Source organism: Mobula birostris, chromosome 2 (assembly GCF_030028105.1).
Source record: "Mobula birostris isolate sMobBir1 chromosome 2, sMobBir1.hap1, whole genome shotgun sequence".
In the NCBI taxonomy this organism is placed as follows: Eukaryota; Metazoa; Chordata; class Chondrichthyes; order Myliobatiformes; family Myliobatidae; genus Mobula; species Mobula birostris.
Genome location: NC_092371.1, coordinates 3,139,585 through 3,283,763, shown reverse-complemented (window position 1 = coordinate 3,283,763; position 144,179 = coordinate 3,139,585). Strand labels below are relative to the sequence as shown.

The 144,179-nt window shown below is 47.4% G+C and overlaps 4 protein-coding genes across 5 annotated transcripts in view; 2 read left to right on the top strand and 2 right to left on the bottom strand.

Moving 5' to 3' along the window:
- lamtor2 (late endosomal/lysosomal adaptor, MAPK and MTOR activator 2) overlaps positions 1–3,092 on the bottom strand; it is an 18,430-nt gene extending 15,338 nt beyond the window's left edge. The window contains exon 1 of the mRNA XM_072280955.1: positions 2,983–3,092. Coding sequence (XP_072137056.1) covers positions 2,983–3,050 — 68 coding nt within the window. The 5' untranslated portion in view covers positions 3,051–3,092. The remainder of the gene's footprint in view (positions 1–2,982) is intronic.
- A 12,437-nt stretch (positions 3,093–15,529) lies between these two features.
- LOC140211260 (RNA-binding protein MEX3B-like) lies at positions 15,530–54,117 on the top strand. The gene is made up of 2 exons (XM_072280941.1): positions 15,530–16,746; positions 47,820–54,117. Exons 1-2 carry the CDS (start codon positions 16,341–16,343, stop codon positions 48,977–48,979), a joined length of 1,566 nt encoding a protein of 521 aa, XP_072137042.1. The 5' UTR covers positions 15,530–16,340; the 3' UTR covers positions 48,980–54,117.
- A 22,451-nt stretch (positions 54,118–76,568) lies between these two features.
- On the bottom strand, positions 76,569–80,562 carry LOC140211254 (transmembrane protein 60-like). Its single transcript, XM_072280929.1, has 2 exons — positions 79,489–80,562; positions 76,569–76,662 (listed from the first exon to the last, which is right to left on the bottom strand). The coding sequence occupies exon 1, from the start codon at positions 80,449–80,451 to the stop codon at positions 80,041–80,043; it is 411 nt and encodes a 136-aa protein (XP_072137030.1). The 5' UTR covers positions 80,452–80,562; the 3' UTR covers positions 76,569–76,662; positions 79,489–80,040.
- A 149-nt stretch (positions 80,563–80,711) lies between these two features.
- ubqln4 (ubiquilin 4) lies at positions 80,712–143,299 on the top strand. Of its 2 annotated transcripts, XM_072280904.1 has the most exons (11): positions 80,713–80,849; positions 100,062–100,213; positions 114,830–114,993; positions 115,312–115,574; positions 120,279–120,437; positions 131,698–131,914; positions 138,778–138,917; positions 139,834–139,917; positions 140,921–141,036; positions 141,733–141,931; positions 142,786–143,299. In XM_072280904.1, exons 1-11 carry the CDS (start codon positions 80,751–80,753, stop codon positions 142,936–142,938), a joined length of 1,746 nt encoding a protein of 581 aa, XP_072137005.1. In that variant the 5' UTR covers positions 80,713–80,750; the 3' UTR covers positions 142,939–143,299. The 2 variants fall into 2 exon arrangements, with proteins under 2 accessions (XP_072137015.1, XP_072137005.1); XM_072280914.1 differs by lacking the exons at positions 140,921–141,036; positions 141,733–141,931 and having other exon boundaries at positions 80,712–80,849.
- Positions 143,300–144,179: the final 880 nt, after the last annotated feature.

The following is a 144,179-nucleotide window of genomic DNA, read 5'->3' as shown; positions in this document are numbered from 1 at the left end:
TCGCCCCCCACTCACAGGGTACCCCTCCCTGTATCGCCCCCCACTCACAGGGTACTCTGCCCCCTCCCTGTATCGCCCCCCACTCACAGGGTACCCCTCCCTGTATCGCCCCCCACTCACAGGGTACTCTGCCCCCTCCCTGTATCGCCCCCCACTCACAGGGTACTCTGCCCCCTCCCTGTATCGCCCCCCACTCACAGGGTACCCCTCCCTGTATCGCCCCTCACTCACAGGGTACTCTGCCCCCTCCCTGTATCGCCCCCCACTCACAGGGTACCCCTCCCTGTATCGCCCCCCACTCACAGGGTAACCTGCCCCCTCCCTGTATCGCCCCCCACTCACAGGGTACTCTGCCCCCTGTATCGCCCCCCACTCACAGGGTACTCTGCCCCCTCCCTGTATCGCCCCCCACTCACAGGGTACCCCTCCCTGTATCGCCCCCCACTCACAGGGTACTCTGCCCCCTCCCTGTATCGCCCCCCACTCACAGGGTACTCTGCCCCCTGTATCGCCCCCCACTCACAGGGTAACCTGCCCCCTCCCTGTATCGCCCCCCACTCACAGGGTACTCTGCCCCCTCCCTGTATCGCCCCCCACTCACAGGGTACCCCTCCCTGTATCGCCCCCCACTCACAGGGTAACCTGCCCCCTCCCTGTATCGCCCCTCACTCACAGGGTACTCTGCCCCCTCCCTGTATCGCCCCCCACTCACAGGGTACCCCTCCCTGTATCGCCCCTCACTCACAGGGTACTCTGCCCCCTCCCTGTATCGCCCCCCACTCACAGGGTACCCCTCCCTGTATCGCCCCCCACTCACAGGGTAACCTGCCCCCTCCCTGTATCGCCCCCCACTCACAGGGTAACCTGCCCCCTCCCTGTATTGTCCCTCACTCACAGGGTACTCTGCCCCCTCTCTGTATCGCCCCTCACTCACAGGGTACTCTGCCCCCTCCCTGTATCGCCCCTCACTCACAGGGTACCCCTCCCTGTATCGCCCCCCACTCACAGGGTACTCTGCCCCCTCCCTGTATCGCCCCTCACTCACAGGGTAACCTGCCCCCTCCCTGTATCGCCCCCCACTCACAGGGTACTCTGCCCCCTCCCTGTATTGCCCCTCACTCACAGGGTACTCTGTCCCCTCCCTGTATCGCCCCTCACTCACAGGGTAACCTGCCCCCTCCCTGTATCGCCCCTCACTCACAGGGTACTCTGCCCCCTCCCTGTATCGCCCCCCACTCACAGGGTACTCTGCCCCCTCCCTGTATCGCCCCCCACTCACAGGGTACCCCTCCCTGTATCGCCCCCCACTCACAGGGTAACCTGCCCCCTCCCTGTATCGCCCCCCACTCACAGGGTACTCTGCCCCCTCCCTGTATTGCCCCCCACTCACAGGGTACTCTGCCCCCTCCCTGTATCGCCCCCCACTCACAGGGTACCCCTCCCTGTATTGCCCCTCACTCACAGGGTAACCTGTCCCCTCCCTGTATCGCCCCCCACTCACAGGGTACTCTGCCCCCTCCCTGTATCGCCCCCCACTCACAGGGTACTCTGCCCCCTCCCTGTATTGCCCCCCACTCACAGGGTAACCTGCCCCCTCCCTGTATCGCCCCCCACTCACAGGGTACTCTGCCCCCTCCCTGTATCGCCCCCCACTCACAGGGTACTCTGCCCCCTCCCTGTATCGCCCCCCACTCACAGGGTACTCTGCCCCCTCCCTGTATCGCCCCTCACTCACAGGGTACTCTGCCCCCTCCCTGTATTGCCCCCCACTCACAGGGTACTCTGCCCCCTCCCTGTATCGCCCCCCACTCACAGGGTACTCTGCCCCCTGTATCGCCCCCCACTCACAGGGTAACCTGCCCCCTCCCTGTATCGCCCCCCACTCACAGGGTACTCTGCCCCCTCCCTGTATCGCCCCCCACTCACAGGGTACCCCTCCCTGTATCGCCCCCCACTCACAGGGTAACCTGCCCCCTCCCTGTATCGCCCCTCACTCACAGGGTACTCTGCCCCCTCCCTGTATCGCCCCCCACTCACAGGGTACCCCTCCCTGTATCGCCCCTCACTCACAGGGTACTCTGCCCCCTCCCTGTATCGCCCCCCACTCACAGGGTACCCCTCCCTGTATCGCCCCCCACTCACAGGGTAACCTGCCCCCTCCCTGTATCGCCCCCCACTCACAGGGTAACCTGCCCCCTCCCTGTATTGTCCCTCACTCACAGGGTACTCTGCCCCCTCTCTGTATCGCCCCTCACTCACAGGGTACTCTGCCCCCTCCCTGTATCGCCCCTCACTCACAGGGTACCCCTCCCTGTATCGCCCCCCACTCACAGGGTACTCTGCCCCCTCCCTGTATCGCCCCTCACTCACAGGGTAACCTGCCCCCTCCCTGTATCGCCCCCCACTCACAGGGTACTCTGCCCCCTCCCTGTATTGCCCCTCACTCACAGGGTACTCTGTCCCCTCCCTGTATCGCCCCTCACTCACAGGGTAACCTGCCCCCTCCCTGTATCGCCCCTCACTCACAGGGTACTCTGCCCCCTCCCTGTATCGCCCCCCACTCACAGGGTACTCTGCCCCCTCCCTGTATCGCCCCCCACTCACAGGGTACCCCTCCCTGTATCGCCCCCCACTCACAGGGTAACCTGCCCCCTCCCTGTATCGCCCCCCACTCACAGGGTACTCTGCCCCCTCCCTGTATTGCCCCCCACTCACAGGGTACTCTGCCCCCTCCCTGTATCGCCCCCCACTCACAGGGTACCCCTCCCTGTATTGCCCCTCACTCACAGGGTAACCTGTCCCCTCCCTGTATCGCCCCCCACTCACAGGGTACTCTGCCCCCTCCCTGTATCGCCCCCCACTCACAGGGTACTCTGCCCCCTCCCTGTATTGCCCCCCACTCACAGGGTAACCTGCCCCCTCCCTGTATCGCCCCCCACTCACAGGGTACTCTGCCCCCTCCCTGTATCGCCCCCCACTCACAGGGTACTCTGCACACCCGCCGTGTTGGCCTGACTCAGAACCTGGGTCAGAGCTTTCGGCCTCAGCATCCTGCAAGCGACACCCGGACGTGTGACCGGAAGCACCGCCCGCTGAACTCCGGGAAATGTAGTCCACTGTGTGTTGTTTCGGTTTTTATCATTCCGGCTGTACTCCCAATAAAATGACCGTTGCTTGGGGTTTACATCTCTCCGTAGCTCTGCGTGCGCTTAATTCAACACCATACAATTTACATGATTTTACACAGCCCACCGTAGTGAGGAAAATCTTTGCTCGCCGCAGATTTCGTATTGTCCGCCATCTTGTTAAGGGTGGAGTGGTTTATCTCTCCGTCATGTTGGTAAGGTCTTGGTTCCTTCACCGAATGCAGTCCGGCTGGAGGGAAAGGGCGCGGTCTGTTTACTGTATCATTGTCACATGTATGAAGAAACAGTGAGAACTTTGTTCTGCGCTCAGATCGTTCCATCACAGCCGTGCATTGAGGTACTGCAAGGGACAACAGTGATAGAATGTAGTAAACACGAGAAAGTCTGCAAACTCAGCATCGATGATTGGTGCGGAGGCCTGTCTTCAGGACTGTCCGTGGGTGGGTGGGGATGGGATCTGTGATCATGCCGGCTGTGTTACTGAGGTAGCGAGAAGTGTAGAGGCCATGGACGGGAGGTTGTTTTTTCCTAATACAGTATGGTGAGCTGTGACTGCTAAGTCCAATTACAGCTGTCTTCGTGTTGGCCTGGTCATGAAACGCTCCTTATTCGTTAACTCTTTCATTCCCTTCCTCTGGATCTTCCCCAATACCAGCACATCCTTCCTTAGTTGTGAGTCCCAGAACTGCTCACAATACTCCAAATGCGGTCTGACCGATACGTGAGAAAGCCTCAGCCCTGCCTTTATATTCTCGTCCTCTTGAAATACCATACTAACATTACACTTGCTTTTCCTGCCACTGACACAACTTGCAAGTTAACTTTTAAGGAATCCTGCAAGTCTTTTTGCACCTCCGATTCCTGAATTCACTCTCTCCCTACACTCTACACTCTATTTCACCTGCCACTTCTTTGCCCATTCTCCTAATCTGTCTAAGTCCTTCTGTAGAGGCTCTGCTTAAACCAATTTCCCTCTGGATCAATAAAGTATGACTATGACTATGCTTCCTCAACATTACCTGCCCTCCACCTGTCTTTGCATCATCCACAAACTTGGTTCATGCTAACTTGCTAAATTGGAGTCAAGATTGGCTATAGGTTATAGGTGACAGAAGGAAGTGCTGGAGTGGTGTTATTCTGACCAGAGGTATTTCACTGGGACCTCCATAATTTGTGAATATATTTAGATGAAGATGCAAGTCAGCTGATGAGGAAGTTTGCAGAAGACGGCAAAATTAGCAGGACAGTGAAGATTTTTCAAAGGATGTCGACCATCTGGAAATGTGGGCAGAGAAATGGCCGGTGGGGGTTAATCTGAAAGCGTGAGGTGTGGCACTGTGGGAGGTCAGAAGTAAAAAGGAAGTATACAGAAAATAGCAAGATGCCGAGGAGCACTGATGTACAGAGGGACCTTGGGGTGGAAGTCCAAGAAACTCACTGAAAGTGGCCGCACGAGTAGACGGTGTTGTAAAGGGTGTACGGCCTGCTTGTCTCCATCATTTGGGGCATTGTGTGTATCATTAGGAACGTGAGTAACTTTTGGAATATTTATGCAGTTCTGGTCACCCATCAGAGGAAAGATTTTGAGGCTTTGGAGAGGGTGCAGAACAGGTTCCCAGGGCTCTGCTGGGATTACAAGGAGAGGCTGGACAAACGTTGGTTGTTTTCTCTGAGCGGCGGAGACTGAGGGGAGTCCTCAAAGATCAAAGTACAAAGTAAATTTATTATAGAAGTATTTCACCATATACAACCCTGACATTCATTTTCTTGCAGACAGTTACAGGAAAGAAAAAGAAATAATAGAATTAAATATAAAAAAAACCAAAGACTGACAAACACCAATCTGCAAAAGAAGACAAACTTGGCAAATAAAAATAATACTGAGAACATAAGTTGTAAAGAGTCTTTGAAAGTGAGTCTGTAGATCGTCGAATTGGTTCAGAGTAGTGGTGAATAAAGTCATGCACACAGTTCATGACCCTGATGGTGAAGGGTAATGACTCTTCCTGGAGCCGGTGCTGTGGGACCTAAGGCTTTGTAGCTCCTGCCCAATGGTAGTAGCAAGAAGAGGGCATGGTCTGGAAGGTGGGCCTCTTCGATGATGGATGCTTCTTCCTCTGGGAGCTCTCCTTGTAAGTGTGCTCAATGGTGGGGAGGGCTTTTCCTGTGACGCACTGGGCTGTCCCCACCACTTTCCTATTCCCGGACGTTGGTGCTTCCATATCAGTCTGGGATGAACCAGTCAGGAAACTCTTCACGGCGCATCTTTAGAAGTTTGTCAAAGTTTTTGGTGACAAGCTGGATCTATGCGAACTACTAAAAAGCAGAGACGCTGTTATGCCTCCTCTGTGTCGGCACCCAAGCACTCGTCCCAGGACAGATCCTCTGATGTGTTGCACCAAGGAATTTAAAGTTACCATCGATCTTCATCTCGAACCCCCTGTCGAGGACCGGCCCATGAGCCTCCTGTAGTGGTTAATCAGTTCTTCGGTGTCGCTGATGTTGAGTGAGAGGTCGCTGTTGTGGCTCCACACTCTCCCTTCTATATCTCATTCATCACCAACTTTCATTTGGCCAATCGTGGCATCGTCAGTAAATTAAATACAGTCATTGCAACTGTACCTGATAGAAGTTTATAAAATTAAGAGAAGCATAGATAGGGTCGACAGCCAGAATCTCTCTCCCACGGTAAAGATGTCGGATACTAAAAGGCACTTTAAGGCGAGGGGGGCAGGGGTTTAAACGAGATGTGCAGGAACAGCTTATTTTACAGAGACTGCTGGTGCCTGGAATGTGCTGGTGGAAGCAGATACAATAATGAGTGTAAAAGACATTTAGATGGCTACATGAACATACCGGGAATGGATCGCGTGCAGGCAGAACACCACAGCACAGAAACAGGCCTTTCAGCCCATCTAGTCCATTCTGAACCATTAATCTGCCTCGTCACCTCTACCTGCACCCAGAGCATAGCCCTCCCAATCCCTTTCATCCACGTACCTATCCGAATTTTTCTTAAATGTTGAAATCGAACCCACATCCACCATGCAATGGCACTCGTTCCACACTCTCACTGCCCTCTTATGTTCAGTTAAACATTTCACCTTTCACTCCTAACCTATGACCTCTAGTTGTAGTCTCACCAACAGAAGAAAAAGCCTCACACATAAAAGTTGCTGGTGAACGCAGCAGGCCAGGCAGCATCTCTAGTTGACGTTTCAGGCCGAGACCCTTCGTCAGGACTAACTGAAGGAAGAGTGAGTAAGAGATTTGAAAGTTGGAGGGAGAGGGGGAGATCCAAAATGATGGGAGAAGACAGGAGGGGGAGGGATGGAGCCAAGAGCTGGACAGGTGATTGGCAAAAGCGATACGAGAGGATCATGAGACAGGAGATCCGGGAAGAAAGACGGGGGGGGGGGGGACCCAGCGGATGGGCAAGAGGTATATTCAGAGGGACAGAGGGAGAAAAAGGAGAGTGAGAGAAAGAATGAAGAAAAAGCCTGCTTGCATTCACCCTGTCTATACCTCTCATAATTTTGTATACCTGTATCAAATCTCCCCTCAATCTTTTATGTTGCTCGGTGTGAAGTCCTATCCCGTTCAGCCTTTCCCTCCAACTCAGGCCCTCAAGCCCCAGCAACATCCTTGTAAATTTATAATATTTTATGTTCGTTCTGTAAGTCTGTTCACTCAATAGCTTTTGTGACTGTTTCTTTCGAGTGTGAGCAGTCAAAAGCATCGTCAGCATGAAGAGTGAATTGGCAATGAACCACCTCTCATTAGTCCCTCAATAAGGGAGGAGTGAGGGGCAGAGGGAGTGCTGTGTGAAGAACAGGGAGAGGGAGGGAAGGTTGGGACAGGAGAGGTGAGGGGAGAGAGGTGGGTGGGTGGAGAGGGGGGGATGGGGGACAGGAGGGGAGAGGGTGGATGGGAGGAGAGAGGGCACAGGATGGGAGAGGGGAGGGGGAACAGGAGAGAAGAAGGTGGATGTGTGGAGGGGGAACAAGGGGTGAGGGTGGATAGGGGAGGGGGACGGAGCAGAGAGGGTGGATAGGAGGAGAGGAGGGGAGAGAGTGGATGGGAGTGGGGAGGGAGCAGGAAGGTGTGAGGGGGGTGAAGGACAAATTACCCAGAGTGACCTGCGCACAGGTGAGGTTGCCGTCTGATGCTGGGTGTCTTTCGGTGAGGGCTGCGTCTGGGTCAGGTCACCATCTCTGGGGAACCTCAATCTGCTCCCAGCTTGTGCCTACTTGTCCCTGAGGAAACCATGGGGATGTAGGGGAGTTAATCTCACTGACTGACCAGAGGAGACCCCCCTCCCCAAACCACACACGCACACACACACACACACACACACACACACACCTGGGACCAGCGCCGGTTACAGTCAGTGAAGCTGCCGTCAGGCGCAGCCAGTGGGATTTCCAGCTCGTTAAAGTCGGAGACCTAAAGCCATAGAGCAGATTAGGCCATTCAGCCCAACAGTTCTCTGCCATTCCATCGTGGCTGATTTATTATCCCCCTGAACCCCAATGCTCCCCATAACCTTTGACCTTACTAATCAAGAACCTATTAACCTCTGCTTTAAATGTACTCAATGACTTGGCCTTCACAGCCGTCTGTTGCAATGAATTCCACAGATTCACCAGCCTCTGGCTAAAGAAATTCCTCCTCACCTCTGTTCTTCAATTCGGAGGCCATGCCCTCTGGTCCCAGACTCCCCCACTATGGGAAAAATTCTCTTCGCCCCCACCCAGCAACGCACTGAAATGAGGTTCACGTGAACCACGGCGGTTGGAGGGGCAGCTCAGTGTAGACCATTGGGAATGAACGGAATCGGTTTTCTCTTGTCACACAGAGAAAAGCTACTCCTTCCTGCACACTGTCCAGACAGATCAGATCATTACACAGTCATCCTGGTCGTTCAGGACCCAGGGGATTACACACACCGGCAGCAAACGTGATGCAATGCCTCCTTCTCTCCCACGGTACGCACCCCCCCCCCCAGTAGTGTTCGGTGAGACACGCAGCTGAGGGACAACAACAGTGTCCCACGACCCTGTTCCATCACCCTCCCCACCTACCCCGAGGGTTGATCCCTCGCTCGCCTTCCTCCCCTCCTCCAGGAGAGTATGGACGTTTCACATAGTGGGTCGCCAATACTTGCTGGGAGGGGCACAATTTCAGGCTCAGTGGACGTGGCAGATGCAGTTTAATGTGGACAAATGTGAGGTCATCCACTTTGGTGGCAAGAACAGGAGGGCAGATTACTATCTGAATGGTGTCAAGTTAGGAAAAGGGGAAGTACAAGGAGATCTGGGTGTCCTTGTTCTTCAGTCACTGAAAGTAAGCATGCAGGTACAGCAGGCAGTGAAGAAAGCTAATGGCATGCTGGCCTTCATAACAAGGGGAGTTGAGTATAGGAGCAAAGAGGTCCTTCTGCAGTTGTACAAGGCCCTGGTGAGACCCCACCTGGAGTATTGCGTAAGGACATTTGAGGAAGGACATTCTTGCTATTGAGGGAGTGCAGCGTAGGTTCACAAGGTTAATTCCCAGGATGGCGGGACTGTCATATGTGGAAAGATTGGAGCGACTGGGCTTGTATACTCTGGAATTTAGAAGGCTGAGAGGGGATCTTATTGAAACATATAAGATTATTAAGGGATTGGACATGCTAGAGGCAAGAAGCATGTTCCTGCTGATGGGTGAGTCCAGAACCAGAGGCACAGTTTAAGAATAAGGGGTAGGCCATTTAGAACGGAGTTGAGGAAAAACTTTTTCACCCAGAGTGTAGTGGATATATGGAATGCTGTGCCCCAGAAGGCTGTGGAGGCCAAGTCTCTGGATTCTTTCAAGAAAGAGATAGATAGAGCTCATAAAGATAGTGGAGTCAAGGGGTATGATGAGAAGGTAGGAACGGGGTACTGATTATGGATGATCAGCCATGATCACAGTGAATGGCGGTGCTGGCTCGAAGGGCCGAATGGCCTACTCCTGCACCGATTGTCTATTGTCTATTGTTTGTACCCTGCCGCGACGTGAGTACTGAGGGTCACTGTGTCCTTCACTTGGGATGGGAGTACCAAAGCAGTGACCATCTCCCCAGTCCCATCAGCAGTGACCCGTCTCCCCTGTCCCACCAGCAGTGACCATCTCCCCTGTTCCACCAGCAGTGACCATCTCCCCAGTCCCACCAAAGCAGTGAGCATCTCCCTGTCCCACCAGCAGTGACCATCTCCCTGTCCTACCAGCAGTGACCCATCTCCCCAGTCCCATCAGCAGTGACCATCTCCCCTGTCCCACCAGCAGTGACCATCTCCCCTGTCCCACCAACTGTGACCCATCTCCCTGTCCTACCAGCAGTGACCCATCTCCCCAGTCCCATCAGCAGTGACCATCTCCCCTGTTCCACCAGCAGTGACCATCTCCCCAGTCCCACCAAAGCAGTGAGCATCTCCCTGTCCCACCAGCAGTGACCATCTCCCCTGTCCCACCAGCAGTGACCATCTCCCCTGTCCCACCAACTGTGACCCATCTCCCCAGTCCCACCAGCAGTGGCCCATCTCCCCTGTCCCACCAGCAGTGACCATCTCCCCTGTCCCACCAGCAGTGACCATCTCCCCAGTCCCACCAGCAGTGACCATCTCCCCTGCCCCACCGGCAGTGGCCCATCTCCCCTGTCCCACCAGCAGTGACCATCTCCCTTGTCCCAGCAGCAGTGACCATCTCCCTGTCCCACCAGCAGTGACCGTCTCCCCTGTCCCACCAGCAGTGACCGTCTCCTCTGTCCCACCAGCAGTAACCATCTCCTCTGTCCCACCAGCAGTGACCGTCTCCCTGTCCCACCAGCAGTGACCATCTCCCTGTCCCACCAGCAGTAACCATCTCCTCTGTCCCACCAGCAGTGACTGTCTCCCTGTCCCACCAGCAGTGACCATCTCCCTGTCCCACCAGCAGTGACCATCTCCCCTGCCCCACCAGCAGTGACCGTCTCCCTGTCCCACCAGCAGTGACCATCTCCCTGTCCCACCAGCAGTAACCATCTCCCCTGCCCCACCAGCAGTGACCATCTCCCTGTCCCACCAGCAGTGACCATCTCCCCTGCCCCACCAGCAGTGACCATCTCCCTGTCCCACCAGCAGTGACCGTCTCCCTGTCCCACCAGCAGTGACCATCTCCCCAGTCCCACCAGCAGTGACCCACCTCCTTGAGTCTTCACCTTCGGCTCTGCTTGGCCTGGAAGGCAGGGAATTGGAAGTTTGGTCCCTTTGTTCCATGCCAATTGCAGCTTCTCACGGTCATAGACCCCATTGATCTTGTTCCATGCCAATGGCAGGCTCCTCACCGTCGCAGACCCCGCTGATCTGAGGAGTACGCGAGAGGGCCAGTAGGTTTCCCAGCCGCGTCCTCCTTCGGATCAGCCGGGGAACCTTGGTGAGTCAGTAGAGGGTGAACTTCCTGCTGGGGGAGTACAGACCGTCTGCTCAGAGTGCTGTGCCCCCCCACCCGTACCCTGCTCGCCAGCGAGGGAGCCAGGCCGTGAACCGGCCGGCCGGAGCCAGGGATTGTCGGTCACTCCGCCCCCCCCCCCTCACCCCACAGATGAGGGTGCTGAACGGGCCGCTCGGGCTGTTTCCCCGGAGGAGGGGTACTGGCATTGATCACAGGAAACCCCGCCGTGCTGGGATCCCGGCTGCTCACTGTCTTTACCGCCAAGATTGAGAGGAAGCCGATGAGTTCCCTCGGAGTCAGTGGGTACTGGTGTGCGTCCAGGTGGTGACTCTCCACTACGAGACTCCGCAGGGACCCCCGTACTCTGAGCTCCCTCCGGGACGCAGGCACCGGGATGTCTTGTCCCCAGGGAGACTGTGAAATGTTTATCAGAAACCAGGACAGGTATGAGAATCAGAGTAAAGTTTAATATTATTGAAGTTGGTCGTGGTGTGCTGTTTTCAGGCCGCAGTAGAGTGCAAGGCATAAACATACTGTTGTGGGCCCATCGTGATTGTGCTGCCTTGAGGAGTTTCTGAGATTTGGTGTGTCACCAGACACTATTGCAACTTTCTGCACCCTGCTTAATCTTTCTTTGGTCCTGTTATAGTTACTTTTCTATAGATTTGCTGAGTATGCTGGCAGGAAATGAATCTCAGGTTGTCTGTGGTGACATATGTGTACTTTAACAATAAAATTCACTTTGAACAAAGAGGTACCATGGAGAGCATTCTGACTGGTTGTGTCACAGTCTGGTGTAGAGGCTCCGATACACAGGGTTGACAGAAGCTACAGAGGCTGGTAGATCAAGGGGACCTGGTGCGCTGGATGTATAGAGGCCCAAGTATGATTGGACAGGTTTAGAGGCGTTTAGGCAGATACAAAGGAAAATGAAGTAGCTCAATGGGCAGCTTGGTTGGCATGGACTAGTTGAAAGGCCTACTTCTGTATTGTACTAGGTCAGACAGAGTGAAACTCCCTCCACACCATCCGAACTTCCCACCCCTTACCTTAAAGCCACATCCTCTTTTATTGAGCAATGGTGCCATGGGGAAGGGGCGCTGGCTATCCACTCTATCTATTCCTCTTATTATCTTGTACACCTCTATCATGTCTTCTCTCATCCTCTTTCTCTCCAAAGAGTAAAGCCCTAGCTCCCATAATCTCTGATCATAATCCATACTTTCTAAACCAGGCAGCATCCTGGTAAATCTCCTCTGTACCCTTTCCAATGCTTCCACATCCTTCCTGTAGTGAGGTGACCAGAACTGGACACAGTACTCCAAGTGTGGCCTAACCAGAGTCTTATAGAGCTGCATCATTACATCGCGACTCTTAAACTCTATCCCTCGACTTATGAAAGCTAACACCCCATAAGCTTTCTTAACTACCCTATCCACCTGTGAGGCAACTTTCAGGGATCTGTGGACATGTACCCCGAGATCCCTCTGCTCCTCCACACTACCAAGTATCCTGCCATTTACTTTGTACTCTGCCTTGGAGTTTGTCCTTCCAAAGTGTACCACCTCACACTTCTCCAGGTTGAACTCCATCTGCCACTCAAGAGAATGAGGGGGTGAATTTACAGAGGTTCATAAAATTTGAGAGGCATAGATAAGGTGGATGGTAGCAGTCTTTTCCTCAGGGTAGGGGAGAGTATAGCTACAGTATAGGGTGAAAGGGGTAAGATTTCCATTGGAACTTTTTCACTCAGCTGCCAGGGAAGTGGTTGAGCAGGTACAGAGGTATCATTTAGGAAATACTTGGTGAGGTGGGGCTTGGAGGGATGTTGGCAACAGGGGAAGTTGAGATATGGTGGATGGGCACCATGGTTGGCACGGATTGGTCGAGTCGAGGGGCCTGTCTCCTTGCTGTGCGACTCTTTCCCCCAAGACAAGCTCCAGTAGGGCTTCTCCTTTCGTCGGTCTGCATACGTACTGTGTCAGAACAGATCTCCAGGCACACCTTGACAATTCACCCCTTTCTGAGCCCTTTACGTGAAGGCAATTCCGGTTAATGTTTGGGAAACTGAATTCCCTTGTACAATAGGAGCACATCCCTCTGCTCCTTGCCTACACTTCTGTTCCTCTACCTCTTGCAGGTCAACCCGCAGCAAGTGACAGCACCCCTTTTGTTCCTACAGTGTACCTGTACAAAATTGTTTGAGAAGCCTTGGGGATATCCCCCCTCAGTACTGAAGTGATGCATTCCTTGACTAATAGCTCCACCCCTTTTTTAACTAACCAAGCTAAACTTTATTCGCAATAAATTATATACAAGAATAAAACCTGCAAAACCTTTTTGATCGGTGGTATTAACTTACTTTTCCAACTTGACAGCACCAGAGCCACTCCCGTGGCTCCCTGTGGTGATGAACTCATACAACTGTTAAGGAGCTTTCCCACCCGACCCAGCCCTTCTCTGACCAATAGTGGAAGACTTGAGGAAAACTCTGCGACTTTTGCATACACTTGAAGCCATGACAATGTCTTGGAGTGATCTAATCAGAAACTGGCCTGTTACCAAAGTAAATAAAGGTTCTTCCCCTCTGCCATCAGATTTGCAATGGTCCATGAACACAACCTCACTCTTTGTCTTTGTACTGTTAACTTATTTTTGTAACTTTTATACTCTTATGCACTCTTATACTTTTATACTCTTATGCACAGCGCTGTACCACTGCCAAAAAACAACAGATTTCACAATGTACATTAGTGGTAATAAATCCACGGCCTCCTCTACTGTCAAGATGAAGCCACACTCAGGTTGGAGGAACAATACCTTATATTCCGTCTGGGTAGCCAACCTGATGGCATGAACATCGACTTCAATAACTTCCGTTAATGCCCCTCCTCCCTCTTGTACTCCATCCGTTATTTATTATATATATATTCTTTTTCTCCCTCTGTCCCTCTCACTATACTCCTTGCCCATCCTCTGGGCTTCCCCCCTCCCCCTTCCTTTCTCCCTAGGCCTCCTGTCCCATGATCCTCTCATATCCCTTTTGCCAATCACCTGTCCAGCTCTTGGCTCCATCCCTCCCCCTCCTGTCTTCTCCTATCATTTTGGATCTCCCCCTCCTCCTCCCACTTTCAAATCTCTTACTAGCTCTTCTTTCAGTTAGTCCTGACGAAGGGTCTCGGCCCAAAACGTCGACTGTACCTCTTCCTAGAGATGCTGCCTGGCCTGCTGCGTTCACCAGCAACTTTGATGTGTGTTGGTCTGATTCTCCCCAGTGCTTGGGAACTTCATTAGTGGCTGACGATGAAAAGGATATCTCACAAGGTCCTCTGCCATTCCTCCTCGAACCTTGCACGAATGTGGAAGGTCAGGTGGAGGGAGCATCAGTGGGGGAGCATTTTGGAGACTGATTAGAACTCTGTATATTTCAGCATGGTTCTGGGAAAGGGATGGAACATGGGTCTTGAATTGGGGAAAGGCTAATTTGATTACAATAAAATGGGGCTGTCTTGGTGCCTGTAGGATCTACATCTGCACAGTGGAAAGGAGATAGGTTGGGTGTTCAGTGGTGGCATTTTCCTGGTTGGAAGGCTGGGGTAACGAGTGCAGGGAACTCGGGTGGCCGAGGGATATGGAGGGTTGGAATAGAGGGAAGCATGTGAGAAGTCTGGAGCATGACTGATGGGGGAGGCCTGTCGGATGGACAAGTGGAGGTGAGGCGGTTAAAAAGGAAATAATGGAGCCAATGGGGACATCACAAATACCAAAACAGAGGGGAAGAGTTGGGCCTATTAGGGACAATGAGAGCAATCTGTGTACCACCTTCCACTGGTATTGGCAAAAGAACCAGACATTGTAGCTACAGCATTCAGCAAAGAGGAAGGTGCAGGTCTCCAAAAATAAAGAGGAGGACCTTGTTGGTATATTGGACGTAAAGGTGGATAATTCCCACAGTCAGATGGGATTCATCCCAGGCAAGGGAAGGGAGCTTTTATTTCAACAGCAGACTTTATTCACGAAAAAATAAAGTATACACAGCAAAAATGGTGTAATGAAATCTTTACATCTTTGGTGGGTATGTTTAGTAGCGTAAACTTAAAAGAAAAACCATAAATACGTCAGCATGGCCCATTGGATTTTCACACAAAAAATTCTGGACAATGCACAAGGTCTGACAGGCGAGGTGGTTGAACTCTGGGAATGGATAGCTCTGTGGGACGGGGATATTATATAGCCTTCAGGAAGAAGAGAAAAGGGGTTCAGGAGAGAAGTGAAAGAGTAACTAAGGGGAGGAGGAGAGAGATGCAGGGGTGGACAAGAAATGAAGAAGGTGTTAAGGAGAGAAGGGGTGAAGAAAGGTGAAGGAGAAGAGTGAAAGAGAAGGGGTGAAGGAATAAGGGGTAGAGAGAGGGAGAAGTGAAGGAGAAATGGTGAATGAGGTTGAAAGAGAAAGAAAGGCTGAAGGAAAACAGTGAACAGGAAGTGGCGAAGAAAAGGAGTGAAGGAGAAAGGAGAGAAGGGGAAAGAATGGGAGAAGGAGGGATTGGATAAATACAGAATTAATGAAAAAAAGAATAAAGGGAAAGGGGGGGTCGGGAGGGAAAAAAGAGAGGAGATGGGAGGTGGAAGAAGGAAACAGAGTGAACCCCAGGGGAGGGAAGAGAAGAAAGTGAGAAAGAAGAAAGACCTCATTGCTAGCCAAGAGGAACAAAGGAGTGCTGCGGCGCGGGGCACGCCGGGACGTGGAGTCCTCACACCTCCATCCGCTTCAGCATGCGCCTACAACTCCCGCCATGCCCCGCCACCGGCTTCCGGCCGGGCAGGACGGCCGGCCAGCACGCCCGTCCCCCTCCCGTGCGCGGGGCAGGGCGGGACGTGTTGTAGTCCCGGCGGCGCGGCCGGCTGGGCGCCTGCGCGGCCGTGAACTACAAGTCCCGGCGGGCAGTGCGCGGCCGCCCACCGTCAGCTGTGCGGCAGGCGAGGAGAGGGGGTTTAAAACAAAAGAGTTGCCGAGCTCTCCAGGTGTGGCTGCTCGCCGCTTTCTGCCGTGGGGTCGGCGAGCCGTGAGCCAGTGCAGCCCCGTCCCGCCCGAGCCCCAGACACCCGGGCTGCCCTCCTCCAGCCTGCCGCCGCTGCTACTCTTCATTTAATCCTTGATCTTCTCCGCTCTTCCTTTGTCTGCGGCTGCCTAGGCTGTTGGGTCTCTCCCCTCCCTCCACCCCTCTCCCTCCTCCCTCGGCTGGACTCGTCCCTCTCCCTCTTCCTTCCTCCCGCTTCCTCTTTCCCGTCTCACCTCATCCTTGCATTTTCTACTCCCCTTTCTCCTCTCCTTCCCCCTACTGCCTTCTCCTCTCTTCCCTCCTCTTTCTTCTCTTCTCACCCTTGCTTCTCTTCTTTCTCTCCTCCCCTTCCTCTTCTCGCTCCTCTTTTCTTATCTTTCCACCCAATCCCTTTCATCCCCTCTCTTCTCCCCCCCCCCATCTCTTCCCCCTTTCTCTACTCTCTATTTTCCCTGCGAGTGGGACTTGGGAGCAAGGGAAAGGGGGTGTTTCCTCCTCACCCCTCCTTTCTACATCCTCCTCCTCCATCTCCTTCTGGGGGGAGGAGGAGGAGGTGGGGGTGGAAGCCTGGAGAGAGAGAAGGGTGGAGGGGACAACTCTTTTGCCCCCTCCCCTTCCCCCCACCCGAACAACAGCCCACCAGCCGGGGACGGGGACGCGGGTGGGGTTGGGGGTCTGAGCCATGCCTAGCTCCGAGCTACTGATGGAGAGGAACGGGAACGGGAGTGTAGAGCTGGGCAGGAGTGCCCCACTGGAGCTGGACGTGGAGATGGAGATGGAGATGGGGCTGGGCATGGGCCGGATGCTGGAGGAGGAGCAGAGGGCTTTGCAGATCGCCCTTGACCAGCTGTCCATGTTGGGGCTGGGAGAGGAGCAGGAGGGGCCCGAGCTGCTGGAGGAGGAGGACGATGACGAGGAGAACCTCAACAACAACAACAACAATGGGGGCGCTGGCCCGCAGCATCACCGGGACACCTACCTGGCTGCCCTGTATGAGGGCGGCGAAGGCAAGAAGAAGAGTAACAACACCACGGAGTGCGTGCCCGTGCCCAGCTCCGAGCACGTGGCCGAGATTGTGGGCAGGCAAGGTGAGCAGAGCAGCACTCCTGACCACGAGCTTTTCCTGCGTGGCGTAGCCCATCGCGGTCTCATCGTGCACCCTCCTTGGTCCCTCCAGCTTTGGGGGTGGCGGCTGGTTCCCTGGTCGTGGGCACAAACTGGCGTGGTGGAGTCGGAGATGAGTGACCAACTCCCCCAGTGGCGCGATCGGGTGGGGGAGGGGATGTTTCTCAAGTGGTCTTTGCAAGTGTGGGTGGGGAGGGGGGGTGTTTTCTACCCACGTGCTTTTAACAGAGTGAAATGTTCCCAGGTGATCTGTGACAACGATGTTGGGGAATGGACCACCGTCCAAACAGCAAAAAGTTCTGGCAAGGGTCCTGGGGCTTGGTCGCTTTGATGCTTTTAAACTGCATCTTGAACGTTAGAAGTTCTGGGAGGGTGGTTCCAGAACTGGGCTTATTTGCGTTGGTTGTGGAGAATTTCTTTGGATATTGGACTCTCCCCCAGGGAGGGGGAACCAAGAAACAGAGGGCATAGATTTGAGAGGATGTATTTTAAGTTGCCTGACGGGCAACTCACACAGTGTATGGAACGAGCTGAAAGAGGAAGTGTTTGAGGCAGGAAAAATTTAAAGGCACTTGGACAGGTAAATGGATCGGAAAGGTTTACAGGGATATGAGCCAAATGTGGGAGATTTGTACTGGCCGGGGCGGATTGGCATGGATGAGTTGGGCTGAATAGTGTGTTTCTAACTGAGTGATGGGAGCTGTTGTGTTCATACAGTAGAGTGTTGTGTGCCTGGCCCGGACTGCTCTGAAGACTGAGATGAGACTTCGAAAGATCAGTTGGCAGCCTACGTATCAGCCAGCACGGGAGGTGGCCGGTTGGAACGGGCACAAGTTAAAGGCTGCAAAGTTACAGAAGAGTTCAGGTTGAGGGGGTTGGGAGGGTAATGTTGGCTGCACAGCGAACTGAGGCTGAAGGTTTGAGCAGATCTGAGGATGGGTTTTGGGGGTCTGGGATATTGCGTGCTGAGCCCTCCCTGATTCGGTATTGGATGGTGGCTTTGTGGAGGAAGAGAGCGTAGGACGCAGGATCAAACACCATTACTTGATCCTGTTTCACTGTTTCAATAAAAGGGTTTTCATTCAAGTCTGTGGCTGTGTGGTTAGAGAGTGGTGAGCTGGGGTAGGTAAGATTGGTCAATCAGTTGCTGGTGTCTCTCAGCCCCAATGAGAAGATTAGTTTCCCATTCCTCACCTCTGTTGTAATGCTTGTAAAGTGTAAAGACATTAACTAAATTTATGAAGGAATAAGACATTTTTCTAAGCTTTGGATGTAGGGCACCATGTCCTCGTGGCATGTGCCTGGAGTCTGACTGAGGGTCAAATCCCACCGGAGCACGATACAGTGCAAAAATGGACCCTTCAGCCCATCTAGTCTGTGCTGAACTGTTACTCAGCCAAATGCCATCAGCCTGCACTGTAGCCCTCCGTACCCTTCCCATCCTTCGCTTAAATGTTGCAATCAAACCCTCATCCACTAGAAGCTCATTACACACTCACATGAGCTATAATTGTACAATTCTTCAAGGAAGGCACCAAATCTGGTGTCAAAGGGAAGGGAGGACCTTTTGAAGAAAAGAGTCCTTCCAAACCATTGGGGCAAAAGGACCTTGCATTTTGGTCTGCTTGCTTCTGCAGCAAGTACTGAGCTGGGACATCACGTTGTACAGAATGTTGGTTAGGTGGTGTTTGGAGTATGGTGTCACCACACTACAGGAGCGATTGAGAGAGTGGAAGGAAGGGATTGGTTATAAGGAGAGGTTTGGCCTTGCTGGGATGCAGGGGTCTGAGAGGTGACCTTGTCGAGGTTTATAAAATTGAGGAGCATAGACAAGTCTTTCTTCCCCCAGGGCAGGGGAGGCCAGAACCAGAATACATGAGTTCACAGTGGTTGGGGGGCAGGGGAGTTATTAATTAACGTATTAAGCGTAACAGCATGGTAACAGGCCCTTCTTGCCTATGCTGCCCAGTTAAACTCAAATGACCAATCTAGCACTTGTGTCTTTGGAATGTGGGAGGAAACCAGAGCACCCAGAGGAAACCCACGTGGTCCTTGCAGAGGTGGAATTGATCCTGGGTCCCTGGGGTGCTAACCTCCGTGCTACTGAGCTACCCTGTTCAGGAGTTCTTAAAGGGTCTGTTTTTCACACAGATGGGTAGATACCTTATTGATCCCATAGGAAATTACAGTGTCACAATAGCATTACAGGTGCACAGATATAAGTATTAGAAGAGAAGCAGAAAGAATAAAAAGTTACCACAAACCTAGAGGGTAGTTGTTTTCTTGAATGAGGTGCTAGAGGAAGTGGAGGAATTGCAATTGTTTGAAAGTCAGATACTTGGATTGGAAAGGTGGAGAAGGAGACGGACGCAATGTGAGTAAGCGGAACTTGTGTCGATAGGCATCCGGGTCGGCTGTACTGAGCAGGCTGACGGGTCCCGCAGACCAGATGGCCTGTTTCCTGGAGAGCTGGTGCAAGTGTGGGTGGGTGATATTCCAAACTGCTCCAGGTTCTGGCAAGGCCCTTGACTGGAGAAAGCCCTGAATGTAATTCCTCTCTGGGAGGGAGGGAATCCGGGAGCCGAACATTGAGAAATGCCAGAATCTATCATAGCAAACACTTAGAGTATATCAGATGCAGTTGACATGATTTATGAAAGAGAAATAAATGTTTGCTGGGTTAATCTGAGCTCTGAGGAAGTGGAGAGCAGCCTGGGTGAAGTGGAACCAGTAAATGTAGTGTATCTAGGTTTCCGGAAGGGGGAGAGGAGAAACTCGCTGCATCGTTGGAGTTTGCAGCATCTGGAAACGTGCACCTTCAGATTCTAGTGAGGGTGCTAACCGATTACAGCCCACACTGTACAACCAGAGAGAGATGCAAGGCAGAAACAGCCACTTTGGCCTATCAAGGTCATTGATCACTCATTTGTACAACTTGTATATTAATTCCTTTTTTATTCTCACCCCCCCCCCCCCAACTCTCCCCAGATTCAGCCCCTCATCCACACACTGGGTGCAATTTAGAATGGCCAATTAACCCACGGACCTTGCGTGTTCTCCTGATTAGTTGTACAGCGCGTTGGTGAGGTCACACCTGGAGCACAGTGGTTCCTCAGTTTAAGAAACGGTGTTTTGACAGTGGAGGCAATGCCAAAGGGAATCAGAATCAGAGTCACTTAGCACTGGGACTGACCCTTGGCGAAACTCTTCCAAACCGACGAACGCTCCCATCCAAGCCAATCTTGTTTGTGCCAGCTTTTGGCAGTGATCTTCTAAGCCTTTCTTATCCATGTCTCTGTCCAACTTTCTTTTAAAAGTTGTACCACCCTCGACCACTTTGTCCGGCAAATGTCAACTCTTTCTGCTCCCACCTTAAACCTGTGCCCGCTGTTTGTTAATTCCCCAGCTCTGGGAACAAAACTCTATCTCTACGCATGGTTTTATACATCTCTATCAGATCACCTCTCGGTCTCTTGTGTTCCAACATTGTCTTCCTATAACTCAGTCCAAGTACAGGCAAATGTGCATGTAATCTCAACTCTCTCCAACTTTTAGAATGCTTTTTCTGTAGCAGGGTGACCAAAACTGAACACAATTCTCCAGCTGCAGTGTCACCAACATCTTGTACAACCACATCTTGGCCTGCCAACCCCCTAATCTCAGTGCCCTGACTGACAAAAGCCGGTGTGCCAAGCACTGTGACTCCATTCTCAGGGAATCATGTATCTGTGCTCCAAGGTCCCTCTGTTCTTTAACACTCCCTGGAGCCCTGCTGTTCACGGTGATAGTTTGACCTGGATTTGAGTTTCCAAAGTGCAACACCTCACACTCTGTTTGCAATTCTTGGTTAATTCCCAGAATGAAAGGCTGAGCAGGTCAATCCTGTACTCCGTGGAAGACTGGACAGGATGGATCAATCTGAAGAGAAATATTTACATAAAGGAGAAAGCAGAAAATCCAAGTTAAGAGTAGGCTATCCACTTCCTCTCTTCCCTCCCCCACTCCCACACCTGTTCTAATATTTAATAAGATCCTGCTGGTGACCGATCTCTGGAATTCTACAGAGGCCGTGTCATCAGTATATTCACAACCAAGTTAGTATTGGTTTGTTGTCACGTACAGTGAGTCTGCCCTTGCGTACTGTTCATACAGATCGGTGCACTGGGGTAGAACGAGGTAAAAGGATAACAATGCAGAACGGCCACAGAGAAAGTGCAGACAGACAGACAATAAGGTGCAAGGTCACAACGAGGTACACCGTGAGGTAAGGGTCCATCTTGCTGTTCAGGATGGAGTCTGATAGCAGTGGGATAGAAGCCGCTGGTACCTGCTCTCACGCTGTTCCGTCTTGCCTGACGGGAGAGGGAAGAGCGAGGGTGACCAGGGTAGATGGGCTCTTTATGCTGGCTGCTTTTCTGAGGCACCAGGAAGTGCAGGTGGAGTTCACGGAGGGGAGGTTGGTTGCTGTGATGGGCTGAGCTGTGTCCGTGATGGAGCTGAAGGTTTCAGGGAACAGGGAAAGGGGAAGTTCAGATGAACCACAATATTGAACTGAAGACTGCAGTGCCAACGTGTAGAGGTCTACTGGTAAATGGGATTTGGGTAGATAGATACTTGTGGGTCAGCATGGACATGGTGGGCTGGGCGGCTTGTGTCCGAAGGCTCAAGGGGCTGAATCATTGACTCCCGGTCTTAATTGTGCTAAGTGTAGAAGCTGGAGCTGCTCTCTTCCTTTGGGATGGGGGGCCTTGGACACCTCACTTAGTACTGTACTGTCAGAGATTGGGGCTGAGGTGGCAACTATCTTCTGCAGCGATGTCAGACAACCCCACCGTGATGTCTGGAAGAAAGCTGGAACTGCTGTCCTCCCCTAAGCCTGGGATGCCACATCAGACAACCCCAGTCTCTGTCATAATGCTGGTGGTGGGAGTTTGACTGCAGCAGTTACAGATACATGGTGGTGGGGGTTGAAGTGACTTGTCAAGGCAGAAATGTAGAGTGTTCTCTTTTTGCTCCCACCCCCCAGGACCTAGGTAGAGCAGAGATAGCCCAGTCACTCTCTCCTGACACCAGGACAGTGCAAGGTGTCTGAAGATGAACTGGGTCTGGGCTGTGTCCAGCCCCATGTTTCAGTACACAGCGTTAGTCAGCATTTCCCAGAGTGGGATGTTGAACCACACAGGCAACATCTTGGCTGATCTACCCCGGACGCCCCTCTGCACCCCCCCCCCCCGCCCCCACGTCCAGCCGCGTCCTGCTTGCATTTGTGGTGACCAGCCATGGGGAGAGAGTTGATTTCAAGCTGATTTTCTGCATCCCCCACTCTCTGGTCCAGCTCTTGCCTTAGGACTATGCTGCCTTTGTTCTGGTCTCCGGGGAATCCATGTCTGCCTCTGTCTCTGTCTCTCCAGCTGAACTCCTGACTTGTCCCAGAGCTCTCCATCATACAGCTTGGGAATCTGATCATTTGAACTCCAGGGAATGGGAATCTTTCTGTGCACTGTGTGGAGGCTCCATTTTGTTGCTCCCTGTCAGAGTACATCCCTGGAGGGGGGTGGGGGGAAGAGTCTCTACCTCCTGAGGGGAGGTGGGGTTGCAGAAGACATGGAGGGCACAGAACTATCTGTCTACTCACAGAGAGAATTCTGAGTGAAGGGTAAATATCGAAGGCGGACACTGATTCTGGAGATGGATGGAGAGTGGTGATGGCCAGGACTGAGGCTGGATTGGGAGATGGTGTCGCTGGGGTTGTGGGGAAGATGTGTTCAGACTGTCTGTGGGTGTTGGAGGTGCAGTGGGAGGACCAGTTCTTGGTTAATCTCTCGGCTTTGGGGATGAGGAATGACAATGTCCCTCCCCTCCCAGAACTGCTAACCAGCTGGAGCTCGATGCTGAAGCCTCACTCTGAGCTTTTTAATGGCAGCACGTCGTGTAAGGCGTTGTCTCTTCCAAATGATGAGGTTTACCCAGTCCCATCACACACTCACAGGGTCAGATACACAGTGAAACTCCCTCTACACCGTCCCATCACGCACTCCCGGGGTCAGACACAGAGTGAAACTCCCTCCGCACAGTCCCATCACACACTCCCGGGGTCAGACACAGAATGAAACTCCCTCCACACCGTCCCATCACACACTCCCGGGGTCAGACACAGAGTGAACCTCACTCTGCACTGTCCCATCACACACTCACAGGGTCAGATACACAGTGAAACTCCCTCTACACTGTCCCATCACACACTCCCGGGGTCAGACACAGAGTGAACCTCACTCTACACCGTCCCATCACACACTCCTGGGGTCAGACACAGAGTGAAACTCCCTCCACACTGTCCCATCACACCCTCCCGGGGTCAGACACAGAGTGAAACTCCCTCTACACTGTCCCATCACACACTCCCGGGGTCAGACGCAGAGTGAAACTCCCTCCACACTGTCCCATCACACACTCCCGGGGTCAGACGCAGAGTGAAGCTCCCTCCACACTGTCCCATCACACCCTCCCGGGGTCAGACACAGAGTGAAGCTCCCTCCACACTGTCCCATCACACACTCCCGGGGTCAGACACAGAGTGAAACTCCCTCCACACTGTCCCATCACACACTCCCGGGGTCAGACACAGAGTGAAACTCCCTCCGCACAGTCCCATCACACACTCCCGGGGTCAGACACAGAGTGAAGCTCCCTCCACACTGTCCCATCACACACTCCCAGGGTCAGACACAGAGTGAAACCCCCTCCACACTGTCCCATCACACACTCCTGGGGTCAGACACAGAGTGAAACTCCCTCCACACTGTCCCATCACACACTCCCAGGGTCAGACACAGAGTGAAGCTTATAGAGTCATAGAACACTACAGGGTGAGACCCTTCGGCCCATCTAGTCCATGCCAAACCAATTAATATGCCTAGCCTCGTTGAGCTGTACCATAGCCCTGCATACCCCTCCCCTCCACATACCTGTGCAAATTTCTCTTAAATGTTGAAATTGAATCTGCCTCCAGCACTTGCACTGGCACCTCGTTCCACACTCTCTCCACCCTCTGAGTTAAGAAGCTCCTCCCCGCGTTTCCCTTAAACATGTAAATCTCATGTCGTCTTTTAGCTCTTCGATTTCCTTCCTGAGTGTTCTCTCACATTTCTTGTACTCAGTCAGCACCTTATTTGCTCCTGCCTGCCATGCACCCCCTTCTTCTTTATCAGGGCCTCAATATCTCTCAAAAACCAAGGTTCCCTAAACCTATTATCCTTTCCTTTTATTCTGACAGGCACAAACAAACTCTGTACTCTCAAAATGTCACTTTTGTAGGCAAAGTACACCTTTGCCAGAAAGCAGTCTGCCCCAAAGCACACTTGCCAGATCCTTTCCAATACCATCAAAGTTGGGTTCTCTGCAATGCAGAATCTGAACCCAAGGACCAAACCTACCCTTCTCCATAATTAACCGTGAAACTAATATCACTAGAGTGTTCTCCTGCACAAATATCTGACACCTGCCCTGTCTTATTCCCTAATCGGAGATCTTGTATCGCACTCTCCCTCATTGGGACTTATTTGCACTGATTGAGGAAACTTTCCTGAACACATTTACCAAACTTTCCTTTTCAGCCATTTAACAGTATGGGAGTCTTAGTCAATATGTGGAAGGTTAAAATCCCCTACTATCAAAAGCATAGGTTTTTTTCAACAGTCTGTGATCTCTCTACAAATGTTCTTCTCTAAATCCCATAGACTGTTAGGTGGTCTGGATAATCCCATTAACTATCATACCTTCCTTATTCCTCATTTCTACCCATAAGGCCACAGTGGATGAGTTCTCTGATCTGTCCTGACTGAGCACTGCCTTGATAAATTCCCTGACTAGTAATGCCACCCCTGTCCCTTTAGTCCCTCCTGCTCTATCAAATCTAAAACAGCAGAATCCCAGAACACTGAGCTGCCAGTCCTTTCCCTCCTGCATCCCAGTCTCACTAATGGCTGCAATGTCACAATTCCATGTGCTGATCCATGCCCTAAGCTCATCTGCCTTTCCTACAATGCTCCTTACATTGAAATATATGCAGTTCGAAATATTAGGCCCACCGTGCTAGACCTTCAATTCCAGACGTTGTAAATCTAACATCATCTTTCTCCACAGCCACTCCATGATCTGTTCTGGTGTTCTGCCTCCTATCCCCCTGTTTAAACCCACTCGTACAGCACTAGCAAACCTTCCTGCGAGGATATGAGCCCCCCAGACCCCCACCCCTCCAGTTTCAGTGCAAACCATCCCTCTGTACAGGTCCCAGCTCCTGCGGAAGAGAGCTCAGTGATGCTGAAACTTAAAGTCCTCTCTCCTGCAGCATCTCCTTCACTCTGCGTTAACCTGTATAATCTTCCTATTCTGGCCTCACTGACGTGTGGCGTGAGTTGTAATCCTAAGATCGTAGCCCTGCGTGTCCTGTCCTTTAACCTAGCACCCAACTCCCTGAACTCACTTTGTAGGACCTCGTCACCCCTCCTACTCAGGTCATTGGGATCGATACAGGCTACAACCTCCAACTGCTCACTGTCCCACTGAAGAGTACTGTGGACACGAGCAGACATGTCCCTGACCCTGGCACCCGGGAAGCAACAAACCACGCGGGATTCTTGTTCCCCTGTCCCCCTAACCAATAAATCTCCTATCACTACAGCTCACCTCTTCCTCCCACTTCTCTTCCAAGCCATAGAGCCAGACTTGGTGCCAGATACCCGACTGATGTGGTTTTCTTTGGTTAGGTCACCCCAACAAGCAATATACCTGTCGAGGGGGACAGCCACAGGGGTACTCGGCACGGGCTGCCTGTCCCCTTCACCCTCCTGATGGTCACCCAGTTCCCTGTGTCCTGTGCCTTGGTTGTAACTACCTCCCTGTATGCCCCATCGCCCCATCACCCCCTCAGTCTAGCAAATGATCAGGGTTCACTCATTTGCTGAGCTTGTCAATTTCATCGACTTTGCTTCTAACTTCCACCCAGCCCTGAAATTCACTTGGTCTATCTCGGACACTTCTCTCCCCTTTCTCGATCTCTCGGTCTCCATCTCTGGAGACAGACTGTCCACTGACATCTTCTATAAGCCCACTGGCTCTCATAGCTACCTCGACTATACCTCTTCCCACCCCGCCACATGCCAAAATGCCATTCCCTATTCCCAGTTCCTCCGTCTCCGCCGCATCTGCTCTGAGGATGAGGTTTTCTGTTCCAGGATCGTGGTTTCCTTTCTGCCGTCATCAATGATGCCCTCACCCGCATCTCCTCCATTTCCCGCACTTCAGCTCTCACCCCATCCTCCTGCCACCACAACAGGGACAGAGTTTCCCTTGTCCTCACCTACCACCCGACTAGCCTCCGGATCCAACATATTATCCTCCGCAACTTCCGCCACCTTCAACAGGACCCCACCACTAAGCACATCTTTCCCTCTCCACCCCTCTCCGCTTTCCACAGGGATCAGTCCCTCCACGACTCCCTGATCCACACGTCCCTCCCCACGGATCTCCCACCCGGCACTTATCCCTGTAAGCGTAAGTGCTACACCTGTCCGTACACCTCCTCTCTCCCCACCATTCAGGGCCCCAAACAGTCCTTCCAGGTGAGGCAACACTTCACTTGTGAGTTTGTTGGGGTCATCTATTGCATCCGGTGCTCCCGGTGCGGCCTCCTCTACATCGGTGAAACCCGATGCAGATTGGGGGACCGCTTCATCGAGCACCTCTGCTCTGTCTGCCACAATAGTCAGGATCTCCCGGTAGCCACCCACTTCAACTCTGCTTCCCACTCCCATTCAGTTATATCCATACATGGCCTCCTCTACTGCCATGATGAGGCTAAACTCAGGTTGGAGGAGCAACACCTCATCTACCGTCTGGGTAGTCTCCAGCCCCTTGGTATGAACATAGAATTCTCCAACTTCCAGTAATTCCCTCCCCCTCCCTTCCCCCATCCCTATTTCACTCTGCCCCCTCCCCCAGCTGCCTATCACCTCCCTCATGGTTCCACCTCCTTCTACTACCCATTGTGTTTTCCCCTATTCCTTCTTCACCTTTGCTGCCTATCCCCTCCCTGCTAACCCCTCCCCCACCCCTTTATCTTTTCCCTTACTGGCTCTTCACCTGGAACCTACCCTCCCCCCACCTTCTTTATAGGGGCCCTACCCCCTCCCTCTTCAGTCCTGATGAAGGGTCTCGGCCATTGACTGTTCGTTTCCACGGATGCTGCCCGACCTGCTGAGTTCCTCCAGCGTGTTGTGCGTGTTGCTTTGACCCCAGCATCTGCAGACTATTTTGTGCTCACCCATTTGCAGCTCCAGTTCCTTAACATAGTCTGCTGCAGCTGGAGTCGCCAGGGACACTGGAGTCTTTCTGCCTTCCCATGTCCTGTCAGAGGAGCATTCCACTATCCTGTCTGGCAACCCACTGCTCTAAATGTGCAATAAGAAATAAAGAATAAATGACAGAAAAAAATTATTTACAGTGTAGCCCCTTCTCACTAAATCCTCGATGAACCAAAGTCTCATCTCCCCACTCCAACACTGGCTGACTGTTTAAACCTAACCTTCCATTGAACCTTGCCAAGTGCCTGGTATGTGCAATCCAATACCTCCTTGGGGCTATGCCAATTGCCCCGCTTGCTGCTTTTAAACTCTTTCCCTCCAAGTAATCTGGTGTCTCTCTCGACTGGGATGCAGAATGTGCCAACTGCCGCTGCTTGCTTCTTTTAAACACTCTGTTTTTCCAAGCAATCCGATACCTCCTCGGGATTGTGGCGCACAAGAAGAACTCCCTCTGTAACAAAACACACTGATAAGATAGAGCAGTGGATGTAGTGTACATGGATTTCAGTAAGGCATTAGATAAGGTTCCCCGTGTGAGGCTCATTCAGAAAGTAATGAGGCATGGGATCCAAGGAGACCTTGCTTTGTGGATCCAGAATTGGATGGTTTGTATTCTGTGTGGAGGACGGTGATCAGTGGTGTTCCGCAGGGACCCCTTCTCTTTATGATCCTTATAAATGGCCTGGATGAGGAAACAGAAGGGTGGGTTTCTAATTTTGCTGATGACACAAAAGTTTGAGGTGTTGTGGATCGTCTGGAGGGCTGTCAGAGGTTACAGTGGGACACCGATAGGATGCAGAACTGGGCTGAGGAGTGGCAGATGGAGTTCGACCCAGATAAGTGTGAAGTGGTTCATTTCAGTAGGTCAAATATGCATACAGAACATAATATTGATGGTAAGACTGTTGGTAGTGTGGACGATCAGCAAGATTTTGGGATCCATGTCAATAGGACACTCAAAGCTGCAACACAGGTTGACAGTGTTGTTCAGAAGGTGTCTGGTGTGTTTGCCTTCATCAACCGTGGGATTGAGTTCAAGATCCATGAGCTAATGTTACAGCTATTTGGTCAGACCCAGCTTGAAGTACTGTGTTCAGTTCTGGTCACCTCACTACAGGAAGGATGTGGATACTATAGAGAGAGTGCAGAGAAGATTTACAAGGATGTTGCCTGGATTGGGGAGCATGCCTTATGAGAATAGGTTGTGAACTTGGCCTTTTCTCTTTGGAGTGACAGAGGATGAGAGGTGACCTGACAGAGGTGTCTCAGCTGATGAGAGGCATTGATCTTGTGGATAGCCGGAGGCTTTTTCCCAGGGCTGAAATGGCTAACACGAGAGGGCACAGTTTTAAGGTGCTTGGAAGTAGGTACAAGGGGGATGTCAGAGGTAAGTTTTTCCACACACAGTGCTGGGTGTGTGGAATGCATTGCCAGTGAAGGTGGTAGCGATGGATACAATAGGGTCTTTTAAGAGACTCTTAGATAGGTACATGGAGCTTAGGAAAATAGAGGGCTATGCAGTAAGGAAATTCTAGGCAGCTTCTAGAGTAGGTTATGTGGTCAGCACAGAATTGTAGGCCAAAGTGCCAGTTTAGATTTTCCCAAGGTCATCTGTGGTGCTCGGGACCATGGGGGGGCACAGTGATTGAATGTCCTACCGTTCCTTGTGTTAACAGTGGTGCTGGACCATCTCTGCACAATGTTTGTGGGTTAGGGCAGGGGATTTCTTAAGGTTGTCATAGCCGGGGGGGGGCGAGGGGCGGGTGGTAGTGGGGATAAGCTCTCACTACCTGTTAAATACTCAAGTAGCCTCTGACAATTGTCCAGCTGTGCCCTTCGGGTGTGGCTTAGCTACTAAGCTCAGTGATCCGCTTCTCCCGACAGGAGAAGGGGCAAAGGTGGGTGATAGTGCCTTAAAACCAGTCCCTTTGGGCAGAAGGGGCACGTCAGCTTTGTTTTGCAGCTCAATTTAGGAGAAGGAAAACTCTGATCTCAAGCTTCCACTGCCTTGTGGCTGTACGCACTCGGGGGAAGGCATTGGGAGTAAACCCCAAGGGAAAATTCTGGAACTGAGTCCCTGTGGCAGTCCTACTTTATTCAACACTGACTGGCAACTCCTGGCAACATGGCTGGTGCTGAAATGTACCGGTCTGTGCTGTTCCTTTGGATTCATCAGCTGTGTGGAGAGGGCAAACCTGCTTCACGGCCAACAGCTTCGTATGGCCCTGCTTTGTGTATCACACAGCCAGCTGGGACACAGCATCTCTGCTCGACTCTGACCAACAGTGGGCTGGTGGGGTGAGATGGAGGTGAATGAATGTTCCAGTTCGATGCCAGGTCAGTTCTTTGTGATAGTCAGAAGCCGATGATCCTCCTGAGCAACGCACAAAATGCTGGAGAAACTCAGCAGGTCAGGCAGCGTCTGTGGAGGGGAATGAGCAATCTGTGTTTCAGGCTGAGACCACCTGGTTCTTCTTTGAGAGAAGCCTCTTCCTTCTAAAAGGTTGGAGATTCCCAGTCCCCTTCCCAGACAATGGAATCACTGGGTATTTGAGATGAGCAGATTTTAGATCCTGTGGGAACTGGAGCTGGTCTTGAGGACCTGGTGGAACTGTGCCGCATGTCTGAGGGACTCTGTGACCTATTTCATGAGCTCTTCTGCCACCCTGGCCATCAACAATCCTTGGTTAATCAAGGACATCCCTTTAGAACAGAGATGAGGAATTTCTTCAGCCAGAGGGGGTGAATCCATGGAATTCATTGACTGTTGATGCTTAGTCGTTGTTAAAGCAGAGGTTGAGAGGTACTTAATAAGCAAGGGTGTCGAAGAACACGGAGAGAGACCGAAGGAGTAGGTTTGAAGGTAAAATAAGGCCGCCATGATCCAGTAGTGGAACCAACTTGTCAGCCTGAATGGCCCACATCTGCTCTATGGTTTATGATCTTGTTGTCAAAGCTGGTGGAAACCACGATGCACTGGTGAAACCTTTGAGCACCTTGCATCCCAACAACTTTGCTCGCAAAGACCTGCTGGCTTCCCCTGGATTATGTCCCAACCCACAGCTGCACTGGGTGTCTGGGGGACAAACCAGAACAGCAATCTTCCTGTACTTCCTGGTTTAGAATGCTGAGCAGAAATCTTCTAAACCCCCCCCCCGCCGCTTCACCTGTCCACTCCCCAAGCATTCCCCATCCTCTGCATTCTCATCACGGCTCGGGCTCAACACCAAGGATCTAACTTGGCGATGTATCCAGGAATTCCCCTGCAGTTCACGTTGAGGGCTGCTTCAGAATCACGTTTATTATCACTGACGTACTGTATGTTGTGAAACTTGTAGTTTTGCAGCTGCTGTGCAGTGCAAGACTTAAAAATTACTGCAAGTTATAATAAAAATAAAATAATTAGTGAAAAGAGGAATAATGGGTTTATGCAGTGGTCCCCAACCTCCGGGCCGCAGACCGATACATTGCCGCAGTGGTACAGCAGTGGCCGGAATGCACCCAGCATACCTTCAAGAAAAAAGCCGAATAAACAAGCTAATTGATTAGGTGCCGCCTGGCACGTAAATGTTGGCCCAGATCAGAGGTGACGCAATCGGCAATCGCCTCTGATCTGGGCCGACATTTACATGCCAGGCGGCACCTAATTAATTAGCTTGTTTATTTTGGCTTTTTTCTTAAAGGTGTGCTGGGTGCGTTCTGGCCACCGCTGTACCGCTGCGTTCTTCGCGGCAATGTATCGGTCCACAGCCCGGAGGTTGGGGACCACTGGGTTTATGGACCATTCAGAAATCTGATGGTGGAGGGGAAGAAGCTATTTCTAAATCATTGACTGTGTTTTCAGGCTCTTGTACCCCATCCCTAATGATAGTAATGAGAAGAGAGTATGTCCCGGATGCTGGGGGGGCCATTGTGTAGATGCTGCCTTGTTGAGGCACTGCCTTTTGGAAAAAGTCCTCAGGTGGGTAAGATTGTGCCCGTGATAGAGCTGGTGAAGTCTACCACCCTTTGAAGCTACTTACAATACTGTGCATTGGCATCTCCATACCAGTGAGAATGTCCTCTGTAGAATGATAAAACTGTAGAAATTTGCTAGAGTCTTTGGTGACGTACCAAATCTCCTGAAACTTCTAATGAGGTAGTTTTACTGGCATAACACTTTCATGATTGCATCAATGTGTTGGGCCCAGGATCGATTCTCTGAGATGTTGACGGCCAGGAACTAGAACCCGCTCAGCTTTTCCACCGGTGTCCCCTCAATCAGGATGTTCTCCCGACTTCCCTTTGCTGACGTCCACAATCAGTTTGTTGGTCTTGCTGATCTATCTCACTCCAGTTTGACTCCTCAACACAATCTGAGGTTCTGCTAACAGCAGTGGTGTCATTGTTGAATATATAGATGGTATTCAGGCTGTGCCTGGCGGCAATGTCATGAGTGTTTAAAGTATATGAGAAATTCTGGGGAACTGGTAAAGAGGTGGGGGAGTGGAAGTGTGTCTGTTGGATGGTATCTCTGACAGTTTTTTGGGAAGGGTGGGAATTTGGGACATGATTCCAGTCAGAGCATTAAATAAGGTAGAGACAAAGCTGGTAACTTGGCCTTTGAGCAGGGTTGAGGGTTGAATGGACCTACAATTAGGAAGAAGACAAGCCAGTGGCTCTGCTTCATTAGCAGTTTAAGGACATTTAGTATGTCACCAAAGGTTTCAGCAAATTTCTACAGATGTACGGTGGAGAGCATTCTAACTGTATCACTGTCTGGTATGGAGGGTCCACTGTGCAGGATTGGAGAAAAGCTGCAGGTAATTGTAGACTCAGCCAGCTCCATCCTGGGCACCACCCATCAAGGACATCTTCAAAAGGCGATGCCTTAAGAATAGTCATACTTTATTGATCCCGGGGGAAATTGGTTTTTGTTACAGTTGCACCATAATTAATAAATAGTAATAGTAATATTACTATTAGTAAATAGTAATAGTCATAGAAATAATAAATAGTAATAGAATAGTACTAGAAAATAGTAATAAATAGTTAAGTGGTAATATGTAAATTATACCAGTAAATTATGAAATAAGTCCAGGACCAGCCTATCGGCTCAGGGTGTCTGACCCTCCACGGGAGGAGTTATAAAGTTTGATGGCCACAGACAGGAATGGCTTCCTAAGGTGATACCCATCACCAAGGACCCTCAGTGTCTGAGACTTGCCTCCTCTTTGAGGAGGAGGAGGAGGAGGTACAGAAGCCTGAAGACGCGCACTGATTGATCCAGAAACAACTTCTAACCCCTCTGCATTAGAATCAGAATTGGGTTTACCATCGCCAGCAGGCATCGAGAAATTTGTTAGCTTAGCAGCAGCAGTTCAATGCGATACATAATATAGAAGAAAGAAAAAAATAAAATAATAATAAGCAAATAAATTACAGTATATGTATATTGAATAGAATAAAAATCGTGCAAAAAAACAAAAATGATATACATTAAAAAAGTGAGGTAGTGTTCATAGGTTCAATGTTCATTTAGGAGTCGGATGGCAGAGGGGAAGAAGCTGTTCCTGAATCGCTGAGTGTGTGCCTTCAGGCTTCTGTATCTCCTGCCTGATGGTAACAGTGAGAAAAGGACATGCCCTGGGTGCTGGAGGTCCTTAATAATGGACGCTGCCTTTCTGAGACTTTTGAATTGTCCATGAACATCACTGCACTATTTTGCTTTCTTTATGCACCAATTTATTTTTTATATTCCATGCTGTAGTTTATAGTATATCTTGTGTATTGCACTGTACTGCTTCCACAAAATACCAAATTTCATGTCAGGGATAATATATCTGATTCTGATTTGTCACTTACTCTGAGCTATCTCCCAGCAAAAGTCAAGCTGCCTTCAAAACCTCTCCTTTTCTCAACCCTTTCCACTTCCTATGCTCCAAATTCCCAGCTACAACGTACAATGTTTGAAATATCTTTGAGATATGGGTGTGGAGATTGTTGGATCCTGATGTTGCAATCCGAGGGTTCTTTGGAAGTCGAGAATGAGCCAGAAAAGTTGTTACTTATGGCTGTTTATTAAGTATTACAGGAGCGGAAAATGGACAAGGAAAGAGCGTAAAGCAACAACCAAGGAAAAACAGTTGTGGTCATCTCATACAAAATGCTGGAGGAACTCAGCAGGCCAGGCAGCATCTATAGAAAAGAGATGCTGAGTTCCTCCAGCATTTTGTGTGTGTTGCTCGGATTTCCAGCATCTGCAGATTTCCTCTTGTGTGGTCATCTCTTATTCAGACTAGGGATAAACAAAATTCCAGTGATGACAATTGACCATTGAAGTAGTCAGACTCAAGAGGTGTGACACTTGCTACAGAAAACGAAGAGGCTTTTAGAAAAACTGTACCGTAATTACTGGAAAAAAGCAGGCAAGCACAGGAAAGTTAAACTACAAGAAAAATAATTCTACACTCCAATCCCACAAGATGGATGGTCAGATTTGTGCCTGTGGCTACCAGGTTGACTTTTCCTCTGCCCCATCCACGCCATCACGCCAACCTTCGTACAAGAGGCAAACCACGCTGCCTTGCGTGTCACCCTGTGGAGGGACCTGTCTGCTGTTGGTTTTGAGGCTGGTATTTTCCAACATCCAGCTCTGCCCAGGGACTCACTGGGTGTCAGCCTCAGTGAAGTAGGGATGGTATCGAAGGGGTGATGAGGTGTGGAATGGCCGAGAATGGCAAGGAAGTGTGTGTGTAAAACGCAGAGCGCAGTAGGGTTTCTGGTGCTGTGTGATCTCGTGGTGAATGACAGGGCTAGGGTTGATGTCATGCTGAAACATCCCAAGGCACAAGCACCCACTTGTGGTATGGAGGGGTAGTGTTCTCAGGAGACCATCCCTGTGGCCCTTCTCCCTTTATTTCATGTGATATGAGATACAGACAGAGGAAGGGTTCTGGCCCGAAACGTCGACTGATCGTTTCCATGGATGCTGCCCGACCTGCTGAGTTCCTCCAGCGTGTTGTGAGTCAGTACTTTTTCCCCTGGGCTGAAAGGCGTACTCCCTAACACTGGAGGTCGTGTGCTTAAGGTGGGAGGGGACAAGTTTTAAAGGAGATGTGGTAGTTTAAATAGCTCAGCACAACGTTGTGGCTGAAGGACCTGTTCCTCTACTGTAGTGTTCTCTGTAAAGTGAATTCTTATCAAAATTGGCATTTTAAACACCGTTAAGTCTGCAGATACTCCAAAGCAACACCCACAAAGTGCTGGAGGAACTCAGCAGGTCGGGCAGCATCTATGGAGATGAATGAACAGTCAAATGTTTCAGGCCGAGACGCTTCATCAGAACTGGACAAGGATAAAGCTTACAGAGTAAAAAGGTGGGGGGGAGGAGGAGGACAAGATTGAAGGAGATAGGTGAAGCCTGGTGGCTGGAAAGATAATGGGTAGCAGAGGAAGGAATCTAATAAGAGAGAAGAGGGAAAAGGGAAGGTGGAGGGGACCCAGGGGAGGTGATAGGCAGGTGAGAAGAGGTAAGAGACCAGAGTGGAAAATAGAGGAGGTGGGGGAGAGGGAAAGTTTTGTTAGTGGAAGGAGAAATCAAAATTCATGCCATCAGGTTGGAGGCTACCCAGACGGAATATAAGGAGTTGCCCCTCCAGTGAGAGTGGTCTCATCTTGGCACATCGGAAGATCATGGACCGACGGGAATGTCAGAACAGGAATGGGAATTAAAATGTCTGGCCAATGGGAAGTTCCACTTTTGGCGGATGGATGGAGCAGAGGTGCTTGATGAAGTGGTGACCCAATTTACGTTGGGTCTCACCAAAGTAGAGGAAGCTGATACAATAGACAGCCCTAGCAGATCTGCAGCTGAAGTGTTTTGCCTCAGCTGGAAGACTTTCTGGGGCTCTGGGTGGAGGTAAACGGGAAGGTGTAGCACTTCGGCTGCCTGCAGGGATAAGTGCTGGGAGGGAGTTTAGTGGGGAGGGATGAATGGACGTGGGGAGAGGGAGCGATCCATGCAGAAAGCGGTGGGGGGGGGGTGGGGGTAAAGATATGTTTAGCAGTTGGATCCCTGTGGGGATGGCGGAAGTTGTGGAGGATGATATGTTGAATGCGGAGGCTCATGAGGTGGTATGTAAGGACAAGAGGAACTCCATCACTGTTAGGGCAGTGGGAAGATGGAGTGAGTGTGGATATTCAGCAAAATGGAGGAGATGTGGATCAACAGTGGAGGGAGGGCACCTCAAATGTCTTGGAAAGGAGCGCTGCATCCTAGGAACAGATGTGGCAAAGCTAAAAGAACTAGAAAAAGGGAATAGCGTTTTTACAGGAATTAGGGTGGGAAGAAGTATGGTCAAGGTCACTGTGGGAATTGGTAGGTTTATTAAATAAGTCAATTGACAGTTTTTCTCCAGAGATGGAGACTGAGAGATCAAGAAAGAGGAAGGAGGTGTCGGAAATAGACCAAGTGAACTTAAGGGCTGGGTAGAAGTTAGACGCAAAGTTGATTAAATTTGGTGACATCTGTAACCCTCCCATCAGAGCTCATATACAAACTTGTCTCGTGAGCTAACTCTGCTAACAGCTACGTGACTCAGTGGTGAGAAACCTGCTTTCGTAAGCAATGTACATCAAGGGTCGGTATGATTTGGGGTTTAACCAAACAGAAACGTCGTGGTGTTCTGATTAAAGAAACCTTGATTTGAGTGAATGCTGTGTAAATACTGACCATGCACAATTATCATTTGCCAAGCAATAACAGACCGTACACTGGCATAAAATTATAAGGAAAGTATATTTACTAGTTTTGGCTTTATCAGTTAACAGGAAAAAGAAAAGTGCCCATTACAATTAAACTGGTTTAAATGTGCGCATAAACATTGGAGCTCGTGTCTGTAGTGGTTGGGTGTACCGCTTTACTCATGGCACTGAATGCTCATCACCAATCACAAGAGAACTTCCCTTCTTGGACTCTGTCTCACAAAGCACTCCTTGCATTAGGGTCTTCCCCTTCAGATTGGAACATTCAGGCATCTTCCCCTGGTCCGGTCCTCTCCTCTCCTCTCCCCATCTCCCACCAGAAGACCACAAACCTGACCACTGATATTTCAGAAACTTCTCTCCACTCAACTCTCGCTAGAACCTTCCCACCATCCTGATTGGCTGACACAACGTTCCTAAGTTGAACGACATGGCTCCTTATCTTTAGCCGAAATCAAAACACTTTACCAGTAGGACACAATACTTTCACAGAAAACTGCTCGAATGACTTACCTCACAGCATAGCAGTAGGTATTAAAGGTGCATGAAGCAGCACCAATGCAGTCCTCAGTGTAGCAGAGGAAGAGTTTGGGGAGTATTACCGGGGAAGGCTTGGAACATGGACCACGAAGGGGCAAGCATAGCTGGGGCCCATGCGGGTGCTCATGGATACCCCTCGATTCAAACATCCAAAGGAAAAATTACTGAGGGTGAGGACCAGTTCTGTCAGACTGGGGAGGGTGGTGGTAGAGGGAAACTGGTTGGGTCTTTAATTGAGAAAGCTTTGAGGCTTTCTTGGTGGGGTATAGAAGTGTATAGGAACTGGATATCCATGGTGAAAATGAGGTGGACTGGGCCAGGGAATATAAAGCTTCTGAGGAGATCGAGAGCATGAGAAGTGTTGTGGATGTAGGTGGGGAGGGACTGAACCAGGGGGAATAGAATGGAGTCGAAGTATGAGGACATGAGTTAATGGTGCAGGAGCAGGCAAAGACAATGGGTCTACCCAGTCAGGCAGGTTTGTGGATCTTGGGTTGGAGGTAGAAGCAAGCAGTGTGGGGTAAGGGAACTATGAGTTTTGTAGCACTGGATGGAAGTTCTCCAGAGTGGATGAGATCAGTGATGGTGTCAGAAACAGTTTTCTGGTGGTGCGGCGTGGGGTCCTCTTGGTATGAGGAGGTGCCTGAGAGTTGCTGCCTAGCCTCAGCAAATTAGAGGTCAGTCCTCAGCAACGTTTGTTGTTCTTGCATTTTTAAAAGTTTCATTACATAAATTCTGTGAGAGAATTTTTATTCGGATCTCAGTTGTCCCTGTAGTGAGCTTTGAACTGCATAAGGGATGCGCTGCTGTCAGCACCACGGTGAGGTCTGGAGAGAGTGGTTAATGACGGTGAGGTGCTGTAGGGATTGTGATGAACAGATTGTACAGTGCAGTGTTCTAAATAACGGCACGGGTGTGTGGACAGACACCCGGTGCCCAGAGTGGTGAAGGAAACATTGTACCAGACCAAGGGTGCAGCTATGGGCACTCGCATGGGCCCCAGCTATGCCTGCCTCTTCGTTGGTTATGTGGAACAGTCTGTGCTCCAAACCTATTCTGGTACTGCTCCCCAACTTTTCCTTCGCTACATTGACGACTACATTGGTGCTGCTTCCTGCACCCATGCTGAGCTCGTCAATTTTATCGACTTTACTTCTAACTTCCACCCAGCCCTCAAATTCACTTGGTCCATCTCGGACACTTCTCTCCCCTTTCTCAATCTCTCGGTTTCCATCTCTGGAGACAGACTGTCCACTGACATCTTCTACAAGCCCACTGACTCTCATAACTACCTCAACTATACCTCTTCCCATCCCGCCACATGCAAAAATGCCATTCCCTATTCCCAGTTCCTCCGTCTCCGCCGCATCTGCTCCCAGGATGAGGCTTTCCGTTCCAGGACATCTCAAATGTCCTCTTTCTTTAAGGATCATGGTTTCCCTTCTGCCATCATCACCTGCATCTCCTCCATTTCCCGCACTTCCGCCCTCACCCCATCCTCCCGCCATCACAACAGGGACAGAGTTCCCCTTGCCTTCACCTACCACCCCACCAGCCTCCAGATCCAGCACATTATCCTCCGTAACTTCCGCCACCTTCAACGGGACCCCACCACTAAGCACATGTTTCCACCTCCACCCCTCTCCGCTTTCCGCAGGGATCGGTCCCTCTGCGGCTCCCTGGTCCACACGTCCCTCCCCTCGGATCTCCCACCCGGCACTTATCCCTGTAAGTGTAAGTGCTACACCTGTCCCTACACCACCTCTCTTGCCACCATTCAGGGCTCCAAACAGTCCTTCCAGGTGAGGCAACACTTCACTAGTGAGTCTGTTGGGGTCATCTATTGCATCCGGTGCTCCCGGTGCGGCCTCCTCTACATCGGTGAAACCCGATGCAGATTGGGGGACCGCTTCATCGAGCACCTCCGCTCCGTCCGCCAAAACAGTCAGGATCTCCCAGTAGCCACCCACTTCAACTCTGCTTCCCACTCCCATTCAGATATGTCCATACATGGCCTCCTCTACTGCCATAATGAGGCTAAATTCAGGTTGGAGGAGCAACACCTCATATACCGTCTGGGTAGTCTCCAGCCCCTTGGTATGAACATAGAATTCTCCAACTTACGGTAATTCCCTCCCCCTCCCTTCCTCTATCCCTAAGTCACTCTGCCTCCTCCCCCAGCTGCCTACCACCTCCCTCATGGTCCTGCCTCCTTCTGTTTTCCCCTATTCCTTCTTCACCTTTCCTGCCTATCCCCTCCCTGCCTCCCCTCCCCCACCCCTTTATCTTTTCCCTTACTGGTTTTTCACCTGGAACCTACCCTCCCCCCACCTTCTTTATTGGGCCTCTGCCCCTTCCCCCTACAGTCCTGACGAAGGGTTCCGGCCCGAAACGTTGACTGATCGTTTCCACGGATGCTGCCCGACCTGCTGAGTTCCTCCAGTGTGTTGTGAGTGTTGCTTTGACCCCAGCATCTGCGGAGTGTTTTGTGTAAATGTTGTACCATTGCACTTGGCAGTACCACTGGGGTAGTGTACTAGGGACTGCTGTCTTGTGTGTGTGTAACATGTATATAGAACTGGTGTGTGTGATATCGGTGGGGACTGTAATGTGTGTACAGTACAACGCGTGATGCTCAGACCATGTGCTAGTGGGGGATGTTGCATGCTGCATACGTGTTTGGTGTGCTTGCTGGCCATATTCCAGTACAGTTTTAAGCCCCTTGGCCTGCTTTGCCCCTGAAAGCCACCGACTCTGTTCTGGGAACTGAGTTCCTTCACCCCCGCTGCTTGCTATCAAACCTCCTTGCTGGAGGCTGGGTCTGTCAGGATGTTGGTCACACCACTTCATCTGAGTGAACAGTTGGGGAACGAGCCCCAATCCTCCCACCTCCCTGCCCAACCTTCAGGGTGACCTACGCTGGGAACAGCCACACCATCAGTGGGCAAGTGGATAACCGGGGAACGTGCATGGAGTTGTGACGGGGGTGATATCCCTCCCCTGTTTCAGCAAGGGGAAAGGCACTGTAGTTGAAGAGGAGGTTGCAGGTTGTAGAGGACAAGGTGTTGGGTGTACTTGGTTGGTTATTGGAATAATTCTGGAGATCAGTGGGGAAAGGCGCGGATTGACCTTACGTCATCAACCTGTTGGAATTTTCCTAACAAAGTACTCAGGGGCAATGCAGCTGATGTGGTCAATGTGGACTTGTACTTAGTGTTGGTTTGTTACTGGCTCACATACTGAGATGCACTGAAAAGCTTGTTTTGCATACAGACCAGATCACTTTGCTACAACGTCGGAATGCAGAGTAAAGTGCAGCTCAGGTAAACAATAAGGTGCAACGTCACAACAAGGTACATTTTCAGGTCAAGAGTGCATCGTATCGTTGATCTTCAGTAAATCTTTTGATGAGCTGTGTGGGAGTGTGCTCCAAATGGTTAGGTGGTCCCAGGACAGACCACATCCAGCTTCAGTTTTGTAATGGGAGATGGTCAGTGACAGTGAAGGGTCTTTTCTGTGGGGCGTGAGGTATACCACAGGGATCACTGCTGGGTCTCTGTTACGTGCATTGCCACACAGCACAGGCCCGCAGGACCACGACGTTGTGCCTACCTTTGAATCGTGTGTCTCAGTAGTGGGGAGAGAGGTTCTGGCTACGGGACAAAATGGGCCAGCTGGTTGAGGGGACAGAATGGCAGTGGGTGGAGTTTAATCCTGAGAATTGAGGTGATGCACTCGGGAAGGCCTGTAAAGAGAAGGCACATAGAATGAATAATCAAGTCCTAAGACATACTGAGAGAAATAAGGACCTCAGTGTACAAGGGTAGGACACACACTGTGAGCCGTAGGGAGTACTGAGGGACAGAGGGACCTCGGTGTACGAGAGTAGGACACACACTGTGAGCCATAGGGAGTACTGAGGGACAGAGGGACCTCGGTGTACGAGGGTAGGACACACATTGTGAACGGTAGGCAGTACTGAGGGACAGAGGGACCTCGGTGTACGAGGGTAGGACACACTGTGAACGGTAGGCAGTACTGAGGGACAGAGGGACCTCGGTGTACGAGGGTAGGACACACACTGTGAACGGTAGGGAGTACTGAGGGACAGAGGGACCTCGGTGTATGAGGGTAGGACACACACTGTGAACGGTAGGGAGTACTGAGGGACAGAGGGACCTCGGTGTACGAGGGTAGGACACACACTGTGAATGGTAGGGAATACTAAGGGACAGAGGGACCTCGGTGTACAAGGATAGGGGACACTGTGAACGGTAGTGTAACGGTCTTTGCCCCAACTGACTCCCGTTGCCTCGGGTGAGTAGCCGTCGACCCCGCCAAGCAGTGCAAATGCTTTGGTGCGGATATGGTGTGAGGCACCCAATGATCAGCCACGACACAAATATCAAACAATATACCAAGTGTGAGTAAAGGTGTATACTTTATAGCAAGTTTTGGTGATGGGTTAGTAGCAGCAACTAAAAGAAAAGGTGCCACATAAGTAACTTATCAGTCTTGTGCACATAATATTTTAATACGTTGGAGCTCACTCCTCTGATTCCATCCACAACGTCCTTCCGAGACTCCGGCCACCATCCGATCCCCCGAGGTCCGGTATCTGCTGCCCTGGAACCGCTGTCCGTTCCTCACACGTCCGTCCTCTCTGCTCGCCTCCCAAGAAAGCCCACGCTCCTCAACTCAGCACACATATACAAGATAACATAACATGACTTCCATCGGCTAGCAAATGAATACAATTTCCATTATCACTAATTACAACCCAAACATGCTGTTAGAGAACCCCTGGCTCAGCGGTTAACAGTACGAGAGGCCACTCTGGTAATAAGCAATTAACAGTTAACAGTCCAGCTAATGTTACTGAGAACCCGACATTCTCCCCCCACCGAAATAAGTCATGCCCTCATAATTTGCCATCCCTTCCTGCAGAACACACAGCCCAATCCACGTGCAGAAAGCAGTGACCTGACTCCCCAACACAGTAGAGATCACACCTTGATCCCTGGGTGCTACATAGGCCAACCTCTCTGGGGGTTTCCGACTCCTCCAAGGCCTACGTACCCCCTAGTTGAACTCTCCCGCTTCAGACACTACAGGGGACCCTTTGAAACTACGAGGTGAACCCTCCCCTGAGCGGTCACCCCAGCCCCTCTGCACCTCGGAACCCTCTATCTCTGGTTCAGGCCCTACATCCTCTCCTTCAGTGCCCTGCGGTACCACAGACTGTCCCTCACTAGCACCTCTTACCCCGTCTAATCCAGTGGGGGAAAGGCCAGGAGTCTCTTCCTCCATCACGGGAGCTTCAGCGAACGGCAGAATGTACCAGCCTTCCCAGTCATCGTCCTCTGAGTCCATATCCCTCACAGGGGCTCGACTTGGGCCCGTCTCTCCTGGGGTAGCCACGTCCTCCACCCTGCGGGGACACAGAGTCCTGGTACTGGGTGCAGCCGCCTCGTCAGGCTCCTGCTCTACCTATATGTCTTGCCCCAGGGGCAACAGGTGATTCCGATGGAGAATCTTGACAGGTCCCTTTCCATCCTCGGCCGCACCCGGAAAACCAGTAGGTTTGGCATCTGACTCTCCACCACATAGGGCATGGCTGCCCAGCGATCAGCCACTTTGTGTTTTCCCGGTAATCCCAGATTCCTGATGAGGACTCAGTCTCCCAGTAGGAGTTGAGAGAACTTTACTCTTTGGTCGTACCTCCTCTTATTTCCCCGATTCTGCCGGGCGGCCGTCTCCCCAGCCAACTCATAAGCTCTTTTCAGTTCTTCCCTCGTATCAGACACATACTTCAAGTAAGGCTTCGGCGACACCTCACCCGCATCCGTCCCGAAACAAAGGTCAATGGGCAACCTTGCCTTGCGCCCAAACATAAGATAATAGTGTGAGTAACCAGTGGTTTCATTGTGTGTACAGTTGTAACAGTGAACCAGATGCCCAGTATGTCAACTCCATCTTTTTGCAGCTGATTATACTGCCTGCCTTACTGGGGCAGTGAAAAGTGTAGACAGAGTCCATAGAGGTGGCTGTCGAACACGGGTGGGAGAGATTTGCTGATGCTTCCTACACTAGAGGGCCTAAGCTGTGTGGCAGTGTGAAATGTGAGGAGGATGTTATGAGAATGCAGGGTGACTTGGACAGGCTGGGTGAATGGGTGGATGCATGGCAGATGCAGTTTAATGTGGATAAATGTGAGGTTATCCACTTTGGTGGTAAGAACGGGAAGGCAGATTATTATCTAAATGGAGTCAAGTTAGGAAAAGGGGAAGCACAACGAGATCTAGGTGTTCTTGTACATCAGTCACTGAAAGCAAGCATGCAAGTACAGCAGGCAGTGAAGAAAGCTAATGGCATGCTGGCCTTCATAACAAGGGGAATTGAGTATAAGAGCAAAAAGGTCCTTCTGCAGCTGTACAGGGCCCTGGTGAGACCACACCTGCAGTACTGTGTGCAGTTTTGGTCTCCAAATTTGAGGAAGGACGTTCTTGCTATTGAGGGAGTGCAGCGTAGGTTCATAAGGTTAATTCCCGGGATGGCGGGACTGTCATATGTTGAAAGATTGGAGCGACTGGGCTTGTATACTCTGGAATTTAGAAGGCTGAGAGGGGATCTTATTGAAACATATAAGATTATTAAGGGATTGGACACACTGGAGGCAGGAAGCATGTTCCCGCTGATGGGTGAGTCCAGAACCAGACACCACAGTTTAAGAATAAGGGGTAGGCCATTTAGAACGGAGTTGAGGAAAAACTTTTTTACCCAGAGAGTGGTGGATATATGGAATGCTCTGCCCCAGAAGGCAGTGGAGGCCAAGTCTCTGGATGCTTTCAAGAAAGAGATGGATAGAGCTCTTAAAGATAGCGGAATTGAAGGCTATGGGGAGAAGGCAGGAACTGGATACTGATTGTGGATGATCAGCCATGATCACAGTGAATGGCGGTGCTGGCTCGAAGGGCCAAATGGCCTACTCCTGCACCTATTGTCTGTTGTCTGTTGGTTTCGGCAGAAGTTGGCCGTACTTGATCTTTCTTCCTTGGAGAGCAGGAGAATGAAAGATGACGTCATATAATATAAAGCTGTTCGGGGTAAACAGTCATCTCTCTTCCCCAGGGTTTGGGGAGTCCAAAACCAGAGGATGCATGTACAAGAGAAGAGGGGAGAAGCTAAAAAAGACAAGTGGTAATTTCTGTACACGGAGGATAATGACAGACATCCCACCTCTCCCGGAAGTTCCGGGAGTCTCCCGCATGTGAATAGTGGTTCCCTGATGCCCACAAATTATATACAATATCACGGAAATCAATTTTTTTGGGAGCGAGCGAGAGAAAGCAAGAAAGAGCGCGAGAGCGACCACGAGAGAGAGAGAGCGCGAGTGACCATGAGTGAGCGAGAGTGAAAGCAAGCGAGCGACAGAGAGAGAGAGAGAGCACACCATGGCAGAGTGTCAAAAAAAAATAAAACGTGCGTCACCCCAGACTACACTAAAGTGTACCCCTGCCTAATAGGGGTCAAAAATAATGACAGTGTTGCTCGCTGCACTGTTTGCAACAGTGACTTTTCTATTGCCCATGGTGGGTTAAAATGTAAAAGACATGTTGAGGTGAGTTTAACAGGTGTCATTCGTTCATTAGCTTAGCTAACATTATTTAAACTAGTTGGCTAGCTGCTAAGGAGCTACTCTATTGCAGACATCTCCCGGGAGTGTCCCATAAATTGATGGTGCTACCTCCCTGAAATGAGATTTTGCAGGGTGGGATGTCTGTAATGAATACCTGGAGTGAGCTGCCAGAGGAGGTGGGACAAATGCGCCACATTTAGGAGGCATGGTGGAAGGGCTTGGAAGGTTCTGGACTGAATGTGGGCAACTGGGAATGGCAGGGAGGATGCCGTGGCCAGCATGGACCAGTGGCACCATACTGTATGACTCTGACTGTAACTTCCACTCCAACCCAAACCCCTGCTCGCCTGCCCCTGTTCTCCGGGACTCTTCCTCAGTGACTGAATGAAGAGAAGACCTACGCCTCCTTGCACTTCGTCCCGCTGAGGCACGCTTTAGGCCTCGCTCCTTTTGTAATGCAGGAAATGTGCTATTCCATGCAGGCACAGCAAGATCCCACAGTCACACTGCTGGTGAACAGCACTGGCCTCCTCTGTGCCCTCCAGTGAAATCACAGAGGAGCAGGAAGAGCCCTGGCTTTGTTCCCTGCCTCGGGAGCTTTTCCCTCCACCTCGGAGGACGGGGAATGTTTAACACAGCATGTGGCTTTGGCCACCGATCTGCTGAGAGGTTGTACTGTCTGGTCTGATTCTTCGTTGGGATTTTGTCAGAGAGAGTCAGGCAGCACTGAAACAGGCCTTTCAGCCCTTCACCTGTGTACTAACCACTCGATTTTACACTAATCCTACCTCCTAAGTGAGTGCATTTCATTCTCCTCACTGTACCACCAATTCACCCACACACAAAAATCAAAATAAAATTATATATGGCATCATATACGACCCTGTGAGATTTGTTTTTCTTGTGGGCATACATGGTAAATCCAAGAAACACAACAGATTCAATGAAAGACCACACCTGACAGGATGGACAGACAACCGTTGTGTAAAAGATGACAAACTTTGCGAACACAAAAGAGAAAAAAATAAATAAGCAGTAAATATGGACCATGAGATGAGTGCTTGAAAGTGACTCCGGAGGTCAGTGATGGGGTGAGTGAAGTTATCTGCTCCGTTTCAAGAGCCGGATGGTCGAGGGGTAATAACTGATCCTCAACCTGGAGGTATGGGTCGTGAGGCTCCTGTACCTTCTTCCTGATGGCAGCAGTGAGAGGAGAGCATGGCCTGGGTGGTAGGCGTCCTTGATGATGGTCGGGGGGCAATTTACAGTGCAGATTAACCCACCGACTTGTACATTGTTGGGATGTGGGAGGGACCCAGGGATACCCACACGGTCACTAAGAGCGTGAAATCAAGTCCCTGGATCCCCACAAGTTGATAAGGTGGTTAAAAAGGTGTTATGGTATGCTGGCTTCATTTGAGGGAGATACAGTGGAAAAACTTGCCCTGCATACTGTCCATACACAGTGCATTGAGATAGAGCATGGTAAAACAGTAACAAATTGCAGTTACACAGAAAGTGCAGTGCAGGTAAAATCAAAACGAGCTAGATTGTGAGGTCAATGAGGTCTATGTTGTACTAGGGATCCATTCAAGAGTCTGTTATGGGCATAGAAGCTGTCCTTGAGCCTGGTGGTATGAGCTTTCAGGCTTTTGTGTCTGCTACCTAATGGGAGAGGGGCAGAAGAGAGAATGCCCGAGGTGGGTCAGGAGGGGAAGGTAGTTTCCTTGACCTGCTGAGCTACTGTATGTCCACAGATCTCCGCAGTTTCTCGCAGTCACAGGCAGAGCAGTTGCCGTACCAGTAGGCTGCTCAAACAATCTCAAATACTAGGGGAGCATAGTTTTAAGGTGTGCATGTGGGGGGATGTTTAAAGAAGATGTGCAGGGCAAGAATTTTTTTAAGACAGAATGGTGGAGGTAGAGTTACTGAAGAGGTTGTCCTGTGGTCACACGCGTGTGCCAGCACATGGACTACGTGGGGGCGGAAGCGATTTAGTTTAACTTGGACATGGGTCAACGGGACAGGCTCTCCCTCACCACCAGTTCTGCATCCTTCCCTGCCAAACTGTCTCTTAAAAGTTGTTATGGTACCTGCCTCAGCCACTTCCTCTGGCAGCTCGTTCCACACACATACCTTCTGTGTATGTATAAAAGAAAGTTTATATCAATTATTTTCAACTTCTCATCTTAAACCCTGTAGATTTAAAATTTCCCCAACCCTGGGAAAAGTCTGCATTCACCCACCCTATCAATGTCCCTCATGATTTTATATGTCTATAAGATCGCCGCTCAGTCGCCTGCATTTCAAGAAAAAAAAGGTCTTTGCTTCAGAATTGGAATCGGGTTTAATATCCCTGGCATACGTCGCGCAATTTGTTGTTTTGCGGCAGTGGTACAGTGTAATTAAAAACTATACAAAGAATATATTAAAACATTAATTGAATAATTATTGCAAAAAGAAAGGGGGAAAATACTGAGCTGGTGTTCATGGGTTCATTGTCCATTCAGAAATCTGATGGCGGAGGGGAAGGAGTTGTTCCTGAAACATGGAGTGTGGGTCTTCAGGCTCCTGTACCTCCTGCCTAACTTCTCCCTATAACTCAGCATCCTTTTAAAGATCCTCTGCACTCCGTCCAGCTTAATAAATTATTTCCTATGGCAGGGTGACTGAAAGTGAGCACAGCACTCCAAGTTTGGCCTCACCAGTGTCCTCTACAACTGCACCATGACCTTCTAACATTTTTACTCAGAACGTTGCCTGGTGAAGATCAGTGTGCCAAAAGCCTGTTTCACTGACCTGGCCACCTGTGATGCATCCTAATAGTGTGCTTTCTACAGTGCATCAATTAAAAATCTCAAATACTAGAGACCATTGGCCATTTGGTCCATCGAGTCTGTTCCACCATTCTATCATGGCTGATACATTGTCCCTCTCAACTGTTTCTCCTGCCTTCTCCCTGTAACCTTTGTCATCCTTACTAATTAAGAACCTGTCTACCTCCGCTTTAAATATACCTGATGACTTAGCTCCCACTGCGAACTCGAGCAAAGAATTCCACAGATTCACCACTGGCTAAAGAATTTCGTACTCATCTCTGCTCTAAAGGGACGACCTCCTGGTCCCAGACTCAAACTATAGGAAACGTCCAGTCCACATCCACTCTGTCTGGGCCTTTCAGTATTTGGCAGGTTTCAGTGAGATTCCACCCCCAGCGAGTAGTCTGAGAGTCATCAGGCACTCCTCATTTGTTAACCCTTTCGTTACTGGGATCATTCCTGTAAAACCTCCTCTGGACCGTCTACAATGCCACAAAATGCTGGAGGAACTCAGCAGGCCAGGCAGCATTAACAGTCGGCGTTTCGGGCCAAAACCCTTCGGCAGGACACTATACGTACTTTCTTGGATAACGGGCCCAAAACTGCTCATTGTATTCCAAATGCAGTCTAATCAATGCTTTTATATTGAAGTGAATGCCAACATTGCATTTCTTTAAGATGAGAGGGGGAAAGTTGAAAGGAGAGAAGGGAGGCAAGTTTTTCTATACACAAAGGAGGATGAATATCTGGAACAGGCTGCTAGGGAAGGTGGTGAAGATGATTAAGAAGTAGTTTGCTGGCCCCATGAATGGTTAGGGATCTTACATATGAGTAGGCAGAAGGGATTTAGTCTATCTTGGCACTGTTGGGTCGAAGCTCCATGCTATCCTGTGCCTCACTCTACGTTCTGCTCTCTCTCTCCCCGGCTGCAGGCTGCAAGATCAAAGCACTGCGGGCAAAGACCAACACTTACATCAAGACACCGGTGCGTGGTGAGGAGCCGGTCTTTGTGGTGACGGGCCGACGGGAGGACGTGGCCATGGCGCGGCGGGAGATCATATCGGCAGCCGAGCACTTCTCACTGATCCGCGCCTCGCGCAACAAGGACGGGGCACCGAATGGAGCCGCACCGCTGCCGCCAAACCTGCCGGGCCAGACCACCATCCAGGTGCGGGTCCCCTACAGGGTAGTGGGGCTGGTGGTGGGGCCCAAGGGCGCTACCATCAAGAGGATCCAGCAGCAGACACACACCTACATTGTGACGCCCAGCCGCGACAAGGAGCCCGTCTTCGAGGTCACTGGGATGCCGGCCAACGTAGACCGGGCCCGCGAGGAGATCGAGGCGCACATCGCCACCCGCACCGGCGGCTTAGTGGACCTGGGCGACGACAACGACTTCCACGGCGACGGCCTGGAGCCGGGCCTAGCAGCCGCACGCCCTCACCGGGTCTGGAGCAAGTCAGCGCTAGGGCCGGGCCGCAAGCCCCTCCCCGGCTACCGCGGGGGTGGGCCGGCTCCCACGGACTACTACTACGGCGGCGCCAAACTGGCAGATCCTCCCCATCCCCACCACCCTCAGCACCACCCTCCCTCCTTTGCCAACGGAGTGGTCTTCGGCGAGGCCTTCCCGCCCTCCCCCTTTGGTGCTGAGGCCCGGGAGATGGAGCCTGCAGCCGGTCCCCTCTGGACTCCTCGCCCTGAGCTGGTGGGCCCGTCATCGGAGACCCGGCGGGGCAGTGCCGGAGGGGGTGGAGGGCTGTCCCACCTCTCACCCACCCTCCCCGAGTCCGGCCTGATTGCCAGCGGCCACTCGCTGGCCCGTCGGGCCCACAGTGACCCGCTTCAGGGCAACCTGCGGCCGGCGGGTCCCTCCGGCCGACCCCCCTCGCCAGGTGGAGGGGGAGGGGGCAGCCGCCATCCCAGCAGCCGCGAGTGCCAGGTCTGCTTCGAGAGCGAGGTCACGGCCGCCCTGGTACCCTGTGGTCACAACCTCTTCTGCATGGAGTGCGCCAATCGCATCTGCCAGCGCAGTAACCCGCACTGCCCCGCCTGTCTCAGCTCCGTCACCCAGGCCATCCGCATTTTCTCCTGATTTGCCACCCTGCCCCCACTTCAGTCTCCATTTCCTTTTCTTTAATCCGTTTTCCTTTGGTTGTAGGCATTTGGATTGGGTCAGGACACAGGAGCGAAGTTGGCTGGGGTGCCCATGATGTTCCCGCGCTCCCTGTCCCTTTCACTTTCACTTTCCCCTCAGCCCTCCTCCCTCTTACCCCCTTCCTGCCCAACCAGTGACTGGCGGGCTCGTCCTGCCCCTTGCGCGGGGGTAGTCGGGGAAAAACACTACAAAACCTCGAGGGAAGGAGGTAGTTTCCTGACCAGGTCATTGAGCGGGGACCCTTCTGCGGGGCACGAAGACCATTTGGAGGGATGGGGGTCCTGGGGTTGTCTGGGACAAAGGCTGGAGCATCTCCCTCCCTCTCCCTTCCCCCGGCCCCCGGCCCTGATCCACCACTTCCGCACCCTTCGGCCTGAGCAAACCTCAGGCTGCCGAGGCTTGGCTTGTGGGCAGCTGTGGCACTGCCTTGGAATGGCTCCACTTGAAAATCGGTGATTTTCCTGCACGTTGGAGAGAGAGAGAGCTGGGTCAGCTCAGTAGCCAGTGAACAAACCACCAGAGATCTGTTACCCTTGTTGTCGGTGGACAACGGGACATCAGAGAGCTGCGACCAGAGAATTTTCTTGAAATCCTGACCATTTTTGTTTTGTAATCATTAATTGAAGTCACCTCAGATCGGGTGACAAGGTGTGGTGTTGTAAGTCCAATTGATGAGAGTAACAAGTATGTTTCTAGATTCCTGTTATTGTATGGTTATGCCAATGCTGCTGGGCCCGCAGTGTTTTCAGTCAAACTGTTCTTTCTCTCCCTCTGCCTCCCACTCCCTCTCACTCTTTCCTTTCTTTCTCACTCTTTCCTCCCTCTCTCTCTCTCGCTCTTTTTTCCATCCCTCTTTCTCTCTCCTCCCTCTCTCTTGCTTTTCTCCTCCCTCCCTTTCTCACTTTTCCTTTCTCTCTCACTCACTTTAACCTCCTCGCTTTTTCCCCTCTCTTCTCGCCTGCCCTTTCCCATCATTGTTTCACATTGCCAGGGTCATTGGCAATTAAGCCACACATATTGTGTGGAGTTGTGTGTGACCTGTAACACCGATGTCCTTGCAAATGGACAGATTTCCCTTTTGAACTTAAAACAAATAAGCGCTGAGTAGAGGGAACTGAAGGAAAATCATTTTTGTAGAAAGTGTAAGAATTCAGCCACAGCCTGGTTTTCTTTCCCCAGCCCCTCTGTTCCCACCCAAGCCTTCCATGATTTGATAGCCATGGAGCTGTTCGAGCTGTGCCTTGTCCCACCATCGGTAACAACTCTTGGGATACGGATGTGGGTGCACTGAGCTTTGGAGAACTGGCTCCCGCTGTGGCTCTTCCCAAAGTAAACCCATTTGTTGGGAATGTTGGTGGCTGAGGACTGTGTGCTTGTCCAGAGATGGAGGAGGAGGGAGAGAATGTCTCTGGTGGAAGTAGGACGATTCTCACCTGGGTTCACGCCCTTCAGCCTCAGATCAGAGACATGAGTGCTGTGTGAGGAAGGTTCGAACGAGAACTGGTTTTAGTTTGTGGTATTCATAGTTCAACATTTGGATGAGTTTTACTCTTTCTGTCCACATTCAAGTTTGGGTTGATGGAACACCTCTGAGTGGTAATACATAGTTTAAGGAGGGAAAGACAAAGGTTGATGTGTTCATGGAAGGATGTTGCATTAATTGAGATGCATAGATACTTTAGTGGGGGTCTGCTAGTTCCCATCCCCATCTCCCTCTTGCTCAGCTCCCTGTCGTGGCTACGGCATCCCCTACCCTGTGCAGCTGTTTATTCTGACAGTGTGGCACACCGTCAGCACAGCTCAAACAGCGACAGCCCAAGACAAAGGAACTGAATGAGGCCACTTGGCTTCTCGGGCCACCATTTCATCATGGCTAATTTATCATCCCTCCTCACCCCATTCTTTTATCTTCTCCTGTGACCTTTAACACCCTGACTACTCAAGAACATGTTTTACATATACTGAACGACTTGTCCTTCACAGTCATCTGCAGCAAGTAATTCCAGAAACTCACCACCCTCTGGCTTCAGAAATTCCTTCTCATCTCTGTCCTCTGTTCTGAGGCTCTGCGCTCTGGTCCCAGACACACCACTACAAGGATACATCTTCTCCACGTCCACTTTATCTAGGCCTTCCATTATTTGATAGGTTTTAATGAGATTCACCCTCATTCTTTTAAACTCCAGCAAGTACAGACCCAGAGCCACCAAACGTTCATGTGTTAACCCTTTCATTCCTAGAATCATTCTCATTAACCTCCTCTGGACCCTCACCAATGCCAGCACATCCATCCTTAGAACCGGGACCCAAAACTGCTCACAATAGTCTTAAATGTGCTCTGACCAATGCCATTTAAAGCCTTAGCATCACATCCTTGCTGTTATATTCTGGGCTTCTCGAAATGAATGTTGGCATTGTGTTTGCTTCCTTACCACTGACTCAACCTGCAAGTTAACCTTTAGAGAATTCTGCATATAAAGACTTTCAAGTCCCTTTGCACCTCTGATTTTTGAATTTTTGCCTGTTTAGAAAATAGTCTATACCTTTATTCCCTCTACCAAAGTGTATGACAGTACACTTCCCTGCTCTGTGTTCCATCTGCCACTTTGCCCATTCTCCCAATCTGTCCAAGCCCTTCTGCAGACTCCCTGCTTCCTCAGCACTACCTGCCCCTCCACCTATCTTTGTATCATCTGCTAACGTGGCAACAAAGCCAGCTATTCCATCATCCAAATAATTGACATACAATGTAAAAAGAAGCGGCCTCAATACCGATCCCTGCAGAATACCACTTGTCACCGGCAGCCAACCGGAATAGACCCCCTTTATTTCAACTCTGCCTCCTGCCAGTCTGAAAATCTTCTACCATGTTAGTATTTTTCATGTAATACCATGGGCTTTTATCTTCTTAAGCACCCTCATGTGTGGCACCTTGTCAAAGGCCGTCTGAAAATCCAGGTAAGCAATATCCACTGACTCTACTTTGTCTATCCTGCCTGTTATTTCCTCAAAGAATTCCAACAGATTTTTCTGGCAAGATTTCCCCTCATGGAAACCGTGCTGACATTGGCCCATTTTATCAGGCACCTCCAAGTACCCAGAAACCTCATCCTCAATAATGGACTCTGACACCTTCCCAACCACTGAAGTCAGGCTAACTGTCCTATAATTTCCTTTCTTCTGCCTCCCTCCCTTCTTAAAGAGTCGAGTGACGTTTGCAAATTTTCCAGTCCTTTGGAACAATAGCAGAATCTAGTGATTCTTGAAAGATCTTTACTAATGCTTCCACAATCTCTTCAGCTACCTCTTTCAGAACCTGCGGTGTACACCATCTGGTGCAGGTGACTTATCTACCTTCAGACCTTTCTGCTTCTCAGTAATAGCAACTACACTCATTTTTGACCCTGACACTCGAATTTCTGGCATTCTGCTAGTGTCTTTCACAGCGAAGACTGAGGCAAAATATTTATTCTTTGTCCACCATTTCTTCGTCTTCTATAGCGGCCTATTTAAGAGTGTGGCTTTGGGACGGTGATGAGGAAGCTTCCATCTGCCTGTCAAGGCTCACTTGCCTTCGATCACTTTTGCTGAGCAGTACAGAAGAATGACTGAGGTCGCTGGGGAAGTTGGCATGTACCCAGCTCCGTCATCTCAGAGCAGTTGGGTGATACAATGCTGGTCAAAGCCACATTGGTCCATTGGTCTGTGCTGGGGGGGGGGGGGGGGGCGACATCTGGTCTTTGCAAAATTCAAAGATGGTTGTTCTGTACTTTGGAGAAACTTCTGAAGGAAGGAAAGGAGTTTGAGTGATGTCGTCCCAGGAAGTGGAACTGGGATTTCTCCCTATTGGATAAAGGGGGGGGACATTATTGTTCTTAAACTTCCCCACAACTTCCCACCTCCTGCCGATTCCTGTTCCACTCCCCACAACAGTCTCAACCAGGCTGCCACAGTAAATGTCTGAGTTTAGGACCTTGAGTGGTTGTCCCCTCTGAGACAGCCCCCACCCCTACCCCCTGCAGTGCCTGAGTGCTCTCCTATCAGGGCTTGTCGGCAGATGCCTAATGATACTCCGTTTTGCATTTAGATGGCGCCTTTAATTTGGAAAGTTCTTGTCCTAATCTGCTTGGTTGAGCGTGTTTTTCAGAGATGAAGATTTCAATCTTACTCTGTGTCTTTTCATCTTGCATTCTCCCTCGCTCCACGCCCCTCTGTGTTCACACCCTGTGTTCTCTCCCCCTCTCTCTGCTCTCCCTGCCCCCTCTCTCTGTGTTCTCTCTCACCCATGCCCCTTGCATTCTCCCCCACATTCTGTCCCCCCCGCTGCGTTCTCACCACCCCCTGTGCTTTCTCCCCTCTCTCCGCTTCCCTTCTCCCCTCTCTGCATTCTTTCTCCTCACCCCCTCTCTTCATTCTCTCATTCTCTCTCTCCTCACCCCCGCTTTCTCTATGTTCTCTCCCCCCCCCCCCCGTGTCTGCATTGGAAGGAGGGAGCGGGATTTTCAGGTGACCTTTCGCCAAGGGAGTGGAACAGTATCAGCAGTATTGGACCTGGAAAGGGCCTTATTAATGTATGTTTCCCATTATATTTTATATTCAGAATTGTAGGTCATTTTATATTCCTTGTAAACAAAGAGAAATTAAAGGGGTCTACTCAACAAAATTTAACTGCTGACAGGAAAATTTCTAACAAACCGGTAATTATGTTGACAAAAATTTTAGTTCTAGTTTAGTAAATATTTTAATACCATATGTTAAATGTATTTGTAGGTGAATTATTTCATTAAAATACTTTATGAGCAAAGTTTAACAGAAAAACGCAAAAAGTATATTTTATTTTTTACCGATCAATGTCAAAAGTTCAAATACTGATATTTGCAAAAAACAAAATTTTAAAAATTGAGAGTTTTATTTTTGTGACTGTTTAAGACGTTTTACGTACCAAATTGTGTGGTTCAGTTCTGATGCTTTGATTTTGCTCTGTGACAATGTGACATTTTCCCTCCTGTTTTCTCTGAGATGTTTACACATACATACTTGGGTCATTGTTTCAAAAACTAAGACGGGAGGGTTGAGGGTGGAGGTGGGGTTGGGAGGGAAGGGAGGGGGTGATTAAGTGTGTAAAAAAATTATTAAGAGCTCTGGTGTGCAAGTACAGGCAGGCAGATTCTCTCGCTTGACCCTCTCCTATCCTTTATTGCATTTGTAGATTTAATTGCTTCTTCTGTCCAGTCGAAGGTTGGAGCCTTTCTGAAGTATGGCTCCATTCCTTGGGAGGAGGAAGCCTCCCAGTGGATGGAGACGAGGGAGGGGGACAATGTGTGGGTAGGCACAAGGATCAGGATTGTCTGGGACTGACTGTGTCCATCCTGTTGGTGTGTGAGGAAGAGTACGAATGGTGTCCGGGAGCAGTGTTTGCCTTTGCAGGCGTAGTATTTGTTTCAACCCACCGCTGAGGCGTGCTGTCCCCACCCCCTGCCAGCTGCTGGAGCTCTGACTAGCGGCGGACAGGAAGAGGGCAGCAAGAGGCGCTGGAACGTGTGTTTGTCGGGGTTGGGTTGGGTTGGCAGGAGGGGGGAATGGAAGGTGCTTCAGGAATGTGTGCCCCTTTCAAGGGCCACAGCCTGTATCGCTGGGTCAGGACAGACACATTCTGTCTCGGACACGGAGCTCCTTGACAAGTTTCCCATATGTTCAGGTCTGCCCAGTGAGTGGGGCCATGCCAGGGTCCACTGTCCGCCTCCTGGGTCCATGGGTTGTCACCTGCCCAGCGTGCTCCAGTACCCCGCCATCATCGCCTAAACCTGACTGTGCCCACCCTGTCTCCTGTCACTAGTGTCACTGCCAAGCACCCTGTCATGTTTGAGCTAGATCCCAACCACGTGACCCATGCTACCTGCTCAGTCCCTCTCTTCACTCGAGCCCCGTGTCCTGGTTGCTCTGTAACCACCTCTTCCTGTGGTAATCACCTCATTCCCATCCCCAATTCCACTCACTACCAGGTCTACCCTCAGACTCCCTCCCTCCACTCCCCTGCTCCCTTTTCTCCCCTCCACTCCTTTATCCTCCCTCCCTCCAGGTATCACATACATGAAAACAAACAGTAAAATGAATCGTTTTGTGGTAACAGCCAACACACGCCAGATTGTGCTGGGGACAGCCAGTAAGTGTAGCCACACATTCCGGCACTAATCCCTTCCCATCATTCCCCATCTCCACCTTCCCCCTTCTCTCCCACTTTCACTCTCCAATCACCCTCATCCCACTTTGCTCCCCCCCCCCACAGTCTGGTGGGGGCTGCAGCCAGTGCTGGTGAAGAAGGTGTGGGATGGGATTGCTGGAGACACTGGGCTGGCCTGGCTGAGTTCACTTTGCTCGGGGATGACGATCTACTCACCTTGGCCATTCTGTCCAAGGGGCTTCTCATGCAGACCCCCTCCCAGCCACTCCCCCTCCCACAGTCACGGTGGGCCCAGCTGAGTTTCTTATGCCTGGTCCTGATCTTGAAAGAGGAATTTTGAGCAGTGATTAAGTGCAAGCCTTTATGCACGGTAGAGGAGAGCGCGAGTCCACCGAGACGGGAGCCGTGGAATACTCCTGCTCCAGCAGCACCAGGCTGTGTCAGCCTGTCCCTCGTCGCCGCATCTGTGATCAGGCTGGGTCCTGGTCTGGGGAGCCACGCTGTACGCTGAGGGAATCCCACACCACACAGTGATTAGACAGAAGATCCCACCGCCCTCGGCCTGAGACGTCCAAACAAAAGCAGATTCACTCAGAAAGCAAACTGCAAAGACCCAGACCAGACACTGTTCGCCCGAGGTTCCTCAGCTCTGACACTCCCTGAGCATGGGTTCCCCCCCCCACGAGCTTTCTGAACAAAATCCACGTTTCCTGCCGAGAGGATCAATTTCAAAGTGACAGCCCCCCCTCTTCTGAGACTTGGGAAGGCGGCTAACGAGTTGCCAGATCTGGGAGCCATTCCTGCCTTGTGCACAATTAATCTTGTCCTTTGGACAATTCCTGCAACTCCATTCTAACTAATGTATCTGTAGCATTTAGTGTTTTGAATAGACAGGGTCCCATTAGAGGTAGGGCTGCTGATGTCAACCTTGTGTTGTGACTGTTTAAAATCTATAATAAAGTGGTAAAAGACTGTCCGAAGGAGAGGGTAGATTTATTAAAATGATAATGTGATTGTGATTTTTATATTACTGAATGTAAAAAAAAACACAAAAAAAGTTTATAACAACCAAATAAGCATTTATGATAAAAATATTTTAACAATATTGCATGTACATTTTGGTACCCTGTGCTTCTGTTCCGAGTCTCTGTTTTCTGTGTGATGGGGGGGGGGTGAGGGGATGAGGGTCACCTCTTTTGAGCTATTTCAAATTGAAGGTGCCTTTCCCTGCAGTTCCCAGGGCTTTGCCTTCAGTCCCAGCCATCCACAATGGCCAGGGATTCTACGACTTCAGATGGGAAGAAAGAAAGGTGTTGTGTTGTCAGGGCGTTAGCTACGTACTCTGGGGTCGGGTGTGTGGTGATTGAGGGGAGCCGCTTTCACAGATGTGGCGACAAGCAGATGATGTTCGAACCACCCCTGGAATGTCCTAGCTTCTTGAGTGGGAAATCACCCTCCCCACACTCCTCAATCCTCACCGCCTGCTTATAGAGTTGTACTCCTTGGAATGACTGCCACTTCTCTCCCGTGTACGCTGGCCTTGGGATTTAGAGTCGCAGAGGGCAGCAACAGCCCTTTGACCCAGTTGGTATGCTGACTAAGGTTTCAAACGAATCCTGTCCTATTTGCCCGTGTCCATGTACCTGTCCACGTGTCTTTTAAATGTTGTTAATGTACCTGTCTCAACCACTTCCTCTGGCAGCTTGTTCCATTTCCTGACCACCTTCTGGGTGATTAGATGATCATACAGGGTGAAGATATTGCCTTATAAGTGCCTTTTAAATTTCTCTCCTCTCAGCTTAAACTTGTACCTGATTCCCCAGCACTGGGATCAGACTGGGTTATGAGAGGCCCTCGTGATTTTATAGACATCCGTAAGTTTTGTGTGAATGCCTGGAGATGAGATTGTTGTGACACTGGTGTCCTTTTGCTCATCTCTCACTCACTAAGCAGGGTGCTACAGAAGTGGTTCTCAAAGCTCCCACTGCCAGACTAGGGTAGAACTTGGGCTCCCTCATGAAGATGCTGTTCACCAACCCAGGGCTGAACAGAGCTTAGCAAACTGATTATTGGACTTCCTCACAGACTGTAGACTGGGAGCGACGAGGCCGCCTCTCAGACAGTTTCTTCATTTGAAACTGTGTTTTATTTTGGAGTTGAGATTAAGTTAATATCCACTTTTTCCATTCTCATTTATCTGGCTGTTCCAGTCAGGAATCAGCTGGGGTGGGGTCATTTATCTGGATGGAGGGGGTGGGGGGGTTATTAGGAATGCATCCTCTCTCCCATGATGCCATGCCCACCAGCAGGCCAAGGCCAAAGCCATGGTGAGGATTTTCCACCCGTGTCTAGGTGTGTTTAGATTCAGGAGTAGTTTTATTTATCATCATGACATGCACTGAACTGAGTCATTTGAATTTACAACCGGCACAACACCATTAAGGACCCCAGCAGCCAGGCCGTGCCCTCCAGCAGGAGGTACAGAAGCCTGAAGGCACACACTCAGCGATTCAGGAACAGCTTCTTCCCTGACACCTGATCTCTGAATGGACGTTGAACCCACGTACACCAACGCGCTACTTCTTTATTTCTGTTAATTTGTACTACTTATTTTAACTTTTAAAATAAGTTAAAATTAAAAATTTTAAAATATATATGTGGCTGTTTAAAATACGTATGTGCTGGTGATATGAAATGTGATTTTGAGCCTAGAGGTGTGCTGTGGGGCCAGCCTGCTGGTATCACCACTCATCCTGTGCCAGCAGAGCACCCAGAGGCCTCAACACTCGACGCCTTGTGTCACCCACCCACGCTGCTCAGCTTTGACTGTGGAACATGGAGCGGAGCCCTGACCTCTAACTCCCCCACGTACTGACCCTAAACCTAACTCCCCTCTCTTCTCTCCTAAACTATCCCTGCAATCTTAAAATAAAGTGACTAGGTCTGAGCCACAGTCTTGATCAGTCTAGGTCAGCGCCATTTTAACCATGTGTGCATCTCAGGACAACCCTTCAGTGAACAAAAGGTGTGGGGGTTGTAGCCCACAGAGGAAAGAGCAGGGGTTGTGGGAGAGGTGTGGGCAGGAAGTTAGTGATTGACTGGAGCTGCAGACAAAGGAAAGATGTTAAACACAAGAAATTGTATAGATTCTGGAAATCCAGAGGAACATACATACCAAAATGCTGGCAATCCAGCAGCAACACACATACACACACAATGCAGGAAATCCGGGGGAACACATATACAAATGCTGGAGGAATTCAGCAGGTCGGGCATAATCTGTGAAGAGGAATGAACAGTTTTGGGCCGAGTCTTCATCAGGTGAAAGAGGTAAAGGGCTGCAGAAGGAGGAATCTGATAGGAGAGGATAGTGGACCATGGGAGAAAAGAAAGGAAGGAGGGGATAGGTAGGTGAGGAGAAGGGGTAAGAGGAGAGCCAGAATGGAAAACGTTACTGTGACACAAAGAGTTTCTTCAGATGCTGGAAATCTTGAGTAAAATGCTGGAGGAACTCAACTAGTCAGGCAGCACTTACAAAGGGGCTGAAACAGTTAATATATCAAGCTGAAACCCTTAATCTGACTGAAGTTTCTCTCCAGAGAAGTGCCTACTTACTGTTCCACAGACAAAATAATGCAGGAACTCAGCAGGTTGGGCAGGATCTATGAAGGGGAATAAACAGTCAACATTTCAGACTGAGACCCTTCATCAGGAAGTTTAAGAGTTCCTCCAACATTTTGAAAATGTTCCGGTAACGTTGGAGTTAATATTGGTCGGTTTGAAGGGGGTAGTGTGCGGGGGAGTGGTCCCCGGAGAGAATGGAGAAAGGGAAGACTGTGAGTGCGGGGGATGGGAGTGTTAACGTGGGCCAGCCAGGCAGAGAGTATGAATTCTGAAGCTCTCCCTGGAATTGGCCGTCAGCCAGAAGGCACTTAAGCTCTGTTAATAAGGACGTGATTACCTCACCGGCCAGTAATAGCAGCTGATGTAATGGTTGTCAGGGAGGGGGAGGTGCTGGGGGAGCGGGTTCACCGGGCTGAGTCTCTGTGCTACATGATCAGATACTTGTCATTGCTGACATATTTTGAAGAAACAGCCTCACCCCTTCCCAAGGCTAGAACACAGGTTGAAAAGGCTAAGATTTCAGAAATAGGTTCCTGCCTGCCCCATTGTCTGTGATCCTCTCCGCACCAGGGGCCACAGTGTGATGGCCGAGGCTCGGAATGTGTCAGGAAATCTCCGATTTCTGCACAACCGCCTCATCTGGAACCAATTCAAATGCGAGACCCTCTCTGCTGCCGGCCATTTTGCACAGAACACACAAAAAAGACGAGGTCAAGATCAGGGGCAAGGTTAGAGCAGCTGAAGGGATGGTCCATTGAGGCCGGTGTGTGTGACAATGCAGTCGCCGGGGAGCAGGGCGAGGATGTGACCAAAGGAATTTGGCGGCGTTCGGCAGGGACGTGAGGACTCTCTCTAGAGCAGGTGAATGCCTGACCTTTGCAGGCCGTCAGTGGGGAGAACAGCAGGGCAAACAGCCAAGCCAAGAGCCAACAGTATCTGGGGAGATCGGAACAGGAACCATTTTCAACTTGGGCCCCATCTCACTGGGTGGACACTTCCAACGTGAGGTGGAGGGTGATTCATTTAACAGAAAGACTGCTTCAAGGTGCCACAGGGTCCTGTCCAGCTGGAGATGTGATCCTCCCCCCTTCTCCATTCACCTTCGACTCACACCTTCACTGCACCCCCCCCCCCCGATCCACCCCCCACACTGCCCTCCCTGCAGTTAGAGAAACAGAGAAAACCTACAGCACAACACAGGCCCTTCAGTCCACAAAGCTGTGCTGAACATGTCCCTACCTTTGAAATTACCTGGGGTTACTCTTAGCCCTCTATTTTTCTAAGCTCCATGTACCTGTCAGGGAGTCTCTTAAAAGACCCTATCGTATCTGCCTCCACCACCATCGCTGGCAGCCTATTCCATGCACTCACCACTCTCCGTGTAAAAAGAACTTACCCCTGACATCCCTTCTGTACTTACTTCCAAGCACCTTAAAACTGTGCCCTCTTGTGGGAGCCATTTCAGCCCCGGGAAAAAGCCTCTGACTATCCACATGATCAATGCCTCTCATCATCTTATACACCTCTATCAGGTCACCTCTCATTCCCCATCGCTCCAAGGAGAAAAAGCCGAGTTCACTCAGCCTATTCTCATAAGGCATGCTCCCCAATCCAGGCAACATCCTTATAAATCTCTCCTGCACCCTTTCTATAGTTTCCACATCCTTCCTGCAGTGAGGTGACCAGAATTGAGCACAGTACTCCAAGTGGGGTCTGACCAGGGTCCTATATAGCTGCAACATTACCTCTTAGCTCTTAAACTCAGTCCCACGACTGATGAAGGCCAATGCACCATATGCTTTCTTAACCACAGAGTCAATCTGCACAGCAGCTTTGAGTGTCCTGTGGACTCGGACCCCAAGATCCCTCTGATCCTCCACACTGCCAAGAGTCTTACCATTAATACTATATTCTGCCATCATATTTGACCTACCAAAATGAATCACCTCACTCTTGTCTGGGTTAAACTCCATCTGCCACTTCACAGCCCAGTTTTGCATCCTATCAATCTCCCGTTGTAACCTCTGACTATCCACAACACTCCCAACCTTCGTGTCATCAGCAAATTTACTAACCCATCCCTCCACTTCCTCATCCAGGTCATTTATAAAAATCATGAGGACTAGGGATCCCAGAACAGATCCCTGAGGCACTCCACTGATCACCGGTCTCCATGCAGAATATGACCACTCTTTGCCTTCTGTGGGCAAGCCAGTTCTGGATCCACAAATCAATGTCTCCTTGAATCCCATGCCTCGCTACTTTCTCAATAAGCCTTGCATGGGGTACCTTATCAAAGCCTTGCTGAAATCCATATACACTACATCTACGGTTCTACCTTCATCAATGTATTAGTCACATCTTCAAACAATTCAATCAGGCTCATAAGGCATGACCTGCCTTTGACAAAGCCATGCTGACTATTCCTAATCATATTATGCCTCTCCAAATGTTCATAAATCTTGCCTCTCAGGATCTTCTCCTTCAACTTACCAACCACTGAAGTAAGACTCACTGGCCTATAATTTCCTGGGCTATCTCTACTCCCTTTCTTGAATAAGGGAACAACATCCGCAACCCTCCAATCCTCTGGAGTCTCTCCCATCCTCATTGGTAATGCAAAGATCATTGCCAGAAGCCCAGCAATCTCCTCCCTCGCTTCCCACAGTAGCCTGGGGTACATCCCGTCCGGTCCCGGTGACTTATCCAACTTGATACTTTCCAAAAGGCCTTCTGGCTCTCCTAATTTCATTCTGAAGCTCCTTCCTGCTAGCCTGATAATCTTCTAGATTCCTATCATTACCCAGTTTTTTGAACCTTTTGTAAGCTCTTCTTTTCTTCTTGACTAGATTTACACCAGCCTCTGTACACCACGGATCTTGTACCCTACCATCCTTTCCATGTCTCATTGGAATGTACCTACTCAGAACCCCACGCAAATATCTCCTGAACATTTGTCACATTTCTTCCGTACATTTCCCTGAGAACATCTGTTTCCAATTTATGCTTCCAAGTTCCTGCCTGATAGCCTTTCCCGGGTGTCTTTTTCCTACTGCAGCTGGGAAGTTTCGACCCAGGGAGGCTCAGGAACGAGAGCCCTCAAGGAAGTGACCTGTAAGTTTTTTGACATTATTGGGTGGGGGAAGAGTGAGGGAGGTGGAGCTGGTGCAGGGCGGAGGTTCTGTGGTGAGAGAGGAGGTGCAGTGACTGAACATGGTGGGAAAGACAATATGGCTTCATACCTGCCTCACCTTTGCGTCCTACACGTCCTACCTTGTAGTAAGCATCACTCTGGCTTTTCAGGTGGGCAGTGAGGGGGTTGGGGCTGTTCAGCTCTGTTGCTGGCTGAGAAACACAACGTCCCCTGGCATTGGGGAAGGAACTGAAGAGGCAGCAGAAACTGCAGATGCTGGAACCCAGGACAGGAAGGTAGAGTCAGAATCAGAATTATCATGGACAGACAGTGTGCTCTGACATTTGTTATTTTGCCAGAGCAGTACAGTGCAAGACGTAAAACATCTCTATAAGCTACAGAAAGAAAAAATAAAATGATAAACAGTGAAAAAGGACAGCAAAATAGTGACCTCCTGTCCCATGATCCTCTCATATCCCTTTAGCCAATCACCTGTCCAGCTCTTGGCTCCATCCCTCCCCCTCCTGTCTTCTCCTATCATTTTGGATCTCCCCCTCCCCCTCCCACTTCCAAATCTCTTACTAACTCTTCCTTCAGTTAGTCCTGACGAAGGATCTCGGCCTGAAATGTCGACTGCTCCTCTTCCTAGAGATGCTGCCTGGCCTGCTGCGTTCACCAGCAACTTTGATGTGTGTTGCTTGAATTTCCAGCATCTGCAGAATTCCTGTTGTTTGCAAAATAGTGAGGGAGTCTTCACTAACATTAGAACATCCGCAGATGCTGGAAATCCCAGCAACACACACAAACTCGTCAGACCACCACTCTACTCCCCGTACACAGTGTTGTGTCCTCACCCCACCACTCTACTCCCCGTACACAGTGCTGTGTCCACACCCCACCACTCTACTCCCCGTACACAGTGTTGTATCCTCACCCCACCACTCTGCTCCCCGTACACAGTGCTGTGTCCTCACCCCACCACTCTACTCCCCGTACACAGTGTTGTGTCCTCACCCCACCACTCTGCTCCCCGTACACAGTGCTGTGTCCACACCCCACCACTCTACTCCCCGTACACAGTGTTGTGTCCTCACCCCACCACTCTGCTCCCCGTACACAGTGCTGTGTCCACACCCCACCACTCTGCTCCCCGTACACAGTGCTGTGTCCTCACCCCACCACTCTACTCCCCGTACGCAGTGCTGTGTCCTCACCCCACCACTCTGCTCCCCGTACACAGTGCTGTGTCCTCACCCCACCACTCTACTCCCCGTACGCAGTGCTGTGTCCTCACCCCACCACTCTGCTCCCCGTACACAGTGCTGTGTCCTCACCCCACCACTCTACTCCCTGTACGCAGTGCTGTGTCCTCACCCCACCACTCTACTCCCCGTACACAGTGCTGTGTCCTCACCCGACCACTCTACTCCCCGTACACAGTGCTGTGTCCTCACCCCACCACTCTGCTCCCCGTACACAGTGTTGTGTCCTCACCCCACCACTCTGCTCCCCGTACACAGTGCTGTGTCCTCACCCCACCACTCTACTCCCCGTACACAGTGTTGTGTCCTCACCCCACCACTCTGCTCCCCGTACACAGTGCTGTGTCCTCACCCCACCACTCTACTCCCTGTACACAGTGCTGTGTCCTCACCCCACCACTCTGCTCCCCGTACACAGTGCTGTGTCCTCACCCCACCACTCTACTCCCTGTACGCAGTGCTGTGTCCTCACCCCACCACTCTACTCCCTGTACACTCATGGCTGTTTGGCCAGATTCTGCTTTGTCTCCATTCACAAATTTGTAGATGATACCAATGTAGTAGGCCATATTTGAAATAATGATGAGATACGGTACAGGAAGAAGATAGGGAGAGTAGTAACATAGTTTCATGGCAACAATCTCTCCCCCAACATCAGCAAAGGAGTTGGTCATTGACTTCAAAAAGGGGAGGAGGTGGGGTTCACTTGCTCCTGTCCAGATCAACCCTGCTGAGGTTGAGAGAGCTGAGAGGGTCAAGCTTGAGGACTGAACATCACCCATAGCCTGTCCTTGTCCAAGTATGTTGATGCCGTGGCCAAGAAATTCCACCGAGGTCTCGAATTCCGCAGTCGGTGAAAGAAATTTGGCAAGTGCCCTTTGACCGTTACCAACGTTTATAGAACGTATTCTGTCTGATGCATCGTGTCAACTGCTCTGTCCGTGACAAGATATTGCAGTCATGGATACAGCCCAGCTCAGCGTGGGACCCGTGTTCCTTGCATGGACTCTTGTCCACACTTCTCACTGCCTCGGTAAAACAGACAACATAATCAACATCTCCTCCCACACCGCGCATTCTCACCTCTCCCCCACCGGGACGAAGACACAAAAGCCTGAAATCTGTACACCAGGCTCAAGCAGAGCTTCCCTTTGCTTCTGTAAGACCATTCAACAGTCCCAGTGTAATAAATTGGACACATGACCTCGCAACCTACCTCATTATGATCCTGCATCTGATTGTTTGCCTGCACTGCCCTTTCTCTGTAACTGTAACACTTTATTCTGCATTCGGTTACCGTTTCACTTTGTTCTGCCTCATTGCTCTGTGCAATGATTTCTGTGGGGACAGTATACAAGACATGCACTCCTCTGTAACTTAAGAGATGTGACAATAATAAACCAGTTCCAATTTCAACCCACTGTAATACTGGATCCTCTCCCCCCTTGCCACTCACACAGCCCGATCCATCTCTCTTTGTTCCCTGCACCCCGTGACACCCAAGGGATCTGTTTCACTCTGCACCAGCAGCAACCTCACTCACTGACACATCCCAGTAGTTAATCTTCCTGACCTGAACCCTCCCGAGCGATCCCCACTCACTGTCACGCCCTCCGCCCTCACCTGGCAGTGTTTACGACAAACCCCACCCCCCACCCCCAGCTCCATTCTGTTCCCACCACCTGGCTCTCTCCACCCCCATCACCACTTCACCTGATGGTGTTATACCTGTCCACCCAACCCCTCACATTCCTCTGGCTTGGGACTTCTCTCACCCAGCTGCACTGGAGGCTGGATTGCCTGAAACATTGGAGGGAAGGGAGGGAAAGAAGTACAGAGGGAAGGAGGGAGGGAAGAGGAAAGAGGGAAGGGTGGAGTCAGAGCATAAGTGGGGGGGGGGAAGGGGAGTGTAATGTGGAAGAGATGTACCTCTCAGGGAGTGGAGAAATGTCATGGATCAGGATGGCAGTGGGGTGGGTTAACAGCCAAGGGGCCTGCTCCCACTCCCAATTCCAGTGTTCATATCCCAGGCAGTCTAATCCAACTCTCCCCTTGCCTGCCCCTTACATCAGGTCACTCCCCACTCTGCCCCACCCTCTACCATCAACCTCCTCCAGCCACTTCCTTGGGTGGAGGAAGAATGCAGCCTGAGCTACCTGACGGTACCACCGCGCTACAGCAATACCCACCTGTACACTGTGAAAGCCCCAATCCAGCACCCACCAGTTCACTGTGAATGTCCCTGTCCCGACACCCACCAGTTCACTGTGAATGTCCCTGTCCCAGCACCCACCAGTTCACTGTGGACACCCACCCCAGCACCCACCTGTTCACTGTGGACACCCACCCCAGCACCCACCTGTTCAGTGCAAAAACCCAACCCCCAGCGCAAACTTTCCACCCTATTTAATACTTGTTAATTGTTGTCACATGTACTCAGATTCAGTGAAAAGCTTTTGTCTGCGTGACCACCAGACAGATAATTCCTCACATTGAGGATAATTCTTCACATTGAGGTAGTAAAAAGGAAATCGGTGTTAAGAGTTACAGAGACAGTGCAGGTGCAGACGGACGGTAAGGAGCCCGGGCCGCAGCCAGGCAGGTTGATAGTCAGGAGTTCATCTTCAACCTACAAGGGGTCTCGGCCCGAAATGTCGACTGTTTAATCCCTCCAAAGATGTTTGACTAACAGTTCCTCCAGCATTTTGTACAATAACAGTAGGGCAGAAGCTGTCCACGAACCAGTGCTTTCAGGCGTTTGTATCTTCTGCCCGGGGATGGGGTCGGGAGGTGGGGTCTTTGGTTATGTTGATTGATTCCCGGCGTCAGAGGGAAACTGGTTTCGTGTTACCTACCCTCACCCAGCAGGAAGGACCGATCTCCAGGTAGGTGGGGGACCACCTCCCTGTCCCTTCCTGCTACCCCATTATACCTTCGCAGCACCGGGTCCGAGCATCTACTCATCAGCCGTGGGGACACAGGCTGCCGCCGTTCGACCAGCTCCGCACATGGAGGGGTTTGGCAGCGCGGAGGACGGACCCGGAGCCGCGGGTGAATGAATCGCGGTTCGCGGTTCACGGCAGAGTGGAGCGACACCTCCTCCTGCTGGCGCACATCGCTGCAACTCCGGCAGGCGCAGGAACGGAGGGAAGGAGATGGACATTGTGCTGGCAGAGCGGGTCGGTTTAGTTAGGAGTTTAAGTGCTAGTTTAACTCGTTTTTTAACGTGCTTGGTCGAACGACCTGTTGCGGTGCTGTTCAATGTTCCCTGTTTAATTCAGCACACTGAAAGCCACAGCTACCAATGTACACACGGTGACAATATCATAGACATTCAGCTCTCCAAAACCCGGCTGGCCGTATCTGGACCACGTCCTGATATACCTTGTGGCATCCTTAGAAAGTGATTGTATCTGTAAAACACACAAAATGCTGAAGGAACTCAGCAGGCCGGGCAGCGCCTATGGAAAAGAGTACAGTCGACGTTTAGGGCCGAGACCCTTCAGCAGGACTGGGGAAAAAGAAGATGACGAGCAGAGTTAAAAGATGGGAGAAGGGGAGGGAGAAACACAAGGTGATCGGTGAAACTGGGGGGGTGGGTGAGGGGTGAAGTAAAGAGCTGGGAAGTTGATGAAAGAGATAGCGGACTGGAGAAGGGGGAGTCTGATAGGAGAGGACAGAATGGGACACAGCATCTTTCCCCGAGGTCGAAAAGCTGCTGAACTCCTTGCCACCACATCACAGAAGCCACCGTAGTGTTGTGCTGTTTACTGTTTAAACTTGCGTCATAAATGCACCTGATTATCTGTTAATTTATTTGCTGTGTTGTGCCCCTTGGCCCAGAGGAAAGTTATTTAATTCGGAAGTATATTGTACATGTATACCATTGAAAGGACAATAAACTGAACTTGGACATGACTTCCTTATACACAACGCCCTGGTGATAAAGGCAAGCAGGACACACGCCTCCTTTAGCACTTTGACTGCTTGCATCGCCATTTTCGCTGAACCACGAGCTTGCACCTCAAGCTCCCACCGTACACCAGTCCTGTTAAAAGACCTGCCCCTTAACTGTACTTTCCCCTTACATTTGACCAACCAAAGGGCAACACCACACACTTCAAAGTTCATCGTAAATTTACTATCGAAGTACATATACGTTACCATATACAACCCTGAGGTTCATTTTCTCATGGGCATTCATATTAATTACAAGAAACACAATTGAATTAATGAAAGACCATACCCGACAGGAGGGACAAAAAAAAAAGCACACAAAAGACAATAAACTGTTCAAGTACAAAAAGAAATAATAATAATAAATAAATAAGCAATAATATTGAGAACATGCTGTGAAAAGTCTTTGAATTTGAGTCCATAGGCTCAGTGATGGGGTGAGTGAAGTTATCCCTATTGGTTCAGCAGCCTGATGGTCGAGGGGTAATAACTGTTCCTGAGGCTCCTGTACCTCCTTCCTGATGGCAGTAGCACGAAGAGATCATGACCTGGAAGGTGGGAGTCCTTGATAATAGATGCTGCTTTCCTTGTAGACGAGCTCAAAGGTGGAGAAGGCCTCACCCATGATGGACTGGGCAGCATCCATTACTTTTGTAGGCAGTTCCATTCAAGAGGACTAGCATTTCGATACCAGGCTGAGATACAACCTGTCAATATACCGCACTCTCTGGCTCTCATCTATAGAAGTTTGTCAACATTTTATACGACACGCTGAATTTTCACAAACTTCTAAGAAAGCAGAGGTGCTGTTGTGCTATCTTTGTAATGGCATTTGCGTGCTGGGCCCAGAACAGATTCTCTGAAATGATTGCACCAAGAAATTTAAAGTTACTGACCCTTTCCACCTCCAATTCCCCCGAAACGGACTGGCTCATAGAGCTATGGTTTCCTCCTCCTCCTGAAGGCAATGATCAGCTCCTTGGTCTTACTGACATTGAGTGAGAGAATGTTGTTATTGCTCCACTCAGCCAGATTTTCAATCTCCCTCCTCTATGCTGATTAATCACCATTTTAGATTGGCCGATTGCAGTGTCATCAGCAACCTTAAATGCGGCATTGGAGCTGGGCTTAGCCTCACAGCTGTAAGTATAAGGTGAGTAGAGCAGGGGGCTAAGCCTGCCACTGTGCTGATGGAGACCATGAAAGAGATGTTGCTGCTAATCCAGCCTGTCAAGTCTCTCATTATAACCAATTCCTTCAGTTGCTGAAACATCCTTGTGAATAGGTACATGAATGAGAGGGCTGTGGAAGACTATGGTCGAGGTATGGGTCGATGGGATTAGGCAGAATAGTAGTTCAGCACAGACTAGATGGGCCAAAGAGCCTGTTTCACTCTGGTAGTACACTTTATGACTATGAATCTATGATAAAACTTTCTTTGCACCTCTCCAGCTTAATAACAATATAGTGACCAGATTTTCTATAGTCACCACACATCACTTCAAATGCGGACTCACCAAACTTTTGTACAACTGTAACGTGACACCCCAACTCTTGTACTCAATGCCCTGCAGAACTGTACCCTGCTGTTATATGTCCTCACTAGTACCAAACCCCAATGTTATACAGTGACAAACTCATCCCCTCTGGTACTGTACCCCAGTGTTACACAGTGACAGACCCGTCCCCACCGGTACCATACCCCGGTGTTATACAGTGACAGACCCGTCCCCACTGGTACCGTACCCCGGTGTTACACAGTGACAGACCCGTCCCCACCGGTCCCGTACCGCGGTGTTATACAGTGACAGACTTGTCCCCACCGGTACCGTACCCTGGTGTTATACAATGACAGACCCGTCCCCACCGGTCCCGTACCGCGGTGTTATACAGTGACAGACTTGTCCCCACTGGTACCGTACCCCACTGCTATACAGTGACAGGCTTGTCCCCACCGGTACCGTACCCCGGTGTTATACAATGACAGACCCGTCCCCACCAGTACTGTACCCCAGTGTTATACAGTGACAGGCTTGTCCCCACTGGTACCGTACCCCACTGCTATACAGTGACAGGCTTGTCCCCACCGGTACCGTACCCTGGTGTTACACAGTGACAGACCCGTCCCCACCGGTACCGTACCCCGGTGTTATACAGTGACAGACCCGTCCCCACCGGTACTGTACCCCACTGTTATACAGTGACAGGCTTGTCCCCACTGGTACCGTACCCCACTGCTATACAGTGACAGGCTTGTCCCCACCGGTACCGTACCCTGGTGTTACACAGTGACAGACCCGTCCCCACCGGTACCGTACCCCGGTGTTATACAGTGACAGGCTCATCCCCACCAGTACTGTACCCCGGTGTTATACAGTGACAGCCCGACTCAACGGTGCTGCACACCAGTGTAGTATAGGGACAGACCAACCCACTGGTACCACACCCCAGTGTAATTCAGTAATAGAATAGTCACAATCAGTACTCTACCCCAGTGTTGTATAGTGACAGACCCGTCCCCACCGGTACTGTACCCTGGTGTTATACAGGAAGATATCCATGTCCAGTACTACTGTACCCCAGTGTTATACAGTGACAGACCAGTCCCCACCAGTACTGTGCCCCACCAGTACTGCATCCCAGTGTTATACACTGATGGTCTGGTCCCAACCAGTACTACACCCCAGGGTTATACAGTGAGAGCCCCATCCACAGCATGCTGTACCCCAGTGTTATACAGTGACAGCCTGACTCAATGACACTGTACACTGGTGTTATACAGAGACAGACCCATCCCCACTGGTACTGCAGTGAGAGACTAGTCACCACCAGTACTCTATTCCAGTTTTATACAGTGACACGCCTGTCTCCAGGGCTACTGTACCTCAGTGACAGACCCATCCCATCCAGTTCTCTGGCCAGTGTTATACAGTGACAGATCAATCTCCAGAAAGCTGTACCCCAGTATTATACAGTGACAGAACAGTCTCCAGAGGACTGTACCCTGTTGTGACACTGTGACAGACACATCCCCACCAATACTGTACTCCAGTGTTCTGCAGTGACCGACACATCTACAACTGTACGGTACCCATGTTATACAGTGACAGCAGTCCCCGACTGACACATCTACAACTGTACGGTACCCATGTCACACAGTGATAGCAGTCCCCGACTGACACATCTACAACTGTACGGTACCCGTGCTATACAGTGACAGCAGTCCCCGACTGACACATCTACAACTGTACGGTACCCATGTCACACAGTGATAGCAGTCCCCGACTGACACATCTACAACTGTACAGTACCCATGTCACACAGTGACAGCAGTCCCCGACTGACACATCTACAACTGTACGGTACCCGTGTTATACAGTGACAGCAGTCCCCGAGACTACAGTGCAGCATTGTTATACTGTGACAAACCTGTCCTCACTGGCTCTGTAGCCCAGTGTTACACAGTGACAGACCCATCCCCTCCAGTACTGTGCCCCAATATTATACAGTGACAGACCTCTCCCCATCGGTCCTGTAGAAACATCGAAATCCTACAGCACAATACAGGCCCTTCAGCCCACAAAGCTGTGCCGAACATATCCTGACCTTAGAAATTACCATAGCCCTCTATTTGTCTAAGCTCCATGTACCTGTCCGGAGTCTCTTAAAAGACTCTATTGTTTCTGCCTCCACCTCCGTCGCTGGCAGCCCATTCCACGCTCTCACCACTCTCTATGTAAGAAACTTACCCCTGACATCTCCTCTGTACCTACTTCCAATCACCTTAAAACTGTGCCCTCTCGTGCTAGCCATTTTAGCCCTGGGAAAAAGCCTCTGACTATCCACACAATCAATGTCTCTCATCATCTTGTGCACCTCTATCAGGTCACCTCTCATCCTCCGTCGCTCCAAGGAGAAAAGGCCAAGTTCACTCAACCTATTCTCATAAGGCATGCTCCCCAATCAAGGCAACATCCTTGTAAATCTCCTCTGCACCCTTTCTATGGTTTCCACATCCTTCCTGTAGTGAGGCAACCAGAACTGAGCACAGTACTCCAAGTGGGGTCTGACCAGGGTCCTATATAGCTGCAGCATTACCTCTTGGCTCTTAAACTCAATCCCATGGTTGATGAAGGCCAATGCACCGTATGCCTTCTTAACCACAGAGTCAACCTGCTTAACAGCTTTGAGTGTCCTATGGACTCGGACCCCAAGTTCCCTCTGATCCTCCACACTGCCAAGAGTCTTACCATTAATACTACATTCTGCCATCATATTTGACCTATCAAAATGAACCACTTCACACTTATCTGGGTTGAACTCCATCTGCCTCTTCTCAGCCCAGTTTTGTATCCTATCAATGTCCCACTGTAGCCTCTGACTGCCCTCCACACTATCCACAACACCCCCAACCTTTGTGTCATCAGCAAATTTACTAATCCATCCCTCCACTTCCTTATCTAGGTCATTTATAAAAATCACAAAGAGAAAGGGACCCAGAACAGATCCCTGAGGCACACCACTGGTCACTGACCTCCATGCAGAATATGACCCATCTACAACAACTCTTTGCCTTCTGTGGGCAAGCCAGTTCTGGATCCACAAAGCAATGCCCCCTTGGATCCCATGTCTCCTTACTTTCTCAATAAGCCTTGCATGGGGTACCTTATCAAATGCCTTGCTGAAATCCACATCCACTACATTACTGCTCTACCTTCATTGAAGTATTTAGTCACGTCCTCAAAAAATTCAATCAGGCTCGGTAGATTTACAACTGTCTTTGTACACCACGGTTCCTGCACCCTACCATCCTTTCCCTGTTTCATTGAAATGTAACGATGCAGAACTCCACGCAAATATCCCCTGAACATTTGCCAAATTTCTTCCCTACGATTCTCTGAGAACATCTGTTTCCTATTTATACTTCCAAATTCCTGCTTGCTAGTCTCATATTTCCCCTTACTCTAATTAAATGTTTCCTAACTTGTCTGTTCCTATCCCTCTCCAATGCTATGGTAAAGGAGATAGAATTGTGATCACTATCTCAAAAATGCTCTCCCACTGAGAGATCTGACACCTGACCAGGTTCATTTCCCAATACCAAACCAAGTGCAGTCTCTCCTCTTGTAGGCTTATCTACATATTGTGTCAAGAAACCTAATTTGAACACACCGAACAAACTCCTCCCCATCTAAACCCCTGGCTCTAGGGACATACCAATTGATATTTGGGAAATTAAAATCTCCCACCACGACAACTGTGTTATTATTACACCTTTCCAGAATCTGTCTACCTATCTGCTCCTCGATGTCTTGGTTACTATTGGGTGGTCTATAAGAAAAACACCCAGTAGAGTTATTGACCCCTTCCTGTTCCTAACTTCCACCCACAGAGACTCTGTAGACAATCCCTCCATGACTTCCTCCTTTTCAGCAGCCGTGACACACTTTGATCAACAGTGCCATGCCCCCACCTCTTTTGCCTCCCTCCCTGTCCTTTCTGAAACATCTAAAGCCTGGCACCTGGAAGTAACCATTCCTGCCCCTGAACCATCCAAGTCTCTGTAATGGCCACAACATCATCGCTCCAAGTACTGATTCACACTCTAAGCTCATCTGCTTTGTTCATAATACTCCTTGCATTGATATAACTCTTGCTTTGGCTAGCGGCTTAATCTAGGGGGTGATAGCCCCCGGCCCGGCCAAACTTAAGAAATCCCGTTTGGGTGGATGCTGTGCAATGTGTACCTTGTTACAAATCAGTACCCTGAAATAACAAACAGTACACAATATGCGATTAAACTTTATATTTCTTACTTTGACTATATGGTTGCTAAAGAAAACGAAAAAAAGGAAAAGGGCCCATTTTTATTAAACAGTCTATTGTGCAATGTTGGAGATCACCGATAATCCGTTCGTCCACCATCGACCTCCTCCGATCGTCACTGCCCTTCGCACCCTCACTCCAAGCCCACCCCATCCGACGGTGCTACCAGCTCTCTCCATTCGCATCTTCTCCCCTCATCTCTCCCCGGCAAAAGACCGCAAAAATCTCTCTTCCAGACTCACAAGAAAGAACAACAGAATTCCAAACCCCATTATCTCCAGCACTCAAGCATTGCTGCTACAGAGAAACCATTACATTATCAGTGAAACCTTACAGCATGTTACATTAAAATAGACACATCTCAAACCATCGGTCTGAGCACGTCCCTTCTCTATCGCCTGCCTATCCTCTCTCTTGCACTGTCTCCAAGCTTTCTCTATTTGTGAGCCAACCACCTCTTCCTCCGTCTCTTCAGTTCGGTTCCCACCCCCCAGCAATTCCAGTTTAAACTCTCCCCAGTAGCCTTTGCAAACCTCCCCACCAGGATATTGGTCCCCTTGGGATTCAAGTGCAACCCGTCCTTTTTGTACAGGTCACACCTGCCCCAACAGATGTTCCAATGATCCAGAAATCTGAATCCCAGCCCCCTGCTCCAATCCCTCAGCCATGCATTTATCCTCCACCTCACTCTATTCCTATTCTCACTGTCGCGTGGCACAGGCAGTAATCCCGAGATTACACCTTTGAAGTCCTGCTTCTCAACTTCCTTCCTAAATCTTTGTAACCCAGTGTTATACAGTGACAGACGCATCCCCACCGGTACTGTACCCCGGTGTTATAGAGTGACAGAACTGTCCCCACCGGTACCGTACCCCAGTGTTATACAGTGACAGAACTGTCCCCACCGGTACCGTACCCCAGTGTTATACAGTGACAGACGCGTCCCCACCGGTACCGTACCCCAGTGTTATACAGTGACAGACGCGTCCCCACCGGTACCGTACCCCGGTGTTATATGGTGACAGACGCATCCCTAGAATGCTGTACCCGTGTTGTACACAGTGACACACGTCCCCAAGACTACTGTACCCCATTGTTATACTGTGACAGATGTATCCCCACCAGCACTGTACTCCAGTGTCATACAGTAACAGACTCATCTCTACCAATACTGACAGTACGAGATCCACGTCCATCAGTTCTGTAACCCAGTGTAATACAGTGACAGACCCATCCACATGGGTACTGTACCCTGCTGTTATACAGTAAGATATCCTTGTCACCTAGTACTGTACCCATGTTATACAGTGACAGACCCATCCCCACCAGTACTGTGCCCAGTGTTATACAGTGACAGACCTGCCCCCACTGGTACTGTACCCCGGTGTTATACAGTGACAGACCCGTCCCCACTGGTACTGTACCCCGGTGTTATACAGAGGCAGACCTGTCCCCACCGGTACCATACCCCAGTGTTATATAGTGACAGACCCATCCCCACTGGTATTGTGCCCCAGTGTTGTACAGTGACAGACTTGTCCCCACTGGTACGGTACCCCAGTGTTATACAGTGACAGACCAGTCCCCACTGGTACTGTTCCCCAGTGTTATACAGTGACTTACCCGTCCCTACCAGTACTGTGTTATACTGGGACAGTACTGTACCCCAGCACGAAACAGTGAGAAACCCATCCCCTCCAGTACTGCACCCTAGTGTTATACAGTAAGAATCTTGTTTCCACTAGTAGTGTACCCGTGTTATACTGTAGGATATCCATATCCAATACTCTACCTGTATCATACAATGACAGACCTGTCTCCACTGGTACGGTACCCCAGTGTTATACAGTGACAGACCTGTCCCAATCGGTACTGTACCCATGCTATTCAGTGACAACCCATCTCCACCAGTACTGCACCTGGTGTTACTCAGTAAGATATCCATGTCCACCAGTATTGTACCACAATGTCATACAGTGACAGACTAATCCTCACTGATACCGTACCCCAGTGTTTACAGTGTCAGACCCATTCCCCATATAGTACTGCAGTCCATTGTATACAGTTATAGTCCTGTCTCCACTGGTACTGTACCCAGTGTTCTACAGTGACAGACCCATCCCCAGGATGGTTGTACACTGACATTCCCAGCCACACCAGTACTGTGCCCCAGTGTTATACAGTAACAGAGCAACCCTCTGGTCCTGTACACGGATGTTATACGCCCATCTCCAGGAGTACTGTACCCCCCCATTACACAGTAAGAGATCTGTCTACACCAGTACTGTACCCCACTGTCATGCAGTGACAGTGTCATCTCCACCAATACAGTAACCCAGTGTTATAGAGTGACAGACCAGCTGACCAATACTGTCCCACCAGTGTAACAGTAAGATATCTATCCACGCCAGTACTGTACTCCAATGTTATACAGTGACAGACTTGTCCCTAGGAGTACTGTACCCTACTGTCATTCAGTGAAAGACTCATCTCCACCAATACTGTAGCCCAGTGTTATACAGTGATAGACCTATCCCCACTGGCACTGTACCCCATTGTTATACAGTGACAGACCCATCCCCACCAGTACTGTAATGCTGTTGTAAAGTGACAGAACCATCCTCACCAGTACCGTACTCCAGTATTATACAGTGCCAGACCTGCAGATACATGCTGTATCCCAGTGTTATACAGTAACAGCCCAGTCTCATCCAGTACTGTACCCCTCTCCTATACAGTGAGAAAACAGTACTGTACCTGGTGTTATACGGTAAGATATCCATGCCCACCGGTATTGCACCCCAGAGTCATACAGTGCTGGGTCTATACCCACTGGCATGGTATCCCAGTGTTGTACAGTGACAGACCGACTAAATGCTACTGTACACTAGTGTTATACAGAGACAGACCCGTCCCCACTGTTACTGCACCCCTATGTAATTCACTGATAGACTTGGTCACCACCAGCACTGTACCCCAGTGTTAAGCAGTGTCAGACCCATCCCCAGGAGTGCTCTACGCCAATGTTATACAGTGACAGATTTGTCCCCACTGCTACTGTGCCCCAGTGTTATACAGTGACAGACCCATCCCCTCCAGGGCGAGGAGAGCACGCAAGGGGGGCGGAGGGGAGAAAGGGAGGGGGGAGGAGAGAGCGAGAAGGAGGCAAACGCGAGAGAGGGAGAAAATGAGAAAGGGAGGAAGGAAAACATGAGAGTGATAAAGGTGGGAGGATAGTGCGAAAGAGAGAGGCAGACACGAGACGGAGGTGGGGAAGGAAATCGTGAGAGTGATGAAAACAAGTTAAAAAAAGGGAGAAAAACATAAGTGAGAGAGGGAAGGGAAGAGAAATGTAAGAGAGGAAAATGCGAGAGAGTGTGAGGGGTTGGAAAATATGAGAGGAAAAAGAGAGGAAAATTAATATCAATGGAAGGTTGGGGATGGGGGTTTATTGTCACTGACAGATGTGATAAACTACACTGTAGTGATCCTCAGGGATGAAGGAAACCTCACCTCACTCTGCCGCTGGTTCTGGCTTTAGAAATCAACACTAAAGGTGCCATTGAATAGGTTCCGGTGATGGGCTTTGGCAGCTGCTTTCCCAAACTGCAGGCTGTTGGACGACGAGTGCGGGAGGCTGTAAAATAGGGGTGGTAAGTTGGTACAATGAAGCTGGAATCTGCAGCAAGAACGTACTGGGGGTCCTCAGAAGGTCGAGCAGGCTCTTTTGGGGGTGGGATTAGAAATTACCTCGGGTTACCCATAGGCATCTATTTTTCTAAGCTCCATGTACTTATTCAGGAGTCTTGAAGACCCTGTCATATCTGCCTCCACCACTGTCGCCCGCAGCCCATTCCACGCACTCACCACTCTCTGCGTAAAAAACTTACCCCTGACATCCCCTCTGTACCTACTGCCAAGCACCTTAAAACTGTGCCCTCTTGTGCTAGCCATTTCAGCCCTGGGAAAAAGCCTCTGAGTACCCACATGATCAATGCCTCTCATCATCGGTCACTCCAAGGAGAAAAGGCCAAGTTCACTCAACCTATTTTCACAAGGCATGCTCCCCAATCCAGGTACCATTCTTGTGAATCTCCTCTGCACCCTTTCTATAGTTTCCACATCCTTCCAGTAGTGAGGTGACCAGAAATGAGCACAGTATTTCAAGTGGGGTCTGACCAGTGTCCTATAAAGCTGTAACATTACCTCTTGGCTCTTGAACTCAATTCCACAAATGATGAAGGTGAATACACCATATGCCTTCTTAACCACAGAGTCAACCTGCTTAGCAGCCTTGAGTGTCCTATGGACTCAAACCCCAAGATCCCTCTGATCCTCCACACTGCCAAGAGTCTTACCATTAATACTATATTCTGCCATCATATTTGACCTACCAAAATGAACCACCTCACACTTATCTGGGTTGAACTCCATCTGCCTCTTCTCAGCCCAGTTTTGCATCCTATCAATATCCCACTGTAACCTCTGACAACCCTCCACACTATCCACAACACCCCAACCTTTGTGTCATCAGCAAATTTACTAACCCATCCCTCCACTTCCTCATCCAGGTCATTTATAAAAATCACGAAGAGAAGGGGTCCCAAAACAGATCCCTGAGGCACACCACTGGTGACCGACTGCCATGCAGAATATGACCCATCTACAACCACTTTTGCCTTCTGTGGGCAAGCCAGTTCTGGATCCATAAATCAATTTCCCCTTGGATCCCATGCCTCCTTAATTTCTCAAAAGCCTTGCATGGGGTACCTTATCAAATACCTCGCTGAAATCCATATACACTACATCTACTACTCTACCTTCATCAATGTGTTTAGTCACATCTTCAAAAAATTCTATCAGGCTTGTAAGGCACGACCTGCCTTTGACAAAGCCATCCTGACTATTCCTAATCATATTATGCCTCTCCAAATGTTCATAAATTCTGTCTCTCAGGATCTTCTCCAACAACTTACTAACGACTGAAGTAAGACTCACTGGTCTATAATTTCCTGGGCTATCTCTACTCACTTTCTTGAACAACATCTGCAACCCTCCAATCCTCTGGAACCTCTCCAAACCAAAGCCTCTATTTCCTCTAGACGCTAAAGTTGTTCAGCATGTCTACATCAACCTTCACTGATATTTTTCAATGCACCACAGAAAGCATTCTATCCAGATGCACCACAGCTTGGTTTGGCAACCGCAAGAAACTGCAGGGAGTAGTGGACAAAGTTTAGGACATCACAGAAGACAACCTCCCCTCTATGTACTCTGTCTACATTTCCTGTTCCCTCAGTAAAGCAGCCAGCATAATCAAATTTTGGTAAGAACATAGAATTCTCCAACTTCCGGTAATTCCCTCCCCCTCCCTTCCCCAATCCCTATGTCACTCTGCCCCCTCCCCCAGCTGCCTACCACCTCCCTCATGGTTCCGCCTCCTTCTACTACCCATTGTGTTTTCCCCTATTCCTTCTTCATCTTTCCTGCCTATCACCTCCCTGCTTCCTCTCTCCCACCCCTGTATCTTTCCCCTTACTGGTTTTTCACCTGGAACCTACCAGCCTTCTCCTTCCCACCTTCCTTATAGGGCCTCTGCCCCTTCCCTCTACAGTCCTGACGAAGGGTTCCGGCCCGAAATGTCGACTCATCGTTTCCACGGATGCTGCCCGACCTGCTGAGTTCCTCCAGTGTGTTGTGAGTGTTGCTTTGACCCCAGCATCTGCAGATTATTTTGTGTTTATAATCAAAGCCCCCACCTATCCCAGACATTCTCTCTTCTCCCAGCTTCCATCAGGCAAAACATACAAAAACCTGAAAGCATGTACTACCAGGCTGAAAAACAGGAACTCAGCAGGCCAGGCAACATCTATGGAAAAAAGTACAGCCGACGTTTCGGGCCGAACCAATAAAGCAATTCCAATTCCATGCATCAACACTGACTGTGGAGAGGGAAGTCTGCCGATATAAAGGGAGGAGAGGTGGACTGAGGACGGGTGAAGGGAGTTGGGCAGATCTTGCCATGTTGGGGAGGGGCGGGGTTGGGTGGATGGGAGACAGGCAGATGGGTGACAGATGGAGACAGGTGGTGTGATGTGTATGGAGGGTGGATCGAGGCTGAAGACAGCTGCCAGAGGATGCTAAGCTGTGAGAAAAAGGCTCCCATTACTGCAGTCTGATTACGTTAGGAAAGCAGCCAAATACGGAGATGGGTAGGGCAAACAGAAGCAGGACAGGCGATGGGTGAATGTGGGGGGAATGGACTGGGAAGAACACAGTTAACATGCCAGAGATGAAAGAGTAACCTTGCCTTCTCTTTCTGCCTGACCTGCTGTGTTCCCATAGTTAGTAACTTTGTTGCCTTATCCTGCATTGGCAGCTGTTACGTCTTGAATTTCAAAGCTGTTAATACTTTCCCTTTACACTGAAATGAAGGAAAAGTAGTTGAAGCCCTGCTGCTTACCAAGTTGTCAACCAAAAGCCAACAAACAAATCCAGACTAGGTGTTGGCCTCAATTGACACAAGCCGCATTTCTCACCTCGATTTTATTTCTGAAATATAAATACATTATATGAAAGGAATTGTCATTTACAGCAGAAATCTAATACATGGATGCATTAAATCGCCAGGAATCTGTTCAGAGCCCGTGAATCCAGGGTTGCGAGGCTTGCCCCAAGCCAGTGAGTAAAGGGTTGGCAAGCTCATCTCAAGGTCCCAAGCTAGTCAATCCAGTCCCTGAAGCAGAGTCTGAGGCAAGAAATCAACAGCCACTCAGTACAGAAGCCAGAGTCAATTCCGAGCCAGGAGGCCTGTCCCGAGCTAGTGAACCCAAGGTTAACAACACAGTCCCGAGCCAGTGTAGAGACCGTTTCCTGAGCCATTGAATCCAGCCAAGTGGTGGAACAACACTGCCCTGAAGCCGTGGCTCTCGTTTTGTGCTCTGGAGATGCGAACAGGCCCGTCCCTGGGTTGCCTTCTACCCCAGTGTGAGTGTGTTGGCTCGCCTTCTCTCTCTCACTCGGATCTGGCGGTGAAGGTGTGGTGCGCCATGTCGCCGATAGCCCCGAGGAGCAGTAGCCAGAGCGGGACCAGCACCCAGCAGAGAGGCAGCTCCGCCAGGCGCTGCAGTCGAGCGGCCAGCGCCAGCAGGAACGCCAGCTTCAGCAGCAGGGCCAACAGGCCCCAAGCCCGGCGCTTGAGTCCCATCGCTGCCGCTGCGCCGCCGCGCTCCTGAGCCATCTGGCACTGCCCCGCCAGCCTGACCAGCAGCAGCACCAGCAGCGCCGCGTCGAACAGCCAGAGCGGCACGAAGACCAGGAACCAGCTCCAGCCCAGCGTCTCCTCCATCTTCAGCACCAGTATGATCAGGAAGAGCAGACTGAAAAGCCAGGTTAGCAGCACCCGCTGCGCCAGCGACATCCTCATCCAACTGCCCGGCTCCGGACGCTCTCGGCAAGTCCAGCCCGAGGATCCAGGTTCGCCGTCCAGGCCTCAGGGTGGGCCGTCCCCATGGAAACAGGCCGGAAGAGGCGCGATGACGTCAGCGGCGGCTGAGGGCGAGCGCGCACATCCCGGGAAAGAAGCGTGGGGAGCGCGCGCGCGCACACACACCCCGGGTTAGAAAGCGTGGTGGGAACGCGCGCGTCCACGCGGGCGGCGAGTGAGCGCGCAGCCGGGGCCGCTCCCGGCGGGCAGTGCGCGAGCAGTCGGGCGGGCGGGCAGGGATGGCGGAAGGTTCTGGAAAGCGGCGGATTAAAGTGACGGTGAAGACGCCGAAGGACCGCGAAGAGTTCGCGGTGGAAGAGGAGGCGTCCGTGCGGGAGGTGAGGAGGGGTGCGGTGAGGGTGGCGGCGGTGGGGGCGAGAGGCCTGCCGACATCCTTCTGTCCCTGTCCCACCCCCACCCAGGGCCCGGCCGGTGCTCAAACTCTACCCTCGGGCGATCGCCCTCACCGAGGCCTTCTTCCGGCCCCTGATCGATCCGGCACTCCGGTCTTCCCTTCAGTCGCACCCGCCACCCCCGGGCCTCGCTGCCCTTCCCCTCCTCGCGTGGAGTGCCCCCAGACGCAGAGGAACATCTGCATTCGTGTGCCGCCTTTCCCCTTCGTTTCCGAGGGTCCCTCTCTTAAAACTGATCTCCTTCTCTCGTTCCACACCACCCCCCTCCCCGATCTTCCCGCTTTCGAACCAGGCCCCTTCTGCGTACCCCTGATCTGGTCTTCCTGCCCCTTGCTTCGGAAGGTCTCCACCGCCCTCTCCCCATGATCTCCTGACGCGGTTTGGACATGCTAGACGGGGTCTTGTCCAATGCCTTGCCCAGGTAGAGGTGCTGGAAGGCGGCCTCTCTGCCACATTGCAGAGGGGAAAGAGCGTGAGTAAGAAGTGTTTTAGGACCTTCACCATATTCTGTCTGCTTTGGGGCACCTCGAGTGTTAGTCAGCTACTGTTTTGCCAGCTTGTAATGGTCACAGCTGTGGTGTAAGCAGTACATTCAGTTTGCCGAGCTGAATGGAGATGTTCAAGCATTTCATTTTTGATAAGCAGTCAGTCTGCTGGAGGAACTCAGCAAGCTTGTTAGTATCTGTGGAGGGAAAGGAATTGTGGCTGTTTCAAGTGAAAATTCATAAGAACATCAGAAGTAGGAGTCGGCCATCTGGCCTGTCGGGCCTGCTCTGCCGTTCAATAAGATCATAGCTGATCTGGCCATGGACTCATTTCTGCCTACTTGCCTTTCCCCCATAACCCTCAATTCCCCTACTATGCAACCTAGTCTTAAATATATTTACTGAGGTAGCCTCCACTGCTTCATTGGGCAGAGAATTCCACAGATTCACCACTCTGAGAAAAGCAGTTCCTCCTCGTCTCCCTTTAAATCTACTCCCCGAACCTTGAGGAAATGTTCTCTAGTTCTAGCCTCTCCTACCAGTGGAAACAACTTTCCGGCCTCTATCCCTTTCATAATTTTAACTTTCTATAAGATCTCCTGTTATTCTTCTGAATTCCAGCAAGTACAGTCACAGGTGACTCAATCTCTCCTCATAATCTAACCCCCTCATCTCCTTGGTGAACCTCCCCTGCGACGCCTCCAAAGCCTTCTTCAAGTCAGGAGACCAGAACTGCAGTACTCCAGATGCAGCCTCACCAGTACCCTGTACAGTTGCAGCATAACATCTCTGCTCTTACAGTCAATCTCTCTAGCAATGAAGGCCAACGTTCCATTTGCTGCCTTGACAGCCTGCTGTACCTGCAAACTAACCTTTTGTGATTCATGCACAAGCACTCCCAAGTCCCTCTGCACAGCAGCATGCTGCAGTTTTTTACTATTTAAATATAATCTCCTTTAATTTTTCTTTCCAAAGTGGATGACCTCACATTTACCAACATGGGGCACCTCATGTGGCATCTGCCAGACCCTTGCCCACTCACTTAATCTATCTATGTCTCTCTGCAGACTGTCTGTATCTTCTGCACAATTTGCTTTTCCACTCAATTTAGTATCAAGCGCACACTTAGATGCACTATACTCGGTCCCCTCTTCCAGATTGTTAATGTATATCTAGCTGTGGGCCTGGTACCAACCCCTGTGGCAAACCACTCACCACTGATTGCCAACCAGAGCGACACCCATATATACCAACCCTCTGCTTTCTATTAGTTATCGAATCCTCTATCCATGCTAATACATCAGCCCCAACTCTGTACATCCTTATCTTATGGATAAGTGTTTTATGCAGCACCTTATCGAACACCTTCTGGAAATCCAAGTAAATAACGTCCATCTGTTCCCCTGTATCCACTGTGCTCGTTATATCCTCAAAGAACTCCAGTGAGTTTTTATACATTAGAAGTGTTGACAATTCCATACCTCCCACTGAGTTCCTCCAGCGGATTGATTTCTTCTCCGTTTGATTCTTGGTTTTGGGCTTTCAGGATGGCTGTAATGAATTCCTCCTCCTTGTACTGGATGTGGCATCTCTTGCATCCAGCTGAGAGAGAGAATGTAGTATGGCAATCTCCTTTGGTAGTGGGGGTATCAGCTGAGATTATGGGCCACAGAGGCTTCCATTGGATGGGGATGGGAAACTTAGCCACTTTTGTTGACATAGTCATTAGGTGCTGTGAGTCACTGGTGCTGGCCTCACTTTAAACATTTAATAAATTGGATTTCCTGTGCAGAAATTACCTTTTATATGCTGTTCTGAACAAATCTACAGCCTTCATTTTCTGGTCTCCAACTCACCACTATCTTTGGACATTCTATCCTGTTCTTATTCTTTCCCATCTGTCTATATTCCCTGTGCAGATGCCTGTATTACAGAAAAGCTGCACATCTGATACAGTCCATTATAAATCATGAATAAATTGTTGGACAATGCCACTGTGCTTTGAGCAACACTTGCTTCCATTATCTGCTTGTCATTATGGGTTCAAGCTTTGCGAGGTACCTTATTGCACCTACCACAAATAACTGTCTGAAACTTAGAGATGAAGTTAACGTAACTGCCTGGGGTAATATTGACTGTGGAATTAAGTGTCTTGGTGAGGTTGGTAACTGGGGTCACATAAAACATCAGATAAGTTAGAACAGATGAGACAGAAGGATTTCTCCCTCAATTCTAAACCTTGTTTTATGAAACACACATAAAATGCTGGGGAAACAGCAGGTCAGGCGGCATCTATGGAAATGAATAAAGAGTCAACATTTTGGGCCGAGACGAAGCAGTCCACCAATTTATGATGCGTCTCACCAGTGTAAAGGAGGCTGCATTGGGAGCACTGGACACAATAAATGACCCCAGTAGATTCACAGGTGAAATATTGCCTCACCTGGAAGGACTGTTTAGGACCCTGGATAAGAGGTGATGGAGGAGTTAAATGGGCAGGTGTAGCACTTCGGCTGCTTGCAGGGATAAGTGGTAGGAGGGACAAATGGACAAGGGAATCTTGGAGGGAGCGATCCTTGCAGAATGCAGAGGTGGGCTCATGATGCGGATCCCTTTGGAGATGACGGATGTTGTGGAGGAATCGTGGGGTGGTAAATAAGGACACCGTTAAGGTGGTGGGAAGATGGAGTAAGTGCGGATGTTTGGGAAATCTCATTCTTTGAAGAAGGAGGACATATCGGAGAGGGAATCTGCATCCTGGGGACAGATGTAGTGGACAAGAAGAAACTGAGAAAAGGGAATGGTATTTTTACAGGAGATAGTGAGAAGTATAGGCAAAATAGCTATGGGAATCGGTAGGTTTATATAACATGTTAGTTGACATTTCGTCTACAGAGATGGAGACAATGATTGAGAAAGGGGAGCAAGGTGTCAAAAATGGACTGAGAATTTAAGGGCAGGATGGAAGTTAAAGGCAAAGTTGATGAAATTGATGAGCTAGCATGGGTGCATGAGGCAGAGTTGGGGAGTATTACTGGGGAAGGCTGCACAGGAAAGTGAGAGTAGTGACTGCAGGGCTGTCTCCAGAATGGTATATTGCCTTCCTTGTGTCAGGGGCAAGGGTCAATATGAATGACTGCAGTATATTCTGAAGGCATCCTGAGGGTAAAGAAGATGTGACCTATGTTGGTAGCTGGGAAGAAAGTAGGATGAGGTGCTGCAGGGAGACTTTTAAGAAAAACAACAAGACCTCAAAGACAGTAATTATAGGACTGCTGCCACTGGTATGTTCTAAGATGTACAGAATAGAAGAATAAGGGATGTGTGGCTAGAGGAAAGAGTATATTTCTGAAACTTTGGAACTCAAGTTCAAGTTTATGATCATCTGACTGTACCAAGTGAAACAATGTTCCTCCAGACCACGGTGCACCCATGATACATATATTACGTACAGCACATAACACAAAATATTACCACAAATAAGTTAAAAATACATAATACAAAATGCATGTACAGTTCACAGCACAGGTAAACTGCAAACAAAACATTAAATAAACAGCTAGTGTCGAGACCTCATTGGTGGCAGGTATTCATTAGTCTCACACTTGAGCGAAGAAGCTGTTACCCAGTCTAGCAGTCCTAGTCCTGATGCTCCTGTACCTCTTTCCATCAATGAAATTGTGGTATGGGTGGTAGCGATCCTCAATAATGCTTTGGGCCCTTTGTATACAATGCGCCCAGTAAATGCCACAAATAGTGGGGAGGGAGATCCTGGTGATCCTTTTGGCCGTTTTTTACTGTAGGATCTTGTGGTCTGATGTCTTGCAGCTTCCGTACCACACAAAGATGCAGCCAGACAGGATACTCAAGTGATGCTCTTGTCGAAAGCTGTTAGGATGGGGGTGGAGAATCTTGCACACCTCAATCGAGTCAAAGTCTAGATGCTGCTGCACTTCCTTGACTAATGAGGTGTTCTGTGTCCTGGTTAGATCGTCATTTATGTACACACCAAAGAACTTTGTGCTCTTCACTCTCCACGGCAGAGCCATTGATGTACAATTGAGAGTGGTTGAATTCGCCTTTTGAAGCCCACAATCATCTCTTTTTGTCTTATCCAAGTTGAGACTTGTGTTGTTTTTTTTCACACCATTTGACAAGCCTCTCTCAATATGCCAACTCATCGTTGTTGCCAATGAGGTCAACTACTGTTTGTATCATTGTAACTGTTTTAGGATTGGATGAAGCCTGTACAACTTGGACAACATCTCCAATGCACCAGAAATAATATCTTCCAGGGTTGTTTGTTAGTGACTGAGGATTTAAGCTAGCTTGGCAGGGCATTAGAACATGAGAGGAGTGAAAGGAGATGGAGAAACAAACTCACTGGACTATTCTAATTAATGCTTATACCATAGAGGATGAATTTCTGAAATATGTGACCAGTACGTTGAAGAATGATCAGCAAGCAGGCTATTTTAAATCTAGCATTGTGCAGGGAGAAGGGGTTAATTAATTAATCTCATGTAAAGGTGCCCTGGGCCATAATATGATTGAATTTTACATTAAGTTGTAAAGTAATGTAGTTCAATCTGAACTAAGGCTTTAAATCTAAACAAAAGAAAATGTGCCGCTCTACAGGGCAGATTTGGAGACGATGATAATTGATGAAACAGGAATAGGCAATTCAGCTTCTACCGACGGTAGACACCTCAAAGCACTGGGGAGGCACTGCTGCCATGGGCAGGCAATGTCATTTATGTGACTGATACCTGACTCCTGAAATGCAGTGCAAGATTTGGACTACTTTCTAAACAGGACTGAAGAATTTCATGTAGGATGCCTTAAAGCAGGGGTTCCCAGCCTGGGGTCCATGGTCAATGGTAGGGGTCCATGGCATAAAAAAGGTTGGGAATCTCTGCAAGGTTAACTTGCAGGTTGAGACAGGAAGACAATGTTAGCATTCATTTTGAAAGGACTAGAATATGAAAACAAGGATGTAATGCTGAGGCTTTATAAGGTATTGGTCAGACTGCACGGAGTATTGTGAGCAGTTTGGGGCCCCTTATCTAAGAAAAGATGGCATTGGAGAGGGTTCAGAGGAGGTTCATAAAAATTATTCCAAGAGTGAAAGGATTAGCATGAGGAGAGTTTGATGGCTCTGGGTCTGGACAATAAAATTGAAACCTATTGAATAGTGAAAGGTCTAGATAGAGTGGATGTAGAGAGGATGTTTCCAATAGTGGGTGAGTCTAGGACCAGAGGCCAAGCCTCAGAATACAAAGATTTGGATTCAAAGATGGAATTGCTTTGGAACAGAGATGAGGAATTTCTTTAGCCAGAGAGTGGAATTCATTGCCACAGAATACTATGGAGGTTAGGTCATTAGGTATATTTAAAGTGGAGGTTGCTAAGTTCTATGTTAGTAAAGGTGTCAAAAGTTATGGAGCAAAGGCAGGGGTAAGGGGTTGAGAGGGGTAATAAATCTACCAGGATGGTTTGGCGGAGCAGAATGGCCTAATTCTGTTCCAGTGTCTTATGGTCCTATTTCCAGCAGTACTACGGAGCAAATATTGAAAAGATGTGTTCAGCATCTCCTTGGTGAACATGAATATCTTCATTGTTTTTAACCACTTCAAAATGATTGCGAAGCTTTCAGGGAGGCAAAGCTTGGGTTTCTTTTGAGGTCAAGTGACATGTACAAAATTTCTCGAACAGTTGCTCTGGTTCATCAAAAATCATTTGGTATACTTACAGCAGGGTCTGCAGTTCCTGTACTGGACTAATTAGGTGTATTAGAACCCTCTGAAAGGAAGCAAAGCAGCCTTGATCACAAGGGACAATCTAGTAGTGTGTAAAACCTACACAACATTCAGAACATTTAGATAAGCCATGCTATTGGAAGCATTTGAGAGCAACAGCGTACAAAAGATATTTGCCAGTCTGTTGTCTGGAATGGAAGGCTTTTGTTATAAGAGGGAGATTAGATAGGCTGTGGTAATAGGAACGTAGGAGGCTGAAGGATGAGTTTGTCAAATTGAGGGGGCATAGAGCAGGAGAGTATATTACTAGAGGGCACAGGTTTAAGATAAGAGGAGATATTTAAAGGATATTGAGGGTGAAATCAGTGGTTATTTGGAACATGTTGCCATTGGAGGTGGTAGAAGTGGATATAGTGCTGAGAGAACTTTTGGATAGGGCCCATTTCAGTGTTGATGAAATGGGTGATTAATATTGATGTCATTATGTGACAGCCAACTGAGGTCTGACAACCTTCCCTTGATAATTCCTTTGGCATTGTGTTTTCCATTTACAATCCTGAGTCACCATTGATTTTAAAAAGAAATTAGCAAGCATCCTTTGAAAAAATTGCTACAGGCACAGATTGGAAGTAATGTATCCTGCAATGAAAGACTTGCCACCTCACTCTCTGTCTCCTTTCTACAATCTACAAGACAAACCTCAAGCTTGCCAGTTGCCTGTGCAGTTCCAGTACATTTCAAAAAGCATAATATAAAGATTGGCTTTATTTGTTGAATGTATATCAACATGGAAGGAAACCTACAGTGAAATATGTAGCATGCCCACAATTTACGAACCCTAACCCATATGTCTTTGTTATGTGGGAGGAAACTGGAGCACCCAGAGGAAATCTACATTGTCACACAGAAAATGTACAAACTTCTTACAGACGGTGGTGGGGATAGAACCTCGGTCGCCGACGTTATAATAGCATTCCGCTAACCACTACACCCCAGATGGAACAACCTGCCTAATTAGTCCAGTTCTCTACCCCACATATTCATTCCCTCCACCACTACTTTTATTTCCTAAATCTGCAAACTACGTAGAGATGAACAAGAATTACAGATGTGTGAGGACAACTGTTTCAAGTTCCTCTCCAAGTCTTGCACCATTGATTCTTGGAAGTTTATTGGTGTTCCTGGAACTTCTGTTAGCATCTAAGAAACTGCGAAGTCAAGAAGGAATTACTGAAGGGCTATTAGTTGAATACTCAATTTACCAATGATGCCCAGGTCCCATGAATAGTCTCAAAGCTTCACTGGCAGGTTATTATCCAAGCCAAGTAACTTCCTATGGAGTTGATTTATCCTCATCAGAATGAGGATTTGGATGTTTTGATTTTTTTTTCCATCCTTGGACGTGATTAGGAGTCCTGAGGTTCAAACTAGTGAGTTCTTGGGGGTGGGGGGGAGTTGGTTTTGGCAAAGTTATGGTTGGATTAGTAGGCATAGGATTAGGAAAATAAACAGTGGTTGATTGTATTGCACACTGAATGAGTAAAAATAGTAAGGATACCTGGTGCTCCAAGCTATGGGAGAGAAGGGACTAGGATAGATGCTGAGAAATTGTTTTCACTTGGACAACTTGAAACGAGAAACAATTAACCCAAGACTCATTAATAAATCCAGAACATTGCCCTGAAAGGGGGAAGGGTGCAGAATCTCCTGTCACAATTGGTTGGGATGAATTGTATATATATTTGAAGGAAGGCTAGTGAATTCATGTGGCAGAAAGGAATCAATGATTTTAATAGGTAAAGGCTGGGGCTTGCATGGAATGAAGGGGCTGTTTCTATGCTGTCAACTAATGTAACATCAGAAATATTTATTTTAATTTGGACATACAGTGCAGAACAGACCCTTCCAACCATTTGAGCCACAGCAACCAGCAATCTCCAACAACCCATATTTAACCCTAATCTAATTATGGGACAATTTACCATAACCAGTTAACCTACTTGGTATGTCTTTGGACTGTAGGAGGAAACAAAGTACCTGGGGAAACACACACATTCGACAGGGTGGATGTACGGACTCCCTGCAGATGATGCTGGGATTGAACTCGATGTCCCGAGTAGTAATAGCGTTGTAGTGACTGGGTGAAGCTGCACTATGGAAATTAAGTAGTACAATCATAGATTTTGTCCTTTCAAGCTGAAGCAGGCCCTTGCCCACCATGCCTGCCAACCATCAAGTGCCTACCAGTGCAGAACCAATTTACCAGTACCCGATCTGTAGCCTCCATTTAAATGTTTTCATCTCGATTCTTAAACATTATGAGAGTCTCAGCCTTTATCATCCAATCAGGCAGTGCATTCCAATTCACAACCACTGTCTGTGTGTGTTGGAGGGGCAGTGGAATTATTTCCTCAAATATCCTGTAAATCTCTTGCTCCTCATCTGTTTCTCAGTATTCTCTGGGTCCTTACCGTAGTATGTCCTACTCTTATTTATTCTCCAGAGTGCATCAGCTCACACATTGGAGTAGAAGTCCATTTGCTGCTATTTTGTCCATCTTATGATATGATTGACACCCTATAACTGTTTATCTCATTGTCAAGCACACCTCTGCAGCCTTACTACTCATACGTGCTAATTCATCTCAATACTATTTATGTACTTAACAATGTGTTCCAGTACTGATCCTTGTGAATATTAGAATGCATCCAACTGCACTGCCTTCACCAAAATATTTTGTTAACCTTTTTTGAAACATTGTTTCAAATTGGTCAGAGGGAATCTCTACTTAACAAAACCATGTTGAATATTTCAAATTATTTTCTATATTTCTAAATGTAGATTTAACTCATTCGGAATTTTTTTCCAGTAGTATCCCCACCACTGAATTTCTGCTCGTGCTACAGATTCTTTTAATTGCTTTAGTTAGTTTGTCAACACAGTAAAGCAGCCTTGAAACCTGCAGTACATCCTACACAAAGATCTGGTGAATGTCCTTTCATAAATCCTTGAAGGTGTCAGGACAAGTTGAAGGAAAAAAAACATTTGAAATTCTTGTCTGTAAAAAATGAGCACAGAGAATATAAATTATGCTATGCACTTCTGAACTGGTAAACAAGGTATATTGTATGATGGTTTATTTATCAACATCTTAGGAAGTCATTCACTGGATTGGCACAATGGGCACAGTCATATCCAGAAACGGAAGCACAAACAAGCCATTCAGAGAATTCCAGAATTGCTAGGTGCCACAGTAGCACAGCAGTTAGCATGACGTTGGAGTTCATTTCTGGCGCCACCTGTGGGGAGTTTGTATGTTCTCCCTGTGACCCTGTGAGTTACCTCTAGGTGCTCTGGTTTCCTCCCTCATTCCAATGACATACTGGTTAATACGTTAATTGATTATTGTAAATTTTCCTGTAATTAATCTAATATTAATTAGGTCGGTTGCTAGGTGGCATGACTCTTTGGGCCTGTTCCATGCTCTGTCTTGAAAATAAATGAAATAAATCTCTAGGTGAAGAAATTTCTCAGCCCTTAATTTTGCATCTGTAACCCCTGGTTCTAGAAATCCATCACTGACTGTTGAACAGGCCCTTTAGCCCGTGGTGTCAGTGCTGACTATGGTGCCTTTCAAAATTGATCTAATCTGCTTACACATAGTCTATATTCATCCATTCCCTGCCTGTCCATATGCGTGTCTAAACAGCTTTTAAATTTTGCTACTGTATTTGCTTCTACTATCTCCCTGGCAGTGCTTTCTAGATACTTTTTTATATAAAAAAAAACTTGCTTTGTAAATATTTAAAATCATTAAATTATTCCTCCCTCACCTTAAAATGTACCCTTAGACTCTGACTCCTCCTCCTAATTTTATAAAATTCTGTCATGTCTCTTCACAGCCTCTGCTCCAGAGAAAACAATTATGTTTGTCCAATTTCTTGTAACTCGTACTTTCCAGATCTAGGTAACATCCTGATGAATCCCTTTGGAACCCTCTCCAAAGCCTCTCTGTAGTGGTGTGACTAGCACTGGACACAGTACTCTAGGTGCAGCCGAACTGAAGTTTTATACAGTAGCAGCCACAGCATCAACTATCTTTATTGGCAAGCCTGAGTTCCTGTCGTACTTTTCTGAAATGTGGACAGTACAGATCATTTTGTTTTATCTCTTGTTTGACACACTTGGACCAGGAATGAATCCAGTGAACCATGGCTACATGCTGTTTGGAATTCTCTGAATGACCTACTCATAATTCTCCTGTTTCTTCATATGACTGTGCCCATTGTATTTTCATGAAGTCGTGAGTATTTATATAGTTATTTTACCATTTCCTTGTATCCTAATAGAATTCTACTTTTCTTTATGAAAACCAACATTTGGCACATTGAGAGTTCCCATTGCCCCTCTATTTTTCCTCTAACCTATTTGTCCCATATTCCCTCCTTCCCCAATCCCAGATTCTTCCACTTAATAAGCCATAGCTTTGGGATGTGGGAGGAAGCAGTCATACAAACTTGACACTTGAATCCAGTTTGTTGTTGCTGTGAGGCAACAACTCTTTAGCTGTTCCACTGTCCTGGGCTATAATGGACCCAGATTATGTCCTGTTAATCTTTAAGCTTTTACATACCCATAGAAATTTTTACGACCTGATTTCACGCTTCTCACTCAATATTATATTTTCCCTTCCTTGTTAATAACTTGGAAATCTTTTTCTGACTCAGTCATTGTGTCATAAGAACATAAAAATAGACCATTTGTCCCACTACGTTCACACTGTTCAGTGAATACTCATCTGTATTAATCCTGTCTTCCTGCGCTTGGTTAATAGCTCTCTATGCTTAGGAGATTCAAGTGCTTTGTCTAAACACTTTAAATGCTGTTAGTGCCTTTGTTTCCGCTGCTCTCTCAGCAATGAGTTCCAGGTAATCACCATTCCATTTCCCCAGAATCTCACCCCCTTAGCCCAAATGTCCTACACCTGATATGGGGAGGTGTTTCCTGAAGTCTATCCTATCTATATTTGTCATTGTGTTCCCCTTTTAACTTTATCTGCTCCAGGCAGAACAGATCCAGTATCTTCTGTTGCTCGGAATCCTCAACAACTTCTGTCTGATGCACGGTACACTGGCCTTTAGTTTCCATGCCCTCTTCGAATAAGGGAAAAAAGTTAGCTATCCTCCAGTACCTCACCAGTATTTAATTAGGATGCAAAGATCTGTGTCAGAGCCCCAACAATGTCCTCCCTTGCTTTGCTTAGCATTCTGGAATAGATTGTGTTGGGATTTATTCACCTTAATACATGTCAAAGGTACATTTAATGTCAGAGAAATGTATACAATGTACATCCTAAGACGCCTTTTCTTCACAACCATCCACGAAAACAGAGGAGTGCCCCAAAGAATGAATGACAGTTAAATGTTAGAACCCCAAAACTCCCCCAGCTCCCCCCTCCCATGCATAAGCAGCAGCAAGCAACGATCCCCTCCCCCATCAGCAAAAAAGCATTGGCACCCGGCCCCCCCCCCACTGAGCACTCAAGCATGCATAAAGACACAGACTTGCAGTACCCCAAAGACTACTCGTTCACCCGGTAATTCGACATACTACAGGCTTTCTCTCTCCCCAATAAGGGAAAAAGAGGTGTCTCGGTTTCACAGTGAGAGGGGAGACATAACAACAACTCGATGATTTACGATGTTAAAAGTCTGTTGCATTGCTTTTTCCAAGCTCTGTGCCCAGAGAACTCGGGTTTCCGGGCACACAGCTAGCAGCCAGCTTGCTGCTTTTGATCTTCTGTCTCGCATGGCACACCGATTCCCTGCAGAGGCACTGACCACGAGTTTGCCCACCTCCAGAGCCACAGGATCCCGGAACCCCCGAAGGCGAGCTCATCTTCTACGTCGCATCCTCGGTATCTTGAATAATGGCCATTCATGAGACCCCAAGAGCGGGTCCCGTTCCCACAAAGAACCAAAGTCAGCGTGTAAGTCCAGGTGAGGGTCTTCAAAAGAACCCCGAAAGGGAAAAATAGACAGAAAAAGATAGACATCTAGAGCTATTTCCGAAGATGCAAACAAAAGAGTCGCCCTTAGGTGCCATTAGCTCTTTAGCTTCACCCACTAAGTTAATATTCTACCTGATCTGTGTTCAAGAAGCTCATCATACCCCTCCCTTATCTCTTCAGCCTTCACATCCTTCTTCCTGGTAAATACTGGTGAAAAGTATTCATTTGGGATCTTGCTCAAATCCCCAGCTCCAAGCATAGATTGCTTCTCAGGCCTCTCAGGGTACCTAGTCCTCCTCTAGCTACCTTTTTGCTTATAAAAGGTTTTGGGACTTGCCCTCCTAATTTCTTTCTTAAAATCTCTCCTATATTTCTGAGAAATCTCAACTGACTTATTCATTACAGTTTTTTTGTACCTGAAGCATCTCCTCTTTGCCTACTTTTCCCATTGGACTGTTCTATTTTCTACATATGAGTCAGCCTCCTCACCTGCTGCACTGTCAATCTGGTTCTTAACCCCTTGCCTCATTAGTTTAAACTCTCCTGAGTAGCACTAGCAAACTTTCCTGCAAAGACATTGACCCCCTCTGGTTCCAGTGCAATCTATCCTTTTTGTACAAGTCACCACTTCTCCAAATGTGATACCAGTGATCTGAAATCCTAATGCCCTCCCTCTGCACTAGCACTTCAGCTATATTTTCATCTGTTTTACCTTTCTGTTTCAGTAAAAAAATCACAAGTGGCACAGGGAGTCACAGAGCAATGTAGCATGGAAGCAGGCCCTTTGGTTTGACTGGTCCGTGCTGACCTCAGCATCCTCCTTGTTAGTCTCAGGTACCCGTATTCACCCCATAACCCTCCAAGTACCTATCCAGATACCTCTTAAATGTTTGCAATTGTATCTGTAATCTGGAGATTATGACATAGAAACATAGAAAACCTACAGCACAATACAGGCCCTTCCGCCCACAAAGCTGTGCCGAACATGTCCTTACCTTGGAAATTACCTAGGGTTACCCATAGCCCTCTTGTTTTTCTAAGCTCCAGGAGTCTCTTAAAAGACCCTATCATTTCCACCTCCACCACCGTTGCCGGCAGCCCATTCCATGCACTCACCACGCTCTGCGTAAAAAAAACTTACCCCTGACATCTCCTCTGTACCTACTTCCAAGCACCTTAAAACTATGCCCTCTTGTGCTAGCCATTTCAGCCCTGGGAAAAAGCCTCTGACTATCCACACGATGTGCTTCTCATCATCTTGTACACCTCTATCAGGTCACCTTTCATCCTCTGTCGCTCCAAAGAGAAAAGCCCAAGTTTACTCAACCTGTTCTCATTATGCATGCTCCCCAAACCAGGCAACATCCTTGTAAATCACCTCTGCACCCTTTCTATGGTTTCTACATCCTTCCTGTAGTGAGGCGACCAGAACTGAGCACAGTACTCCAAGTGGGGTCTGACCAGTGTCCTATATAGCTGCAACATTACCTCTTGGCTCTTAAACTCAGTCCCATGATTGATGAAGGCCAATGCACTGTATGCCTTCTTAACCACAGAGCCAACCTGTGCAGCTTAACCTTTGACTGTTCATCCTCACTTTTCTGTATGGTACCCCTATGAGGTACACTGAGCTGTATATGTAAATAAAAAGAATGGCTTTGTTTTGCCAAATTGCCACTCACACTTCTTACCAAAACCTTTCTCATGAAAGCCTTTGCACTTCGACCACAGCACTTTACCTGAGAAACAACTACGCTCAAAATGGCCACTCCAACATACCCTTAGCTATATGTATATGTCATATTTGCCTTCCTGTCCCTTTCTTTTGTGATCATCTGGGCCACTGAAACTTTACTGAGGCTACATATGGAGTTTTATGTATAGTTCTGATCTCTGCATTACATGAAGGATGTGGAAGTTTTGGAGAGGGTGCTAAAGATGCTCATCAGGACCTTTCAGACTATTAGCTGTGGTGGGAGGTTCGGACAAACTTGGATTTTTTTTTATTGGAGCATCAGAGGGTGGGTGTGGGGTGATGGCTATCAAATTGAACTTTATATAATGAGAGGTGTAGATAGTTAGAATCTTTTCCTAGGGTGGAGATGTCAAATACCAAAAGGTACCACTTCAAGGTGACTGTGGGAAAGTTTAATGGAGATATGTTAAGTTCTTTTTACTCTGATAGTGTGGGTGTCTGGAGCGTACTGCTAGTGGGCGTGTTGGGAGTAGATGTGACAGCAATGTTCAGAAAGTATTTAGATAGGCACATAAACAGGCAGGGAAATGGAGGAATATAGATCATGTACAGGCAGATGAGATTAGTTTAAATTGACATCACTGTCAGCACAGACGGTCTCTCTGCTATACTACAGACCCCACCCCCAATTGCCACTGGGACACTGAGGAACAGATATTCAGGCAGATTAGGGATAGGTGTAAAAATAGGGTAGTTGTGTGGGTAACTTCAGCTTCCCCAATAAAGACTGAGGCTTCTTTTGTGCAAACATGAGGAATTCCGCAGATGCCGGAAATTCAAGCAACACACATCAAAGTTGCTGGTGAACGCAGCAGGCCAGGCAGCATCTCTAGGAAGAGGTATAGTCGACGTTTCGGGCCAAGACCCTTTGTCAGGACTAACTGAAAGAAGAGCTAGTAAGAGATTTGAAAATTCTTTTGTGCAAGAGGTTTTTAGCAGAATTTGTTAGTTGAAAGGGAGAATAAAACTACACCAGTGTGAATCCCTGCAGCATCTGTTGACCATGTGATCTCTGTCTCGTCGACGTCAGAACAAAGTGTCAGGCCCCTATGGTGTACCTGGTAGAGCTCTGAAAACCTGTGTCAACCAACTGGCAGGAGTGTTCAGTGTTCAATGTTTCACTGTTGCACTCGGAGGTTTCTTCTTGCTTTAAAAGGGCAACAATCATGCTAATGCACAAGAAGAGCAGGATGAGCTGCCTCAACGACAATTGCCATTCACATCTACTGAGAGGTTGGTCATGAGTAGAATCAACTCCTGCATAAGCAAGAATCTGGACCTGCAATCAGACCAAGGAACTAATTATTGCCTTCAAGAGGAGGAAACTGGAGGTGCATGAGCCAGTCCTCATTGGGGGAATCAAAGATAGAATCAGGAACTTTAAATTTATCGGTATTATCATTTCAGAGGATCTGTCCTGAGCCCAGCACATGTGCAATTACGAAGAAAGCATGGTAGTACCTCTAATTCCTTAAAAAAAAGTTTGCAAAGATTCAGCATGCCATCTAATACTTTGACAAACTTCTACAGATGTGCAGTGGAGAGTATATTGACTTGTTGCATCGCAGCCTAGTGTGGAAACACCAAGGAATGGAAAATCCTACAAAAGGTAGTAGATTTGGCCCAGTCCATTATGGGTAAAAGTCCTCCCCTCCATTGAGCACATCCTCACCAAGCACTGTCACAGGAAAACAGCATTCATCATCAGTGACCCCCACCACCCAGGTCATGCTGTCTTCTCACTGCTGCCATCAGGAAGGAGGCGCAGGAGCTTCAGGACCCACACTACCGGGTTCAGGAACAGTCACTACCCTTCTACCATCAGGCTCTTGAACCGGTGGGATAACTTTATTCAACTTCACTTGCCTCATCACTGAACTTTGCCCACAACTTGTGGACTGACTTTCAAGGACTCTTCATCTCAAGTTCTTGATATTTATTGTTTGTTTAATTATTATTATTATATTTGTATTTGTGCAGTTTGTTGTCTTTTGCATAATGGTTACTTGTCTGCCCCGTTGGGTGCGGTCTTCCATTGATGCTCAAAATTGGAATCAGATTTAATATCACTAACATATGTCGTGAAATTTGTGAACTTAGCAGCAGCAGTACAATGCAATACATCATAATATAGAAAGAAAATAAATGAGGAAATTAATTACAGTAGATGTATGTATATTAAATAGTTAAATTAAAATTGGTGCATAAAACAGAAATAATAAAAAAAAGTGAGGTAACATTCATGCGTTCAATATTCATTTAGGAATCAGATGTCGAGGGGAAGAAGCTGTTCCTGAATCACTGAGCACCTCCTTGAAGATATCTTGGATAGTACAGAGGCTAGTACCCAAGATGGAGCTGACTAATTTTACATCTTTCTATAGCTTTCAATCCTGTGCAGTAGCCCCCAGCCCCTCCCCATACCAGACAATGATGTAGCCTGTCAGAATGCTCTCCACAGTACATCTGTAGAAGTTTTCGAGTGTTTTAGGTGACAAAACAAATCTCCCCAAACTCCTAATGAAATATAGCTGCTGTTTTGCCGCCTTTATAGTGACATCAGTATGTTGTGACCAGGTTAGATCCTTAGAGACCTTGACACTCAGGAACTTGAAATTGCTTACTATGCCCACTTCTGATCCCTCTACGAAGGTTGGTTTGTGTTTCCTCATCTTACCCTTCCTGAAGTTCACAATCAGCTCTTTGGTTGTACTGACATTGAGTGCAAGGTTGTTGCTGTGGCACCACTCAATTAGCTGATTATCTCGCTCCTAGAAGCACTTTTTTCTCCATCTGAGATTCTGACAACAATGGTTCTATCATCAGTAAGTTTATAGATGGCATTTGAGCTATACCTAACCACACAGACATGGGCTAAGCTCCCATCCTGTGGTGTGTCAGTGTTGATCGTCAGTGAGGAGGAGATATTACCAATCCATGTGGATTGTGGTCTTCCGGTTAGAAAGTCGAAGATCCAATTGCAGAGAGAGGTACAGAGGCCCAGGCTCTGTAGTTTTTCGATCAGGACTGTGGGAATGATGATGTTAAACACGGAGCTATATTCAATGAAGAGCATACTGATAGGTGTTTGTATCGTCTAGGTGATCTAAGGCAATGTGAAGAACCATTGGGATTGCGTCTGCTGTAGACCTATTGTGGTGCTAAGCAAATTGCAGTGGGTCCAGGTCCTTGCTGAGGCAGTTGATTCTGGCCATACCAAACTTTCAAAGCATTTCATAATCATAGATGTGAGCGCTATTGAGCGATAGACATTACGAAAGCTCACACTACTCTTCTTGGCACAGGTATAATTGTTGCCCTTTTGAATTGGGTGGGAACTTGGGACTGTAGCAGTGAGAGGTTGAAAATGTCCTTGAATACTCCCGTCAGTTAGTTGGCACAAGTTATCAGAGCTTTACCAGGTACTCCATCGGGTTCTGCCACCTTTCGAAGGTTCACCCTCCTGAAAGATGACCTGACTTTGGCCTCCGAGACAGAGATCACAGGGTCACCGTGTACAGCAGGGATCATCACAGCTGTAGTTATATTCTCCCTTTCAAAGCAGGCATAGCAGGCTTTGAGCTTGTCTGGTGAAGCTGCCATTCATGCTATTGGTTTTGCTTTGTAGGAAGTATTGTCCTGCAAATCTTGCCAGAGTTGACATGCATCCATTGTCGCCTCCAACCTTGCTCGGAATTGTTTCCTATCCCTAAATCTAGCATCAAGAATGCCTTCACGGGGAATTCCTTCACGGGGCAATGCCTGAAAAAGGTGGCATCCTTCATTAAGGACCCTCATAATCACGGACATGCCCTCTTTTCATTGCTACCATCAAGGGGGAGGTACAGGAGCCAAAGACACAAGATTTCAGGAACAGCTTCTTCTGCTCTGCCGTCTGATTTCTAAATGGACATTGAACCCACAAACACTCTCACTATTGTTTTCCTTTTGCACTGCTTGATTTATTTTTATCGCTGCCGCAGAACAATAAATTTCATGATGTACGTGAGTAATATTAAATTTGATTCTGATACTGGTTCACCGAAAGAAAGTGAACATGGATGTCCCCAGGATCTTATGGCATATACTCGAGTTAATGAAAGAAGCAAGAGATGGAATTGTTTTATGTCCCCTCTAGCGTTAGGTGAGTTCCTGGAGGACTGGTAAGTAGGTAATATTCCATTATTCAGGAAGAGAAATAGGGAATATCCTTAACTGTAGACCAGTAAATCTCTTGTGAACATTAGGAAAGCTATTGGAGAGGATTCTCAAGGACATGGTTTATCAGCATTTGGAAAACCATGATCTAATTAAGAACAGTCAGCATGACTTTGTGCTGGGCAAGCCTTGTCTTACAAACTTGACTGCATTTTTTTTGAAGAGATGATGAAGGTGGAGCTGTGGATGTTATCTACATGAATTTTAGTAAGACAGTTGGCAAGATCAGTCATGAAGAAGATTAATATTTATGGAATTCACAGTGACTCGGTCATTTGGATTCAAAATTGGCTTGCCAGTAGAAGATAGAATAGTGATTGATGGGTTTATTCTTGCTGGAGATCTCTGGCTAGTGTTCTGGATGAGACTGTATTGGGACTTCTGTTTGCTGTTTGTGATAATTATATGACCTGGATGAAAATGTTGATGAGTGGGTTAGTAAGTTTGCAGGCAATACAATGATTGATGGCGTTGTGAATAGTGCGAGAATTGTCAAATGATATATTGGGACATAGGTCAGTTGCAGGTATGAATGAGTAATAACTGATGGAGTTTAATGTGAACAAGTGTGAGATGTTGCACTTCATGAGATCAAATCTAAAGGGACAGTACATTGTTAATAGCAAGCGTGTGGGAGATGTCCTTGGTATATTTATTCTTTCAGTAACTAAAGCAAATGATCTGTTGTTTGTCAGGGGCTTATGAACTTTGGAAAGTTGTGCTTAATAAATTGGTTGCTTTGTACTATATGGCACAGAGGGAGATTGTCCTCTTTGTATATCTTTCCCTGTCCCTTCGTTAATAGGACCCTTAGTCAAACCAAAGCTCGAAAGTCACATTGTAGTAAAATGTTGCTGATCCTTTGAAAAAACTGCCATCATCTCTGCTTTTTGTTTTGCTCCCATATAGTTTAAAGATGAAATATCCAAACGGTTCAAGGCGAAGCAGGAACAATTGGTGCTCATATTTGCTGGAAAGATTCTGAAGGATGGAGATACGCTCAGCCAGCATGGCATAAAGGATGGGCTCACAGTGCATCTGGTAATAAAGACAGCGCAGAGGTATGTGCTTTCAGGTTGCTGATTCATCTACCAGGTGTGTGGGGCTCCTCGACCCATTCTTGCACAGAAATTGCAGTCCAGGTGTTCTGCTCATACTTAGTTATGCAGCTAATCAAATGCCTTTGTTGCCTGCTATGAAATTTATTGAGTTATAAGAAGACAATGCATTTCCATGATGCTTGTTGAATTTGATAAATAGATCACACTGACATTAACAGACGATACAACATAAAATTTTATTGGCAGCAATTGGTAGTGGTAAACTGCTAACAGCAAACTGATAACTGAGTATGGTTTGAGAGGAAGCAGGTGAATTTCAGTGCAATTTAGTCATTCTGTTTGGTCTTTCTCCTTTTCCAAAAGAAACCAAAAAATTTGTGTTGAAGCAGCATGTATCTTGCCCTTTAGCAATCTGCATAAAGATGCCTTTGCTTACCATTTCTTGCAGGATCAGACTGATCTCAAGCATCAATTTGTAGGGTTGCTTATGCACTGCATCATTTGTACATTATTCTAACTTGCTTTTGTTCTTGAGAAGTTAATAATTGTCTCATTGGGTCTAACTTTGACATTTGTGTGATGGAGACCATCTTGTTGTTCAGCTTAGCTTTATATCTCATGATGAGCTTATTGTGGGTAAAAAGAGATTGGCATGTCCAGGAGGTGTGAGCAGAGGATTTCAGATGTCCCCACCAATCTACGCAGTGCCTTCAGGTACAGAAGAGTATTGCCCAATGTTTGTATGACCACCACTACCCGTTCTCCCCCTCTTCACCTGCCCACAACTCTGTGCATTCCAGCTTTATGTGACAGTGATGGGTACCTTTTGTCTGTTCTCCATGTTACTGATGGCTGAAATCCAAATGTATTTCCTTTGCTGTACTTGAGAATGAGTATAGAATCAAAGTAGCCATGTGCTGGAAAAAGAGTATCAATTCTGAATCTCAAGTACACAGGTACACATTTTATTAACTGCAACATTCTTGCTTATCTATGATATATGGAAGTGTTAAACTCTCCTTGACATCTCTCTTGTTAAAAACAAGGACCTTAGTTTTCTGCTTATTGCATCATTAATCTCCCTCTAGACTGTTATAATTGATGTTTACCTGAACTGTAATTCCCCCTACAGTTTTGAATTTCTGCTAACAAATGGGCCTTATGCAAGTGGAGCTTTAAACAGTACATGCTGTAGTTTGTACCTGCAATAAAAAATACATCTAGAGCTGTACCATCCTTTATTAACACTGGTTCTACTGGTAACTGTCAGATGCAATCACTACTGGTAGGTCAGTACAGACTGTATTTCTTTGTGGCTTATTCTTCTTTAATTAAGAATACTATCAGACACAGTTTATTGTCCAAAGGATCTGATGTCAAGCCTCATATTGGAAATAAACACAAGATTCAGGCTGTTGATTTGGGGCAGTTTTGATTTGAGATCTAGATTTGTAGTTGGAAGATAAAATTGGTTTTTTGGTGTTTCGCACTGAAGGTGCACCAGAGACAACGTTTAACACTTGTTCACAAGTATAGCTCCCAGGTTCTCTTCAATTTTGATAGAGGGAACTAATAAAATTTCACTGATGCAGATGATTTACAAAATGCCCCCTCTAGTTCTTTTTTTTTGGTAGCATTTGTTGTTGCAAAGTATGATGTGTGGTAGGCAAGCGGGACACTGCACCTGCACTAAAAACTCCTGTGGCTGTGCCAGTGCTTGTGAACACTGCAATGAAACACGTTGGAGCGTAAAAGTTCAGTTGTTCATGAGATTCATGATATCAGTTGTGCTGCCAGTGTTGTGCTCTTGCAGCTGTAGATGTTGTACCTTGCAGCTGGGACAGTTCTAAGCTCTCCCAAATTTAGAGGGATGGGTAGTTACTCTCTTGTATCTTCAGCGAGTGTTCATGTGAAAATATAATGTCTCTAATGCTTGAATGATACCCCACGGACAATGTTGCACTGCTGAGTAGAGATTACATCCAAGGGAGGAAAACTTAGTAACCCTATCCTCGTTATATGCATCTTCAGACAATGTGGATTCACAGTTATGCGTCGAACCTATTTCTACCAACTTCTCCTTATATGCGTCCAAAACTCAGTTATGCGAGGATGTTGGGATGAGAAGCGCCACTTTCCCGCCAGTACAAGTCACTTGCACACGCCTCACTCCTGCCAGTCTCGCATTGGTTTTGGCAGCGTGTGGATGTGCGACCTTGCGCTCTTAAACTTCTGTTCTTATTACCTACGGTGCACTGATTTTGTGCTTGAAATATTTAACTATGCCTCCTAAGCGTCCTATGTCAAGTCCTGGGCCATCAGCCAAGTGGCAGAGAACCGCATTAACACTTGAAAAAAAGTTGGAAATTATAAACAGGGCTGTTTCAGGTGAAGGTAACACAGCCCCGGGGCGCTACTTCGGACTGGGTGAATCCACGATCAGAAACATAAAGAAAAATGCTGAGAAAATAAAAAGTGCGGTGATTGATTCATCACAGTGTCTTCAAAGATTGTTACCAAAGTGCGTAACCCGATTATGACAAAACAGAGAAAATGTTGAGTTTGTACATTGAGCATGAAACAAAGAAATAAATGACACTCAGTTCCGATCATCTTCGTGTGAAACCTTTGGAAATTTATGGTCACCCTTGTTCAGAGGCTAGTGAGGAAGTGTCAAGTGATATTGTTAGCTTTAATGCAAGTAGGGGATGGGTTTCTAAGTTTGTTAATCGTCACGGTCTTCACAACTTAGCTGTGTGTGGTGTGCAAGCTCGTGCTGACCACGAAGCTGCTGAACGCTACCCTTTGCAGTTGTGGGCTATGATAGCTGAGTTAGGCATCACACCAAAGCAGGTGTTTAATGCAGACGAGACCTCATCCATGTAAAGCTGCCCGACACCACTGCACAACCACTCATCTCCCGGAGCCAACACACCTGCCACTGTTGGTGAGTACTGTACACCCTAGTATGTTAACTTTCTATGATTTATTATGTTGAATATTACCTTAAATTGATGAAATATACTACGAATGTTGCCTTGTGGTACTGCTTTTGTGTTGTATTGGTATGAAAATGTGAATAAATTACAGATAAAACATATTTAGGAAGCCCTCCAGAACGCATCCCTATTTGCTCCATTTAAATAGTTATTCATATTATACGTTTTCCATACTATGTGACAACTGTGAGGAACGTATCCCCTGCATATAACGAGGATAGGGTGTAGTTAGTGTGTTTTTTTGAGGTGGAGACGGTCATATTTTATTATAATTTTTGAAAATGTGTTTCCATGTCTTTGCCTGCTGAGGATAAGAGAAGTTTTTCCCACAGACCTTTTGCATTTAACAGACTGTGCTGTTGGTGTTTCACCACTGCTCAGTCTAACAGGTCTGCATTTGTATTGTAAGCTGGTGACAGAAAGAAGTTATTGGTTGTATAAGTGCAGGCCAGCTCTGAAGAGCAAGCTTTTATCACTGATTTTGTAACTTGGTGCTTTGCCTATGTCTGAAATTTTCACTCACTGATTTCAAAGGTTGTACAGCTGTCAGCCCAGGTTTTTGTACCCTAGATCAGGGGTCCCCAACCTTCTTTGCATCCCAGACCAGTTTAATATTGACAGTATTCTTGCGGACCGGCCGACCGGGTGGGGTGGGGGGTGGGGGAGGTGTTCAACTTCAACATTGCGTGACAGGGAATGAGGAAAGGTGCAGCTGACTCATATCGCCAAATCATATTGTTTCCTCTCGGCCTGGTAGCACATGCACGTGCTTTGTGGTTTGGGGACCACTGCCCTAATTCTCAATTCTCCTAATTGATCTGTGCACCTGAGATTTTAATCACTCAATCTATTGGTCTGCTATTGCTCCTGGTCCTTGATCCTTAACATCACAAAGAATAAGCAGTAAAGAAGCAAGCATTTGGGCCCATCTATTGCATGCTACTGTTTGTCTTTCACACAATCTGCCTCCTATCTTCAACTAATCTGACCAATGTGGTCTTCAGATGCCTTCTCTCATATCCAGCTTTCCCTTAAATGCATCCCTGCAGTTTGCCTCAGCTACTCACTTTGGGAGCAAGCTTCTTAGTCTCCAGCTTTCTGGGTAGTTTTCCTGAATCCCCCATTAGATCTTGTCTTTTCTGCAACCCTCAGTATCGAATTTGATTAGGTCTCAGCCTCTTCCTAATTAATTGCATGTAGAGGTGTTCAGTTGTAACCCCTGCCTTGGCATTGTTCTTGTAAACTTTTCTTGCACCTTCTGGTGAGTCACTGTAACACGGGCATCTTTGATTGACTTGCTCCTTTTGGTGATGTGATTTGTATAGTCTAATTAAAACACTTTATTATTGTATCCCTTGCATTTTGATAATGTTTGATCTGAGAGGAGACTGAATATTTCAAAAGGACTTTTGGGGAAGATTCAAACAAGAGGGCATGGGTTGAGAATTAGAGGACAAAAGTTTAGGGGTAACATGAGGGAGAACTTCTTTACTCAGAGAGTGGTAGCTGTGTGGAATGAGCTTCCAGCAGAAGTGGTAGAGGCAGGTTCTATGTTGTCATTTAAAGTTAAATTGGATAGATATATGGACAGGAAAGGAATGGAGGGTTATGGGCTGAGTGCAGGTTGGTGCGAATAGGATAGGGTAAGAGTTCGGCACGGACTAGAAGGGCCGAGATGGCCTGTTTCCGTGCTGTAATTGTTATATGGTGCTGATCAATTGTCAAAATGTCAAATCTGTAGCAGATACTGGATTTTGAGCCATCCAAATCCATACTGTTAGATATGGCTAAACTGCTATTTCTGATCTAGCAGAGTAGAAGTCTAATGCTATCTTCAACAGAGATCACAAAGTTAAGAATTTTGAATCTGCAGATTACCTGGCATGATCAGCCATGTAGCAGTCTATTAGGAACACAGAAGAAAACATTCAGCCCATTGTGTTCATGTTGAGTCCCTGGGTGCAGTTGTAAGTAGGGAGGTAGATGCGAAGAGCCTTCAAGAGATTATAAAGAAGGGAACACAGCAGTTCTCCTCTTCTCTATAATCATACAACGTGGAAAGATGAGAGTCCATCCACTTGCACAAAACAGAGAAGCTGAGTTTTTTAAAATGGTGATAGATGTAGTGTTTGATTTGAAATATTATTTTACTTACCAGGATGTTGAAATGGAGCTAGATGTTCTTGTGCATGTAATTGCATGCTAACATGCAGATGCAGCACTTAATTAGGACTTTATAAAAGGATTTGAGCCCAGATGTGTACTGCAGTTATATTGGACCGTGGTGAGCATTGTTCGATTCCTTTAACTAAGGAGTCTAGAGCTGGGGACTGCAGTCTCAGAATAAAGTTTAGGTCAGGACAGAGGAGAGATTTCTCTATTTGGGGTGGTGAACCTCTATAAAGTTTAAAAAAGATGCTGTGGGAACTTGGTCACTGAGTTTGTTTAAAAAAAAATGGGTGAATTTCTGGACCTGGACTGTCTACAGTACTTCAGATGTGGCTTCACCAAACCCTGTACAATTGTAACAGCACTTCCCCATTTCTAAACCCCTTGGAATAAAGGCTGTTATTTGCCTTCCCAAATTCTTGAGATATGTGTCTGTTAATTTTTTTGATGTTCATACACAGAACATGTACTTAACTCATTTACAGTCTCTCTTCACATAGATCTGCCCTATGATCCGTCTGACCAAACTGGAGCATCCCACTTTCCCATATTAACTTCCCTTACTATTACTGGCATGGTGTCTTGAAATTTGTTGCTTTGTGGCAGCAGTACAGTGCAATACGTAATAAAAAAATATATAAATTACAAAAGAATATTTTAAAAATTTAAATAAGTAGTGCAAAAAGAGAGCAAAAAGATACATAGTGAGCTAGTGCACATGGGCTCACTCAATTCAGATATCTGATGGTGGAGGGAAGAAGCAGTTCCTAAAACACTGAATATGTCTCTTCATGCTCCTGTACCTCCACCTTGATGGTAACAATGAGAAGAGGACATGTCTTAGATGTTAGGGGTCCTTAATGTTGGATGCCGCCTTTCTGAGGCATCGCCTTTTGAAGATGTGCTTGGGAGGCTGGTGTCCATGATGGAGCTGGCTGAGTTCACAACTTTCTGCAGCTTTTTCCTATCCTGCGCAGTGGCCCTTCCATTCCAGATGCTGATGCAACTAGTTAGAATGCTCTCCACAGTACATCTGTAGATATTTGCATAAGTTTTTGGTGACCAAACTCTTCATGAAATGTAGCTGCTGTCTTGCCTTCTTTGTAATTGCATCAGTTTGTTGGGCTCAGGATGGATTTTCAGAGATGTCAAGCTCAGGAACTTGAAACTAGTCACCCTTTCCACAGCTGATCCATTGATGAGGACTGGTGTGTGTTCCTTCGGCTTCTCCTTCTTGAAGTCTACACTAATTTAACATACACAAAATGTTGGAAGAACTCAGCAGGCCAGGGAGTATCTATGGAAAAAAGTACAGTCAACGTTTCGGTCCGAGACTCTTCGGCAGAACTGGAGAAAACCTCTTAACCATTCCCCATCCCCTTTTCTCTCATTCACCTTATCTCCTTGCCTGGCCATTTCCCCTCTCCAGTGCTCCTTCCCCCCCCCTTTTCTTTCTTCTATGGCCTTCTGTATCAGAATCCTCCTCCTCCAGTCCTGTATCTATTTCACCAATCATCTTCCCAGCTCATTACTTCAACCTTCCTCCTCCCGTTTTAACTTATCACCTTGTGTTTCTCTCTCCCCTCCTCCACTTTTTAAATCTACTCCTCATCTTTTTGTCTCTAGTCCTGCCGAAGGGTCTTGGCCCGAAACGTCAACTGTACTGTTTTCCATAGATGCTGCCTGGCTTGCTGAGTTCCTCCAGCATTTTGTGTGTGCTGCTTGGAGTTCCAGCAACTGCAGATTTTCTCCTGTCTACAATCAGTTTCTTGGCTTTACTGGCATTGAATGCAAGGTTATAATTGCGACACCAGTCAATCAGCTGATCTATCTCACTCCTGTGCGCCGCTTCATCACCATCTGAAATTCTGCCAACAATAGTTGTGTTATTGGCAGATTTATGGATAGCATTTGAACGTAGTTGTGGATGCAAAGACTTAGTCGTGGGATAACCGTGTATCCTTGTGGTGCATCAGTATTGATTGTCAGTGAGGAGATGTTATTTCTGATCCATACTGACTGTGGTTTCCCAATGAGGAACTGAAGGATCCAGTTGCAGAAGGAGGTACACACCCCAGGTTTAGGAGCTTTTTCATTAGTACTGCTTTGTTTCTGGCCATTCACTCAACTTGTTGGTACAAAATATCATAACCCTTCTTATAATATGTTCTCCCACCTATTTCTGTGCCATTGGCAAATTTGTATCTTGCTCTCTGCTCCTTCGACAAGGCATTAATAATGTTGCCCCTCATTATTTTACATTTCTCAGAGAGATCATCACTCAATTTCCCACACTTAAAGAAGTAAATTCCTAGGCTGCTCAACCTCTCCCTATAACTTTGGCCATTGAGTCCTGGCAATATCTGTGTAAATCTTCTCAGCACTCGTTCCAGTTTAATGGTATAACTGGGCAACCAAAACTGTACATAGTACCACGAATGTGGTTTGACCAGCATCTTGTACAGTATCAACCTCCATACTGGTTGTCGTGACTGATGGAGGCCAGCACAGCTAAAACCTACTTCACTACCCTGTTTATCTGTTATGCTGGTTTCTGTGAATGTTCTCCTAGGTCCACTGTATACCATGTTTCCTCTGTGGTGCTAATTACCTTCTCAATCCTCTTTGCACTTTTATTTTATAACTTTGGAATGCAAAGTTGTAGCTCCTTAAAAGTGGCAACACAAGTAGAAATTTACTTACCTTCGTCTGTGTTTAGTACAAAGGTCAGGTAGCCTTGTTGCAGTTGTGTAAAATTTTTGTTACTCCATGTTTTGAGTAGACTGGTTGCTTCATTACAGGAAGGATGTGGAGGCCTTGCAGAGGGTGCAGAAGAGGTTCACTAGGATACTGCTATAAGGAGAGGTTGGACAAACATGGGTTGTTTTCTCTGGTACATTACAGGCTATGGGGAAACCTGATAGAAGTGTGTAAAATTATGAAAAGCATCGATTGGTAAATTGTGAGAATTTTTCTCAAGGTAGAAATGTCAAATACTAGAGCATAGATTTAAGGTAAGTGGTGGAAATTTAAAGAGAATGTGCAGAGCAGGTATTTTTATTAAGTGGTGGGTGTGTGGAACTGGTGGAAGCAGATATGACGGCAATGCTAAAGAAGAATAAGTCACAGGAACAGACAGGGAATGATTCAGAGCAAGAAGACTGAGAGTGAACGGCTGATTCCTGGAGTAAAGGCAGTTTTTACTACTGTGCAGGTGCGTGACATCAACTAGTAGAGCGTGAAAGGTTTAAAAAGAAGACTGCCATATCCAGCAGGCAGCGGAGTGAGAGGCAGCAGAGTGATAGGGCTTTGGCTTAACGGGCTTAGGCGGTAACGGAACGAGGTGAGGTAGGTTTACCTGTGTTATTTGTGGAAAGGAGGAAATATGTGTGTGAGGCTAGTTTTCTGTGGTCGGTGTCAGATGTGGGAGGTCCTGGTGTCTCCCAGCCTCTCAGACGGCCATATCTGCATCAGGTGTGTTGAGCTGCAGCTCCTAAGGAACCGAGTTAGGGAACTGGAGATGCAGCTCGATGACTTTCGCCTCGTCAGGGAGAGCGAGGAGGTGATAAGAGTGATAAGCAGGTGGTCACACCGGGGCCACGGGAGACAGACAAGTGGGTCACAGTCGGGGGGGGGGAGGGGAAGAGTCAGGTACTAGAGAGTACCACTGTGGCTGTACCCGTTGACAATAAGTAATCCTGTTTGAGTACTGTTTGGTGAGGTGGGGGGGGAGAACAGCCTACCTGGGGGAAACAACAGTGGCCAAACCTCTGGCACAGAGTATGGCCCTGTGGCTCAGAAGGGTAGAGAAAGGAAGAGGAAGGCAGCAGTGATAGGGGACTCTACAGTTAGGGGGTCAGACAGGCGATTCTGTGGACACAGGAAAGAAACTCGGATGGTAGTTTGCCTCCCAGGTGCCAGGGTCCAAGATGTTTCAGATCGCGTCCAAGATACCCTGCAGTGGGAGGGAGAGCAGCCAGAAATCGTGGTACATATTGGTACCAATGACATAGGTAGGAAAAGGGAAGAGGTCCTGAAAAAAAGGCTACAAGGAGTGAGGAAGGAAGTTGAGAAGCAGGTAGTAAAAATCTCGGGATTACTGCCTGTGCCATGTGACAGTGAGAATAGGAATAGAATGAGGTGGAGGATAAATGCGTGACTGAGGGATTGGAGCAGGGGGCAGGGATTCAGATTTCTGGATAACTGGGGCCTCTTTTGGGGCAGGTGTGACCTGTACGAAAAAGACGGGTTGCACTTGAATCCCAGGGGGACCAATATCCTGGTGGGGAGGTTTGCTAAGGCTACTGGGGAGAGTTTAAACTAGAATTGTTGGGAGGAGGGAACCGAACTGAACAGACTGTGGTAGAGGAGGTTGGCTCACAAATAGAAAAAGCTTGTAGACAGGGCGAAAGGGAGGATAGAGAAGGGACGTGCTCAGACTGAACGTTTGAGATGTGTCTATTTTAACACAAGGAGTGTTGTGAACAAAGCAGGTGAGTTTAGAGCATGACAACAGGAATTCTGCACATGCTGGAAATTCAAGCAACACACATCAAAGTTGCTGGTGAACGCAGCAGGCCAGGCAGCGTCTGTAGGAAGAGGTGCAGTCAACGTTTCAGGCCGAGGCCCTTCGTCAGGACTAACTGAAGGAAGAGTGAGTAAGGGATTTGAAAGTTGGAGGGGGAGGGGGAGATCCAAAATGATAGGTGAAGACAAGAGGGGGAAGGATAGAGCCAAGAGCTGGACAGATGATAGGCAAAAGGGGATACGAGAGGATCATGGGACAGGAGGTCCGGGAAGAAAGACAAGGAGGGCGGGGGGGGGGGACCCAGAGGATGGGCAAGAGGTATATTCAGAGGGACAGAGGGAGAAAAAGGAGAGTGAGAGAAAGAATGTGTGCATAAAAATAAGTAACAGATGGGGTACGAGGGGGAGGTGGGGCCTCAGTGGAAGTTAGAGAAGTCGATGTTCATGCCATCAGGTTGGAGGCTACCCAGACGGAATATAAGGTGTTGTTCCTCCAACCTGAGTGTGGCTTCATCTTTACAGTAGAGGAGGCCGTGGATAGACATGTCAGAATGGGAATGGGATGTGGAATTAAAATGTGTGGCCACTGGGAGATCTTGCTTTCTCTGGCGGACAGAGCGTAGATGTTCAGCAAAGCGGTCTCCCAGTCTGCGTCGGGTCTTGCCAATATATAAAAGCCCACATTGGGAGCACCGGACGCGGTATATCACCCCAGTCGACTCACAGGTGAAGTGTTGCCTCACCTGGAAGGACTGTTTGGGGCCCTGAATGGTGGTAAGGGAGGAAGTGTAAGGGCATGTGTAGCACTTGGATCAGTACTTGGAGCTATGCTGTGGTGGCCATTACAGAGACTTAGATGGCTCAGGGACAGGAATGGTTACTTCAAGTGCCGGGTTTTAGATGTTTCAGAAAGGACGGGGAGGGAGGCAAAAGAAGTGGGGGCGTGGCACTGTTGATCAGAGATAGTGTCACGGCTGCAGAAAAGGTGGACGCCATGGAGGGATTGTCTATGGAGTCTCTGTGGGTGGAGGTTAGGAACAGGAAGAGGTCAATAACTTGGTGTTTTTAATAGACCATCCAATAGTAACAGGGATATCGAGGAGCAGATAGGGAAGCAGATCCTGGAGAGCTGTCATGATGGAAGATTTTAATTTCCCAAGTATCGATTGGTGTATCCCTGGAGCAAGGGGTTTAGATGGGGTAGAGTTTGTTAGGTGTGTTCAAGAAGGTTTCTTGACACAATATGTAGATAAGCCTACAAGAGGAGAGGCTGTATTTGATTTGGTATTGGGAAATGAATCTGGTCAGGTGTCTGATCTCTCAGTGGGGAGAGCATTTTGGAGATAGTGATCATAATTCTAACAATGGCATTGGAGAGAGATAGAAACAGACAAGTTAGAAAAGTGTTTAATTGGAGTAAGGGGAATTTTGAGGCTATCAGGCAGGAAATTGGAAGCTTAAATTTGAAACAGGTGTTCTCAGGGAAATGTACGGAAGAAATGTGGCAAATGTTCAGGGGATATTTGTGTGGAGTTCTGCATAGGTACGTTCCAATGAGAGAGGGAAGTTATGGTAGGGTACAGGAATCGTGGTGTACAAAGGCTGTAACAAATCTCGTCAAGAAGAAAAGGAAAGCTTACAAAAGGTTTGGAGAGCTAGGTAATGTTAGAGATTTAGAAGATGATAAGCTAATAGGAAGGAGTTTAAGAAGGAAATTAGAGCCAGAAGGGGCCATGAGAAGGGCTTGGCAGGCAGGATTAAGGAAAATCCCAAGGTACTCTACAAGTATGTGAAGAGCAAGAGGATAAGATGTGAAAGAATAGGACCTATCAAGTGTGACAGTGGGAAAGTGTGTATGGAACCAGAGGAAATAGCAGAGGTACTTAATGAATACTTCAGTATTCACTATGGAAAAGGATCTTGGTGATTGTAGTGATGGCTTTCAGCAGACTGAAAAGCTTGAGTATGTAGATATTAAGAAAGAGGATGTGCTGGATGGAGCTCTTGGAAAGCATCAAGTTGGATAAGTCGCCAGGACCGGATGAGATGTACCCCAGGTTACTGTGGGAGGTGAGGGAGGAGATTGTTGAGCCTTTTTTACTCAGAGAGTGGTTGGTGCGTGGAATGCACTGCCTGAGTCAGTGGTGGAGGCAGATACACTAGTGAAGTTTAAGAGACTACTAGACAGGTATATGAAGGAATTTAAAGTGGGGGCTTATATGGGAGGCAGGGTTTGAGGGTTGGTACAACATTGTGGGCCGAAGGGCCTGTACTGTGCTGTACTATTCTATGTTCTATGTTCTCTGTCGATGATCTTTGTAACATCAATGGGGACGGGAGAGGTTCCGGAGGATTGGAGGGTTGCGGATGTTGTTCCTTTATTCAAGAAAGGAAGTAGAGGTAGCCCAGGAAATTATAGACCAGTGAGTTTTACTTCAGTGGTTGGTAAGTTGATGGAGAAGATCCTGAGAGGCAGGATTTATGAACATTTGGAGAGGTATAATATGATTCAGAATAGTCAGCATGGCTTTGTCAAGGGAAGGTTGTGCCTTACGAGACTGATTGAAATTTCTGAGGATGTGACTGAACACATTGATGAAGGAAGAGCAGTAGATGTAGTGTATATGGATTTCAGCAAGGCATTTGATAAGGTACCCCATGCAAGGCTTATTGAGAAAGTAAGGAGGCATGGGATCCAAGGGGACATTGCTTTGTGGATCTAGAACCGGCTTGCCCACAGAAGGCAAAGAGTGGTTGTAGACAGGTCATATTCTGCATGGAGGTCGGTCACCAGTGGAGTGCCTCAGGGATCTGTTCTGGGACCCTTGCCCTTGGTGATTTTTATAAATGACCTGGATGAGGAAGTGGAGGGATGGGTTAGTAAGTTTGCAGATGACACAGTGTTGTGGATAGTGTGGAGGGCTGCCAGAGTTTACAGCGGGACATTGATAGGATGCAAAACTGGGCTGACAAGAGGCAGTTGGAGTTCAACCCAGATAAGTGTGAAGTGGTTCATTTTGGTAGGTTAAATGTGATGGCAGAATATAGCATTAATGGTAAGACTCTTGGCAGTGTGGAGGATCAGAGGGATCTTGGGGTCCGAGTCCATAGGACGCTCAAAGCAGCTGCACAGGTTGACTCTGTGGTTAAGAAGGTATACGGTGCATTAACCTTCATCAATCATGGAATTGAATTTAGGGGCTGAGAGGTAATGGTGCAGCTATATAGGACCCTGGTCAGACCCCACTTGGAGTACTGTGCTCAGTTCTGATCGCCTCACTATATACAGGAAGGATGTGGAAACCATAGAAAGGGTGCAGAGGAGATTTACAAGGATGTTGCCTGGATTGGGGAGCATCTCTTATGCGAATAGGTTGAGTGAACTTGGCCTTTTCTCCTTGGAGCGACAGAGGATGAGAGGTGACCTAATAGAAGTGTATAAGATGAGAGGCATTGATTGTGTGGATAGTCAGAGGCTTTTTCCCAGGGCTGAAATGGTTGCCACAAGAGGACACAGGTTTAAGGTGCTGGGGAGTAGGTACAGAGGAGATTTCAGGGGTAAGTTTTTTTTCCACTCAGAGAGTGGTGAGAACATGGAGTGGGCCACCGGCAATGGTGGTGGAGGCGGATACAATAGGGTCTTTTAAGAGACTTTTGGATAGGTACGTGGAGCTTAGAAAAATAGAGGTCTATAGGTAAGCCTAGTAATTTCTAAGGTAGGGACATGTTCAGCGCAACTTTGTGGGCTGAAAGGCCTGTATTGTGCTGTAGGTTTTTTATGTTTCTATGAAATGATAGAGACTCGACAGGAAGATGCGCAGCTTATGTTGGCATCATGGTTGGCACACATTGTGGACTATAGGCATGTTCCCGTTGCTGTGTTCGCCCCACTCCTCGTGCTGGTGATAGTAGCTGTGGTAGACTCGGTCCGTGTAGTGGTCCTGTTCACTCCAGAACAGTTTAAACCTCCTCACAGAATGTGACTATAAGGATAATAGTCCTAGTTTTGTTTAAGTGTACTCTGTCCAGCTATTATTTAGGTCCCACCTCCCTGAGAATCTAAGGTCCTCTCCCACACCATGTCCCTAGCCATGTGTTTCTCTTTGGTACTGTTCCATTTCCATGCTCAATCCCTTGACATATGCTTAATTCCTTTCCCAATTTCATCAAAGTGTAGCTCTGAAATCTGGAATTGAACCTTCTTTAATTGACACCCCTTCTGACACCTGTGGTTATATTCTGGGATTCTCACATGCAGCAGAATTTGTTGGGAAATGCATTACTGCTTCTACTGTGCCTGAAATTGTTCCTGCTTTGATACTGATCTAGCAGGTGCTCTTAACAGAGCCAAAATAATGTCCGTAGTGCAGAACAAAATTGTTACCTGGGAATACATCAGATTACAAGGGGAAAAAATGGTTATCTGCCATGGTATTGCTAGGACAGGAAGAATGCTTTCTGTATCTAACCCATCCTCTTTCCATGATCATACACAGTGAAGGTCTGAAGCCCAAGTCAGATAGCAATGATCATAGTTAATGACAGGGCAGACTTGAAAGAACTGTCAAGGCAGCTTAGAGGGAGATTTGCTTCTAACAAGTAGGCAGGTTTGTTGAGGTAGTGTAGAAAGAGTTATATCATGCATCACATGACATGTGCCACACACTGTCTGGAATGGGTGTCAGAAAGGGGGAAAGTGTACCTCTCATATGCAAGTGGAATCTTTTCTATCCAAGATTTAGATAAGTATTTTTCTTTCCATTCACATATTCTGCTCCTATGAGATGTTGGTTCGGTGCTTTGCACTTAAGATCCAAGAGGGCAGCAGTTGTTTTATTGCTTATTGACGGATCTTGTGCAGTAAAGTTCCTCATTCACTTGCCCCTTGCTGATTGTGGACTCTTGTGATTCGTTTTACCAGGCTCCAGGACTCTGCTACACAGCCTTCAACATCGTCCAGCACTCCCAGTTCTGAGGAGACCGCTACACGGACCGAGCCTGCCACAGCTACTGTTACCAGCACGAGCAGTGGGGTGAACACAGCACCTGCAACAGGAACACCCACATCTTCTCAGTCTGTATTATGTAAGATTTGTAGTTGTGTATAGTGCTATGGGTTTGACTGTCTGGGACGAATGATGATGAGGGAGCAAGGGAAGGGTCCAAGTACTGTACAATGGGACTTGTGCTGAAGGCTGCACACATGATGGCATTCATTGAGAGCAGCATCAGACATGGGCGCAATATGCTGCAAGGCTGTACTGTCTGGTAGTGTATGCTTCCTGGGTCCAAAAGTCATCTGGGTGAGATACCAGAGATCAGGCAACTGTCCTCGAGAGCAGCACGAGCCAGTTAGGTTTGGAATGGCCTGTTTGTGATGAGTTTCTGTTTCTCTCTGATTAGCTGGATTTGGTGGCATTCCTGGACTCGGGAGCCTTGGCATGGGTTCAGCAAACTTCATGGAACTGCAACAGCAGATGCAACGACAGCTCATGTCAAACCCGGACATGCTGGCCCAGATCATGGAGAATCCCTTTGTGCAAAACATGATGTCCAACCCAGATCTCATGAGGCAGATGATCATGGCAAACCCTCAGATGCAGCAGCTGATGGAGAGGAACCCAGAGATTAGTCACATGTTAAACAACCCAGAGTTAATGAGACAGGTGAAGATCTCATTACTGTGTTCCTTTAAATCGAGTTTTAATTTAATTGCCAGAGTGCAGTTCAACTGATGCTGCTAAATGAGATAACTGGTCCTTCCCAGCACAAATTTCTGACTGGAGGTCCGTGAGTAGTGGTGTTCAGCAGGGGTCCTTACTCAGACCTTTGCTGTTCTGGGTTTTATATAAAAATAAAATTACCTGGATTAAAATGCAAATAAGTTAGTAAGTTTGCAGGTAACACAAAGGTTGATGGTGATGTTGTAGTGTAGAAGGTTGCCACATAATACAGCAAAATATATATAGTTGTAGATACAGGCAAAGGGATGCAGATAGAGTTTAATTCGGGCAAGTGTGAGGTGTACTTCGGGAGATCAAATGAAAAGTAAGATGGAGCTCCTCATGAATTGACACAGTTAAGGGATTTCATATTGGAACAATAAACCAATTGGTTTACTAGAATTTACCAGTTTGATTACGTTTTTTGACAAGGTGACGAGAGAGAGTGATGAAGGTGGTCCAGTGGATGTTCTCTGCATGGATTTTAGTGAGGTGCTTGACAAAGTCCCTCAGGGCAGGCTAACACAGAAGATTAGGATGCATGGGGTCCGAAGCGAATTGGATGTTTTGATTCGGAACTGGCTTGTTCATAGAAGACAGGATGGTGGTCGAAGGGACTTATTCGAGCTGGAGGTCTGTAATCAGTGGTATTCCACAGGGATCTGTGCTGGTACTGCTATTTTGATGTATATAAATGACTTGGATGAAAATGTAGGTGGGTATGTTAGTAAGTTTGCGGATCATATTGCTAGGGCAAATGCAAGGAGCTGAGTTGAGAAATCTGGGGATCCAAATTCACATCTCCTTGGAAGTGGCTACACAGGTTGATAAGGTGGTTAAGAAGGCTTTTAGAAAATTTGCTTTTATAAGTCAAGGCATTGAGTTCAAAAGTCAAGAGGTTATATTATAAAACTCTAGTTAAACCACATCTGGAGTATTGCATACAGTTCTGGTCGCCCCACTATAGGAAGGATGTTGAGGCTTTGGAGAGGGTGCAGAAGAGGTTTACCAGAATTTTGCCTGGTTTAGAGGGCATGTGCTATCATGAGAGGCTGGACAAACTTGGGTTTTTTTTCTGGCGCGGCAGAGGCTGAGGGGAGATCTGACAGGTTTATAAGATTATGAAAGACATAGATAGAGTGGACAGGGAGTATCTTTTTCTCAGGGTGGAAATGTTTTAATACCAGAGGGCGTGCATTGAAGGTGAGAGGGGATAGGTTCAGAGGGGATGTGAGGGGATTTTTGTACTCAGAGTGGTGGATGCCTGGAATGTGCTGCCTGGTTCGGTGGTAAAGGCAAATACATTAGAGGCTCTTAAAAGATGTTCAGATAGGCACAAGAATATGAGGGAGATGGAGGGATATAGGTAGGAGGGATTAGTTTTTGAGGGGAATGTTTGATTTACCTTTCAGCTGGTTTGGCACAACATTGTTCCTGTGTTGCAATGTTTTATGTTCTATGTTCATACAGTTAATGACAGGTTCCTTAACAGCACTATGTACAGAGGGATTCTGGGGTCCAAATCCATAGCTCCCTGAAAGTGACTGCCCAAGTCAGTAGGCTGGTAGAGAAAAATCATTAGTCAGGAAGTTTGGTTGCAGCTTTATAAAACCCTGGTTAGGTTGTATCTGGAGTAGGGTGGAAATGTCTGATACTATAGAGCACACATTTAAGGTGAGGGAGTAAGTACAAAGGAAATGTACAGGACAGGGTTCTTTTACACAGTGGTGGGTCCTTGGAGTGTGCTGCTGGGGGTTACAGTGGAGGGTGATATAATTTAGTCATTTAGATATGCAGGGAGTAGAGGAATATATGCAATGTGAAGGCAGAGGCTTTAGGTGTTGTTTATTAATTAGTTAATCAACATCATTGGCTTTGCTAAAATCCAAATAGGTAACATCCACTGCCTTGCTTTCATCAACTTTCCTGGTAACCACGCATAAAGCAATGTTGTCTATCCCTCATCAGTCCCTTCCTATCCAAATACTTGTATATCTGGTCCCTTAGAAAACCTTCCAGTAACTTTCCCACTACTGATGTCACCTCACCAGCTTATAATTTCCTGGCTTATTCTTAGAGCCTTACTTAAACAACGCAACAACATTAGCTACCCTTCAATCCTCCATCAACTCACCTGTGGCTAAGGATGTCCCACATGGGAAGTTAGTCAAGAAGGTTAATTCGCTTGGCATTCAAGATAAGGTAATGAATTGGATTAGATGGTGGCTTTGTGGGAGAAGCCAGAGAGTGGTAGTAGATGGTTGTCTGTCTGACTAGAGGCCTTTGACTAGTGGTATGTTACAGGGATTGATGCCGGGTCCATTGTTCTTTGCCATCTACATATATCAACAATCTGGATGATAATATGGTAAACTGGATCAGCAAATTTGCAGATGACGCCAGGATTGGGGGTATAGTGGACAGCGAGGAAGACTATCAAAACTTTCAGATGGAATTTAATGCAGGCGTGTTGTATTTTTTGAGGATCAAACAGGGTAGGTCCTACACGGTATCAATGTATTGAGTATAGGAGTTGAGATGTTAAAATTGTATAAGACATTGGTGAGCCCTAATCTGGAGTACTGTGTGCAGGTTTTGTCACCTACCTACAAGAAAGATGTAAATAATATTGAAAATGTGCAGGCAAAATTAGCAAGGATGTTTCTGGGACTTGAGGACCTGCGTTATAAGGAAGGGTTGAATAGTTTAGGACTTTATACCAAAGACTTGAGGGGAGATTTGATATAAGTATACAAAATTATGAGGGGTATAGATAAGGTAAACCCATCGGGCTTTTTCCACTGAGGTCATGTGTTAACGGTGATAGGTGAAGTCTTTAAGGGGAACCTGAAGGGGAACTTCTTCACACAAAGGGTGGTGAGAGTGTGGAACAAGCTGCCAGCACAAGTGTTGGATGTGGGTTCAATTTCCGAATTTAAGAGAAATTTGGTTGGGTACATGGATAGGAGAGATATGGAGGGCTATGGGCCAGATGCAGACTGATTAGACTGGGCATGGACTAGATGGGCCAAAGAGCCTGTTTCTGTGTTGTACTCTGTTGTTTCTGTATGACTGTATAAATTAGCAGGTCAGGCAACCTCTATGGAAATGAATAAACAGTTGACGTTTTGGACTGAGATCCTTCTTCAGGACTGGACAGGCAGGAGGAAGATGCCAGAATTAAAAAGGTGGTGGGGAGGGGAAGGAGTACAAGCCAAAAGGTGATGGGTGAAGCCAGGTGTGTTGTTGGGGGGGAGGGGGATGAAGTAAACTGGTAGGTGATGTGTAGGAAAGTTAAATGATTGGAATAAAAGGGATGTGGTACTAGAGGATCATGGAAGAAAGGGAAGGAGGAGTGACACCAGGGGAGGTGATAGACTCTTGAGAAAGGGTAAGTGGGGTCCAGAGTAGGAAATGGAGGAGGAGGAGGAAACGTACCAGAATTTGGAGAAATCGATGTTCATTCATTAAGTTAGAAGCTACCTAGATGGAATATAATATGTTGCTCCTCTACCCTGAGTGTGGTCTCATCACAGCAGAAAAGGAGACCATGGACCGACATGTGGGAATGGGTGCCTGAAATGTGATGCCAGGGATGGTGGTGAAAGCAGATAAGACAGTGGCATTTAGATGAATACCTGAATATGTAGGGAATGGAGGGATATGAGTCACATAGAGTTAGAGAAGATTTAGTTTAGTTTGGCATTGCGTTCAGTGCAGACTTTGTAGGTCGAAGGGCATATTCCTGTGCTGTACTTCTTTGAGTTACAAAAGTTTAAATGAAGATTCCCATTGCCTCATACAATCCATTCTCATTAGTAATATCAGCCTATTCCCCTTCTCCATGGCCCTCTGTTCTCTCCGATCAGCTCCTATCAGATTCTTCATTCTCCAGTTCCTTACCTTTTCCATCTGTCAACTCTCCAGCTTCGTACTTCATTCCCCCCCCCACCACCTGGCTTCACCTATCACCACGGATGAAGGGTCTTGGCCTGAAACCTCATCTGGATAGTCATTTCAATGGATGCTGCCTGACCTGCTGAGTTCCTCCAGCATTTTTTGTATGTTGCCTTAAATGTCTGTCCTTAAGGTTTGACATTTCTCCAAGGGAAAATGGTAGGTCACTGTTCCATTTCCTCAGATGTAAACTGTGCTGTAGTTTGCATTGATCACCTGAGAAGTACTTGACCAGAGAGGGATGAATGTGAGGGAAGTTCACTCACCATTATCTGCATTGTGCCCCTAATAAATAGGATTTGCTATGCTGATGGTGTTTTTCGTAGCTAGCAGTCATTGATTGCTGTGGGGCGATAGGGTTACTGTCACCCTTGGCAGGAGGTTGGACAGCATTTATGGGGAGAGAAGCCAGTCTCCCACATTATGTGGTAGTTCTGATGAAGGATTTTCAAACAATAAATGTTTAACTGTTTCTCACTTTTGAGATGCTACCTGATCTGCTGAGCATTATCTGTTAAGTGTTCCAGAGTCTGTAGTATTTACGTAGCTTTAGTAGTGCAAAATGGATTATCTTTGAGTTTTAAACGCTTCAGATTTAAGAGCACTATCTTACCCTGACCTAGTCCATCTGCACGTCTGTGTTTAATTTTTAATAATCCTAAGTATATCCTCTATCATTACCCTCTATAGACCATGGAACTGGCTCGGAACCCAGCCATGATGCAAGAAATGATGAGGAACCAGGACAGGGCTCTCAGCAACCTGGAGAGCATTCCCGGTGGCTACAATGCTCTGCGACGTATGTACACTGACATCCAGGAGCCCATGTTCAGTGCGGCCAGAGAACAGGTAGCTTCATTTCCTTGTGGTCCCACCTTCCACTTCTTTGCCCGTTCTCCCAATCTGTTTGTTCTCTTGTAGCCTCTACTTGCTCAAAACTACCTGCCCCTCCACCTATTTTCATATCGTCTGCAAATTTTTTGACAAAGCTATCAATTCCATCATTCAAATTATTGATATAATAATTAACGTAAAAGAATCTGTCCCAACCAGGAATAACACCAGAGTATAATACTGCTGGAGACAGGTCTGCAGCATGACACCAGGATGCAAAACTTGTGAGGATGGGACAGTCACTGTATAATACTAGGGTACTGCACCAGTCTGTCACTATAACACCAGGGTGTGGTACTGGTGGAAACAGGTCTATCATTGTATAGTACTAGGGTATGGGACTGGTAGGGATGGGTCTATTACTGCGAGTAGATGGAGACGAAACACCACACATGATGAAAATATACCAGCAGTAAAACCAAGTATGCACATTACAGAGTAATCAAAAACTACTTCAATTATATAATATCAAAAAATATACCTGTTGTTAGAAGCATTTATAGCATTACGTAATGATTGGATACATCAGGAACACTTATACAAGTTTGGATTATTCTGGTGATGATTGCCTTTAAACAAATGCAAAATAAAATCCATAATGTCCAATAATTATACTTGTGTTTGAAGTCTTCTCACAACAGTTGTCTTAATCTGGTGTCAGTTTGGCTCGCTTGCAGTGGTTGGTGTGTATCTACGTATTTCTACCTTGTACAACTGCCGAACTGGTAATTAACAGTAGTTGTTAAAGCCCTTTCTACCAAGTTCCCAGTGGTTCCTTATGTGATTTCCTGAGCAGGATCTCTTCCCAGGAAGCATGGTGTGTACTACTTCTGATGGACTACTCCAAGCAGCCAATAACTTCTTGAGAAACAGACTGAACAACTTGGGTTAATTTCCATAAGACCAGACAATATAGGAGCAGAATTAGGTCATTTGGCTCATCCAGTCTTCTCTGCCATTTTATCATGGCTAATCCAATTTTCCTCTCAGCCCCAGTCTCCTGCCTTCTCCCCACATCCTTTCATTCCCTGGCCAATTAAGAATCTATCAACCTCTGCCTTAAATATAAATAGACCTGGCCTCCACAGCTGCCTGTGACAAAGAATTCCACAGATTTGCCACTCTCTGATTAAATAAGTTCCTCTTCCATTCTAAAAGGATGCCCCTCTATTCTGAGACTGTGTCCTCTGGTCTTTGACTCTTCCACCTTAGGAAACATCTCCACATCTACTCTATGAAGGCCTTTCACTGTTTGATAGGTTTCAATGAGGTCATCCCTCATTCTTCTGAATTCTACTGAATACAGACCCAGAGCCATCAAACGCTCTTCATGTGACAAGCCATTCAATCCTGGAATCATTTTTGTGAATCTCCTTTGAGCCCTCTCTAGTTTCAGCACATCCTTTCTAAGATAAGGGGCCCAAGCCTACTCATAATACTCCAAGTGAGGCCTCACCAGTGCTTTATAAAGACTCAACATTACAACCTTACTTTTATATTCTAGACCTCTTGAAATGAATGCTAACATTACATTTGACTTCCTCACCACAGACTCAAACTGCAAATTAATCTTTAGGGAATCCTGCACAAGGACTCCCAAGTTCCTTTGCACCTCAGATTTTTGTGTTTTCTCTCCATTTAGAATGTAGTCTCCCCTTTCATTTCTTCTACCAAAGTGCATGACCGTATATTTCCTGATACTGTATTCCACCTTCCATTTCTTTGCCCGTTCTCCCAATCTGTTTGTTCTTTTGTAGGCTCTACTTGCTCAAAACTACCTGCCCCCCACCTATTTTCATATCGTCTGCAAGTTTTCCGACAAAGCCATCAATTCCATCATCCAAATTATTGACCTATAACGTAAAAGAATCTGTCCCAACACAGACCCCTGTGGAACACCACTAGTCACAGACAGCCAGCCCGAAAAGGCTCCCTTTATTCTCATTGTTTACCTCCTGCCAATCAGCCACTGCTTTATCCATGCAGGAACTTTACTGTAATACCATAGTTTCGTACCTTGTTCAGCAGCCTCATGTGTGGCACCTTGTCAAAGGCCTTCTGAAAATCTAAGTATACAATATCAACGAATTCTCCTTTGTCTGTTCAGCCTATTATTTCTTCAAGGAATTCCAACAGATTTGTCAGGCAAGATTTTCACTTTAATGAACAATGCTAACTACAGCCTATTTTATCATGTGCTTCCAAGTACCCTGATCTCATCCTTAATAATCGACCGACATCTTCTCAACCATTGAGGTCAGACTAACTGGCTAATAGTTTCCCTTCTGCCTGTCTTCCCTCTTGAAGAGTGGAGTGACATTAGCAATTCTACAGTCTGCTGGAACCATTCCCAGAATCTAGTGATTCTTGAAAGATTATTACTAATGCCTCCATGATTTCTTCAGCCACCTCTTTTAAAACTCTGGGGTGTACACCATCTGGTCCGGGTGACTTATCTACCTCCAGACCTTTCAGTTTTTCCCTAGAACCTTTTCTCTAGTTATGGTAACTTCACACACTTCCTCTCCTGACACATGGAATTTTCACCATACTGCTAGTGTCTTCCACAGTGAAAACTGATGCAGGATACCTATTCAGTTCATCTGCCATTCCATTGCCCCCCCCCCCCCCATTATTACCTCTTTAGCATCATTTTCTAGCGGTCCGATTTCACACAATAATTAACTAAATTATCTGCCATGATGTGTATGTCAGCCTCTCAGAGATTGAAACTCCCAGTACTGACATCAGAAGCTTTGTTACCCCTTCAAATGGACTCAATTTTGTTCTCTTGTTTGGGGTTACTCTGATACTGCATAAAAACTAAAGGAAGAGCTTTTGGCCATGGTACGCCTTCCTTGTGATACTTTGTTTTGGCTGTGTGGCAGTAGCTTTTGCTCAGATGGTTTCCATCCATATTGGAAAGTGTGTCCACTATTATTTGGACATCTGAATATCCTTGTCACTTTGGTAAAGTAATGTAGCCCACTAGTAGATGTAAAAATGAACCAGGTAGGGCAGGAGCACTTATTGAGGTTGCTTTTCTGTTCATCCAGTGTTTGCTTCCTGGCATACCATACATCTCAAATGTTTTTTGAGCTTGCACCCTGTACTTTGGATTCCAACACCAATGAGAGAGCCTGTCAATCAGCTTTTGCACTCCAATGTGTCCTAAGGAGTGTATCTGCTGTGCCAGATAAGGAAGCAGTTCAGTTGGGGACACTAGTGTATGACTAGTGCCATATCTCCATACTTCATCATTTAACAACCCATCATTTTTTATGCAGTACCACTTCTCTCGATTTGAGTGTTCGTTTTTGCATTTCTTGAATATCTTGTATGTTCATCTATGATACAGAGTTATCAGGTTTTCAATTTCTTATATTTTCTTTATTCCTTCCCTTGCTGTTCTTTATGCAGTTTTGTCTGTCAATGGGTTTCCACAGCGTTCTGTTGTGATCATTTTGGAGTGACCTTTACATTTCAATATAGCAAATTCTGATGGTAGTTGTGTGACTTCCACAGGTTCTCATACTAGTTGAGCATTCTTGATTGAAGTTCCCATTGCCATGAGACATTTTCTTTGTCTCCATAAATTTCCAAAATCATGAATAACTCTAAAAGCATATTGAGAATCAGTGTAGATGTTAGCCAATCTTCCTTCTGCTAGTTTCCAGGCTTCAATGAAAGCTTTCAGTTCTGCCTATTGTGCAGAGGCACAAGGAGTCATGTTTCTTCAGACCATCACTTAATTTTCTGTGAATGGCTCAACCAGCCATTCAAATTCCTCCCTCAATGGTTGAGGAGCAGTTTAAAGAATCAGATCTGGGTTCAACAAAGGCATTTCTTTATGGTAATTTGCATCTTCCTGGCATGTTATTGTTATTGTTCTTGCACTGTCATGATCATCATAGTCTTCCATATCTAATGGCAACATCGTAGCTGGATTCGCTGGACTTGCTCATTGAATGATAATATTAGGTGCCTCAAGAACAATGGACCACTTGGACCCCTGACCAGCTGTCTCTTGAGAGGCCTTAGTCAGTGGAGTAAACCCTATATGTAGACATTGAACATTTAAACTCTGATCCATCTTGATATTAGAAGCATTCATGGCTGCCAGGTAGGTTGCCTGAACTGCTTGTAGGAATTAACCCCATGTTAAAGCTGCATTGTCCAATTTGGTAGCATTAATATTGCCTTTAAAGTTCAAAAAGCTTTCATCTGTTCTTCATTGAGTCACAGGGTTGCCTGAGTGCTTGCTGCCTTTCAGCAGACGAATGTGAGGGGTTGAGCATTTTCAGCATGTGAATCGACTCATGTTCTGTTGTAGTTGCACAAACCTAGAAATGATTGGTTGCTGGACTGTTGTAGGTGGTTTTGCTGATATAGAATCATAGAATCATAGAAAATAGGTGCAGGAGTAGGCCATTCGGCCCTTCGAGCCTGCACCGCCATTTATTATGATCATGGCTGATCATCCAACTCAGAACACCGCCCCAGCCTTCCCTCCATACCCCCTGACCCCCGTAGCCACAAGGGCCATATCTAACTCCCTCTTAAATATAGCCAATGAACTGGCCTCAACTGTTTCCTGTGGCAGAGAATTCCACAGATTCACCACTCTCTGTGTGAAGAAGTTTTTCCTAATCTCGGTCCTAAAAGGCTTCCCCTTTATCCTCAAACTGTGACCCCTCGTTCTGGACTTCCCCAACATCGGGAACAATCTTCCTGCATCTAGCCTGTCCAATCCCTTTAGGATCTTATACGTTTCAATCAGATCCCCCCTCAATCTTCTAAATTCCAACGAGTACAAGCCCAGTTCATCCATTCTTTCTTCATATGAAAGTCCTGCCATCCCAGGAATCAATCTGGTGAACCTTCTCTGTACTCCCTCTATGGCAAGGATGTCTTTCCTCAGATTAGGGGACCAAAACTGCACACAATACTCCAGGTGCGGTCTCACCAAGGCCTTGTACAACTGCAGTAGTACCTCCCTGCTCCTGTACTCAAATCCTCTCGCTATAAATGCCAGCATACCATTCGCCTTTTTCACCGCCTGCCGTACCTGCATGCCCACTTTCAATGACTGGTGTATAATGACACCCAGGTCACGTTGCACCTCCCCTTTTCCTAATCGGCCATATAATGGCCTTTTGCACAATCTTTAATGATTTCCCGTTTTGGGAAATTTTCTGTCCCAAGTAAAGCACTTTCTCTTGTTGCAATTGTACCCTGTCCAAGTTTGCTTTGTGTCCCTTGAAGGCTAGGTAATTGAGCAAATAAAGTACTTCACATAAATTAACATACTGCTTCGAATTCCAGTTCACTCCTTCTGTTGGTTAGCAGGTGTGGACAGCTGGTTCATCTGTACTGATCTTATTTGGACTTCAAAATCTTGCTCCACTTGTTCAGCATTTTGCATCTTGCTCCACTTGTTCGGCATTTCAGATCACTGTAAGGAAACGGCAGTTTCACTCTGATTTACTTTCATTAGCTTCACCGTTTTGACAACTCTGGTTTCAAACCATCCATGAAGGTCAATTTGAGGGAGTCATATGTGGATTCTTCCATATTATCTTCAGTTATTCCTTGAACTCCTGAGTGCCTGATCCAAACTGTCTAATATTTCATATTCAGAAACATCCTCTAAAACCTTTGTTTATGATCAATCACTTTCCTACTATCAATCTATTTTGGGGATTGTCATTCCAACCATTTCTAATTGCATCCCAACCATCTTTCCACTCGACGTGTCAGCTGTCTTAATTGTTGGGAAGTCAGCATGGTAGTTAAAATTTGGATGTCATCATATGGATGTAATTTGTATAAGTTCTTAATTCATTGAAGTTCAGCCCAAGTCTTTAAGCTTCCTTTGTTAGGAGGTAGAATTTCTTTGGACAAATGGACCAATTGGTCAAGTTTTCCTGGTTCTGGTGGTTGATGTTAAACCTCCTGTCACCCTACATAAATTTCATTTTCATTCTAGCATGTTTTCACTTAATTAGTTTTTATTGGGGCAATTAGACCAATTAGCTCATCACTGTCATCAGTTAAGGCACCAGGGGTCTCTGAGTCAGTGTTATACTTATTTTGCAGTTCCTTTGAGTTCCCAAGGTGTCACTGTTTCTGGGGCCTAGTCTTTGTTGGTTGCATTCCAACATAAGTGACATCACTGTTAACATCACCTGCTGGGTTGACAGATCCGCCCGCCAAAGGTTGTTGCTGTGCAGCGCAAGTCTGTTTCAGATTATCTTGTAATTCGAGGACACCATGCAATTTGATAGGGGTGCATTCATGAAGGGCAACTTGCACAGTTAACAGAGATTTGTTCACTAGACGTTTTACCATTTTTTTCTTGTACTGTGCTTTCAGCATGTTACTTATTTCTTACTTTTGATTAGTTAAATTAATTACTAGCTCAGTGTTGGCTTGATTTAGTTCACACTGGTTTTCTAATTTAGCATGTTTACTTTTTCTTAGCTTTGATAACACTGCTGTTAGGTTCTGGGTGTTTAGAAAATTTTTTTGACATTTTTTGAATCTTATTACATATTTTTTCAACTTTAGCCATTGTTTTAAGTTCGATCTTAATAAGTACTCTTCACAAATTTATGTTCCATCTGCCATTGTTCCCTGTAGCCTAAAACGATGTCCCTCGCTATCAACAACTCCACCAATTTTCATGTCATTTGAGAATTTACATGCCTTATGTTATGTCTTTAATAAAGACAAACAGTGTGGGTAAAACTAACACATTTTTATTAACTGCTTGACCTGAGTGCACCACCAGCTCACCAACGTCACTTCTGGTTCCAGGTGAACCACCTGCATTGCTCACTGGGAACAGAAGTTCTTTATTATATACACACACATAATAACTCATTTTCCCCTTTAAAGAAGAAAGGAACATAATACTATGTTCTCATATACCTGCTTCCTAACAATAATATTTACATTAACTTCAATTGTAATGAGAAAATACAGACCCTTATTCACTCAGCAACTCTCAGTCAGTCTCTGAGATGGTTTGCTGGTCCTTTTTGATCTGCTATTTGTCTTCAGAGATGTATTGCTTTCACTAGCTGCATTAACATTAGTGTCTTTCTGAGAACTCTGAACAGCAAATATAGTTCTCACATCTGCTGGCCCCTTTGGTGTACTGACAGGTGACGTGTCACAGCTATGGTTGGAGCTTGTCGTCTTAGAGCCTCACCAAGATGTCCTTCATACATCTTCTGAAGCATTTCCTTACATAGCGACATTGGAATCACCAATCTCTTCCCTTTGAAGACCATATCTTCCACCATTGACAATTGAGCTCTGCATGCGCAATACTCCCAAATACACATTGGACGATCATTCTTAGTTGCTGGCCACCTTTTCTGTATTGTTTCTTTGAGTACTTTCATTATTTCATCTGTCCCTGCTGCTGTCATAATCTTCACTGTTCAATTGGAAGATACTGGAATGGAGGTGAGAATCATGTCAACATAGGCCTGTAAATCAGCATTAAACTCTTGGTTACTCTTTTCTTGTTGACTACTCGAGATAGTGCATTGGCAGCAAGCATAAATTTTCCTGGTGTGTAGATTATCTTCATTGTCATACTTCTGCAACCTTATCAACATGTGCTGTATTCTCGTGGAACAGTCATTTAGTGGTTTAGACATAATTGAAACCAGTGGTTTATGGTCTGTCTCCACTTAAAAAGTTTGTCCATAGGTATACTGATAGAATCTTTTTGCATGCATATGATCTGGCAAGAAGCTCTTTCTCTTATCTGTGCATAATTGGCTTCCACGCTTGTTAAAACCCTTGATGCATACGCCACTGGTTGCCATGCGTCATCATGCTCATCCAAGTGGATCCCCAAACGATGATGTCATCCATTATGGTCAGAAAGGGCAGGTTTTGACATACTTACTGGAGTTCTTTGAGGACATAATGAGTGCAGTGGATAGAGGGGAACAGGTGAATGTCGTATACTTGGACTTCCAGAAGGCGTTCAATAAGGTGCCGCAGAAGAGACTTATAAATGAGATATGGATGCATGGAGTTGGAGTAAGTGTACTGGTTAACCAATAGAAGGCAGAGAGTTGGTATAAATAGGTGTTTCTCCGGCTGGCAGTCAGTGGTGAGTGGGTGCTGCAGGGATCGGTGCTAGGCGCGCAGCTGTTTATCATTTACATAGATGATTTGGAAAAGGGGACTGAGTGTAGCATAGCAAAATTTGCTGATGACACTAAACTGAGTAGAAAAGCAAATTGTGCAGAGGATGTGGAGAGTCTGCAGAGGGACATAGCTAGGTTAACAGAATGGGCCAAGGTCTGGCAGATAAAATGCAACGTTGGTAAATGTGAGATCATCCACTTTGGAAGGAATAACAGAAGAGCAGACTATTATTTAAATGGTGAAAGATTGCCGCATGCTGTTGTGCAGAGGGACTTGGGAGTGCTTGTGCATGAATCGCAAAAAGTTGGCTTGCAGGTACAACAGGTTATTAAGAAGGGAAATGGATTGTTGGCCTTCAGTGCTAGAGGGATTGAATTCAAGAGCAGGGAGGTCATGCTGCTACTATACAGGGTACTGGTGAGGCTGCACCTGGAGTACTGTGTGCAGTTCTGGTCTCCATACTTGAGGAGGTTCACCAGGTTGATTCCAAAGATGGAGGGGTTAACCTATGAGGAGAGATTGAGTTGCCTGGGACGATAGAATGAGAGGGGATCTTATAGAAACATACAAAATTTTGAAAGGGATAGATAAGATAGAAGTAAGAAAATTGTTTTCATTGGTAGGTGAGACTAGAACTAGGGGACATTGCCTCAAGATTCAGGGGAGAAGATTTAGGACGGAGATGAGGAGAAGCTGTTTTTCCCAGAGAGTGTGAATCTGTGGAATTCTCTGCCCAGGGAAGCTGTCGAGGCTTCTTCACTAAATGTACTTAAGATAAAGTTAGATAGAATTTTACATAGTAGGAGAATTAAGGGTTATGGGGAAAGGGCAGGTAGATGGATCTGAGTTTATGGACAGATCAGCCATGATCTTATTAAATGGTGGGGCAGGGTTGATGGACCTGATGGCCTACTCCTATTTCTTATTTTCTTATGTATATTGCAGGACTTTCCATATGCAGGATATGTCTTTGGGATGTGCCTACATCCACATTTGCTATTTAATCCTACTTCTTTGCAATGCTGTTTTTCTTGGCAAATGTCTTGTCCTCTGCCCCTCTGTTTTCACAGCATGCATTGTTGTTCCTGGCCTGTGCAGCTCCTTAGCTTGTGCTTGTGTGGTCTCCGCTGCTCTGCACATATCCACAGCCTTTTCCCTTTTTTTGGCGTGTGCCTGCGTGTGTGCGTGTCCGTGTGTGCATCTGTGATGATGTCTTTTTCATGACTTTTACAAGGCGCGGAGCGCGAGAGAGAGAGACTGTGTGGCGTGCCACTCCTCACACAGACATTTTCGCAGTATTTTCCCTTTTTATTTTATGAGGTCGAGTTGTGATCTCGACACTCAACCCGGCATGAATGGAAAGTGTTCTTGGGAGCGGACCTGACTAGTTTCGAACCCGGGAACCTCCACTCCTGGGTCTGGTGCCGATGTCATTGCACCACCAGCTGGCCCATCCACAGCCTTTTCCAACATTAATACGAGGAAATCTGCAGATGCTGAAATTTCAATCAGCACACATAAAAGTTGCTGGTGAACGCAGTAGGCCAGGCAGCATCTCCCCCTCCCCCTCCCACTTTCAAATTTCTTACTAGCTCTTTTTTCAGTTAGACCTGACGAAGGGTCTCAGCCCAAAATGTGGACTGTACCTCTTCCTATAGATGCTGCCTGGCCTGCTGCGTTCACCAGCAACTTTTATGTGTGTTGCTTTTACAACATTAATTTTGTTTTTCTCACAGAGCAAGCTTTCTCGAAGCCCATTATTTGGGATTCCGCAAACTATTTTGTAACTAAAATCTCAACTCACAGAACTTATTCAGTGTGTGAAGCTCAGCTAAGTATTGGTTGAAGTTGACACTTTGCTTCTGGTCACAGGAAAAGAGCTTGTATCTTTTCAAATGTGGTGTTCTACTTTGGACAAAATACTCCTCAAATTTTTTCATCAGAGTGACCAATGTAAGAACTGTCTTATCAATTTGAAAGCTGTTACAGATGTTCAAGCATCTTCACCAGTTACGTGTAGAAAGATAAACTCCTTCAGTCTTTCATCTGCCCTTCTGGCTCTACTGGCTGCTAAATATATATTCAATCGCTGTTTGAAGCGTTTCCAGTTATCTGTTAAATTGCTGGTAAACTACAGGTGCATGACAACGTAGGTTATCCATTATGAGGATTTTCGGTGTTGCTCACCTTAATCTTTTGTTGGACTTCTGGACACAATAAGCTCGGTTGACCTCCTTGATGTTAGCACCTTCCATTCTCAGGCTTTTCTTTCAAATCAGAACTAGCTTTGTTGCTCGCAGTATTCCTTTGCACTCGTTTTGGACTTCATACCTACTTCTGACACCATGTTATGCTTGTTCTTAATAAAGGCAAACAATGTGAGTAAAACTAACATTTTTATGAACAGTAATGGCTTCTGCTCGACCTGAGCGTGTGCTACTAGCTCACCAACATTGACTCCGGTTCTGGGTGAATACCCACATTGCACAATGGGAACTTAAGTTCTTTATTATGTATGCACATCATAACACGCATTCTATATTCAGATTCAAATCATTAACAGAATGAACGTAGCACCACTGGTCTCAAAAAAAGACATATAGTTATACCTTTTATTTCCTATTACCAAGCCAACATCAGATCCATTTTGGCAACTTGCCAACTTTTTTTTGGTCATTTTACTGTGTGGGATGTCAAAGGCTTTAATATGTAGTCCAGGGAGTAGAGACTATGTAGACAACAACTGTTCTGGCTTCACTGAAAAATTCAATCAAATTAGTCAGATAGGATGTCCCTTTGTCCCCATGCAGACAATCTGTAATGAAACCTTGTGTTTCCAAGTGCAAATTAATCCTATCTCTCAGAATTTTCTCTGATATTGTACTCACAAGCTCTGTTCCACCTGTCTTATCCATGCTGCTCTTCACAAATAAAGGTACCAAATTGACAAGTGATTGGAGTCTTGATTAGACCCTTATATACAATAACTGGGTTGTGCTGAATTGTCTATCATGACCTTTAATGTGCTTTTATTTTGTAGTTTGGGGGCAACCCCTTCACTGCCCTGGGTGGTGGCTCGGACAGTAATGCTCAGCCATCTCGGACTGAGAACAGGGAGCCTTTGCCCAACCCCTGGGTCACAACATCACCCTCTTCTCCAGCTGCCAGCTCCAATAGTGAAGGAGGAAACAGCACCAATCAGACAACACCACCTGTATCAAATCCCTTTGGCATCAACACAGGGAGCTTAGGAAATGGTATGTATTTCTGTTGATGAACTAGCTCACTGGGCAGTGTGCATAGCAGAAGCAAATGATTAGACCTCTTGCTTTAGGGTAACAAATTGTTTTGTGCTGATTTTAAAAATTGGTAATTATAACTTTTCAGACAGAGGACTTGGAGGCAGGAACAGGGTGGGTTAGCAACAGAGTGAAGCTGCCTCTACATTGTCCTGTCACACATACCCAGGGCAAGAACAGAGCAAGTTAGACACAAAATAAAGTTCCCACCAGATTTCCCATACTGATCTCTCAAGCGTGGATAGTACTGGTTAAAGGGAAGCTTCGTCTTCCATTGTTCCAACCACACGCTCCCAGGGCTTAAGTTATGCATGCAGCAAACTTCCCTGAACTCTGTTCTTTTGCACATTGCCAGGGCAAGGATGGTGCAGGTTAGACACAGTATAGCCTCGAGATTCCCTTTGAATGTTCCCGACAGGATGCAACCTGTAGGAAACCTGCCTTAGAGAACTATTTCCGGTATAGGAGGAAGTCTAAGACAGGTGGAAATTAAAAAAAAACTGCAGATGCTGCTAATTTGAAATACAAATACAAAATGTGGCAGGTGCTCAGCAAGTTGGGTATCATCCGTAGATAGAGAAACAGTTTTCATCTGACCCTTTAGAACTCAATAGAAAATAATTTTCATTTGCAGAGGAGGTTGAGGGAAAGATAGGGGAAACAAAGGAAATGTCTGTAATAAGGTGAGAAAAAGTGAGATAATGTAGCAATTAGGTGTAGAATATTAGCTGCTTCATGATATTTTTCTGTTAGTTGGCCCATAGGACATATCCAACAGGTGAGGCTGTATAGATTGAGGGAAAACAACTGAGGGAAAATCACTGATGGGCGACAGTCTGATTCAGATCAGAAAAAAAACAGGTTGTATTCTAAGTTGGAGAATTTTAAAAATGCCAAGATGGAAGATGTGGTGTTGTTGCCTGAGCTTGCATTGCATCACTCAGGAGGTTGCAGACACAGGACAGAGTGGGATGGAGGAGAATTTACTAAGCGAAGCTGCTTTGCCAAGCTGTGTTGGTTTCTCCAGTGTTGAGAAGATTGCATTATGATTACCAAATCACTGTATGAAAAGAGGTACAAGTGAATCACTGCCTCACCTGAAAGTACTGTTTGGACCCCTGGATTGTGGGAAGGCAAGAGGTGAGAGGATGGGTGTTGCACCTCCTGTGGCTGCATGGGATAGGTGGGGGTGCTCAGGTACAGAAAATAGGACAAAGGTGTGTGAAGAGAGTGATTCTTTCAAAGTGTTGAGAGAGGAGAGGGGATGGCTCTCCTCTCTGGTGGAGGCTATGAAAGACAATTAGTTGAATGCTGGGTTTTGTGGGTGGAAAGTGGAGACTGGAGGAGCTGTGCTCTCGATTTACCCAGGGGTGCAGATGAGAGCAGTGGTACAGGAAATGGCTGTGATGTAATCAAGGACTCTGTCCACTATTGTAGAGGGGAAGCCAAGAGTCTGGAAGATATTTCAGATGGTCCTGTGCAGTAGAACTGTGATGGGGTATTAGTCTTATTTGAGTTGTTGCTTTTTGATAAGGTTAAGATATATGTCTAACTCCCTGAATTATAGAGAGAGGTTGGGTGGGCTCGGATGTCATTCCTTTGAGCATAGGAGACTGAGGGATAACATTATAGAGCTGCAGAAAATTATGAGTGGCATAGGTAGTGTGAATGTATGCATTCTTCTTCCCCCAGGGAAAGGGAACCAAAAACTATAGGGCAGAAGGTGAGAGAGGAAAGATTTAACAGGGACCGAAGGGGCAGCACCTTCACACACAGAGTGGTATGTATATGCAATACCATCATCCTATCAAAATTAATCAGTAAGCTTCAAGACCTTGGCCTCAATACCTCCTTGTGCAATTGGATCCTTAATTTCCTCACTTGCAGACCCCAGTCAGTTCAGATTGGCAAAAATATCTCCTCCAGGATCTCCCTCAGCACAGGTGCACCACAAGGCTCCCTATTCTACTCGCTTTACGCTTACGACTGTGTGGCTAAGCGCAGCTCTGATGCTGTATTCAAGCTTGCTGGCAACATCACTGTCGCAGGCCAAATCAAATGTGGCGACAGTGAGCATATAGGAGGGTGATTGAAAGTCTGGCTGAGCGGTACCATTACAGCAATCTTTTATTCAATGTTTATGCAATTTTATGCAAGACCAAGGAGCTGATTATTAACTTCAGAAGAAGGAAACAAGACGTCCATGAGCCAGTCCTTATCAGAAGTTCAGAGATGGTGAGGGTCGGCAACTTTAAGTTCCTCGGTGTTAGTATTTTGGAGGACCAGTCCTGGGCTCAGCACATAAGTGTAGTTATGAAGAAAGCAGAACAGCGCCTCTACTTAGCAGTTTTCGAAGATTTGGCATAACATCTTAAACTTGGACAAACTTCTGTTGATGTGTAGTGGAGAGGATATTGACTGGTTGCATCACAGCCTGGTGTGGAAACACCAATGTCCTTGAATGGAAAATCTTACAAAACATTTAAGAGACATTTGTTAAGTATATGGATAGGGAAGGATTAGAAGGATACAGGCTAAACACAAGCCAATCAGACCAGAATAGGTGAGCACCATTGTTGACATGGATGAGTCTTCTACAAAATAATAATGGGAAAAGTTTAGAATTATGCATATAGCAGTTTTTTTTTGATTATTAAGATTTGTGGATTTCTGGCTCAATAAACACTTTATTAGTAGGAATGGGTCAAAAGGGTTGGAGTTGATTTATTTTTGTCACATGTACTGAGATACAGTGAATAGCTTGTCTTGCATACAATAGATATAGATCAAATCATTACCCAGTACATTGAAGTAGGACAAGGTAAATTATGGAAATGCAGAATAAAGTGTAACAGCCACAGAGAAAGTGCAGGTAAAAGATAAGGTGCAAGATCATAACAAGGTTGATTGTAAGGTCAAGAGTGCATCTTATTATACTATGGAATTGTTCAGTAGTCTTCTAACAGTAGGGTAGAAACTCTCCTTGGGGCCTGATGGTGCGTACTTCTAAGCTTTTGTACCGTCTATCCGATGGAAGAGAGAATATCCATGCTGGCTGGCTGCTTTACTGAGGCAGCTAGTATAGAGAGAGTCTAGGGAGAGGAGGCTGGTTTCCATGATGTACTGAGTTGTGTCCATAACGCTCTGCAGTCTCTTGTCACAGATGGAGCATTTGCCATACCAAGGTGCTATGCATCCTAATTGGATGCATTCTATGGTGCATTGATAAAAATTGGTAAGGATTGATGGGAATATACCTAATATCCTCAGCCTTCTGAGAAAGTAGAGACAGTGAGCTTTCTTGGCTGTGGTGTCTAAGTGGTTGGACCAGGACAGGCTGTTGGTGATCTCCACTCCTCATTACTTGAAGCTTTAAACCCCTCAATCAAAACCCTCCCTTCCTGAAGTGAATGATCAGCTGTTTTGTTGACATTGTGGGAAAGGTTATTGTCATGACAGCATCTTCTACTAAGTTTTCCAACTTCTTCCTACCTCTAGGCTGGGGAGGGGAGAGGGAGGGAGGGAGCAGGAAGCATCAGAGAGACGTTCTGTAATGATCAATAAACCAGTTGTTTGGAATCAAACGACCTTGCCTGATGCCTCAAGGCTGGGTTTGTCTGCACCCATGTCACTCCTTGCTCCCTGGCACACCGTCACTGCCACCTGTCCCACACCCCTTCCACAGTGCTCCACCTCCGCCTTTCCCAATATCCTTTTCTCCTGCCAGATTTGCAAACTGGCACTCCGCTCCATGTTGACAAATACAGTACCATGCAAAACTCTTAGGCGCCCTAGCTATATATATGTGCCTAAGATTTTTGCACAGTACTGTAGGTATCTTGTTTTTCTTAGATTGAATAGTTTGGTGAAGACTGTGCATTGTATTGAATGGCAGGGCATGCTCGAGGGGTTAAATAACCTAAGTTTTTTTGCAACACTTTAGCAGTGGTAGCTGCAGCTTGTGGGGAGATTTTCTCTTTATTTATTTTTGAACCAGTGTTTCTCTGTTTCTAGGACAGTTCCAGTAGATTGGAAATAGCAATTATAACCACTGTAGAGAGGGGAAGTAAGGGAACAAAATGGCCTGAAGTCAGTTGCTGCTCTAATAGAGTCATGGAGTTATATAGCATGGAAACAGTCCCTTCAGCCCAACTCTTCTTGTAGACCAAGTGCCCTCCTGAGCTAGTGTCACTTGCCTATATTTGGCCTTTATCCTTCTAAACCTTGCTTACTTTGAAACTGGCCTAGTGTCTTTTAAACATTGTAATTGTATCTATCTCAATCACCTCCTCTAGCAACTTGTTCCAAATACCTATCACCCTCTGTGTGGAAAAACTTGGCCCTCCAGTCTTCTTTAAATCTCTCCCTTTCACCTTAAACCCAAGTGCTCTAGTTTCAGACTCTGCTACTAAAAGTAAGTCTCTGCCTTACTATTCTATTTACACCTCTCCTGATTTTATAAATCTCTACAAGGTCACCCCTTAGCCCTTTTGCTCCAGGGAAAACAGCTTCCCCTATCAGTCTGTTCTTATAACTCAAGCCCTCCTGTTCTGGTACTGTTCTTCAATTTTTGATGTACTCTCTCATTTAATCATATCTTCCTTGTGTAGTATAATGAACAGAACTGTACACACTATCTCAAGTATGATCTCACCAATGTTTTCTATAGCTGTAACATGATCTCTCAACTCCTGTACTCATTGACCCACCTGAAGAAAGTTAGTGTGCTAAGTGCCTTCTCTACAATCTTGTCTACCTGTGTTGCCACTTGCAGGGAAATCTGTACATACTCCTTAGTTCTTCTGTTCTGCAACATAGCCAGGGCCAGGTCATTTACTGTCGAAGTCATGCCCTTGTTGAGACTTCCTGAAATGAAATACTTGTCTGAGTTAAAAGTCCATCTACCATTCATTGGCCCATTTTTCCAGTTGATATAGATCCTATTGTAGCCTTAGACAACTTCCTTCACTGTTCACTATATCACTAATTTTGATGTCATTTGAAACCTTACTAATTATGTCCCTGGTATACTCTAGCAACACACATAAAAGTTGCTGGTGAATGCAGCAGGTCAGGCAGCATCTCTAGGAAGGGGTACAGTCGACGTTTTGGGCCGAGACCCCTCGTCAGGGGGAAATGGGAGAAGGGGTCATTGGTGGGGGTGGGAGAGTCCTTGCTGAAGAAGTAGGCTCAAAGACGGAGCCGGCGGAAGAAGATATATTCTCATCCGGTTTGTTAATATGTACATCGTCAATCCCGGTGGCACTCCACAGGTCACAGTCATTTTGAGACATTGTTATGACTTGAAGTTGGTGTGACTGATGCGAGATATTGGTCTGCTTGTTTCTCAGCTTGTGTGGGGTTTGCTTTGCTTTGGGATCTAGAGCCACTGTGGGGTAGAGGGATTGTCAATCGATAGATAATTTATTGATCTGAAAGGAAATTACAGTGTCACAATAGCGTTACAAGTGCACAGGTATAAATATTAGAAGAGAAGTAAAAAAGAATTTAAAAAAAAGTTACCACAGGCAGTCTTAACAGGAGGAGGTCATCACTTCCCCAGCTGTAGGTTGACTCATTATAGAGCCTAATGGCCAGGGGTAAGAATGACCTCATATAACGCAGTTGTCTTAGTCTATTACTAAAAGAGCTCCTCTGTGCACCCAAGGTGGAATGCAGAGGGTGAGAAACATTGTCTAGGATTGCCAGGATTTTCTGGAGGGTCCTTTGTCCCGCCAGAGCCTCCAGTGTATCCAGTTTGACTCTTGTAACAGAACTAGCCTTTCTAATCGGTTTTGAGCCTATTGGCATCACCAATGTTGATGCCATTGCTCTAGCACACCACCACATAGAAGATTGTACTGGTGACAACAGACTTCTAGAACATGTCAAGGAGAGGCCTGCATACTTCAAAGGGCCTCAGTCTCCTCAGGAAGTAGAGGCGACTCTGGCCGTTCTTGTACACAGCCTCTGTCTTGGTGCTCCACTCAAGTCTGTCATCCATGTGCACCCCCAGGTACTTGCAGGTCCTCACCATCTCCATTGTTGTACTGATGTTCAGCTGCAGATGATTCAGCTTGCACCAGTTGAAAAAGTCTTCCACCAGGGCCATGTACTCATCCTCCTGTTCCCCCTTTATACACTCGACTATTGCTGAGTCATCAGAGAATTTCTGCTGATGACGTGACTCAGTGTGGCATCTAAAGTCTGAGGGTAAACAGGAAGGGAGCCAATTCAGTGTCCTTTGGGGCCCCAGTGCTGCTTATAGCCATATCTGACACACAACTCTGAAGCCACACAAACTGTGGTCTGCCAGTCGGGTAGTCCATTATCCAAGATACAATGGAAGTGCCAACCTGCATTGACAAGGGCAGGGGAATTCACTCAGCAAGGAGTGTGGTACTTGGGCCAGAAAGATTAAGGAGCATACTCTTGAGGTTCACAGTTGATGGATAAAAAATGGAGGGCTGTGAATATTTAGATTCTCTATCCCAAAGGTTTGGTGATGTCTAGTCCCTGAGTATATTCTGGGTGGGATTAATAGGTTTTTGAACACTAGGGGGCTGTAGTGGGATTGAATTTAGGAACAGGCTAAACCATGATTGCCTCACTGAGTATCTTTTACACTGTTGAGTCCCTCAGACTGCTTTGATTGGCACAGAACAAATTTTGAAGTAGAAACAGAAGATGGAGAATTCCTGACCAGGGGAGGCAACATCTGTGGAAACAAACGTGCTTCAGGTCGATGTCAGAACTGACTGGGTGTATGTGCATTGTTCAGGCCCACAGCCAGTGTAATGGTAATTGTCTTTTCCCTGCAGGAATGTTCAACAGCCCAGGAATGCAAAGCCTAATGCAGCAGATCTCTGAGAACCCCCAGCTAATACAGAATATGCTGTCGGCACCGTACATGAGGAGCATGATGCAGTCACTGTCCCAGAACCCTGACCTTGCCTCACAGGTATCTAGATGGTCGAGTCTAGTAAATCTCTGTGTGCATCAAGCACCCTCCTTACTTCCAGAGGAAGGGCTGACAGAGGAGAGGGGTGAGTAACTGGAGGGTGAGAGGTGAGAGTGAGTGAGGTTCTTCTGCCACATTGCCCAGTTTTGAATACTCCACTCACTCACTCACTCACTCCTCTCCTCTAGCAGTCCCATAGTCTCTCTCTCTTCTCAAAGACAAGCAGTGCACACTTAACATAAGGCCTGAATGCAGCCAGAACTCCTCCATCTGTGCACTGTGAATTCTGAAACTTCAGCAGGCAACCTGTAAACTTTGATCACCAGGAGAAGGACACTAGGGAATTCTTTCACATTGGGATTATGGAGGGCTGAAGGCACAGGGCTGTTATTTGTTTGGTCCTGTCACAGAAAAGCTAACTAATCCATCTGTTGTGGGAGATATCGGGACAGCCTCAGGCCTTCCTTGGAAGGCCAGTCAGTTCAAGGTGCAGGGTGGAATGTTGCTGGATGGATGGACTCCTACCAGCAGCTCAGTAGCCATGATCATCAGTAGCTGCTGCTGATGTTGTCCAGCACAGTGACAAAATAACAGTGATACAGTCCTTTCAATTGAGCTCTGTTGGAAAGCAGGAAGGCGTGGAAATATTTTTTTCAACATTCTCCTACATATAAGGCGTGGGGTGCATACCCAGCTAGAGGGAGGACTTTGTCACAGGGAAGTTCCCCAATAATCTCATTTATCAGGATATGTGTGAGTGGTGGAGGTGGAAGTCTTTATTTGATCCATCACCTGTGACACTACTGTCACAGTTTTAGAGCTACTTGGTTTCAAAGTTGGGAGATTCCTTTGAAGTGTCCATACACAAGGTTCTGCTTATACTTTTCTTATCTTCACCCCATTTCCTCTACTGCAGATTTTAATGAACAATCCATTGTTCGCTGGCAATACGCAGCTGCAGGATCAGCTCCGAATCCAGATGCCCATCTTCTTGCAGCAGGTAAAGACGATCGTCACAGAGCCTTCTGCAGCCACTTGTTTCATCATATCCTCTCCCTCCCAATGGATGACTGCAAGCACTAGGGAATATGTAGAAGATGATACCTAACACTATGTATATTGGTCTTTGAAAGTGCCATTTACTTTCAGATAGAAGTGCCTGGTCTCCATAAATAAAAACATTGAGTTTAAAGAAAAGGAATTAATTTTGTTTGAACATCATCTAGTGCAAGGTGGTGATACAGCCCAGAAACAGGCCCTTCAGCCCATCTACACTAATCCCACTTAGTCGGTGGCTGACCGTGCCTTGGTGATTATGTGGTGGAAGTCTCTACCTGCACCAGCCTTTCACAGTGCATTCCCTTTTCCACCCCACTTTGTTTTCAAGTCCCCTTTAAACCTCACCTTAAACCTATGGCCACTGGTCTGGAAAGGTTTCCTACCATCAATTATGGCTCTCATAATTTTATATGCCTGCTTAGCTGCAAGAAAAACAGACTATCTTTTCCTCAAAATACAACACTCCATTCCAAGCAACATCCTGGTAAATCTCCTCTGTACCCTCTCCAGTACAGTCATGTCCTTCCTATACCTATAGTGGGATGATGGAAGTGCCCTAGGACTGTGGTTTTGTGGGCTGTCCCTATGTCCTGCAGTGGGGCTGAGAGGTCTCTCCTTGAATGGGACTGTGCCTGAGGGGAGCTGTGTTCTCTGCTGCTGCCCCAGGTGAGGAGCTCCTGCTCAGGGTGGTGCTGATAGCTCTGAATGCCAGGGTTAACAAGGTGGGGGATGCTGAGGTGTTTCTATTTGTGTCAGTGAACAGGTCACAGTTTGATGAGAAATAGCACAGGATGTTTCACTGGGTGAGCGCTGTGGCTTGGAATGTGCTGCTTGAAAGCGAGTGTTTTGGTGGGGGTGGGGGAGTGGGAATCTGACGGAGGTGCAGGGCCCAGGCTCTGAGCTCTCAGTGCTCTGACTGTACAAACTGGTGTGCTGCATTGCAGATGCAGAACCCTGACGTGCTGTCGGTGATGACCAACCCCCGAGCCATGCAGGCACTGCTGCAGATCCAGCAGGGGCTGCAGACGTTACAGACAGAGGCACCAGGACTCCTGCCAGGGTAAGGTCATCGGCACTCTCAGGTTGAAGCACTGGACCCTGCCATTGTCATCTGTAGGCATTGGATTGGTGCTGCCTCGTGGCAACTGGCTATTCAGCTGTGGTATTAATCAGCCCCTCAGAGGGCTGGCTCTTCTGTCTCTGCTTGTGATGTTGGAATGATGGGCTTTGTGGTTTCAGGCCCTGTGGCATTCCATGCTTATCCCAATGGAAGAGCACTACTGGAAAATACAGATGCTGAACCCGAAGCGGGAAAGCTTGCTGGAGAAACTCAGCTGTGGTGGTTGGCGGGGGGGGGGGGGGGGGGAATTATTGATGTTTCTGATGCAGGGTTACAACCTAAAATGACAGCAGTCCCTGTCTCTCTCTCCCCCCCACCCCCCCCAAGCAGGTGCTGCTCATCCCGCTGAGCAGTTTGTTCCTCCAACACAAGGGCTGCAGTCTCATACATAGATTGCTGGAGCGCTGCACGAACTCTGGCAAGGGGTGGGCAGAGGGGGAAAGGTTAAAGGGGTTGCTGTTTGTTGCATGGACTAGGCTGAATGGTGTGGGAGTAGTGGTTCCCATTGAAAAGGAGGTGTTGGGGAGTGTGTGGAGCAGCGATCTGGTGGGTAGCTGGCCTTCAGACCTGGCGCTACTCCTGTGTACCAACAGGAAAGTGGCTGTGAATGAAGTACGCTTTGGTATGTTTGTGCAGGTTCAGCTCTGGTGGCCCTGCACCTCATTCCGGGCTTGGAGGCCTAGCCAGCGGATTGACACCTACGACAACGGCGGCTAGCACCGGGACCGTGAACACAAGCTCGGGGAGCCCAGCACCCTCAGGCCCAGGCAACAGCAACCCACAGCAGCAGCTGATGCAGCAAATGTTACAGATGTTAGCTGGGGCCAATACTCAAGTAAGAGCCAGCAAGCTTTTATTGCACCCTGCTGCATGAAGTAAGCGCCAGAGCCTTCACCTTACAATGACTGCTGCAGTGGAGGCGGCTAGCGTGCATTTTCACCAGTGCTTGCAGGTCCCCAGGGTGTAAACTAACCCAAGTTACTGTGTGCAGTTATCTGAAATGTGTACGAAACCTCCCCTCACCTGCACACTAGCCTTCCTAACCTTTTTCTGCTCTCAGGACACCATGAAGCACATGATCCTCAATTATATTATCTTCCTTCCCCTTAATATTCCACAAAGTGTACAGAACACAATGACTGAATTATTGTTTTCCTAGCTGAATGGTAAAGACAGGCCCAGTCTACCTGTGGCTGCAGGATCTTCTGTGCTAAAATGCAAGAAGAGTTGGGGCCTGTGGTTAACCCCTTGTCTGGGAGGTGGCACCTCTCACAGAGCACTACACTGATAGTCTGAATCCCACAATTCAACAAACGTATGACCTGACTAACGCAGGAGCAGAGCAGCCAAACACACCACTTGCAGTTCTGAACCTGGATTTGTGAATTGACTTTTCCCCTCTTCTCCCCCTCCCCACCCCTACCTACCCTGCCTGTCAATGACTAGTCAGGTTCGCCCCCTGTCCCTGCCAGTTGATGTTTCATGTGCTATGATGCATTGCGATCGAGTGTTGAAGTACAGGGCCAGGTGAGAAGCAAAGCAGGTGAGGTGCTTCAACCAGTGAGGGTGCTGGACACATTCTCACGCCCCACTGGTCTCCTCCTTCAAGCTGGGCCCCACAACAGCTGTTTGATGCTGCGATTGGTGTGGCCAGTGACACTCCATGCTAACTGTCCTCTCTCCTTGCAGGTACAGAACCCTGAAGTGCGATTTCAGCAGCAATTGGAACAGCTCAGTGCCATGGGCTTCATCAACCGCGAGGCCAACCTGCAGGCACTCATAGCCACTGGAGGGGACATCAATGCTGCTATCGAGAGACTTCTGGGCTCCCAGCCCTCATAATCACCTGAAAGGCAGGAGGGACGTCAGCCTCATCTCTGGCAATCTCACCACTTTGTTCAGCAGTGGGAGAGCAGGCTCCTCAGAAGGATAATAACTGATCTTTTAAGTCAGTGATTTAAAACAAAGCTCGTTCGAACTCATCTTCACCCTCTCCAGTACGTATCATCCAGTGCTTAATTGAAAAGAAAGGATTGTCCTGTTGAGTTGTAACAATGGGGAAAGCACTCTTGCTGTACAGCATTCGTTGGCCTGTTTCACCCACTGCCCACCTCCCACTCTGCTTCTTTGTTCTGTATTCGCTACCAGAGCCTGGATCCAGTGGCTTAAATGAAATGTGAACATAAAAGAGTAACATTGCTAACGGCTTGAGTCCCTCTCCTCATTTTAAGGCAGCCTTCAGTTTCCCCAAGATTCCTCCTTCCCTGCACCTCGGTTAACCTTGTGTCAGTGTGGTTTGTGTTACACGTGTAGTGTCTGTAGGGTTCAGACATGTTTTAAACCCACATTTCTCTCATATGTTGTTTTGGACTGGGCTGTCACCTGATAGCTTACAGATGGTTTAATATATTTCACTCTTCCCTCCAAAACATCTGTTTATCAGTAGCAGCTCAATATACTGTACATTGTGTATTTTTTATCCTGCCTGCTGACCATTTTGTTGGTGTCATAAGAAGGGGCAGCATTCAGTAAATCAATGTATATATTAACTCCATCTGCTATGGTTTGATGTCCTCTAATCTTATCAGCCCCCAAAATCTGTTTGGTCCTAGTCTCAGCCCTAGTAGGGATAGAGCCTACAGTTCCACTGCCCTCACCACCCCCGAGTTCAAGTTTGTCTTTTTTTTCCCCCTGAGTTCTCTATTAAAGCATAGATTATACATGTAATTTTCCAGCTCAGAGTTGCTGGCACCTGAACATCCCTTCAGATCAGATGTCAAAGGAAAAGGTCACTCTTGACCACCTTTACAGATTCTCAGAGTGGCATAGATAGGTTTCCAAGATCCTTCCACAATGTGCCATGAGGTGGAATTGTGGCCAGGTCCTGTCAGAATGTAAATGGATGGCAGTTGGCTGCAAAATGGAAAATGCTTGGGGCTCGAGGTAGGTTTACAAAAGTTAGAAAATAATAGTCTTGGTGTGTTAGGTACAGAGCAGCACAGTTCATCGTTCACCAGTGATGGGGCTGGAGTCAGAAATAGTTCCAGAATTGTGTCTGTGGTTCCTGAAGGAGAACTGCTGTT

Excerpts from the sequence above, each read along its gene's own strand:
- LOC140211260 (XM_072280941.1), top strand. The coding sequence starts at position 16,341 with ATGCCTAGCTCCGAGCTACTGATGGAGAGGAACGGGAACGGGAGTGTA. Across the intron at positions 16,747-47,819 it reads CGAGATTGTGGGCAGGCAAG|GCTGCAAGATCAAAGCACTG; the intron begins GTGAGCAGAGCA and ends CCCCGGCTGCAG.
- LOC140211254 (XM_072280929.1), bottom strand. The coding sequence starts at position 80,451 with ATGAGGATGTCGCTGGCGCAGCGGGTGCTGCTAACCTGGCTTTTCAGT.
- ubqln4 (XM_072280904.1), top strand. The coding sequence starts at position 80,751 with ATGGCGGAAGGTTCTGGAAAGCGGCGGATTAAAGTGACGGTGAAGACG. Across the intron at positions 100,214-114,829 it reads GTAATAAAGACAGCGCAGAG|GCTCCAGGACTCTGCTACAC; the intron begins GTATGTGCTTTC and ends TCGTTTTACCAG. Across the intron at positions 120,438-131,697 it reads TCAGTGCGGCCAGAGAACAG|TTTGGGGGCAACCCCTTCAC; the intron begins GTAGCTTCATTT and ends TTTATTTTGTAG.